Source organism: Salmo salar, chromosome ssa28 (assembly GCF_905237065.1).
Source record: "Salmo salar chromosome ssa28, Ssal_v3.1, whole genome shotgun sequence".
NCBI lineage: Eukaryota > Metazoa > Chordata > Actinopteri > Salmoniformes > Salmonidae > Salmo > Salmo salar.
In genome coordinates this window covers 16,807,617-16,929,512 of record NC_059469.1, presented here as the reverse complement: position 1 = coordinate 16,929,512, position 121,896 = coordinate 16,807,617, and the positions used below count along the sequence as shown (strand labels likewise).

Genomic DNA, 121,896 nt, shown 5'->3' with positions numbered 1-121,896 from the left:
AATTATCTTTGAAAGACAGGGTCCTGAAAAAGGGACGTTTCTTTTATTGATGAGTTTAGCTGCTGTATGTAAGCTCGTCTAGAGAATAGAAAATGTATACCCTGTAAATCTGACTAAGTAGAATTTTCCCCAATATTAATCTGTGCTGTGGTGGCGCTTTTGAAATGTGTTTGTCCCCATAATAACAGAAAATCTCCCATGATGAAAATAGGAGTGAATGGAATGGATTGTTGGTAATTTTGACTTTTCAGTGATGTCGAAAAGCAATGTTTACTTCTTATTTAATTGTCAATTACTTACAGGTATATACAGTACATTCTGTGCTCACAAACCAATGATGTAATATCATTATGAGAAAGACGTCTGTGAAGAGAAAGTCAGACACGGAACACCGTAACAACATGATGTTCCACATGTCATCTGTAATGTCATCTTGAACCAATCAAATAAAGACAGCAAGGCATTTTCTATAATAGAGACATTCTTAATGAGTCATGTGGAACTCAATAATTGTATTGAGTTGTTATACATATTTAATTATTTGATATACAGTATATACTGTATATACAGTTCCAGTCAAAAGTTTGGACACAGCTACTGATTCCAGGTGTTTTCTTTATTTTTTAAAACTATTTTCTACATTGTAGAATAATAGTGAAGACATCAAAACTATGAAATAACACATATGGAATCATGTAGTAACCAGAAAAAGTGTTAAACAAATCAAAACATCTGACCCATGTGAATACCGTACATGTGGATTTAAAAAACATGATACATTAACAATGTTGGCAAACAAAATAAGCATTTTTCGGTGTTAAGAAATCATTTGGGTCTCACCTGTAATCTGGCACAAATGCCTTTGTTAAACGTGTTTTATAATTGATTATGTTATTCTAGAAACCGCAGTCAAATTGTATTTAAATCTGGCGGGAAAGCAAGGGCATCTACGTAATTTGGAGAGCCATTTGCGCAATGTTTTGCGCCATGGATTTGTCCACCAGATGTCATCATTGGGCTGCGGCAAATCGAAGAAGCAGCCGTGTTTTACGCGCCTCTGGTTATGCTTATGAGGCTCTGAAGAATGCCTCTGTGCTGGTGATCTCGGGTATCCAGGAACACAACACACGAGTCGTTAGAGGAGAAAAGAAAAGGCGAGAGTGAAGGAGAATAAAAGGGCAGTTCTAGTAGACAGGTCGACACCTGCCATTCTCCGTCCGCATTCTCGTCGGTATCCTTGTCTGTTTTCAAAGACATGGGTGAATAAACAACCTAATTATTTCTTTAAACAGAATAGATTAAACGGAATGTACTCGTTTTACGCGATTATATCAGGCTTGAAAGAGCGCACTTTTGGCGACTGGACTGGCGTTTATTTAACCGTAAAAAAATGATCCTAACTATTTTGACGCGGAAAGGTAGAGGTTTGTTTGTAGGCTACATTGACAAGTAGTACAGGTGGTTTTGAGAGGGGTCGTGCAGGTATTGTGCAGGATGTCTGACCGATGTCCAGTTTAGTAGCCTGTATAGACGGCCACTATTTTCTAACAAGTCGAGGACACTCCAACTACAAGTGGCCATGAAGGACACTGGCGAATCAAAGGACCACCAACTAACAGTAAGTACAATACCGTAGCCTACCTATACATCATCACACCTGTTTACTATTACTGCAAGAACAGCAGTAATGTTGTATAGCCTACCGGTATGGGGACATTTAAGTGTAATATGCCACATGGAAGTCGTGACTTTAGATAATTGTGTAGACTAGATTGTAGCCTATATGCCCGTTGGTTCTGGGTTGCTGAGTTGAATGCCACTCAAACTGGTATTTTATTCAGATAGCCCACATTAAAGATTAGAATAAAATACAATACAAGTTTATTATAGCCTAAATTACATTACTAAGCAAATTATGCCTTTTATTACAGTACCTCTTGCCTCAGTCACATATGGAGACATTTGTTTACCTTTAACATTGAATTCCCATGTCATAAGTCAATAGTTTGCCATCTCCACACAGACCTTATTCTTTCCCAGTGGTTCCAGCCTGTGTAATATACCATACCTGAATTATTAACATGGCTCATTTCAGTTCTCCAGTCTCATCTTCTCCACTATGTCATACACTGACTAGCTCCACAGCACTGGTGATGGAAAATATGAATCCCCATTGTCTGTGGAATGACTGAATTGTCCTGTAAAGGTTTAATTCATATGGATCAATGTCAGAGCTGAATGTATGGCCTGTATCATTCCCATATCTACCCACTAAACATGTTATTTTGACTCTGCCACATCTGCCTCATCCTTCTATCTAATAACATAACATTAGTTACCTATTTCACTAACAAGCAACATTACCGCCCTACAATTTCATTCTGCGAGACATTCACACCAGGTGGCCTATTCAGTCTGACTGTATCAACTCAGAGACTGTTTTCTATGCACCGCCCTGATTATGTAATAGTTTTATAACGTGTGGATGGGTTATCAGTCTATACATTGGTCTGTCTTGGTCTATCTAAGTATCATGATGTCCATTTCCCCCCCATGAATAATGTTGAGAGAGAGAGAGAGAGAGAGAGAGAGAGAGAGAGAGAGAGAGGAGAGAGAGAGAGAGAGAGAGAGAGAGAGAGAGAGAGAGAGAGAGAGAGAGAGAGCTTCAGGACAATAGATAGAGGCTCATGTCATAGTGACATTACACAAGTTAAATTACTCTGTTAAAAACAGAGGGTAACCATGATCATTTACTTTATCCTTTGCTCTTGTTGACTTGTGAATGGCAACAGACTATTGCTGTGGTGTGAATGAAGAATCCTCTTGATTCTGTTATTTGCTGTGGAAGCTCTAACCTTTTCAAAGCACTGTGAAAGTTCTAACTGTGAAAGCTCTAACCTTGCATTGTTCTCTCTGTGAAATCTCTAACCCTGTGTTGTCGTCACTGTCTCTCTCTCTCTCTCTGAAAGCTCTAACCGTCTTCTACCTGTGTGTCTCTCTGTGAAATGTTTAACCCTGTGTTGTTTTTGTGTGTTTCTCTGTGAAAGGTCTAAACCTGTGTTATTGTAGTTGTGTGTTGCTCTAATTGTGAAAGCTCTAAGCCTGTGTTTTTCAACCTGTGTGTCTCCCAGGTGGCCCTGAGGATCAGACCCCTCAGCGATTCTGAGCGGGAAGAGGCAGCCACCATAGTGGCCCACAGAGTGGACAACCAGGTTAGATGACCCGCCGTGTGTGTTTGCATATGTGTTCATGCGTGCTCATTCTTGCGTTTGTGTGTGTCTGTGCAAGCTCGCAAGCTGTTCCAGGCCGCCCACGCATCCAGTCACAAGGCCTGCTGCACATATATAATGTATCTGCAGGCGCATGCACTTTTCACAGCAGCGCAGCACAGTATAGCTGGTCTAAACCAAGTGAGGTCGATCACTGTGTGTGTGTGCATCAACGCTCAGATGTCACACTGTGCAGTGAGTCAGTCGGTTGATTAAGTAAGGTCCATTTCATGTTGAATGTTGAAGACGTGTGTGTGTGTGTGTGTGTGTGTGTGTGTGTGTGTGTGTGTGTGTGTGTGTGTGTGTGTGTGTGTGTGTGAGAGAGAGAGAGACGCATGCGGATGGCTCTGCATTGTGATTCAGTGGATTGTTATTGTTTAGAGAGTGACCTCTTTGATAGAGGATAGAAATTGGATTAATTCTGAAGAAAGAAGGCAGCCAAGACATGTCTGGACTGTAGCAAAGGAGGACATGATGTGTGTGAATCAGCTTTGTTCCGTTATTGAATGCTCCTATCCTTGATGGAACTGCTATTTGAGACCCACCATTTATCATTCTGCCACTATTATGAACATAGAGAATATTATGAGCTTATTTGGCGATCGTTCTATTTCCATTCAGTCCATGTATTTAACTGAAATACCAATTCCAATTTTCCTCATTGCAAAGCATGACCCCAACCAAAGGAAGTTAATCCATGATATACAGCGCAGGGAAAGGCAGGGCTCCTATAGGGTCCTTGGGGAGCATATTTACCTGGAGCCAATTAGAAGCCTCCAGGTGTGTCCCTCATGGAGACAACTTGGAAACCACGTAGTAATTCTTCTGATGTGATGATAAGAAGGAGGGTGAGAATGATGATGATGATAATGATAATGAGCAGTATTATGACTGCGATATGGATGAGGTGTTAATACCACTGAGAATAAACTGGTTTAGGTCTTAGTGGGTGATCTGCTGTAGGGACTAGATGTTGTTGGACTTATGTTTGGAATGACAATTCCATGAGGAGTGAGCAGGAGAGCAGAAACACTCTGGCTTCCAGGGTAAGATAACATTGGTTTTGCTGGTGAAAGATTTGTTACGGTTCACATAATAATAATAAGTCTGTCATCACTAATTTGTTGTTCACTTCAGTCAAAGTCTTTGACTGCATGGAAGGTGGTGCCACAGTTAAACTGGCAATAATCCGCATTAATTGTGAGTGAGGGACTGGAGGGACTGAGACCTGGCTTACTCTCTGTCTGTGGCTCTCAAAAGCAATTCAATGAACCTACAACCAGACGTATTAACCCAGCAACTCTCCCTCTGCTCTGCCTTGATGACACCAGCAGGAGTAAGCTAAGTGTGATAGGCCCATTGTGATGGTGTATTGTTGCCGACACAGCTCTGCTTTTTACAGTGAACAACAGTTCTTCTCTTAGCTCCTCAATCCATGCACCTTGGTTGGAGAGCAAGGTAGCAGCAATGTTCTTTCCCCTTTACAACATTATTGTCAACATTCTTGGTGAAACATTTTCATTGTCACAGTAGAATAAAAGAAAATGTAACCTCTACATACACTGTTGATGTTGTGCTATTGAAAAACAAAGGCAAGGTGATAGAATGGAAACATTTTGTGAGTGGTTCATCTGTGTGGAGTAACAGCCTAGCAGGTTATCTTACGTCTCTGTGTGTTTGCAGCCAAGGGCGTATAGTCACTACAATACAAACAGGTTGTGGAGACAGTGTGCGGGGTATTGTGTGTGTGTGTGTGTGTGTGTGTGTGTGTGTGTGTGTGTTGTTGGGTGTGTGTGTGTGTGTGTGTGTGTGTGTGTGTGTGTGTGTGTGTGTGTGTGTGTGTGTGTGTGTGTGTGTGTGTGCTGCGTAGTGTTTACCTCTTACCTGATAAAGGGCTTATAAGACTCTGTGTTCCTAGGGAGGGAGGGAGGGAGGGAGGGAGGGAGGGTGGGAGTTGTGTTACTAGCTCCTAACAGTGCAGTAACAAAAAAGTCAAACAAAATTAGAATAAAAACTAGAAGCAACAAATCATGAATGTCAGGATGATTCCAGTTAACAACCCAAATAGCACTGTATCAGTAATCCAAATCACAGTCTATACGTATACAGTGCATTCGGAAAGTATTCAGATCGCTTGACTTTTTGCCATTTGTTATGTTACAGCCTTATTCTAAAATTGGTTAAATAGTTTTTTTTCCCTCAACTATCTTCACACAATACCCCATATTGACAAAGAAAAAACAGGTTTTTATTACATTTTGCTAATTTATTCAAAATAAAAAACGGAAATATTACATTTACATAACTATTCATACCCTTTACTCAGTACTTTGTTGAAGTAACTTGTACTGAAGCCACTCCTGCATTGGCTTGGCTGTGTGCTTAAGGTCGTTGTCCTGTTGGGAGGTGAACCTTTGCCCCAGTCTGAGATCCTGAGCGCTCTGGAGCAGGTTTTCATCAACAATCTGTCTGTAAATTGCTCCGTTCATCTTTACCTCAAACCTGACTAGTCTCCCAGTCCCTGCCGCTGAAAAACATCCCCACCACCGTGCTTCACCGTAAGGATGGTGCCAGCTTTCATCCAGATGTGATGCTTGGCATTCAGGCCAAAGTATAAGGGCACAAGGCGAGACCCAGATGCAGACACAGGAGGCAGATGGTTAGAGTCCAAGATGTTTATTAACAATCCAAAAGGGGTAGGCAAGAGAATGGCCGTGGACAGGCAAAACTTCAAAACCAGTTCAGAGTTCCAGAGGTACAGAATGACAAGCAGGCTCGAGGGCAGGCAGAATGGTCAGGTAGGCGGGAATGGAGCCCAGAAAACAGGCAAAGGTCAAAACCGGGAGGACTAGTAGAAGAGAATAGAAAAGCAGGCGCACGGGAAAAAACACGCTGGTTGATTTGAACATACAAGACGAACTGGCACAGAGAGACAGGAAACACAAGGAGAAATCCACCAGGGAAAATAAGCAACACCTGGAGAGGGTGGAGACAATCACAAGGACAGGAGAAACCGATCAGGGTGTGACACAGAGTTCAATCTTGGTTTCATCTGACCAGAGAATCTTGTTTCTCATGGTCTAAGAGTCCTTTAGGTGCCTTTTGGCAAACTCCAAGCAGGCTGTCGTGTGCCTTTTACTGAGGAGTGGCTTCCGTCTGGCCACTCTACCATAAAGGCCTGATTGGTGGAGTGCTGCAGAGATGGTTGTCCTTCTAGATGTTCTCACATCTCCACAGAGGAACTCTGGAGCTCTGTCAAAGTGACTATCGGGTTCTTGGTCACCAAAGCCCTTCTCCCCCGATTGCTGAGTTTGAACGGGCGGCCAGCTCTTGGAAGTGTCTTGGTGGTTCCAAACTTATTCCATTTAGGAATGATGGAAGCCACTGTGTTCTTGGGGACCTTCAATGCTGCAGAAGTATTTTAGTAACCTTCTCCAGATCTGTGCCTCGACACAATCCTGTCTCGGCGCTCTACGGACAATTCCTTCAACGTCATGGCTTGGTTTTTGCTCTGACATGCACTGTCAACTGTGGGACCTTATATAGACAGGTGTGTGTGCCTTTCCAAGTCATGTCCAATCAATTGAATTTACCACAGGTTGTCATGACTTTACTTTCATTAATCTTTCATTGACTGTTATTTATCTAATCAACTAACTATGTTTAATTGTTACCCGATGAAATGAATCATGTAACAATTAAATCATTATGATTTGGGGCACCATGAGAGCGGTTGTTTAAAGAGTTACCATCTCCCAAATTAAACTGTAAATGTCTTTACCTATCACATCCTTAAAGCAGTCAACATATTAATCATAACCTCTTATCATATGATTCTGAACAGTTGTAACCTCCTTGCATCTGCAAAAACCCCAGCCTTACTTATGAGTCAGTACTACACATATTGGTTTAATTATTTATTTACTAGCTAACTAAATGATAACACAGGATAACATCCCTAGCGGACTAACACAATATGGTGTCTTTTTACAAAAGGAGATGGACAGGAAGGGAGAGAGTGAGAGAGAAAAAGAGACACTTATCATTGATACATTTTAGAAACTATTCTCACAGTAATCATATACCTTGCACACGAACCGCCACCGCTTTGGAGTAAGAAATCATGAATGTATTTATGTCATTGCCTTGGTTGGCTGTTGTGCCTTTTCGCGTCCCGCTTGTAAGGCTCCGATTGTCCAAAAGCGGTCGTTCACCCGTCTCTTCTACTGTTGCTCTCCTCTGCCCGTTGACTTGTCATGTAGTCCTGAACAGAACTACATAGTTTATTCTACTTTCCATTCCCTCCTTAAGCATATTTGAAGATAGGCTAGCCAGCCATGTAGATGGTTCTCAGTGGTGATGAGAGTAGTAGAATGGTCCCACTTATGTTCACTTTTCTAGATAATTTTCTTAGGACAGCTAATCAACCGTACCAGTGATTGTTCGAGAAGGTAGTTTTCTTCTCCACCTCGTGTTGGTATTCAGGGTTCAAACTATGGATGCACGATATATCGGTGAAGATATCGTAATCGGAAGATTATTAGCTAAAAATGCCAACATCGACATCAGCCCGATGTCTAGTTTAACGTCTGTGTAAAACCGATGTCAAAGCTGATATAATGTAGGTACATGATGTAAGGATGCCACATAACATTTAAAGTTACACGTGCAACACAGCATTCCTAACCTAGCCCACAATGTCTGCTGTGGATCGAGCTGTCAACAAGTCGAACAGTCATTTGAAAGAGTAAGAACATTTCAGCGAGACAACTCAAAGGCAAAATCCATTAATGCCAAGATAATGGAATTCATTGCCCTTGACAATCAACCATTCTCTGTCGTGGGTGATGTTGGCTTTCGCCGACTGGTCGAGCACCGGTACACACTACCAAGTGCGCAATTTTTCAAACGTTGCCCTACCTGAGTTACACAGTAATAGCGTCACTGCTATTAGCTTCACGACTGACATTTGGACCAGCGATATCAGCCCCATGAGCATGCTGAGTCTGACAGCACAGTGGGTCGTTGAGGATTTTGTACTGGGTAAAGTCGTATTTCATGCTCATGAATGTGCTGGTTGTCATATCGCTGCTGCCATTTCAATGGCATTTGAGAACATGTTTGAAACTTGGAAACATGAATTCACTAGCTAGCTCCATTCGAACAACTGACTGGAGAAATAAGCTCATCAACTGCGCCTGCAGCAGACGTGATACCCTCTGTCAAGGCATTGAAACGCTGCTCAACAGAACTACCGAGGCTGTGAACAAGCGATTCGGTGGCATTCTCTCTTTACTGTGTCGCCACCATGCTCAATGCTATGTACAAGGACCGCTACTTCGACGCAGATAAGAAACAGGGTTTATGTGAAATGTTACATATACAAGATGGAAACGGTCACAGTGACAGTGCGCACCGAGGAAGAGAGGCCACGGACAGACAGAGCTGAAACTTCACTGCTTGACATGTATGATGAAAGCCTGGTTGAGAATGAAACGACTGAACAAATGAACAACAAAACAACACAGCAATTAAGTGAAAGAAATAGGTTTTGATTATGTTTTACTGGTAATGGGAACATATGTACTGTATGTACATATGTACTTTTGGTCAGTGTGGTGTGTGTGTGTAACCTTAATTTAACTAGGCAAGTCAGTTAAGAACAAATTATTATTTACAATGACGGTCTACCCTGGCCAAACCTGGACGACACTGGGCCAATTGTGCGCCGCCCTATGGGACTCCCAATCACGGCTGGATGTGATACAGCCTGGATTCGAACCAGGGACTGTAGTGACGTCTCTTGCACTGAGATGCAGTGTCTTAGACCGCTGCATCCATGTGTGTGTTAACTATTTAACTGTACTAGAATGCTTAAAAGGCCGCTAAAATGTTAAATATTGGGTATCGGGTTTTTTTTGGCAAGGAAGATATCGGTATTGGCCAAAAATGTCATATCGATGCACTACTAGTTCAAATCAAATGTATTTATAAAGCCCTTCTTACATCAGCTGATGTCACAAAGTGCTGTACAGAAACCCAGCCTAAAACCCCAAACAGCAAGCAATGCAGGTGTAGAAGCATGGTGGCTAGGAAAAACTCCCTAGAAAGGCCAGAACCTAGGAACAAACCTATAGAGGAACCAGGCTATGAGGGGTTTCCAGCCCTCTTCTGGCTGGTGGAGATTATAACAGAACATGGCCAAGATGTTAAAATGTTTATAGATGACCAGAAGGGTCAAATAATAATAATCACAGTGGTTGTCAAGGGTGCAACAGGTCAGCACCTCAGGAGTAAATATCAGTTGGCTTTTCATAGCCGATCATTCAGAGTATCTCTACCGCTCCTGCTGTCTCTAGAGAGTTGTAAACAGCAGGTCTGGGACAGGTAGCACGTCCGCTGAACAGATCAGGGTTCCATAGCCGCAGGCAGAACAGTTGAAACTAGAGTAGCAGCATGGCCAGGTGGACTAGGGACAGCAAGGAGTCATCAGGCCAGGTAGTCCTGAGGCATGGTCCTAGGACTCAGGTCCTCCGAAAGAAAGAAAGAAAGAAAGAAAGAGAGAGAGAGAATTAGACAGCATACTTAAATTCACACAGAACACCAGATAGGACAAGAGAAATACTCCAGATATAACAGACTGACCCTAGCCCCCTGACACATAAACTACTGTAGCATAAATACTGGAGGCTGAGACAGGAGGGGTCGGGAGACACCGTGGCCCCATCCGACGATACCCCCGTACAGGGCCAAACAGGCAGGATATAACCCCACCCACTTTGCCAAAGCACAGCCCCTACACCACTAGAGGGATATCTTCAACCACCAACTTACCATCCTGAGACAAGGCCGAGTATAGCCCACAAAAATCTCCGCCATGGCACAACACAAGGGGGGGCGCCAACTCGGACAGGAAGATCACGTCAGTGACTCAACCCACTCAAGTGACACACCCTACCTAGGGACGGCATGGAAGAGCACCAGTAAACCAGTGATTCAGCCCCTGTAATAGGGTTAGAGGCAGAGAATCCCAGTGGAGAGAGGGGAACCGGCCAGGCAGAGACAGCAAGGGCGGTTTGTTGCTCCAGTGCCTTTCCGTTCACCTTTGGGTTTCCAATCTCTCCAAAAGAATGTGGTGATCAATGGTATCAAAAGCAGCACTAAGGTCTAGGAGCACAAGGACAGATGCAGAGCCTCGGTCTGACGCCATTAAAAGGTAATTTACCACCTTCACAAGTGCAGTCTCAGTGCTATGATGGGGTCTAAAACCAGACTGAAGCGTTTCGTATACATTGTTTGTCTTCAGGAAGGCAGTGAGTTGCTGCGCAACAGCTTTTTCAATTTTCTTGAGAGGAATGGGAGATTCGATGTAGGCCGATTTAGTTTTTTATATTTTCTTGGTCAAGGTTTGGCTTTTTCAAGAGAGGCTTTATTACTGCCACTTTTAGTGAGTTTGTGTAATGTGGTCTGTGTGTAGCTGTAGGAGTCAGGCGCAGGACAGCAGATATGAGTAAATAAACGTAATTTACTCAAAATAGACAAATACAATACAATAAAGCGAGCCCACATAACGGACCGTATTACATACAAACAGTTACTCACAAACAAACATGGGGGAACAGAGGGTTAAATAATGAACAAGTAATTGGGGAATTGAAACCAGGTGTGTAAGACAAAGACAAAACAAATGGAAAATGAAAAGTGGATCGGCGATGGCTAGAAGGCCGGTGACGTCGACCGCCGAATGCCGCCCAAACAAGGAGAGGGACCGACTTTGGCGGAAGTCGTGACAGTTTGGTACACATCCGGTGGATAGAGAGCCGTTTATTATGTTCAACATAGGAGGGCCAAGCACAGTAAGCAGCTCTTTCGGTAGTTTAGTTGGAATAGGGTCCAGTATGCAGCTTGAAGGTTTAGAGGCCATGATTATTTTTATCAATGTGTCAACAGATATAGTACTAAAAAACTTGAGTGTCTCCCTTGATCCTAGGTCCTGGCAGAGTTGTGCAGACGCAGGACAACTGAGCTTTGTAGGAATAGGCAGATTTAAAGAGGAGTCCATAATTAGCTTTTTAATGATCATGATCTTTTCATCAAAGAAGTTCATGAATTTATCACTGCTGAAGTGAAAGCCATCCTCTCTTGGGGAATGCTGCTTTTTAGTTAGCTTTGTGGAAGCTTGCTTTTCTGGAAGCTTGCTTCAGAGCTCGGGTATTTTCTGTACACCAGGGAGCTAGTTTCTTATGACAAATGTTTTTAGTTTTTAGGGGTGCGACTGCATCTAGATTATTGCGCAAGGTTAAATTGAGTTCCTCAGTTAGGTGGTTTACTGATTTTTGTACTCTGACGTCCTTGGGTAGGAGGAGGGAGTCTGGAAGGGCATCTAGGAATCTTTTGGTTGTCCTACAATGTATAGCACGACTTTTGATGATCCTTGGTTGGGGTCTGAGCAGATTATTTGTTGTGATTGCAAACGTAATAAAATGGTGGTCCGATAGTCCAGGATTATGAGGAAAAACATTAAGATCCACAATGTTTATTCCACGGGACAAAACTAGGTCCAAAGTACGACTGTGGCAGTGAGTAGCTCCGGAGACATGTTGGACAAAGCCCATTGAGTCAATGATGGCTCCGAAAGCCTTTTGGAGTGGGTCTGTGGACTTTTCCATGTGAATATTAAAGTCACCAAAAATGTGAATATTATCTGCCATGACAACAAGGTCCGATAGGAATTCAGAGAACTCAGTGAGGAACGCTGTATATGGCCCAGGAGGCCTGTAAACAGTGGCTATAAAAAGTGATTGAGTAGGCTGCATAGATTTCATGACTGGAAGCTCAAAAGACGAAAACGTCGTTTTTTTGGGTAAATTGAAATAGTTCAAACCACTCTACACGCGCAGTTGCAGCCTGGCGATGTTCTGGTCTAAATGTTAATTTCTTTATGCACTCTGGTCGAAAGGGACGGTTCCGTCAGGCTGACACTCTCTGATCTTACTCGGGCGTGGCTACTTACTGTGCAAAGGTTATAGGAGACAATTATCTCTTACAGCTCCTAAAATCACATTCCTATCTTTAAGAAAATACTTTAATAATTTTTCATATTTCATGCACAACGTTAAGGATGGAGACCTTGTACATGTAGTGTATATACTTTTCAAGTTACAGTATTTCCTTTATAACACTTTTAATGACGTTACAAAATAACATCCCATATGACATTATTATTCTTTAGGTCACCTCTGAAAATTCGACTCGTTCTTATATTAGAGATATTGTTCCAGTATTCGCTTTTGAACTTGTTAAAATTTAAGCAGGGAAAGCCTCTGGAGACAAAGCACATTCCTGTGTTCATTTGGAGAGGGATGTTCTCTGGATCTCCTCTCCTTACGACAGGGTGTGAGCAGTCAACCCCCCCCCCTGCAGCTCCCTCTTCTGTGGGTGAGAGAGGCTCTGGTTACTGTCATCCATTGCCAAGCTGATCTGACCCATTCGGATCCTCACAGGACCGTCATGACAAGGTGGACTCCAATCAAGTTGTATCTCAAGGATGATCAATGGAAGAAGGATGCACCTGAGTTCAATTTTGAGTCTCATAGCAGAGGGTCTGAATACTTTTGTAAATAAGGTATTTCTGTATCTTATTTGTAATAAATTTGCCAAAAAATCTATACCGGTTTTCACTTTGTCATTAGGGGGTATTGTGTGGAGATTGATGAGGAAGAAAATGTATTTAATACATTTTAGAATAAGGCTGTAACGTAACAAAATGTGGAAAAAGTCTAGCGGTCTGAGTACTTTCCGAATGCACTGTATACACCAAAATATACTTCAAATTAGTGGATTTCAGCGACACCCATTGCTGACAGGTGTATAAAATCGAGCACACAGCCATGCAAACTCCATAGACAAACATTGGCAGTAGAATGGCCTTCCTGAAGAGCACAGTGACTTTCAACGTGGCACCGTCATAGGACGCAACCTTTCCAACAAGTCAGTTGGTCACATTTCTGGCCCTGCTAGAGCTGCCCCAGGTCAACTGTAAGTGCTGTTATTGTGAAGTGGAATCATCTTGGAGCAACAATAGCTCAGCAGCAAAGTGGTAGGCCACACAAGCTCACAGAACAGGACTGCCGAGTGCTGAAGCGCATAATGCGTAAAAGTCGTCTGTCCTCGGTTGCAACACTCACTACCGAGTTCCAAACTGCCTCTGGAAGCTACGTCAGCACAATAACTGTTTGCCGGGAGCTTCCTGAAATGGGTTTCCATGGCCGAGCAGCCGCACACAAGCCTAAGATCACCATGTGCAATTCCAAGCGTCGACTGGAGTGGTGTAAAGCTCGCCGCCATTGGACTCTGGAGCAGTGGAAACGCGTTCTCTGGAGTGATGAATCATACTTCACCATCTGGCAGTTCGACGGACGAATGTGGGTTTGGCGGATGCCAGGAAAATGCTACCTGCCCCAATGCATAGTGCCAACTGTAATGTTTGATGGAGGAGGAATAATGGTCTGGGTCTGTTTTTACATGGTTTGGGCTAGGCCCCTTAGTTCCAGTGAAGGGAAAGCGTAACGCTACTGCATACAATGACCTTCTAGACTATTCTGTGCTTCCAACTTTGTGGCAACGGTTTGAGGAAGGCCCTTTCCTTTTTCAGCATGACAATTACCCCCTGCACAAAGCGAGGTCCATACAGAAATTGTTTGTCAATATCTGTGTGGAAGAACTTGACTGCCCTGCACCTCAACACTTTTGTGATGATTCGCCCAACATCACTGCTCTGACCTCACTAATGCTCTTGTGGCTGAATGGAAGCAAGTTCCCACAGAATTGTTCCAAAATCTAGTGGAAATCCTTCCCAGAAGAGTGGAGGCTGTTATAGCAGCAAAGGGGGGACCAACTCCATATTAAAAAACTCTTATGGATCCCTTCACGCGCCAATCCCTTTAGTGGGATCGATTTGACAACATCCAGTGAAATTGTAGCGTGCCAAATTCAAACTACAGGAATATTAATATTCATCATTCACGAAAATATAAGTGTAATACATCAAAATAAAGCTTAACTTCTTGTTAATCCAGCCGCTATGTCAGATTTCAAAAAGGCTTTACAGCGAAAGCATACCATGCGATTATTTGAGGACAGCGCCCAGCACACAAAACCATACAAACATTTTCCAGCCAAGTAGAGGAGTAACAAAAGTCAGAAATAGCGATTAAAATTAATCACTTACCTTTGATGATCTTCATATGGTTGCACTCACAAGACTCCATGTTACACAATAAATGTTTGTTTTGTTTGATAAAGTCCCTCTTTATGTCCAAAACGTTTTGTTGGCGCGTTTTGTTCAGTAATCCATTGGCTCAAAGGCAGTCACAACAGGCAGACGAAAAATCCAAATAGTACCAGTAAAGTTCGTAGAAACATGTCAAACGATGTTTATAATCAATCCTCAGGTTGTTTTTTGTCTAAATAATCAATAATATTTCAACCGGACAATAGCGTCATCAATATAAAAGAAAAACAACAAAAGGCGTGCTCTCAGTAGCGTACACCAAACAGCTCTGGGACTTTCCATTGTCCACTCATTGAAAGTGGTCATTCTCCCTCATTTTTCAGAATGAAAGCCTGAAACAATGTCTAAAGAGTGTTCACATCTAGTGAAAGCCATAGGGAACACAATCTGGGTCATATCCCTTTATATGGTGGATAGGCTTTCAATTGAAAAACACCATTTCAAAATAATGGCACTTCCTGGATGGATGTTCCTCAGGTTTTTGCCTGCCATATCAGTTCTGTTCTACTCACAGACATTATTTTAACGGTTTTGGAAACGTTAGAGTGTTTTCTATCCAAATCTACCAATTATATGCATATCCTAGCTTCTGGGCCTGAGGAAAAGGCAGTTTACTTTGGGCACTATTTTCATCCTGATGTGAAAATACTGCCCCCTATCCCAAAGAGGTTTTAATGCCCATGATTTTCAAATCAAATCAAATTGTATTTGTCACATACAACATCTACAGACCTTACAGTGAAATGCTTACTTACAAGCCCTTAAACCACAATGCTTTAAGAAGTTCTAAGAAAAAAAGTGTTAAGTAAAAAATACAAAATAAAAGTAACAAATAATTAACCTCTTACATCTAGATGTTCCGCTAGCGGAACACCTCGCCAATATCCAATGATAGGGTGTGGCGCGAATTAAAAACTCCTCAAAAATCCCCAAACTTCAATTTTTCAAACATATGACTATTTTACACCATTTTAAAGACAAGACTCTCCTTTATCTAACCACATTGTCCGATTTCAAAAAGGCTTTACAACGAAAGCAAAACATTAGATTATGTCAGGAGAGTACCCAGCCAGAAATAATCAGACACCCATTTTTCAAGCTAGCATATAATGTCACAAAAACCAAAACCACAGCTAAATGCAGCACTAACCTTTGATGATCTTCATCAGATGACACTCCTAGGACATTATGTTATACCACCGCATACCCACCGAAAACTTCCGGTGAATTTACTAAATTAGTCACGATAAACGTTCACAAAAAACATAACAATTATTTTAAGAATTATAGATACAGAACTCCTTTATGCAATCGCGGTGTCCGATTTTAAAATAGCTTTTCGGTGAAAGCACATTTTGCAATATTCTGACTAGATAGCCCGGCCATCACAGGCTAGCTATTTTGACACCCACCAAACTCAGATTTACTATAACAAAAATTGGATTACCTTTGCTGTTCTTCGTTAGAATGCACTCCCAGGACTTCTAATTCAACACCCAATGTTGTTTTGGTTCCAAATAATCCATAGTTATATCCATATAGCGGCGTTTTGTTCTTGCGTTCAAGACACTATCCGAAGGGTGACGCGCCGGCGTGTATCGTGACAAAAAAAATCTAAATATTCCATTACCGTACTTCGAAGCATGTCAAACGCTGTTTAAAATCCATTTTTATGCGATTTTTCTCGTAAAATATTGATAATATTCCGACCGGGAGACGTTGTTTTCGTTCAAAGACTGAAAGAAGAAAATGGTGTCTTCACATGCACGCGCACGCCCGTGTCATTGTTCTCAGATCGACCACTTTCCAAATGCGCTACTGTTTTTCGGCCAGGGACTGCAGAGTCATCATTCCCCGTTCTGGCGCCTTCTGAGAGCCTATGGGAGCCTTAGAAAATGTCACGTTACAGCAGAGATCCTCTATTTTCCATAAAGAGGCTATAGAAGGCCAAGAAATGGTCAGAGAGGGCACTTCCTGTATGGAATCTTCTCAGGTTTTGGCCTGCCATATGAGTTCTGTTATACTCACAGACACCATTCAAACAGTTTTAGAAACTTTAGGGTGTTTTCTATCCAAATCAAACAATTATATGCATATTCTAGTTTCTGGGCAGGAGTAATAACCAGATTAAATCGGGTACGTTTTTTATCCGGCCGTGAAAATACTGCCCCCTATCCTAAACAGGTTAAACAGCAGCATTAAAATAACAATATACAGGGGTACCGGTACTGAGTCAATGTGCAGGGGCGCTGGTTAGTCGAGTTAATTAAAAATATATGTACATGTAGGTAGTAGAGGTCGACCGATTTAATCGGAATGGCCGATTTAATTAGGGCCGATTTCATGTTTTCATAACAATCGGTAATCAGCATTTTTGGATGCCGATTATATTGCAATCCACGGGGAGACTGTGGCAGGCTGGCCACCTGATACGCGAGAGCAGACAGCAAGGAGACATGGTAAGTTGCTAGCTAGCATTAAACGTATCTTATAAAAATTAATAAATCTTAACATAATCACTAGTTAACTACACATGGTTGATGATATTACTAGTTTAACTAGCTTGTCCTGCGTTGCATATAATCAACGCGGTGCCTGAAATTGTGTCACTTCTCTTGCGTTCAGTGTAAGCAGAGTCAGGGTATATGCAGCAGTTTGGGTCGCCTGGCTCGTTGCGAACTGTGTGAAGACCATTTCTTCCTAACAAAGACCATAATTAATTTGCCAGAATTTTACATAATTATGACATAACATTGAAGGTTGTGCAATTTAAGAGCAATATTTAGACTTAGGGATGCCACCCGTTCGATAAAATATGGAAGGGTTCCGTATTTCACTGAAAGAATAAACGTTTTGTTTTTGAAATGATAGTTTCCGGATTTTACCATATTAATGACCAAAGGCTTATATTTCTGTGTTTATTATATTATAATTAAGTCTATGATTTGATATTTGATAGAGCAGTCTGACTGAGCGGTGATAGGCAGCAGCAGGCTCGTAAGCATTCATTCAAACCGCACTTGCCTCCGTTTGCCAGCAGTTTTTCACAATGCTTGAAGCACAGCACTGTTTATGACTTCAAGTTTATCAACTCCAGAGATTAGGCTGGCAATACTCCAGTGCCTATAAGAAGATCCAATAGTCAAAGGTCTATGAAATACAAATGGAATAGAGAGAAATAGTCCTAAATTACTACAACCTAAAACTTCTTAACTTGGAATATTGAAGACTCATGTTAAAAGGAACCACCAGCTTTCATATGTTCTCATGTTCTGAGCAAGGAACTTAAACGTTAGCTTTTTACATGGCACATATTGCACTTTTACTTTCTTCTCCAACACTGTGTTTTTGAATTATTTAAACCAAATTGAACATGTTTCATTATCTATTTGAGTAAATTGATTTTATGTATTATATTAAGTTCAAATAAAAGTGTTCATTGTTCATTTAGTATTGTTGTAATTGTCATTATTACATATGTATATATAGAAAAAAACGGCAGAATAATCGGTATCGGCTTTTTTTAGTCCTCCAATAATCGGTATCGGTATCAGCGTTGAAAAATCATAATTGGACGAGCTCTAGTAGGTAGAGTTAAAGTGACTATGCATAGATAATCAACAGAGAGTAGCAGCAGCGTAAAAGAGGGGTCTGGTTAGCCCTTTGATTAGCTGTTCAGGAGTCTCATGGCTTGGGGGTAGAAGCTGTTAAGAAGCCTATTGGACCTAGACTTGGCGCTCCGGTACCGCATGACTAGGGTGGCTGGAGTGTTTGACAATTTTTAGGGCCTTCCTCTGACACCACCTTGTATAGAGGTCCTGGATGGCAGGAAGCTTGGCCCCAGGGACGTACTGGGCCGTACACACTACCCTCTGTAGTGCCTTGCGGTCAGAGGCCAAGCAGTTGCCATACCAGGCAGTGATGCAACCAGTCAGGATGCTCTCGATGGTGCAGCTGTAGAACCTTTTTAGGATCTGAGGACCCATGCCAAATCTTTTCAGTCTCCTGAGGGGGAATAGGCTTAGTTGTGCCCTCTTCACGACTGTGTTTGGACCATGATAGTTTGTTGGTGATGTGGACACCAAGGAACTTGAAGCTCTCAACCTGCTCCATTGCAGCCCCGTCGGTCCTCCTTTTCCTGTAGTCCACCATCATCTCCTTTGTCTGATCACGTTGAGGGAGAGGTTGTTGTGCTGGCACCACACGGCCAGGTTTCTGACCTCCTCCCTAAAGGCTGTCTCATCGTTGTTGGTGATCAGGCAACTGTTGTGTCATCGGCAAACTTTATCATGGTGTTGGAGTCGTGCCTGGCCATGCAGTCATGAGTGAACAAGGAGTACAGGAGGGGACTGAGCACGCTCCCCAGAAGGGCCCCCGTGTTGAGGATCAGCGTGGCGGATGTGTTGATACCTACCCTTACCACCTGGGGGCGGCCCGTCAGGAAGTCCAGGATCCAGTTACAGAGGGAGGTGTTTTGTCCCAGGGTCCTTAGCTTAGTTATGAGCTTTGAGGGCACTATGGTGTTGAACACTGAGCTGTAGTCAATGAATAGCATTCTCACATAGGTGTTCCTTTTGTCCAGGTGGGAAAGGGCAGTGTTGAGTTATCTGTGGATCTGTTGGGGCGGTATGCAAATTGGAGTGGGTCTAGGGTTTCTGGGATAATGGTGTTGATGTGAGCCATGAGCAGCCTTTCGAAGCACTTCATGGTTACAGACATGAGTGCTACTGGTCGGTAGTCATTTAGGCAGGTTACCTTAGTGTTCTTGGGCACAGGGACTATGGTGGTCTGCTTGAATCATGTTGGTATTACAGACTCAGTCAGGGACAGGTTGAAAATGTCAGTGAAGACACTTGCCAGTTGGTCAGTGCATACTCAGAGTGCACGTCCTGGTAATCCGTCTGGCTCTGCTGCCTTGTGAATGTTGACCTGTTTAAAGGTCTTACGCACATCGGCTGCAGAGAGCGTGATCACGCAGTGTCTTCCGGAACAGCTGATGCTCTCATGCATGCTTCAGTGTTCAAATCATATAAAATAAAATGTATTGGTCACATACACGTGTTTAGCAGATGTTATCGCGGATGTTATTGCGGGTGTAGCAAAATGCTTGTGCTTCTAGCACCAACAATGCAGTAATATCTAACAAGTAAGATCTAACAGCTTCACAACCTATACCCAAAATACACGTACATCTAAGTAAGAAATGGATTAAGAATATATATACATATGTCAGAGCAGCATTGGACTAAGATACAGTGGCTTAGTATAGAATACAGTATATACATATGAGTTGGGTGATGCAGTATTTACACACAATTAAAGTGACTAAGATACCGTAAAATAGTATAGAGTACAGTTTATACATATGAGATGATTAATGCAAGATACGGAGACATTACTAAAGTGGCTAGTGTTTCAATCAAATCAATAAAATGTATTTATAAAGCCCTTTTTACATCAGCCAATGTCACAAAGTGCTATACAGAAACCCAGCCTAAATCCCCAAACAGCAAGAAATGCAGATGTAGAAGCTGGAAAGTGGTCATTATTAAAGTGGCTAGTGATCCATTTGTAAAAGTCGCCAGTGATTCCTAATCTATGTCTATAGGCAGCCGCCTCTGCTGTGCTAGTGATGGCTCTTTAGCAGTCTGATGGCTGTGAGATAGAAGCTGTTTTTCAGTCTCTCGGTCCCAGCTTTGATGCAACTGTACTTGCCTCGCAGCGAGCGTAGAAGTAATTTAGCTCATCTGGTAGGCTCGTGTCACTGGGCACCTCGCGGCTGTGCTTCCCTTTGTAGTCTGTAATAGTTTGCAAGCCCTGCCACATCCGACGGGCTTCGGAGCCTGTGTAGTACGATTCAATCTTAGTGCTGTGTTGACACTTTGCCTGTTTGATGGTTCGTCGGAGGGCAAAGCAGGATTTATTTTTAGCTTCCGGGTTTGAGTCCCGCTCCTTGAAAGCGGCAGCTATACCCTTTAGCTCAGTGCGGATGTTGCCTATAATCCATGGCTTCTGGTTGGGGTATGTACGTACGTTCCCTGTGGGGACGAAGTCATCGATGCACTTATTGATGAAGCCAGTGACTGATGTGGTGTACTCCTCAATGCCATCGGAAGAATCCCGGAACATATTCCAGTCTGTGCTAGCAAAACAGTCCTGAAGCTTAGCATCTGCTTTATCTGACAACTTTCTTATTGACCGAGTCGCTGGTGCTTCCTGCTTTAGTTTTTGCTTGTAAGCAAGTATTTTGGAATGAGATAGTCGACAAGAAAGTGTCCACATACTTTTGGTCATGTAGTGAATGCTAAGACTAATATGTACAGCAGTAGATATACACTGTGTGTACCAAACATTAGGAACACCCCCCCCCTTTTTTTGCCCTCAGAACAGCCGCAATTCGTCGGAGCATGGACTCTACAAGGTGTCGAAAGCGTTCCACAGGGATGCTGGCCCATGTTGGCTCCAACGCTTCCCACAGTTGTCAAGTTGGCTGGATGTCCTTTGGCTGGTGGACCATTCTTTATACACATGGGAAACTGTTGAGCGTGAAAATCCCAGCAGTGTTGCAGTTCTTCACACGAACCGGTGTGCCTGGCACCTACTACCATACCCCGTTTAAAGGCACTTAAATCTTTTGTCTTGCCCATTCACCCTCTGAATGGGACACATACACACACAATCCATGTCTCAATTGTCTCGAGGCTTAAAAAAATATTATTTAACCTGCCTCCTCCCCTGTATTTACACTGATTGAAGTGGATGTAACAGGTGACATCAATAAGGGAGCATAGCTTTCACCTGGATTCACCTGGTCAGTCTATGTCATGGAAAGAGCAGGAGCTGTTAATGTTTTGTACACTCAAGAATCCAGTATATAAATATGCAGTGTGTATCAACAGTGTAACACAAATGCAATGTAGCCTACATCACCAGGGGGTTATGAGATTACCATGCACAGGAGTTTACACACACACACACACACACACACACACACACACACACACACACACACACACACACACACACACACACACACACACACACACACACACACACACACACACACACACACACACACACACACACACACATACACTGAATCGCTGACGAACTAAGAATAAAGCACCCTCCTCCTAAATGTGTTTGTGCAACAGGCACCTTATGGCACCCTCTGCTCTCTCCCTCCAGGTAAGTAAGGCTGAGACAGATTAGCTGGTGGCTGGCTAGTGGAGGCTACGCTCTGTCTCCCTCTGTCCCACCCACCCTCTCTTTCTCTCTCTCTCTCTCTCTCTCTCTCTCTCTCTCTCTCTCTCTCTCTCTCTCTCTCTGTGTCTCTCTCTCTCTCTCTCTCTCTCTCTCTCTCTCTCTCTCTCTCTCTCTCTCTCTCTCTCTGTGTCCCTCCCTCTATCTCTCTCTGTGCCCCTCCCTCTCTCTGTGTCCCTCCCTCTCTCTCTCTCTCTCTCTCTCTCTCTCTCTCTCTCTCTCTCTCTCTCGCTCTGTGTCCCTCCCTCTATCTCTCTCTCGCTCTGTGTCCCTCCCTCAATCTCTGTCTCGCTCGCTCGCTCTCTCTTTCTCTCTCTCTCAGACGTTTCAGTGGCGAGCGTCTAAGCCTGAGGTGGATGAGATGAGCTCACTTAGGGGCATTAGAGAGAAGCTCAGCTAAGCTTGCTGGCTGCCACCTGCTCTTTGGAGCTTCTCAGCCACAACCCTACTCTACCCAGTCCACCTCCAGCCACCTGTTGTGAGGATAACCAGCAGAGCCATGTCTGGAGGTGAATCAGGTTCCTCCTCTCCTTGAAAAACAAGGGAAAGTCAGAGGTAGCTCAGAATTGGAGTGTATTATGAAACACATCATTGAGAATAGTGGTTAACTTGACATTTGGGCATTTCAAATGAGTGCTGGTGATATGTGTGCTTCTACAGTTGCTTTACTGTATGTGTGTATCCTCCAGCTTGTGTGACCCTCCTTGGCTAGCAGGCTTGTGTTTGGCACGTTGGCTAGTTTTGGTTGGGATGTTATCCAGATAGGGCGGCAGGTTGTCCCGGGGTTAGAGCGTTTGGCCAGTAACCAAAAGCTAGCGCTGATTTTAATACTTGAGCCGACAAGGTGAAATATCGGTTGTTGTGCATGGCACTTAACCCCAATTTCTCCAGGGACACCAGCAAAATCGTGTAACCCTGGCTGTGACTCCACTCCTCCCGGGTATCTGAAGGGGAGTTGGGATATGCAAAAAAAAATAATAATCCAATTCACTCAAGTACACACTTGTACAAAGTGTGAAATAGGATAAATATAAGCACCTACTAAATGATATTATGATGTGAGAGGAAAGCTAAGTGCTAGTGGTTATTATGTTAATTAAAACAGAACCCTACAGTGTGGAGGGAGGGACCATCTGGACATGGGAGACAAAGACTTACACAACCATGTTATGATCTACTGCTGTGGCTCCACTATACCGAGAGACACCAGTTAAAATGTGGAGAGGACTTCAAAATACAAGTCTTACTGTTTAGTCACTACTCACTAGTGTAGCAGATTTCTTTAGATGTATACTCACTTATTTTTTTATTTTTTTTTCATTTATTAATTCGGCCATTTTAAAAAACAAGCACACATAAAACTTGAAAAAGCCATACATGCACATGAATAAAATCATGGAGGATGACACACAATAAAGTCTGGGACTTTTTTCCATTGTTGTCCTCTTGAGACAAAATGGCCAGACAAGATGGAACACAGTATGGCAGTGAAATAATAAAACAAAAGCAGAGAAGAAGAACATCTATCTCATCATTCCAGTTACATCATAGGGGTTTGACACACGTAGTCTATGTAATATATGGGTTATGACTTCCAGACAAGTGTTTCCCCCACTTCTCTTGATCTTCTCTTCCTAAAAAAACCCCTGTATGATGGCCACTGAGTGTGTATTCAGCCTACATGGTAGCAATGAGTAAATGGAGAGACAAACATGCGTCTATATTTACACCATAGGATAAACACATCCCCCAGGATTTAGTCCCCTGTAGGGACAGAACAGGAAGTCCCATATAGATGAGCTCAGTCTCACTGGTTTTACTGAGCTTATATTTGTGCTAGCTACAACGTGGGCTATAAGCAGAGCCAGTAAGTCATTTATCTACTGTAACTGTATGGTTCAGGCTATATAAGCACACACCAGCAGCCCTTTTAAATCAGACTTGATAAAGGGTAGCCTGCTTATAGAGGAGGAGGGAACATACTAATCTGTTCCCAGCAGTTATCAAACTTGATATGTAGGCCACTACTCTTTAAAGAATATAACTTGACACAGTATTGACAAAAGGCAATAATATGCAGTACATTTCCAGACATTTTTATGATATAAGCTTCCCATGCTAAATTGCTTAATCCACAATTATGGAAATGTATGGAGTGCCAAAAGAGTGAAGTGTAAGTCCTGTTATCACTGTGCCAGGCTATCTGGTGTGGGGTGGGGTGGTGTGGGGTGGGGTGGTGTGCCATGCAGGATGTCTCCTGGAGCTTTAGGGCCAGTTAACAGGCAGGGCAGGGCTGTCACACACACACACAGGAGAATGGTTTATAGGGAGGCCTTGTCCGTCACCATGGAGACCCCCAGACAAGGTCAGGGCTATTGTTTGTATTTTTCACTGCCATAAGAGGGAGGATCTATCCGCTCTGCGTTAGAGGAGAGAGGAAGCAGGATCGGGCGGCTCCTATTGGCTACACTGAAAAAGATTTTCTTTACATGCAGTGTAAAGATTTTCTTCACATGCAATGGAGACTAAGTGAAGTGACTCTCTATTTTGCTGTTGTTTTGGAAGCTTTTGAAGGCTTGAAGTCTGTGTGTGGGATTGTGTGACAGGGAGTGGTACACCACTCAAAGTAATGACGGTAGCAATAGTTAGAAAGGAAGAAAAGTTTCTCAGCGCTGTCTGCCGCTGCCTCAGAGTTCTTTCGTAAAGTACAACAAAGAGCTGTATTCACTCTATCCCCAGAACAATTCTAGTCATCTACCTGTTAACACATGGCCATGAATCGACAAATTCCCTTCTTTCTGGACTACAAAGCATCCTGCCTGGGCATTCTGTATTCTGTTTCTTCGGCTTTTATGCCCAGAAGTCTCACTGAAAGGCGATTCAAATTGCTCTCACCTCAGGGGCTGTAGAATAACCAAGCTGATTCAGCTAGAATAGCACATAGCACCCCCTGGGTAAGGTAGAAAGCATGCTGTGAGGAAGATTGAGGAAGTAGTTGCGGGGTGATCCTACTCATTTAAAATGGATGAAAGAAAGAAAGAGACGCTCATTTCCAGGATCATTTTCATCAATCATTTTCACCATTTAAATTTCATTTGTATCATTTTTATCATGATAAAACTTCTGTTTTACTTTCTTACTGTTCACCTCAGTAGCCCAAGATGATCTTGACACAGTTACAGTTTGTTGGATTTTCTAAAATGGAACAGCCACAAAATAGCCTTGTTAGTGTGTCCGAGGGATAGACTCTGAGGACTTTGTCCAAACAGTGTCAGAGTCTTTTACGAGGCGTCGTGTTTGAATAAGTTCCTGGACAGGAGAGCAGGGAAAGGAACTACAAACAAACCCCAGCAGCGTCTTTCTTTAGCCGCAGCCGAAGATTTAACCTCAGCCAGTTCCTCCACAGAGGTAGAGCCAGGAATGAGAATAAAGTGGCTGTAAATGGCGACGCCACTCCTGGCTGGCACTGACTGTGGAGGGAAGTGGTGATAAACAAGTCCTAATGGAGGGAGGGAAGGAGGGAGCCACAGCAGGTTGGAGTTGCATCACAACAAAGGGGCCTATTTTCTGTGCAGCCAGGTTAACATGACAACACAAATAGACAGTCTGACCTGGAACACTGTGTTGCAGTGTGGGTGGTGACACAGGACTGCTTTAAGTGCTTTAAGCAACCCTAAATGACTTTCAGGGTTTCAATCACCTACTGTAATCTTTTTCACAGTACAGATTCATAAAACTCCCTACATCTCTATACCGTATAGGCCTATTTTCTAGTAAAATGAATTTTATGAATAATACATTAGAGGCTGTTGAGCAAGACATACAAAAAATATGTATTACTGAACAAAAATATAAACGCAACATGCAAAGTTTTGGACCCCTGATTCATGAGCTGAAATATAAAATCCCAGACATTTTCCATGCGCACAAAAAGCTTATTTTTCTCAAATTTTGTGTGCAAATTGAGTTACATCCCTGTTAGTGAGCATTTCTCCTTTGCCAAGATAATCAATCCACCTGACAGGTGGGGCATATCAAGCAGCTGATTAAACAGCATGATCATTACACAGGTACACCTTGTGCTGGGGACAATTAAAGGCCTCTCTAAAATGTGCAGTTTTGTCACACAACACATTGCAACAGCGTGCAATCGGCATGCTGACTGCATGAATGTCCACCAGAGCTGTTGCCAGAGAATTGAATGTTCATTTCTCCACCAACATCGTTTTAGAGAATTTGGCAGTATGTCCAACCGGCCTCACAACTGTAACCACGCCAGCCCAGGACCTACACATCCGGCTTCACTTACAGGATTGTCTGAGACCAGCCACCCAGACAGCTGATGAAACTGTCTGTAATAAATCCATTTTGTGGGGAAAAACTAATTCTGATTTGCTGGGCCTGGATCCCAAATGGGTGGGCCTATGCCCTCTCAGGCCCACCCATGGCTGCGTACCTGCCCAGTCATGTGAAATTTATAGATTAGGGCCTAATCTATTTATTTTAATTGACTGATTTCCTTATATGAACCATAACTTTTAAAATCGTTGAAATTGTTGCTTGTTGCATTTATATTTTTGTTCAGTATATATGAGTTTATTAGAGTCACTTATGACTCTACAGTAAGTGCCATATTGTGGATCTAAGTGTAACTTTGATTGTGTCTGTGTGTGTGGTTTTTTGTGGTCTTGTGGCCACCTGGTCCTCTGGCCAGTGCTGTTACTGTTAAACATCATCAGTACGGAGCAGTGTGTTCCTTTGAGCTCACCTCCTGGCCACTTAATACCTGTTACACAACCAGGAGGCAGGTCAGCCACAGGGTCAGCACTGCACTCTCATCATTGGCCCACGGGTCAGCCCTGCACTCTTCTTATTTGCCGGCCCTCTGCTCTGTGCTTTCCATCCATCCCACACGCACACACCCACAGAGCCGTGCACAGACCTTTCAGGGGGAATGTGCTCAAAACAATATATTTTTTTACTTTCATAATTCATAACATACTAAATGCCTCTGTAGCATAGTGCAATGTATTTCTGCAACAACGCACTCACTCATCATCACAAATTGTAAGCAAGCTAGTTACAGGGCCTCCCAAAGACATGACTGACATCAGGAAAAGAGGTCGTGCTATCAGCTGATCATTAATGTTGATGATTGATGTGAATCTGCTAGTTAGCGCAACCAGTGGACAGGGTGGCAAACTTCATCACAACTTACGGGCAGTGGGTTCTGAACAACAATGACAAAAAACAAAGGGTATTATATCACCACCCAAAAGGGAACTTTGGAGACTGGAAAGGAAAAGGGGCATGTGCTCTACATAGGTAGAGCCCTATCTGTGTACGTGCTTGCACACACACCCACACACACTATGATTTTGTGGTTGTTCATCATTTGACACACAGTAGCCACCGTGACGGTGACCTTAGGGCCTCTTTGAAGAACTTTCATTTTTTTTAAATTGCGTGTTCTGTACTTTTCCTGTGTTTTCCCCCTCTCACCTCTGATGGATTTGTACTGGACAGAAAATGGACATGGCCTCATAATGATGCCATCCCTGCCGTGTTAAAGGGTGTGTGTGTGCATGCGTGTGTGCATCATTTGTTTAAGGTAAGTGTTGACCTGAAGCAGTGCTAAATTAGTTCCTCTCTACTATAGTACAGTGATGTAAAAGTTATTTTTGGACGATATTATAGCGATATTTGACGCCAAGTATCAATTTGTAAAAAATCTATAATTTGTAGGTAGTGTTAGTTGGCTGTACCTGCGCCAAAACTCCGGTGTTTTTTTTACTATAGCTTGTTCTCCATCTTCCTTTTAAATAGTGTGCCAACATGTTTTCATCGCTTTTATTTCCATGACTCATCAAAACTTGTTTACTCTATAGTGAGCAATATGTTTGGAACATCAAATCGCAGTAAAATCACAGTATCGAATTGCAATACATAAAGAATCGCAATACATTATTATCGTATTGCCACCTAGGAAGAGCCTTGATGATTCCAAACTACTTCCTTTTAAGAATGATGGAGGCCACTGTGTTCTTGGGGACCTTCAATGCTGCAGAAATGTGTTGGTACCCTTCCCCAGATCTGTGCCTCGACACAATCCTGTCTCGGAGCTCTACGGACAATTCCTTCAACCTCATGGCTTGGTTTTTCCTCTGACATGCCCTGTCAACTGTGGGACCTTATATAGACCAGTGTGTGCCTTTCCAAATCATGTCCAATCAATTGAATTTACCACAGGTGGACTCCAAGTTGTAGAAACATCTCAAGGATGACCAAAGGAAAAAGGATGCACCTGAGCTCAATTTCTAGTCTCATAGCAAAGGGTCTGAATACTTATATAAATAAGGTATTTCATTTTTGTCATTATGGGGTGTTGTGTGTAGAACAATGTATTGATTCCATTTTAGAATAAGGTTACGTAACAAAATGTGGAAAAAGTCGTACTTTCCGAATGCACTGTATGTGGACCTTTTCAAAGACAGTTGATAGAGGGCCATGACAGTGAATATCCAGTTCAGGTTTTAATACTGGCTCGTGAGGGTGCCGTAGTTGTGCTATATTATAATAGTCTGGTAAATGATGGTCGCATAGGTGTGCCAGGTTAGGGTGACATGGAGATAGGGAGTGGGGTAATTTGATTGGTTCCCACTGAGTTCTGGTAATAGCATGGGAACAGCTAGGTGACTACCTGAATCAAAGAGAGGCCATCCAAAGCAGCAGAGACTGGCTAAAGATAAGGTCTTGAAACAAATTCCATTTGTTTTTGTATTTTCTTATACTAAGTCTTCTTTTGTGAGCCACATTTTCACTGTGTTCATTTTTTCTAGTGGTCACATCATGTCTGCTTTGCAGACCTATATTTTGGTAACTAGAGAGTATTTTCCCTGGCCTGACCAGACCTGCTGCTGACCAGCCCCGCTGCTGACCAGAGCTCTGACTGCCTGACCAGCCCCGCTGCTGACCAGAGCTATGACTGCCTGACCAGCCCCGCTGCTGACCAGAGCTATGACTGCCTGACCAGCCCCGCTGCTGACCAGAGCTCTGACTGCCTGACCAGCCCCGCTGCTGACCAGAGCTATGACTGCCTGACCAGCCCCGCTGCTGACCAGAGCTATGACTGCCTGACCAGCCCCGCTGCTGACCTGAGCTCTGACTGCCTGACTGGCCCGCTGCTGACCAGAGCTCTGACTGTCTGACCAGACATGCTGCTGACCAGAGCTCTGACTGCCTGACCAGACCTGCTGCTGACCAGAGCTCTGACTGGCTGACCAGCCCCGCTGCTGACCAGAGCTCTGACTGCCTGACCAGCCCCGCTGCTGACCAGAGCTCTGAATGTCTGACCAGCCCCGCTGCTGACCAGAGCTCTGACTGCCTGACCAGACATGCTGCTGACCAGAGCTCTGACTGCCTGACCAGCCCCGCTGCTGACCAGAGCTCTGACTGTCTGACTAGCCCGCTGCTGACCAGAGCTCTGAATGTCTGACCAGCCCCGCTGCTGACCAGAGCTCTGACTGCCTGACCAGCCCCGCTGCTGACCAGAGCTCTGACTGCCTGACCAGCCCCGCTGCTGACCAGAGCTCTGACTGCCTGACCAGCCCTGCTGCTGACCAGAGCTCTGACTGCCTGACCAGCCCTGCTGCTGACCAGAGCTCTGACTGCCTGACCAGCCCCGCTGCTGACCAGAGCTCTGACTGTCTGACCAGCCCGCTGCTGACCAGAGCTCTGAATGCCTGACCAGCCCCGCTGCTGACCAGAGCTCTGACTGCCTGACCAGCCCCGCTGCTGACCAGAGCTCTGACTGCCTGACCAGCCCCGCTGCTGACCAGAGCTCTGAATGCCTGACCAGCCCTGCTGCTGACCAGAGCTCTGACTGCCTGACCAGACATGCTGCTGACCAGAGCTCTGACTGCCTGACCAGCCCTGCTGCTGACCAGAGCTCTGACTGCCTGACCAGCCCGCTGCTGACCAGAGCTCTGACTGCCTGACCAGACATGCTGCTGACCAGAGCTCTGACTGCCTGACCAGCCCTGCTGCTGACCAGAGCTCTGACTGCCTGACCAGACATGCTGCTGACCAGAGCTCTGACTGCCTGACCAGCAGTAGTAACTTGGTGATGAGGGTGGTGGTGTGTTTAGGTTACAACTGTTTACCCTGCTCCCAGTGGCCCAGCCCAACCTCTCTGTTGTCCTGTTTGTTGCTGTCCCTGTCCCTGTCCCTGAAATCAGCAGCTGTCCTAATTTGTTGTGCCATGCCCTGCGCTTCTGAACTCTTGGTCATGACCTCTGGATTACCTCTGACCTCTGACACTTGGCCAATAGGCTCCTGGCCTGTCAACTGCCACAAATGTTATATCTGCTTGCCTCTATGGCCTGTCTTGAGGAGTTGTGTGCTTTGAGATGTTTGTGTGTGTTTGGTGGTAGCCAGGTGCTTGGTAGTTACTACTACAATCATGTATTCTGGTATTCATCAAACACAAAGTAGATTTATTGTTTACCCACAGGCTTTACAGGTGATTAAGTTGATTAGATAAAGCTGATTGGCGTGGGTTGATATATCATCTCTGTGTTTCATGTTGATGTTTTTAATACCCCAGCCAACCTCGGGGCATGTTAGGGCCTGTAAGGTTCACCTCCTCCAGACAACGTACTGATACAGAACAGTAATACAGTACGCTAGCATGAAGGTGGCAGAAGAGATTGTGACTTTCATTATCACTCAATATCACTGTTCTGTTCTAAACAGTTCTCTGTAGAATAACAACTTTTCTTTTATTCTACATTATCAACTGTAAAGCGACAACCCTTTTACTTTGTTGCAGAGTAACTTTGGAGGACTCCTTTGTTCAGCTTATTGGACCTCCTTTACTATCCAGTAATGTATAGCTAGCTGTATGTAGTATCAGTGGCGGTTCTAGACCATTTCAACTGGGGGGGCCAAGCTGGGGCCAGTTGTACTGTTAGAGGGGCCAGTTACATTAGACGTTATTGTTGTCATATCGTTTTCTTCACTGCATTGCAGGCATTAGCAGGCAAAAGACCATGTTCTAAGTTGCCACTGTCTAATAACGGATGTAAAAACAGAACGGTAGCACCATTTTTTAGGGGGGCCACAAGGGGGTCCAAAATTGTTGTCACAGGGGCACTGCCCCCCCCCCAGAACCGCTAGTGTGTAGTATGCAGTAGCCTATAGACACAAGGGCTCAGTGCACAAGGAGAGTGACAAAAAAAGGTAAAGAGAGCACACTGACCCACACTTCACCAGCAGCTCTTGATCTCTGTCCTGCTGTTGTGTAAGTGGTCAGTCAGTGATCCTATTGCAGATCTGTGATGGCTACACACACACACACACACACACACACACACACACACACACACACACACACTGATCCTGTTGCAGGTCTGTGATCCAGCACGACCCTCAGCCCTGAGCTATGCTATGTTGATCTCCCAGACATCTACACACACACACACACACACACACACACACACACACACAGAGCAGACAGGTTACATAAACACAGAGGGCAGGGGGCAACAGACTGAGCTACAGTACAGTTGAAGAGCTGCAACTAAGCACCCTGTATCAGGTGCAGACTGGTACACGCCAGCTGCCACTGATGTAGAGCCCCTGAAATGGGATACACCATTGTTGGAGGGCAGGGGGGGCGGGATGAGGAGAATTGAAGGAGGGGGTTCTTGCTTGGTGATTGTCCCCAAAGTCTTGATTGAGTTCTGAAAGGGCAACCTGGTAAAGGTCCTGGCTGGTCAGACTTGATTGTTCGTTTTTTTGCCTCGTCTTTAGTTCTTGATCGTCTTTAGATTGGTGGCACACAGAAGACATTGTTCAGGGGGCCTATTGTTATGTCATCGTTTCTCGGGGGGAATGGTGGTTTGGTGGTGATTCATCAAGACTGCACGCGATCCCAAATAGGACCCTATTCCCTATAAAGGGCACTACTTTTGACCAGACCACTATGACATTTGGGAGACTGATCTAGCTTCTAGAAGGAAGGAAAGGTGATATGGACAGATAGACAGACACATTTCTTTCATTTCACTATGAGAGCTGTGCAATGAGATGGGTCATAACGCTGCACAGGGAGCATAGATATCAACATCTTCAACAGCAGATTGTTCCAGACTCTATGTGAGGGATAGTGATGGACTCTCTGTGCCCTGCTCCCACAGCTCTGCTGTACCAGTAATGGGTATGTGTACCGATTTTGATTGATTGATTCAATTTTTTAATATATTTTATTATTATAGTATCGTGCATCTTCAGGATGTCTAGTACACATGGGCTTATAAGACACTGTATTTTCTGTAGCAAAGTACAAGAATTATGTCTATATACATACACTACATTACCAAAATATCTAATTCCAAAATCATGGAGTTGGTCCCCCCTTTGCTGCTATATGGGGTTGAGGTCAGGGCTCTGTGCAGGCCAATCAAGTTCTTCCACACCAATCTCGACAAGCCATTTCTGTATGGACCTCGCTTTGTGCATGGGGGCATTGTCTTGCTGAAACAGGAAAGGGCCTTCCCCAAGCTGTTGGCTCAAATGTGGAATCACAGAATTGTCTAGAATGTCATTGTATGCTGTAGTGTTAAGATTGCCCTTCACTGGAAGTAAGGGGCCTAGCCCAAACCATGACCAACAGCCACCAGACCATTATTCCTCCTCCACTACACTTTACAGTTCACACTATGCATTGAGGCAGGTAACGTTCTCCTGGCATCCACCAAACCCAGATTAGTCCGTTGAACTGCCAGATGGTGAAGCGAGTGCTGAGGCTACGCGAGTGCTGAGGCTACGCGAGTGCTGAGGCTACGCGAGTGCTGAGGCTACGCGAGTGCTGAGGCTACGCGAGTGCTGAGGCTACGCGAGTGCTGAGGCTACGCGAGTGCTGAGGCTACGCGAGTGCTGAGGCTACGCGAGTGCTGAGGCTACGCGAGTGCTGAGGCTACGCGAGTGCTGAGGCTACGCGCTTCAGCAACAGGTTGTCCCGTTCTGTGAGCTTGTGTGGCCTACCACTTTGCGGCTGAGACGTTGTTGCCCCTAGACGTTTCCACTTCACAATAACAGCACTTACAGCTGACTGGGTCAGCTCTAGCAGGGCAGAAATTTGACGAACTGACTTGTTGGAAAGATGGCATCCTATGACAGTGCCAAGTTGAAAGTCACTGAGCTCTTCAGTAAGGCCATTCTACTGCCAATGTGTGTCTATGGAGGTTGCATGGCTGTGTGCTCGATTTTATACACGTCAGCAATGGGTGTGGCTGAAATAGCTGAATCCACTAATTTGAAGGGGTGTCCACATACTTTTGGATATATAGTGTATATTTAAACATGTGTTTATATGGCAGGTAAAACAATTGAGAAAACAAAACAAAAACCTTTCAAGTATACAACTTATCTTGTCGCATCTTCCAAGCTTAGGAGAGACAATTTGCAACCAGGAATACTTCTTTCCTAAATAGCCATTCAAGTTTTTCTTCATCTATAATCCAAAGTAATTCCTATTTTCAATGCAACATTTTACAGTATAGCTCGCAAATCATCATATGAAGTACAATAAAATAAAAAGTGCAGTTCATTCTCTACTTCCCCTAAATCACAGACTGTAGATTGTCGCTCTTATTCATCTATGGCATTGAACTACCTACTTCAATAACGGGGGCAGTATCCCGGTTCTCAACTGGGCACACACGGTTAGGTTGGAGGTGACATAAAGTTCTGGATCGTAGCTGTTTTTGATCTGGTTGTAAGTTCAGAGTTTTGGTTTTAGCTTAATGTCAGTTGATCATTTTTCTTTGTAGCTTAGGGTTAACACGTGTTTGATCATATTGACATTGCATCATAACTTGTGTCTAAATATATGTCAGCTTCTTTAAATATGCTGTTAGGTTCCAAGATTCTGGTGTAAATTCCAGTCGGACTCTGAAGAGTGCTCGAGCTAGATTTATTCAACCGCACTGGGTCATACAGCTGCAAAGACGAAGTATGATTATACACGCACATATATTTATAACCTCTGTTTGTACCCTTGTCCCAGACAAGTCCTCCCCCTCCTGAGTCTAGGATGTACAATGAATCTCTGTGGCTTGGCAGGTGGTGTTATCGTCCCAGCCTGAGTCTGGAACCTTTAGTACTCCTCCACGCAAGTCCCTGTCTTCTTATCAGTCAGGAGAAGCTTTGAGACTAGGGAGTATACATTCCTGCAGCCTGCCCAACTCCATCGTTAATTATCCGGACTCATATGCAAAGAGCTATTGGAGAATAAGAGACCCATTCGTACTCAAATGAATACAATGATGCAAAACATATTGAGAGAATATAGGGATGTATAACAGTGAAGCTAAAACATATTGAGAGAATATAGTGATGCATAACAGTGAAGCTAAAACATATTGAGAGAATATAGTGATATATAACAGTGAAGCTATAACATATTGAGAGAATATAATTATATACAAATGTTGACGCTATAAGACAGCGTCATAGGGCAGTAGTTTACAATCTATCTCTAACACATGCCTCCCATCTCACCGTTATGGAAACAGAGACAGGCCCCCTTTGTTATGTGATTAGAAACATACAAAAACATGCTCAAGTCAATTAGTCAGCTTCCAACAATGACATTGAGTTCCTTTGTCCGGGGGTAATTGTGTGTTTTATCCCAGTTAAAAACCTTTAGTTATTCAGTCCTCAGGCATATTGATGAGACCTACCAGAGATGGTGGGTGTGCTTTAGCTCTGAAGAGGGTGTGTTGGGGCTTGGTGTTTCTCACAGCTTTGCACACTGCTTCAGACATCTGCTGGGCCTGAGATCTTCTGTGTGGTGTGAGTTACATCTCCCAGTCCCAGACCCCTCTTTTCAGGGGACCCCCAGGCTTGCAAGTAGTACAGATGGCCCCTAGGAGCAGGCCAGCCCACCCCACTCCAGCACAGCCCACTCCACCGGCCCCTATTAGCCTAATAGCAACAGGTGTGTGTAGGGCGTGCCTATGAGGGGTAGACAGGCTCCTCGCCCTGCTGCCATGGCAACCGCACTGTCGCCAAAGGACATGGATTAAAAAGGACGGTGTATCTAGGGAAAACATAAGCACAGGCAGGTACAGACACACTCAGACACACGCGCACACACACGCTTAGACACACACACGTACACGCTCAGACACACGCAGGCACACACACTAAAGCAAGTAAACAACCTTTATCTCTGTCCTGCATGCAGAGCCCTAAACCTATAGGCACACAAACAAGCACTAAACCATACATACGTACATCAGAAAACACATAAACTCACACAATTCCAGATCACATATAACATATACAACACATGAACTGGGACAATCACTCGTGATACATGTATATACATGGTGTTGTTACGGTAGTGTAGCTCTGGCTCAATCTCTATGACCAGTGACCCTCTGTCTTCTATAAATCTTCTATAAATCATTTCTACCAGCATTCGCTCCCTTGCCATGTGGATGGCTTCTAGCACAGATGATGCGTCTGAATACATATTATCATCAATATAGTATGAAGCTCTGTCTTGGCAGGTGGTAAATATATTGTCCTCTACATTAAAATATTTTACTTCTACATGGCTCTCTCGTTCTCTTTCCCACTCGCCCTCTGTCTCTCTCTCTATGTGCCTCTCTTTCGCTCTGTCGCTCTCTTTCACTCTCTCTCTGTCTAGTGGTGTTGGTCTCAGAGGACCATACAATTAAGTCTGATTGTGTCCTTTGCTCCCTGCCTCTGTGTCTGGGACATAATCCTCTTGTTAGTGTGGAACTGGGCCGGAGGTGAGTCTGATCATGGTATACTGGCCAAGGTGGGCCGTGCCTGGCTGCCTGCACAACTCCTGCACCACGCACCTCCATCAGGCTTCTTACTACTAACTCGTCTGTCCCAGAACACAATGGGTTCAGGAACATCCCAAACTCAGATTTTAAAGCACGCACCTCTGTCAGCTCAAGAGTAGGCCTAGAGGGAAGAGATGAGATCCTAACTAATCTGTCCCAGTCACAATGTTGTCAGGAACTATTTTTGGCCAATGTCACGCTATTCTAATTTTCTGACGCCTGTAATGTTAGAGTTTTTATTGACAAATCACCTTTTATTCTATTCTATTGTAGTTGGATTAGGGCATAAAATAGTCAGCAGCTGTCTCAGTGACTCGTTGACTTTTGGTGCTGGTTACGCACACCTCTCCACTGTCGCCCATCTTGGCACGGTGTGTGCCTGGAACCCGATAGTGGAACGAGGGAGACAGAGAGAGAGAGAGCGGGAAGAGAGAGATATATATAGAGATAGAGAGAGAAAGGGGAGAGTGAGAGTGAGAAATACCCACATTCTAAAATACTAAGTATACTATGGTATAAATACTACAGCATTTACTGTAGTGTTTTTGCAGACTTTACTGTAGTGTTTACTGTAGTATACTGTAGTATTTACAGTTAATTATAGTATAAATACTGTAGTAAAAGAACTGTAGTATATACTATAGTAATTAATATAGTGTTTTTGCAGATTGTATTATACTGTAGTATTTACTGTAGTGTTTTTGTGGACTGTAGTATAATGTAGTATTTACTGTAGCATTCCAGGCACTACTGTAGTATTTACTATAGTGTTTTTGTTTTAATATCTTTGACATAGAGGTGGAGGCGTTCTCCTTATGGAAACCTACTGGATAAATACTAAAACAGTAAATGTTCCATAACCTGTAGGACCGGGTTCTGAATGGATAGTTCAGCACTTTTGTTATTTTCTATAACCATTAGGGAACACAATATGGTCTATACTTGGCATGTAGGTTTCTCACTTATGGGTGGCACAAATTGCGATATGGGAGAAGGGAATGGCGGGGTATATGCAAATTGAATACCGTAAATTCCGGACTATAAGCCGCAACTTTTTCCCCGCGCTTTGAACCTCGCGGCTTAAACAATGACGCGGCTAATATATGGATTTTTCACGCTTTCAATTTTTTTTCTCCAAAAAAACACATTCTGTGACGTGCTCAGTTTTTTGGCGGCATGAAGCTTTCATTAGACCAATGAAATTGCCGAACGGGTTAAGGTCAAACAACTTTTTTGTTTACTGTTTAGATTAAATCGAGCGCTCTAAAACTTCCCATCATTCTGATTACGGTAGTCATTTTGTCACCCTCATCATGGCAAAGACACGGAGAAATGCATATGATGCAGCTTTCAAGTTGAAGGCGATTGATCTGGCTGTTGGAAAAGGAAATAGAGCTGCTGCACGGGAGCTTGGTCTTAATGAGTCGATGATAAGACGTTGGAAACAGCAGCGTGAGGAATTGACTCAGTGCAAAAGACAACTAAAGCTTACTGCTAATATTTTATTTTTTGTTACAAGCCGTGTTTCGTTAAAGCCTGTGTAAAGTTCATTTGTTTCAATGTACCGGTAGGCACCTGCGGCTTATAGACATGTGCGGCTTATTTATGTTCAAAATAAAATAAAAAAATGTATTCAGTGGGTGCGGCTTATATTCAGGTGCGCTTAATAGTCCGGAAATTACGGTACTGTAGTATTTTTGTTTTTGCAGACTGTAGTGTTTATGTGGACATTACTGTAGTATTTACTAGTGTTTGTTTTGAGGATAGTAATATAGTAAGTACTACACCTGATCGAGGGATAATACTGTACAAACTAGAAGTTAAGTAACGCTATAAGAAATCTAAGATGTGTCAAATAAATTAGAAGTATTTGGTTTGCTAACTTGCTAGCTAAGAGGCTAGATGTCAAGATCAAGCTTCTTGGTTATAGCAGATACATTCAATCCCCTCCTGGATCAAGATCCCTGATGCCAAATCTTTGAATTTTTTATTTTTTATAGCGCCCCTTGTGTGCACTTCCGGTAATACCGTATACCCCGGTATGGTAAAGAAACCCAACCCTATATTCTATAGTAAACTATATTAATGTTTCATGTGGGTAAGAAGAGAGAGAGAGAGAGAGAGAGAGAGAGAGAGAGAGAGGGTGAGAGAGAGAAGTAGAGCGGCAGGTGAAACCTCACCACACCCAGGCGTTAAATTATGAATCTGCAGTACGGTGGCGGTGGTAGCAGAGCAGTGTGGGCAACACGGCAAGCAGCGCACCAATCAGCTAGATGGCCAACCGAACAGAAGTCTGCTGCTGCTCCCCTTAAAGACTTTAGACCAGTGAGCCCTGTTGATTAGAAACCCTATCAGGCTTAGAGGACTTGGATGAGACTCTCAAGCCAACATGGCTTTTTATAGCATTTAAATAACACCATCCAACTAATTGGTTTCATGTCGCCGCATAAGCAGGCTGTCGTTTTGACTTTGGGACGGGTGATAGTTGAGGACAGGGGCATGAATATTTAAAAGATTTAGCGTAGCTGCTGGCTCTATATTTGTAGATCCCCAGTGTCTGAATTGACGCTGTGGACGTTTGTTTTGTCATCTATCATTAGTGTTGACTCTCTACGCTGCATCCAGTGTGAAGTGGTTTTACCATGTGATGTCCATTGAGGTGCTGGAAAAACACCATGATTAAAACAGATGATGAAGAAAATTCCGTCCGCATCCCAAATGACACCCTATTCCCCATATAGGGCCCATAGTACTCTGGTCAAAAGTAGTTCACTGCATAGGGAAATGGGTGGCATTTGGGATGCAGTCGCCATGTTTACCAGAACCATCGAGTAGGAAATTGCTTTTGGTTTCCCCGGCCTCTGCGGTCGACCAGTGTTTCGATCCATTAGTCTCAGGTCTCGTGTCCTGCATGTGTCCAGGCTCAGTTCACTCATTTGGACCCATGAATTAGTCAGGAGAAGGGAAAACAACTTCCCCAAGCCACAATGTCAAATGGACGTTCTTGGTGCCATGGAAAATCAGACCCTGCCATCTTCTCTCTTTGCCGTCAACCCATACTGGACTGGACTGCAAGCACGGATGGGCAAAAATGACAAAATACAATTACAAAATAGAATTACAAAATACCATAGAGATCAATGTGTCAAAATAAACTACAAAGTAATTGTATTTTTGTATTTTAAAATGTATTAAATTAAAACACATATATTTTGTATTTTAAAATCCAGAAATGCATTTGCAAGTAGCCAGCCCGAACAGCAACAACGTTGTCACTAACCGTTACAGTAGCCAGCCCGAACAGCAACAACGTTGTCACTAACCGTTACAGCAGCCAGCCCGAACAGCAACAACGTTGTCACTAACCGTTACAGGGACGTTTTACTTGCTATGACTGTGATATGTTGTGGTTTAACTACCTTAGTTGAGCAAAACACTCTGGATATACAGGTCTGCTAATTTACCAAAATGTTTATGTGAAAATGAACATGCATATTGTGTGTAGATAGGTGAGAAAAATAATCTATTTAATCCATTTTGAATTCAGGCTGTACCACAACTAAATGTGGAATAAGTCGAGGGGTTTGAATACTTTCCGAATGCACTGTACTGTCTATCCCCTGCCCCTTTGTTTTTACACTGCTGCTACTCTCTGTTTATTATCTATGCATAGTCACTGTGCACTTTATGTACAAATTACCTTGACTAACTGGTACCTCCGCACATTGACTCGGTACCGGTACCCCCTTTATATAGCCTCGTTATTGTTATTTATTGTGTTACTTTTAAAGAATGTATATTTTTTTACTTTAGTTTATTTGGTAAATATTTTCTTAACTCTATTGTTGGTTAAGGGCTTGTAAGTAAGCATTTCACGGTAAGGTCTACACCTGTTGTATTCGGCACCTGTGACAAATAAATTGTTCATTTTTACATAACCATTTATATTTAGTTAATTTAGCAGACGCTTTTAGCACATCATAGTTGTCGTGTCTGGACTATCATTAAATGTGATGACTGTTATTTTATCAAATCAATTCTCTATGTGTAATTATTATTACATGATTAAACTAATCATGTGAACTTTAATTAACTAGGAAGTCGGGGCACCACGGGATTTTTTTTATAGACTCTCTATTTCCCGAATCGACTCTTCAGATATGTTCATATCTTATCGATTAGTCTTCTATTAATGTATCATTATTACCTCATCAGTTCTCATTACTGAACGTCGCAAACCCTTGGATATCTGCACGACCCTAGCCTCCATAATGAATCAGCGATATACAAATTGCCTTAATTATTTATTTACTAACTAACTAAACAAATCACAGAAATACACAAACAAACAATATAGTTATTGGTTACTAACACAACACATTTATAAGTCTCTAGTGGGCTAAACCGGTATGACGGCTTGGTAGACAATGGAAAGGGGGGGAGACAGATAAAAAGAGGGAAAGACCAAATGGTTTCACTACACACAGTTGATAATTATATCCATTGACATGCTAATCCTTTGCACATGAACGGCCGCTCATGGGAAAATAATTGCAATGTATATATTTAGGCCCGTATGTCGTCGTTGTCTTCTCTGTTGGAATTGCCGGTCCATCTGCTGGAGAGTCAGTTCATCAGAGAGTCTCTGGTTAACTTCCCCAGAAGTCACAATGTCTTTTGTAGTTGTCACTTTCTCAGCGGCTCTGGATAGTGTCTGTTATAATGGATATGTCAGGCGTACCGATGGTCGTTGCATAGATAGATGCTTCCGCGGTTGTCGTAATTCTACATCTAGGATTTGCTTTTATTCTGTAGTGATCGATAGTCTCAGAGTTGAACCATTTCCAGCCGTGTAGCCAACATTACACTCTGTCTGGTCTCCTGGCATATAGAGTGGTAGTTCTTAACCATTTCAACATGTAGCGCCAGCTCCATATTTTATGGTCTAATGTAAATTTAGTCAGGAGTGGGTTTTATACACTTCTCAGAGAAGGGCGGTCCATGACAGCAACGTAATGTCTATACTCACGAGGGCGTGGCCACTGATTTGGTTAACTTTATATGAAAACCCATATTTTCTCATTTAGAAGGTTAACATCACATTACATCTTTTCACAAATAGTGTCATGTTTAATCACATAAGTTTCACAATATTTAGATGTAAACCCCATAATTAAGAAGTGTACACACCCAAAGACACAGTAATGTGTATTTCCTGTCCTTCATGAGATCACCAAATGAAACACACTCGTCATGACTGTTCTTTAAGTGTCCCCAGACCACTCCCACATTCTCAAAAATAGAAATATTGTTTAATTATTCAAACTTTTGATGTCCAAGGGTCTCTCTGTGTTCCACAGTTTATATTCCAAGCTCAAACACTACAGAGCATAGAGACAGCGTATTTTATGACTGCTATAAAACAGCCGACTTCCCGCTCTGCCCCTCTACGAGAGAGAGCACGCTGTAGAGCGGACCCACTGTAACATGATCCTTCAGATCGTCACAGGAGAGTTATGACATAGTGCTATCAGACTTCTGATTCCAACGCAGGCTTAAAAAGGGGGCCACAAACTGAACTCAGACCTGTGTTCTTTATAAGAGCCTGTTATTGTTAATAAGACAGTAATGGAACATGGATCGCGAGCAGAGCAACAACACCCTCATTGTTCTTTTAAATAAACACTGCTGGTCGTTCCCAGGTAATGCAGTGAGTCACCTTGTGAACCTTGTTGGAGGTGGACTGAGGTCCATGAGTCCAATTGAGGAGCTAGAGCTGCTTTTGTCTTATATTCTGGCATCCAGTTATGTGTGTCAGATTGCATTCAACGTACTACTTAGAATGCACACTACTTAGAAAGCATGCCCAATGTATTGCTTAATTCTAAGTAGTGTGAAAGTACTGACGTTGGAACAAGTGCATGCCTAGTTTCACAGCCATCTGTGCCCACTGGCACCATGCTGCAGGTCTCCTTATCAGCTGCCTTAACAACAGTCACCCTACAGAAGATGCCATGCCCTGCCAGCAGCTGTCATGCATTACCGGGCGAGGTGGGGTAACAGGGTAACCAGGTAACCTAAGGAACAAAGGCAACAGATGCGAGAGGTGTGCAATCATCTCGATTGGCCTTAAAGGGTGTTCCTTAGCATAGGCACACACACACACACACACACACACGTGCTCCTGTACTAAACACACTCTGGTCTAAGAACATCCTTGAATGCACACCAGAACCTCTCTTGAACAAAAGACATGATACTTTATATGCTCGCTGATGCCTACTGAAACACCCACATGGACACGCACACAGCCCTGCCTGCCAGGTACAGTAGGTGGTGCTGCCAGCCTGTCTGAGTAGAGTAGAGTAGAGTAGAGTAGAGTAGAGTAGAGTAGAGCAGAGCTCTCAGACAGATAGGTTGAAGTACATCAAGGCCAGAGCCATCTCTCTTCTGTCCTATGTCATCTCCACCCCACGCACACACACACAACGCATCAGTTCTGTCACGTTGCTGGTGAGGACACCAGACCGATGCGGTTCTGTAGGTTACTGAGTGTCTCTGACCCTGGCTAGAGAGAAGAGAAGAAGAGCTCCTGGTTTACAATACAATACTATGTTTCCTGAGAAACGTGATTCTCCCTACCCTCCTCGCATTCTCCCTCCACTCCTCTCTTCCCTCCCATCTCTTACCTCTCTCCTCTCTTCTGTTTGCTGATTAAGTCTCTGTGCGTGTGTTTTGTTCCCTCTTTCTCTGTGTAATTGTACGCTTTTAAAAGTCAGATTTCTCCTCTTGAATTTCAATCAAGAGGCTTCAAAGTGAGCGGCTCCATGACTGAGGGGTCATTAAACAGGGCTATGCTGTGCTGGGGATACTAGACCAGACCCAGGCCATTCAGTCACACACACACACACACACACACACAGACACACACACACACACACACACACACACACACACGCACACAGGGAGACAGACAGACACACACACACACTGTCCTGAAACTAAAGGCCCTCTCTCCAGCCATTCAGAGCTGGACATGAACAGAACAGACTATTTAAACCCTGAACGCACCACAACATCCAGTAGTCCTGAAGTCTACTCAAAAACGTGAGTGACATCAAGACAATGTTTTAATATTCACCACAGTGTCCAACAGACTCCTCAGCTTTGACCGACTCCTCTGCTCTGGGGAGATAGCTAAGTCTCCCAGACCACCACTTAGTGAAGTGATTGTTTGCGATACTATCTAGGTCTTTCCCCTGAGTTGTCATTATTATTACAGTTATTACATTCTGACTCTGTGCCACTGTGCGGTGCCCCTGTGGATGGACGCTGAATAGACCTGAGTATGGCTTGCCGGTGGGTAAAGATAGTGGATGATGGCGCCTGATGTTGTTCACTTTTCAGAAATGACATGGATGGCACAATATCTCACATCAATCACCAGACAGTCTGGTTGAGTCCCAAATGTCATCCTGTACCCTATACAGTGCATTCGGAAAGTATTCAGAACCCTTGACTTTTTCCACATTTTGTTACGTTACAGTCTTATTTTAAAATTGATTAAATTGTTTTTTTCCCTCATCAATCTACACACAATACCCCATAATGACAAAGCAGAAAGTTTTTTTGACATTTTTGTAAATGTATTAAAACAAAAAAACGGTAATATCATGTTTACATAAGGACTCAGTACTTTGTTGAAGGACCTTTGGCAGAGATTACAGCCTCGAGTCTTTTTGGGTATGACGCTACAAGCTTGGCATACATGTATTTGGTGAGTTTCTCCAATTCTTCTCTGTAGATCCTCTTAAGCTGTGTCAAGTTGGATGGGGAGCATCGCTGCACAGCTATTTTTAGGTTTCTCCAGAGATGTTCGATTGGGTTCAAGTCCGGGCTCTGGCTCGGCCACTCAAGGGCATTCAGAGACTTGTCCTGAAGCCACTCCTGCGTTGTCTTGGCTGTGTGCTCTGGAGCAGGTTTTCATCAAGGATCTCTCTGTACTTTGCTCCGTTCATCTTGCCGTCGATCCTGACTGGTCTCCCAGTCCCATCCGCTGAAAAACATCCCCACAGCATGATGCTGCCACCACCATGCTTCGCCATAGGGATGGTGCCAGGTTTCCTCCAGACGTGACGCTTGGCATTCAGGCCAAAGAGTTCAATCTTGGTTTCATCAGACCAGAAAATCTTGTTTCTCATGGTCTGAGAGTCCTTTAGGTGCCTTTTGGCAAAATCTCCAAGCGGGCTGTCATGTGCCTTTTACTGAGAAGAGGCTTCCATCTGGCCACGCTACCATAAAGGCCTGCTTGGTAGAGTGCTGCAGAGATGGTTGTCCTTCTGGAAGGTTCTCCCATCTTCAGAGAGGAACTCTGGAGCTCTGTGAGTGTGACCATTAGGTTCTTGGTCTCCTCCCTGACCAAGGCCCTTCTCCCTCGATTGATCAGTTTGGCCAGTTGACCAGCTCTAGGAAGAGTCTTGGTGGTTCCAAACTTCTTCCATTTAAGAATGATGGAGGCCACTGTGTTTTGGGGGATCTTCAATGCTGCAGAAATGTGTTGGTACCCTTCCCCATATCTGTGCCTCGACACAATGCTGTCTTGGAGCTCTACGGACCATTCCTTCAACCTCATGGCTTGGTTTTTCCTCTGACATGCACTGTCATGTGGGACCTTATATAGACAGGTGTGTGTGCCTTTCCAAATCATGTCCAATCAATTGAATTTACCAATCAAGTTGTAGAAACATCTCAAGGAAGATCAATGGAAACAGGATGTACCTGAGCTCAATTTCGAGTCTCATATTAAAAGGTATTTCGCTTTGTTGTTATGGGGTATTCTGTGTAGATTGCTGAGGATTTCTTTACATTTAATACATTTGACAATAAGGCTGAAATGTAACAAAATGTGGAAAATGTCAAGGGGTCTGAATACTTTCCGAATGCACTGTATAGTGCACTACTTTTGACCAGGGTCCTATGGGTGCACTAGGGAATAGGGGGAATTGGGATGTAGACTGCGTGGGTGTGGAGGGGCACGGTGGCACTCAGGGCTCTATCTACCCCACAGTAGGCCCTTTGTATCTCCAGCTGCAGATGGATAAAAGTCCCTGTTTAAACCATCAGACCCCCGGATCTAACTGCTGCTCCGCCCGTCAGTTTCTCTTCACCACTTTAATTACCTGCGCAGGAGAGGTGGCCGGTGGTACCTTAATTGGGGAGAACGGGCTCATAGTAATAGCTGAAACTGAATAAATTGAATGGTATGGAGCACATCAATACATTTAATACATTTGACAATAAGGCTGAAATGTAACAAAATGTGGAAAATGTCAAGGGGTCTGAATACTTTCCGAATGCACTGTATAGTGCACTACTTTTGACCAGGGTCCTATGGGTGCACTAGGGAATAGGGGGAATTGGGATGTAGACTGCGTGGGTGTGGAGGGGCACGGTGGCACTCAGGGCTCTATCTACCCCACAGTAGGCCCTTTGTATCTCCAGCTGCGGATGGATAAAAGTCCCTGTTTAAACCATCAGACCCCCGGATCTAACTGCTGCTCCGCCCGTCAGTTTCTCTTCACCACTTTAATTACCTGCGCAGGAGAGGTGGCCGGTGGTACCTTAATTGGGGAGAACGGGCTCATAGTAATAGCTGAAACTGAATAAATTGAATGGTATGGAGCACATCAAACACATGGTTTCCATGTGATTGATACCATTCCATTTACTCCATTCCAGCCATTATTATGAACCTTTCTCCCCTCAGCAGCCTCCTGTGCTGCACAGAGCTGGGTAAGTGTCAGCCATTGCGGTGCTCACAGTCGTACTGTGGCAGATGGCAGCAGAAGTGAGAGAGGAGTAAGCAACCCAGCGCTGTGTAAATAGTGGGCTGAACTACACTCCAATGTATTTTGTAACAAGATACTTTCGAAAGATGTCATTTGTATTGGGTGGAACTACATTCCAATGCGTATTTGAATTACTTCTGAGTATTTTGTATGTTGTATTACACTGGGCTGAACTACACTCCAATGTATTTTGTTACAAGATACTTTCGAAAGATTTCATTTGTTTTTTCAAAATACAACATATTTTTCTATACCATTACTTTAAAGTAGTTCGCCATTTTGTGGCCCTCTTTCACCCTACATTGATATCTAAAGTATGATGGCACTATGGTGTGATAAGAGTGTCTGCTAAATGAACTCAAGATCAATGACAATTCCCAGTGTGCTTTGCAGTTGTTCATTTTAATATAAACATTTACATTTTGGTTATTTAGCAGACACTTATCACACCATAGTGCCATGAGACTTTTGATACCATTGTAGGGTGAAAGTGTAAGGGGTGCGTAACTGGTGGCACGGAAGTCAGACGCAGGAGAGCAGAACTAGGTAATAGCCAGAGCAGTTTAATTCCAAAACCAACGGCATCAAGAAAATAACAACTTGGGTACAAAACTCGACGCGCACCTGTCAACATGTGCACAAGCACTTACAAACAAACAATTCTGCACAAAGACATGGGGGGGAACAGGGGGTTAAATAAACAACATGTAATGAGGGGAATTGAGACCAGGTGTGTGAGAAGACAAGACAAAACAAATGGAAAATGAAAAGTGGATCGATGATGGCTAGAAGACCGGCGACGCCGAGCGCCGCCCGAACAAGGAGAGGAACCGACTTCGGCGGAAGTCGTGACAGAAAGAGGGCCACATAATTGTGAACCGCTATAAAGAAATGGTTTAGAGAAGGATTTTGTATTTATAAAATATAAATCACAGCTTTCGAAAGTATGTTGTTACAAAATACTTTGGCGTGTAGTTCAGCCCGTGGAATACAAATGACAAAATATTCAAATACGTATTTCAAATACATGGAACAGAAATACTGCCCTCCTCTGAACGTAGCTCAATAACCCAGCTTCAACAACCCAACCTGGCTTTGGCAATGGGTTATCAAGTGGCCCAAATGCACGGTCAAAATAACCAAACTTGTTCTGTCCAATATTTACCCAAATTTAGTTTTGAGTGCATTTGCATATATTGGTGTGTAGTCACAAGCCCTGCCTCAGGGATAATTGCAGTCAGTCTCTACTGACAGATTCATAAAACAAAAAGTATTATTATATGTTATGCAATGTTTCTGTGGTATGATGACTAATCATTAAAATATCCCTTTTCTCACTTTTCATCCCTCTCTCCTCCCTTCCTCTCTGCTGTAGATGGTGGTACTGATGGACCCCATGGAGGATCCAGATGATATCCTGCGTGCCAACCGTTCCCGGGAAAAGACCTATATGTTCGACGTAGCGTTTGACTACTCAGCCAACCAGGAGGAGGTGTACAGAGCCACGACCAAGGGCCTAATCGAAGGCCTCATATCTGGCTACAACGCCACCGTTTTCGCCTACGGACCCACAGGTTTGTCATAGCTGCCATATCCTCTATTCCAGGGGTTCCCAAACTTTTTATAGTCCCGTACCCCTTCAAACATTCCACCTTCAGCTGCGTATCCCCTCTAGCACCAGGTTCAGCGCACTCTCAAATGTTGTTTTTTGCCATCATTGTACGATACATTTATTAAACATAAGAATGAGTGTGAGGTTTTGTCACAACCCGGCTCGTGGGAAGTGACTAAGAGCTCTTAAGGACCAGGGCATAAATAATAATATAATAATAATCAATAATTTTGCTCTTTATTTAAACATCTTACATATAAAACCTTATTTGTTCATCGAAAATTGGGAATAACTCACCACAGGTTAATGAGAAGGGTGTGCTTGAAAGGATTCACAAAGCTCTGCAATGTTGGGTTGTATTGGAGTCTCAGTCTTAAATAATTTTCTACACACAGTCTGCGCCTGTATTTAGTTTTCATGCTAGTGAGGGCCGAGAATCCACTCTCACATAGTTACGTGGTTGCAAAGGGCATCAGTGTCTTAAAAACGCGATTTTCCAAAGTAGGATACTCTGACTGCAACCCAATCCAGAAATCTGGCAGTGGCTTCTGATTAAATTACATTTTCACAGAACCGCTTGTTGCAATTTCGATGAGTCTCTCTTGTTCAGATATCGGTAAATGGACTGGAGGCAGGGCATGAAAGGGATAACGAATCCAGTTCTTTGTGCCATCTGTTTCGGGAAAGTACCTTTGTAATTCCGCACCCAACTCACTCAGGTGCTTCGCTATATCACATTTGACATTGTCCGTAAGCTTGAGTTCATTTGCACACAAAAAATCATACAATGATGGAAAGACCTGTGTGGTATCCTTGTTAATGCAGACAGAGAAGAGCTCCAACTTCTTAATCATAGCCTCAATTTTCTCCTGCACATTGAATATAGATGTGGAGAGTCCCTGTAATCTTAGATTCAGATCATTCAGGCGAGAAAAAACATCACCCAGATAGGCCAGTCGTGTGAGAAACTCGTCAGCATGCAAACGGTCAGACAAGTGAAAATTATGGTCAGTAAAGAAAACTTTAAGCTCGTCTCTCAATAAAAAAAAACGTGTCAATACTTTGCCCCTTGATAACCAGCGCACTTCTGTATGTTGTAAAAGCGTTACATGGTTGCTGCCCATATCATTACATAATGCAGAAAATACACAAGAGTTCAGGGGCTTTAACCTCTCTAGGGGGTCCCACCTGGCCAACATCCAGTGAAATTGCAGAGCGCCAAATTCAAAAACAGAAATACTCATTATAAAAATTCATAAAACATACAAGTGTTATACATCGGTTTAAAGATGAACTTCTTGTTAATCCAACCACGGAGTCAGATTTCAAAAAGGCTTTACGGTGAAAGCATACCATGCGATTATCTGAGAACAGCGGTTTGTTCAGTAATCCACAGGCTCAAAGGCAGTCACAACAGGCAGACGAAAAATCCGAAAAGTATCAGTAAAGTTTGTAGAAACATGTCAAACGATGTTTATAATCAATCCTCAGGTTGTTTTTAGTCATAATAATCAATAATATTTCAACTGGACAAAAGCTTCGTCAATATAAAAGGAAAACAAGAAATGCGCGCTCTCGGTCTCACGCATGGAAAACCTCTGGGACACTGAATGGTCCACTCGTTCAAAGGATCTTACTCCATCATTTTTCAGAATACAAGCCTGAAACAATTTCTAAAGACTGTTGACATCTAGTGGAAGCCATAGGAAGTACAATTTGAGTCCTAAGTCAATGGAATCTGTATGGGCAGTCAATGGAAAACTACAAACATAAAAGAAATCCCACTTCCTGAATGGATTTTTCTCAGGTTTTCGCCTGCCAAATCAGTTCTGTTATACTCACAGACATTATTTTAACAGTTTTGGAAACTTTTGTGTTTTCCATCCAAATCTACCAATTATATGCATATCCTAGCTTCTGGGCCTGGGTAACAGGCAGTTTACTTTGGGCATGCTTTTCATCCGGATGTCAAAATACTGCCCCCTACCCTAGAGAAGTTAACAAAGTTAACCATTTTCACTGTAGTGTCCAAAACGTCTTTCAAGCTGTCAGGCATTCCTTTGGTAGCAAGAGCCTCTCAGGGGATGCTGCAGTGTACCCAAGTGGCATCGGGAGCAACTGCTTGCACGCGGGTTACCACTACACTATGTCTCCCTGTCATGGCTTTTGCGCCATCAGTACAGATACCATCACATCTTGACCACCAAAGTCCATTTGATGCCACATAGCTGACCAGTACTTTAAACATATCCTCTCCTGTTGTCTTGGTTTCCAGTGGTTTGCAGAAGAGGATCTCTTCCTTAGTTGACCCCCCATAAATGTAAAGGACATATAACCAGGAGCTGTATCAGGCCCGCCACGTCTGTTGACTCATCCAGCTGTAACGCATAGAATTCACTGGCTTGTATTTGAAACAGTAATTGTTTCAAAACATCTCCTGCCATTTCACTGATGCGTTGTGAAACAGTGTTGTTTGATGAAGGCTGTAATGAACACGAGGGGAGACAGAGAGCTGGTTTCAAGTGCAGGGCACAGCAGGTGTTTATTGTAAAGGACCACAGGAGGAGGCAGGTAGCTGGGTCCAGGGGCAGGCAGAAGGTCATACACAGGGGGTCCAAAAGGCCAACAATACAGGCAGGGAAAAGGCTAGTAATGTAGTCCGAGAGATCAGGCAATAAGTAGATAACAGGAAATCCAATAGGTTAAAGTACAGGCAGGGAATAGGCAAAAAGGCATCGTTAGTGAGGCAGGCAAAAACTAAGGGGGCAGCAGCTCTTTGGCTGCATCAGCCGTTGGATGTGCTCGTGGAAGCAGAACAACTTGTGTCGTTGACAGGTGCAGGTTTAGTACTGCTGGTAGTAGCAGTACTGCCAGTAGAGCTGGTATGTGTCTCTTTAACCATTTATCCATTTTCGAGCAAACGGCATGAGCAGCAGCTACATTTGGCTACGTACAGACCATTCGTGGAATTCCCGTGAGAGAGTAACGGTTAATGTGATTGGATGTTCATTATTTGATTAGACTATCTGTAGTGGTGTTATTTCGCTGAACGCTAGATGGTTTAATTTGATTTTTGGCAGTGAAACGAGGCTACTCAGGTGAGAAAAAAAGCTGTGTAACCTCGTTGGAAAATATAAATGGACTGTTTGAAAATGTGAATTTTTAATATATATTTTTTTATGTGAATCACATTTTTATTTGGTGTACCCCCACGGCATTGCGCGTACTTGGGAATACCTGCTCTATTTTAATTGCATGCATCTGTGTGAATGCATGTGTGCATGTGTCCTCTGTCCCTGTGTGTGTTGTCCTCACCTACCACACACTGGGCACCAGGGGAGAACATTACATAGGAAATAATCAGCCTGGGGGTTGATGATCCTGACTGCATGTATTTTTATCCAAGTTATTTCTTATTATTTTGTTAATTACAGCCATATAATCAAACTCATGTAGTGCTATCTTCCTTTTCCACGTGATTAATCTGGTGGTTGTAGATTTTAATTAGTCTGATTTGTTACCATATGGACTGGGGAGGGGTGTTGTCTGTCATCTCTGATTCTGCTTTTAATAGGAACAGGAAATTGTGTCATAGGGAGCACCTGACTGCCAAGAAGCAGGGCTCAGACAGACAGTCACTACCTAGAAAGACAAATACAACTGACCCAAAAGTAATCTTCCCCTCCATCCCTTCCTCCCTCCCCCCTTCCTCCCTCCTGCTGTCTGTCTCTCCCTGTAGACTCACTGCTCTTAATCTCTGCTCATCTCAAATTAAACTAATTAAACTCAGTGTGTCACAGTCTTGTTGTCCAAAACAGAATTAAGATCTGGTGACTAGGCTGTCCTTCTCCACCAAAACAGGCATGGTTTCTTGAAATAGAGCTTGACTGGGGTTAAGCTTTCAACAAGAAGGCTTTTTAATATTGAGTTTAAACATAGTGTACAGCTACTGAATGTGAGGCAAATTCCTGTAAAAGGCCAAATAAATGAACTGAATTTAAAGGAGAAGTTTTCTTTTTTACAACCATATCTCTCTTTTTGATGTACTGTAAATGGAATGTTATTTGAAGGGTCCAGATTAAAAAAAAATCGATTTCACTTGTTTTTCAGAAACTTATCCCAAACAACAAAACATTTCCTCATCATTAGGAAGTGATTTGCTGTTTAGGTTAAGGTTCTCAAAAACAAGTGAAATCACAAAAAAAAGGTATCTGGACCATTCCATAACATCTCAGCTAGTACATAACATTCTGAGAACCATATGTTTCTTAGGTGGGAATTTCAGTACTTCAGCATAATGTTTTCTCATGGTTCTGTTTAAAGTCACGTTCTCCAATTGTTCAGAGAATGTTAAGAAACAACGATGTTCTGTGGGAATTTCAGTACTTCAGCATAACGTTTTCTGAAGGTTTCCTCAGTTCTATTAAAGTCATGTTCTCAAAACATTAAGAAAACTTTCCATAAAAAACACAAGAATACATTGGTAACGTTCAAAGAATGTTCTAAGAATGTTATTTAAAAACACATACGTTCCGTTCTCAGAGTCAACAAAACTCTCTATCCTCTATCTTGTTAAGTGTGTTCAAGTGTGTTGGCCGCGCCTTCTAATTGGACACACCTGATCTTAATGAGTGCTTGTTTCCTTTGAAATAGGGTCATTTTGAATAGACTAAAATGAACATCTTGGCATGCTAGCTCCATCCTGGTGGCGCACTGGACAAAGTCCATGGGTAGAGAAATGAAGATCATAGGTTTGAATCACACTGACGCCATGCCACAAAAAAAAAATGAGTTTGCATGATTCATGCCTAAGCAAATGAATTTCCAAGTGTCATGTCTGTGTTCAAAACAGTTAACCTAAGCTAGCAGAAAAGGATTTAATTAACTTCAAAATACCTATAATTTCCGTTCTCAGAACATTTAATTAAACTTCCCAGGAAAACCATAGTAAAAGGTTCTCAGATCCTCCATGCAACCAAGACATTTACATTCCCAGAACAGGTGTGATGTTCACTTCTGTTCTCAGAACATTTAATTAAACTTCCCAGGAAAACCATAGTAAAAGGTTCTCAGATCCTCCATGCAACCAGGACATTTACATTCCCAGAACAGGTGTGATGTTCACTTCCGTTCTCAGAAAGTAAAAAAAACGTTCAGTTTTACCAATCAGGAAACTTATGGCTTAGTTCCCAGAATCAATGGGAAACCAAAAACGTACGTTCCCACAACTTCCAGAGAACCAAATGTGCTTGCTGGGAACACATTTACATCATTTTTTTTATTTATTTGGCTGTAAAAATGAAAACTTCTCCTGTAAGTGAACTGATCTTGTAGAAAGGGGTACAAAAAATATAGTAATGACCCTGAAATAGACACTATTCAATGATCAAGTTGTTTGGTATTAACAATTTTATTCCCTTCAACTCAAACTGCAAACTGTGATTGTGAATATTTTCCTTCTTTGTGTGTGTGCGTGTGTGTCTGCGTGTTTGTGCTCAGGTTGTGGGAAGACGTACACTATGTTGGGGACGGACAGGGAACCGGGGATCTATGTACGGACTCTAAATGACCTGTTCAAAGCCATCGAGGAGACCAGCGATGATATGCAGTACAACATCTCCATGTCATACCTGGAGGTGAGAATGCATACTGTGTCTATGTCTGCTTCCCAAATGGCATCCAATTCCCTATATAGTGCACTACATTTCAAAGGTAGTACACTATATGGGGAATAGGGTGCTATTTTGGGACGCAACCTGTGTCTGCCATTGTTTCTCTTAGGAATACACGAACATGTCTAATGACATACATCCAACACAGCCGCCAGCAGCCTACTTGTGCTATAACAAACTGCCCTATCACCTGACCCACAAGGCTTTCAGTTCAGCTAAGGTCATCAACAGTCACCATTTATTTTTATTTTTTTAACTAGGCAAGTCAGTTAAGAACAAATTCTTATTTACAATGACGGCCTACCCGAAGGCAAAAGGCCTCCTGCGGGGACGGGGCTGGGATTAAAAATATATACAAATATAGGACAAAACACACATCACGACAAGAGAGACAACACTACACTACATAAAGAGAGACCTAAGACAACAACATAGCATGGCAGCAACACAAGAAAAACAGCATGGTAGCAACTCAAAATAACAACAACATGGTAGCAACACAACATGGCAGCAGCACAACATGGTAGCATCACAAAACATGATACAAATATTATTGGGCACAGACAACAGCACGAACGTCAAGAAGGTAGAGACAACAATACATCACGTGAAGCAGCCACAACTGTCAGTAAGTGTCCATGATTGATTCTTTGAATGAAGGGATGAAGATAAAACGGTCCAGTTTGAGTGTTTTTTGCAGCTTGTTCCAGTCACTAGCTGCAGCGAACTGAAAAGAGGAGCGACCCAGGGATGTGTGTGCTTTGCTTTGGGGACCTTTAACAGAATGTCAAATCAAATCAAATTTCATTAGTCACATGCACCGAATACAACAGGTGTAGACCTTACAGTGAAATGCTAACTTACGAGCACCTAACCAACAATGCACTTTAAAAAAATACGGATAAGAATAAGAAATAAAACTAACAAGTAATTAAAAAGCAGCATTAAAATAACAATAGTGAGACTATATACAGGGGGGTACCGGTACAGAGTTAATGTGTCGGGGCACTGGTTAGTTGAGGTAATATGTACATGTAGGTAGTTATTAAAGTGACAATGCATAGATGATAACAACAGAGAGTAGCAGCAATGTAAAAGAGGGGGGAGGGGCAATGCAAATAGTCTGGGTAGACATTTGATTAGATGTTCAGGAGTCTTATGGCTTGGGGGTAGAAGCTGTTTAGAAGCCTCTTGGACCTAGACTTTGCACTCCGGCACCGTATGACTAGGGTGGCTGGAGTCTTAGACAATTTTTAGGGCCTTCCTCTGACACTGCCTGGTATAGAGGTCCTGGATGGCAGGAAGCTTGGCCCCAGTGATGTACTGGGCCGTTTGCACTACCTTCTGTAGTGCCTTGCAATCAGAAGCCGAGCAGTTGCCATACCAGGCAGTGATGCAACCAGTCAGGATGCTCTTGATGGTGCAGCTGTAGAACCTTTTTAGGATCTGAGGACCCATGCCAAATCTTTTCAGTCTCCTGAGGGGGAATAGGTTTTGTTGTGCCCTCTTCACGACTGTCTTGGTGTGCTTGGACCAGGTTAGTTTGTTGGTGATGTGGACACCAAGGAACTTGAAGCTCTCAACCTACTCTAATGCAGCCCCATCGATGAGAATGGGGGCGTGCTCGGTCCTCTTTTTCCTGTAGTCCACAATCATCTCCTTTGTCTTGATCACGTTGAGGGAGAGGTTGTTGTCCTGGCACCACATGGCCAGGTCTCTGACCTCCTCCCTATAGGCTGTCTTGTGTTTGTCGGTTATCAGGCCTACCACTGTTGTGTCATCTGTAAACGTAATGATGGTGTTGGAGTCGTGCCTGGCTGTGCAGTCATGAGTGAATAGGGAGACAGGGGGGTACTGAGCACGCACCCCTGAGGGGCCTCTGTTTTGAGGATCAGCGTGGCGGATGTGTTGTTACCTACCCTTACCACCTGGGGGGCGGCCCGTCAGGAAGTCCAGGATCCAGTTGCAGAGGGAGGTGTTTCGTCCCAGGGTCCGTAGCTTATTGATGAGCTTTGAGGGCACTATGGTGTTGAACGCTGAGCTGTAGTCAATGAATAACATTCTCACATAGGTGTTCCTTTTGTCCAGGTGGGAAAGGGCAGTGTGGAGTGCAATAAAGGTTGCATCATCTGTGGATCTGTTGGGGCGGTATGCAAATTGGAGTGGGTCTAGGGTTTCTGGGATAATGGTGTTGATGTGAGCCATGAGCAGCCTTTCGAAGCACTTCATGGCTACAGATGTGAGTGCTACGGGTCAGTAGTCGTTTAGGCAGGTTCCTTAGCGTTCTTGGGCACAGACACTATGGTGGTCTGCTTAAAACATGTTGGTATTACAGACTTGGACAGGGAGAGGTTGAAAATGTCAGTGAAGACACTTGCCAGTTGATCAGCGCATGCTCGCAGTACACGTCCTGGTATTCCGTCTGCCCCTGCGGCCTTGTGAATGTTGACCTGTTTAAAGGTCTTACTCACATCGGCTGAGAGAGTGATCACACAGTCTTCCACAACAGCTGGTGCTCTCATGCATGTTTCAGTGTTATTTGCCTCGAAGTGAGCATAGAAGTAGTTCAGCTCGTCTGGTAGGCTCGTGTCACTGGGCAGCTCTCGGCTGTGCTTCCCTTTGATGTCTGTAACGGTTTGCAATCCCTGCCACATCCGACGAGCGTCGGAGCCAGTGTATTACGATTTGATCTAAGTCCTGTGTTGACACTTTGCATATTTGATGGTTCTCGGAGGGCATACCGGGATTTCTTGTAAGCTTCCGGGTTAGAGTCCCGTCCTTGAACGCAGCAGCTCTAGCCTTTAGCTCAGTGCGGATGTTGGCTGTTATCCATGGCTTCTGGTTGGGGTATGTACGTACTGTCACTGTGGGGATGACGTCATCAATGCACTTATTGATGAAGCCAATGACTGATGTGGTGTACTCCTCAATGCCGTCGGAAGAATCCCGGAACATATTCCAGTCTGTGCTAGCAAAACAGTCCTGTAGCCACTTTTTTATTGATCTAGTCACTGCTGCTTCCTGCTTTAATTTTTGCTTGTAAGCAGGAGTCGGGATAGAATTATGGTCAGATTTGCCACATGGAGGGCGAGGAAGAGCTTTGTATGCATCTCTGTGTGTGGAGTAAAGGTGGTCCAGAGTTTTCTTCCCTCTGGTTGCACATTCAAAATGCTGATAGAAATTTTGTAAAACGGATTTAAGTTTCTCTGCATTAAAGTTCCCGGCAACTAGGAGCACCGCCTCTGGGTGAGCGTTTTCTTGTTTGCTTATGGCGGAACACAGCTCATTCAATTCTGTCTTAGTGCCAGCATCTTACTGTGGTGGTATGTAACAGCTACGAAAAATACAGATGAAAACTCTCTAGGTAGGTAGTGTGGTCTACAGTTTATCATGACATACTCTACCTCAGGCGAGCAATAGCTCGAGACTTCCTTAGATATTGTGCACCAGCTGTTATTTACAAAAAGACATAGTCCACCGCCCCTTGTCTTACCAGACGCTGCTGTTCTATCCTGCCGGTGCAGTGTATAACCAGCCAGCTGTATGTTGATAGTGTCATCGTTCAGCCACGTCTCCGTGAAGCATAAGATATTACAGTTTTGAATGTGCCGTTGGTAGTTTAAACTTCCGCGTAGGTCATCTATTTTTTTGTCCAAAGTTTGCTAGCAGAATGGAAGGAAGTGGGGGTTTATTTGATCGCCTATGAATTCTCAGAAGGCAGCCCGCCCTCCGGACCCTTTTTCTCCACACCCTTTTTTTCCGACTCCTCTTCACGCAAATCACGGGGATCTGGGCCTGTTCCCGAGAAAGCGGTATATTGTTCGCGTCGGCCTCGTCAGACCTGTTCTGTGACTGGCAGAACGGTGTTGTATGTGGATGATGAGGGCTGCAGTAGTTATTTCAGATAGGGGGGAGTGAGGCCTAAGAGGGTTTTTATAAATAATTATCAACCAGTGGGTCTTGGTATACAAGATGACCAGTTTACAGAGGAGAATAGAGTGCGGTGATGTTTCCCACAAGGAGCATTGGTGGCAAATCTGATGGCCGAATGGTAAAGAACATCTAGCTGTTCGAGAGCACCCTTACCTGACAATCTATAAATTCCATCTCCGTAATCTAGCATGGGTAGGATGGTCATCTAAATCAGGGTTAGTTTGGCAGCTGTGGTGAAAGAGGAGCAATTACGGTAGAGGAAACCAAGTCTAGATTTAACCATAGCTTGCAGGTTTGATATGTGCTGAGAGAAGGACAGTGTACTGTCTAGCCATACTCCCAAGTACTTGTATGAGGTGACTACCTCAAGCTCTAAACCCTTTGGGGTAGTATTCACACCGGTGGGGAGAGGGGCATTCTTCTTATCAAACCACGTTACCTTTGTCTTGGAGGTGTTCAGAACAAGGTTAAGGGCAGAAAAAATCTTGTTGGACACTAAGAAAGCTTTGTTGTAGAGCATTTAACAGAAAATCTGGGGAGTATAAGACTGTATCATCTGTATATAAATGGTTGAGAGAGCTTCCAGTAGGAGCTATGTTGAGAAGAGCATGGGTCCTAGGATCAAGCCTTGGGGTACTCCCTTGGTGACAGGCAGTGGCTGAGACAGCAGATTTTCTGACTTTATACACTGCACTCTTTTAGAGAGGTAGTTAGCAAACCAGGCCAAAGACCCCTCAGAGACACCAATACTCCTTAGCCGGCCCACAAGAATGGAATGGTCTACCGTATCAAAAGCTTTGGCCAAGTCAATAAAAATAGCAGCACAATATTGCTTAGAATTAGGGGCAATGGTGTCATAATTCAGGACCTTTAAGGTTGCAGTGACACATCCATAACCTGACTGGAATACAGATTGCATATTTATTTGTATTTTTTAATTTAACTAGGCAAGTCAGTTTAGAACAAATTCTTATTTACAATGATGGCCTACCCCGGCCAAACCCTAACCCGGATGACGCTGGGCCAATTGTGCTCCGCCCTATGGGATTCCCAATCACGTCCTGTTGTGGTACAGCTTGAAATCGAACCAGGGTCTGTAGTGACCCCTCTAGCACTGAGATGCAGTGCCTTAGACCACTGCACCACTCGGGAGCCCCATACCTGAGAGAATACTATAGACATCAAGAAAGCCAGTCAGTTGATTATTGACACGTTTTTCCAACACTTGATAAACAGGGCAAAATAGAAATTGGCCTATAACAGTTAGGATCAGCTTGATCTTCCCCTTTAAATAAAGGAAGCACTGTGGCTGCCTTCCAAGTAATGGGAACCTCCCCAGAGAGGAGAGACAGGTTAAAAAGGTCAGAGATAGGCGATGATATGGGCAGCAACCTTAAAGAAGAAAGGGTCTAAACCATCTGAACCAGATGTTTTTTTGGGGTCAAGTTTAAGGAGCTCCTTTAGTATCTTGGACCCAGTGACCACCTGCAGGTAGAAACTTTGTAGCGGGGCAGCGGAAAATGAGGGAGGAGCATCGGGGATAGTCACATTAGAAGGGGTGGGAGATGAGGAAACGTTGGACGGGCAAGAAGGCATGGCAGAGTCAAATAGGAATCCTGACTTAATGAAGTAGTGATTAAAGGGCTCAGCCATGTGCTCCTTGTCAGTAACAACCACATCATCAACATTTAGAGACATGGGCACCTGTGAAGAGGAGGATTTATCTCCAGGTCTGTTTTCCAGAACTTCTTGGGGTTAGACCCACAGAAAGAGAACTGCTCCTTAAAGTAACTAACTTTGGCCTTCCGGATAACCTGAGTGCACTTATTTCTAATTTGCCTGAACGAGATCCAGTCAGCCTGAGTATGCATGTGCTCAGCGATTTGCCAAATGGAATTCTTGACGTGAAGTAACTCTGCCAGATCACAGTCGAACCAGGGGCTGAACCTGTTTTTAATTCTCATTTTCTTTGTGGGCGTGTATTTGTTAACGATACCACTGAAAATATAAAAAAAGAAGGTCCAAGCATCTTCGAAAGAGGGGATCGAGCTGATTCTATACCAATTTACAGAGGCCAGATCATGAAGGAAGGCTTGCTCATTAAAGTTTTTTAGCAAGCGTCTATGACAAGTCAGGACAGGTCGTTTGACTGAGCAGCCATTACGAACACAGGCTTTAAAACAGGGATCAGTAAGGTCATTACAGAAAACACCAGCCTGATACCTATAAGGTATACTAGTAGACCTTATTGTATACTAACTTACAACAACAGCTGCATTTATGTTTATTCAACAGTTCAGGTTGATACTCGTGTAGATACATTGCCTTCAGAAAGTATTCACACCCCTTGACTTTTTCCAATTTTTTTTGTGTTACAAGGTGGGATTAAAAGAGATGTAATTGTCATTTTTTGTCAACAATCTACACAAAATACTATGTAATGTCATTTGACATTTGGAAGACAAAATATGAAAAATAAACCACTAATGTATCTTGATTACATACAGTGCCTTCAGAAAGTATTCAGACTTATTCCACATTTTGTTGTGTTACAGCCTGAATATAAAACATGTATTACATTTTTTTAAATCTCACCCATCTACACACAATACCCCATAATGACAAAGAGAAAACATGTTCTTAGATATTTTTGCAACTGTATTGAAAATGAAATACAGAAATATCTAATTTACATACGTAATCACACCCCTGAGTCAATACTTTGTAGAAGCACCTTTGGCAGTGATTACAGCTGTGAGTCTTACTGGTTAAGTCTCTAAGAGCTTTCCACACCTGGATTGTGCAAAATTTGCCCATTATTCTTTTCAAAATTCTTCAAGCTCTGTTGATCATTGCTAGACAACCATTTTCTGGTCTTGCCATAGATTTTCAAGTAGATTTAAGTCAAAACTGTAACTCGAACATTCAATGTCTTCTTGGTAAGCAACTCTAGTGTATATTTGACCTTGTATTTTAGGTAATTGTCCTTCTAAAAGGTGAATTAACCTCCCAGTGTCTGGTGGAAAGCAGACTTCTGTTTTTTTTTATCCTGAAAAACGCCCCAGTCCTTAACGATTACAAGCATATCCATAACATGATCCAGCCACCACTATGCTTGAAAATATGGAGAGTGGTACTCAGTAATGTGTTGTATTGGATTTGCCCCAACATTTTTTGTTGTTGTTGCTGTATTACTTTAGTGCCTTGTTGCAAACAGGATGCATGTTTAGTAATATTTTTTATTCAGTACAGGCTTCCTTCTTTTCACTCTGTCAATTAGGTTAATATTGTGGAGTAGCTACAATGTTGTTGACCCATCCTCAGTTGTCTCATATCACAGTCATTAAACTCTGTAACTGTTTTAAAGTCACCATTGACCTCATGGGGAAATCCCTGCACGATTTCCTTCCTCTTCGGCAACTGAGTTAGGAAGGATGCCTGTATCTTTGTAGTAACTGGGTATATTGATACACCATCCAAATTGTAATTAATAAGTTCATCATGCTCAATGGGATATTCAATGTTTACATGTTTTACCCATCTACCAATAAGTGCCCTTCTTTGCGAGGTAATGGAAACCTCCCTGGTCTTTGTGGTTGAATCTGTGTTTGAATTTCACTGCTCGACTGAGGGACCTTACAGATAATTGTACATGTGGGGTACAAAGATGAGGTACAGGTGTAGGTTCTTAAATTGAGCCAGTTTCCTACAGCAGGAAAGTAATCCTGCAACAAACGGAAATGTGAGTTATTATGTGGATAATATCTTTTGTTAGGGCACCGAGTGAGTCCATGCAACTTATTATGTGACTTGTTAGGCACATTGTACTCCTAAACTTATTTAGGTTTGCCATAACAAAGGGGTTGAATACTTATTGACTACTTTGTCAGTATTTGAAAGGGGTTCCTTTTGTCTGCAGGCATAGTTTACCATTGTGCTTCTTAGGTACAATTAATTCCCAATTTCTTTCCAGGATCAATCACCATAATGAAAAGAAGCCTTGACAAGGAGTGATGTAGCAACCTTCTCATAAATATGGCTTCCTTCTAAGCAAACAGTGACGCACGCAGAGATTCAGTTGTTCCTCCTGTCTTCGTCTAGGCAGAAAGAGAAAGAAAGTGACAGATGATAGACAGCTTTTTATTAAAATAACAAAAATGGAAAGAATGCTTAATCAGCCAAAGACATACATCAGAAAAATATTTCTAGAGTAGAATCAGCGACAGTCCTTGTGATTGGAAGAAATGAGCCTTGAAGACATAAAAAGGGCACGATGCCATTGGTTTGAAGTTTGACACTCGCCTATTTGTACTTCTACTACAAGCTATTCTACAAGCTATTCTTTTACAAAATATTCTGCAATAAATGGGTAGAGAGTAGCAACACATGGTTAAGAAAGTTGAAGGTAACACTGGATGCCCATAGCATACGTTTCATACTGTAGTCCTGTCCAGCTCTGTGATGGCTGTACTGTGACATAGTGAGTGTTTGTCTTGTTGGCCTCTAGGGAGCAACCTGCTGATCTGCTGCTGCCCTCTCTCAGCCCTCCTATCACTACACAGAAAGGTTCAGTGTTGTTTTATGGCCCTGCTAAAACCATACTCGCATCTGCTCTCTCTGCTCCCTTGCTCTTTCAAATCAGCCTCCTGTTTCACCTGTTATTACACAGACATCAACTAAATACAAGTATGCACACAACTGCACATGCATACGCGTACGTAGTCTTTTAACACCCATGCACTTAGTTCAGCTTCTATTCTATGAGAAGTTCCTATGTTTTTACCCTCTGTTCATACAGTATGTTACTACCCTAATGAGAGGAGATGTGTTTTTCCCTTTCACCTGAAATGAAAGTGTTTAGATGGTAAGAATAACTGGATAAACACTCTCCTGTCTGTCTCAATCATTATTTCCCCCTTGAGTGAGTTTAGAGTGGTCCTGTGGTTCTGGGGTTGGTAATGAACAAGGATAGCCTACTCTGCAGGACTGTAGTTTTTTGTTTTCTTTACTGGCACACTATGATCTACCCTCCCCAGCCGCCACACGTCCCAGCCTATCCCCATCTGTCTGTCTCCCAGTGGTCTCTCTCTCTCTGTGTCTCTCTGTGTCTCTCTGTGTGTGTGTCTCTCTCTCTCTCGCTCTTTCTCTCTCTATTCCTGGTTGTCACTTTGTTGATGTAGGGATAAGAGCTCTCCACGTGAAATCATAGTCAACACACAATGATCAGCCTGTATGAAAGCAACTTGAGCTGCTGACGACAGACTGTCACAGAACAAGTTGGGCTAGCTAAATTAGGAGTTAGTAAAACAACAAAAGAGTTTGTATGTACAGTACTAGTTTTAGACCTTTCAAGTGTGTCCACATTGCGAGAGGTATTTTCCATGTACATGTCCCAAAACCATTGTGTCAACAACTCCAAAAGAAAACTCTCCAATGGAAACTTAACTAATGTTTCTCCCAACTGTCACTATAACAATTCCTTGGATATAAGAATTCCTTGGATCTAACAATTCCTTAAATGTTGAGCTTTTGAGATGTGATTTGGAAGCTGAGGAGAAACCTCCTGACTCTCCTGACCATTCCCTGTGTTATGTTCCCAGATCTACAACGAGATGATCCGGGACCTTCTCAACCCGTCTTCTGGGTTCCTGGACCTGAGAGAGGACTCTAAAGGAGAGATCCAGGTGGCTGGCATCACAGAGGTCTCCACTATCAATGCCCGAGAGGTGACTGGTCACACCTAGGAACACTTACTCCATGCTTTACAAGATCACACACTATACAGTACATAAAATACATACACAATCCATACATTATTCTAAATCAGTATATTGTATATTATGAAGCCTACACTCGAAAAAATGCTGGGTTACAAAACAACTCAATTTGGGTAAATATTGGACAGAACACATGTTGGGTCATTTTGACCCAGCAAGTTGGGTCACTTAGTTGGATTGTTGGGTTATTGAGCTATGACCCACCGGGTCAGATCAAAAGACTAGGGGCATGGCTTAGTAGGGGTGTGGCTTTCAAATAGTTATTTTTGGCCACCTGTGAGAGTACACTACATGACCAAAAGTATGCGAACACATACTCGTCGAACATCTCATTCATTAATATGGAGTTGGTCCCATTTTGCTGCTATAACAGCCTCCACTGTTCTGGTAAGTCTTTCCACAAGATGTTGGAACATTGCTGCTTGGGACTTGCTTCCATTCAGCCACAAGAACATTAGTGAAGTTGGGCGCTGATGTTGGGCGATTAGGTCTGGGGCGCAGTTGGTGTTCCAATTCCTCCCAAAGGTGTACAATAGGGTTGAGGTCACGGCTGTGCAGGCCAGTCAAGTTCTTTCACACTGATCTCGACAAACCATTTCTGTATGGACCTCACTTTGTGCACGGGTGCATTGTCATGCTGATACAGGAAAGGGCCTTCCCCAAACTGTTGCCACAAAGTTAGAAGCACAGAATCATCTAGATGTCATTGTATGCTGTAGTGTTAAGATTTCCCTTCACTGGAACTAAGGGGTCTAACCCAAACCATGAAACCCCCCATCCGTTGGACTGCCAGATGGTGAAGCATGATTCATCACTCCAGAGAATGCTTTTCCACTGCTCCAGAGTCCAATGGCGGTGAGCTTTACACCACTCCAGTCAAGGCTTGGCATTGCGCATGGTGATCTTAGGCTTGTGTTCGGCTGCTCAGCCATGGAAACCCATTTCATGAAGCTCCAGACGAACAGTTCTTGTGCTGATGTTTTTTCCAGAAGCAGTTTGGAACTTGGTGGTGAGTGTTGCAACCGAGGACAGACAATATTTACACGCTACGGGCTTCAGCACTTGGCAATACCGTTCTGTGAGCTTGTGTGGCCTACCACTTCGCAGCTGAGATGTTGTTTCTCCTAGACGTTTCCATTTCACAATAACAGCACTTACAGTTGACCGGGGCAGCTCTAGCAGGGCAGAAATTTTATGAACTGACTTGTTGGAAGGTGCCACAGTGAAAGTTACTGAGCTCTTCAATAATGCCATTCTACTGCCAATGTTTGTCTATGGAGACTGCATGGCTGTGTGCTCGATTTTATACACCTGTCAGCAACAAGTGTAGCTGAAATAGCTGAATCCACTAATTTAGAGGGATGTCCACATACTTTTGTATATATAGTGTAACTGTCATTCCGGTTCATTTTCTGTTGTATTATCATCACATGTTAAGGTTGAGCACTGACACTTGTAGCTTTTATGATGCCTACACAAGAGTATGAGTTTCTTTCGACTAGAGCCTATGTCACTTTGTTATAATATTTAAATAATACTGTTATTAAATGTTTGTTAAAATATGTAATGTGCAACAGTATTGAAGGAAAATAAAAATTTGCAGTGAACAAACTTACAAACAGGAATGACATTTACTCTCACGGATGGCCAAAAATAACCATCTGAGGCCTCCCGAGTGGCGCAGCAGTCTAAGGCACTGCATCACTGTGTCACAGCCGGTCTAAGGCACTGCATCACTGTGTCACAGCCGGCCGTGACCTGGAGACCCAGCATCGTCCAGGTTAGGGGAGGGTTTGGCCGGACGGGATTTCCTTGTCCCATTGAGCTCTAGCGACTCCTGGTGGCGGCCCGGGCGCCGGCAAGCTGACGTCGCTCGCCAGCTGGACAGTGTTTCCTCCGACCCATTGGTGCGGCTGGCTTCCAGGTTACGCGAGCAGTGTGTCAAGAAGCAGTGCAGCTTGGCAGGGTTGTGTTTTGGAGGACGCATGGCTCTCGACCTTCGCCTTTTCCCGAGTCCATAGGGACGTTGCAGCGATGGGACAAGACCGTAACTACCAGTTGGATATCACGAAATTGGGGAGAAAAAGGGGTAAAAGTACCAAAAAATATATAAAAAATACTATCTGAAAGCCTCCTAAAAATGACCAGATTAACCAAACATGGGTTTATTTACCCATCATTTGGGTTTTTATTCACTTTTATGCTGGGTCGACCCAGCAGCTGGATCTTTTTTAATGTAATCCATAGGTTATTTTCAGAAGGTGTTGTCTAGTTGGAGCATGGCTTTCCAATAGTTATTTTTGGACACCCGTGAGAGTAAATGTCAATCCAGTTCGTCATGTTAAGTTTGAACAATGCAAATAAATGTTTTTGCACATTACATCTTTTTATATACATTTTGTAATATTATTATTTAAATATTATGCCAAAGTGGTAACTATCCCAACATTGGGAGTTGAGGAACTACTAATGTAAGCCTCATTAACACTACAAAAGTGACGAAAACTACACAAAATTCAGTGCTCAACCTTAACATGTGATGACAATACAACAGAACAGATTAACCGGAATGACATTTACTCTTAAGGGTGGCAAACAATAACTATCTGAAAGCCACGCCACTACTAAGCCACGCCTCCAGGGATCAAAGAAAACAACCATATAGTTGACTCTACTGGCTGTGTCAAAATAACCCAACGTGTGTTCTGTCCATTATTTACCCAGCGCTGAGTTGTTTTTAACCCAGCATTTTTTTTCAGTGTACATAACACATCTACGAGCACGTCATAAAAATGACATTAGATCTACATAGAGCTACATAAAGTTTAATGACTGTGTTCCTTCCAGATCATGGAGCTGCTGATGAAGGGTAATAAGCAGCGTACCCAAGAGCCCACGGCAGCCAACCAGACATCGTCCCGGTCCCATGCCGTGTTGCAGGTGGCTGTCAGGCAGACGAGCCGCTGTCGAGACCTTCTACAGGAGGTCCGCTTCGCACGCCTCTTCATGATCGACCTTGCTGGCTCCGAACGAGCCTCACAGGTACAAAAGTGTGTGTGCGTGTGTGTGTGTGTGTGTGTGTGTGTGTGTGTGTGTGTGTGTGTGTGTGTGTGTGTGTGTGTGTGTGTGTGTGTGTGTGTGTGTGTGTGTGCGTGCGTGCGTGCGTGCGTGCGTGCGTGTGTGTGTGTGTGTGCGTGCGTGCATTTGTCTGCAAACATGCCTGTTTCTGTGTCCTTTTTTCACCTCTTGTTATGGTCTGTTACTTGTGGGAGGGAGGGGGTGGGTTGAGTTGGTCCTCTCTTTCTGTTTGTCTCCTCTGGGTCGTTTGACAGCCATGTTTTACGACAGTACATAGGAACACTGTTTTTGTCACTTTATCAACCCCCTTCCCTCTATTAATCTCTCCTAGAGCGAACTGGAGAACCTATAAACCTCAAGTCTGCGTCCCAAATGGCTCTCTGATCCCTATATTTGCTCTAACACCCATAGGGCCATGATCAAAAAGTAGTGCACTATGTAGGGAATAGGGGGCCATTTGTATGCAGCCCTGAAATTTATAGGACACTTTAATAAAGGCCCTTCACAGTGTAAAGCACCATACATTTACATTCTAGACCATGATTTGCCCACCAGTGAGGGAAAGAAGGGGTTAATGTCCCTATAGTTGGCACCGCTTATGTAATTCTTACCGTCTATCAACTTCTTCCTTATGTCAGGGTTATAAATGATTACAAAATGGCTGGTATAGTTGATATGGTGCTGTGACTTTACCATGACTTTTATAGCACAGTTTTATGGTGCTAGTTACTTTTGTTGAACAGATTGGAATTGGAGTCACACCAATACTGCCAACAGAATGTCTGCATCCCAAATGGCACCCTAACCCTATTCCCTATAGTGCACTACTTTTGACCTATGGGCCCTGGTCAAACAGTAGTGCACTATATAGGAAATAGGATGCCATTTGGGACGCAGATTATCTTCTGTGAACTAGTTGGGAACGTTTGACACGGTATATGACACAAATGTATTAACTATAAACCTTTTTCACATTTACTTACTTTCGTAATCCTCTTCGTTCCTGGAGGAACATAGGGCATGTACTAAAGTTTTCAAACGATAGCCGGCATTTTCACATTTGTTATGCTTTTAATTTTTCCCATGAACACTGAAGGCTTCATATTAGCCGTTTGCTTCTCCAATTAGTTGCTGCAGCTTCCTGTAGACATTCTGATTAAGGCAAAGCGCTTAACCAACACAGACATTGACATGTCATTCATGATGAATGTTGTTTGATTAGCATCCATATTAAACCAGCCAGGTCTCCTATACACATGTGTCCCAAATGGCACCCTATTCCCTGTATTGTGTGCATTACCTTTGACCAGGGCCCGTAGGGCTCTGATCAAAAGTAGTGTACTATACCGATGAGAAAAACATGCAATCATACCTGAACGGAGAGAACACTTACTTACCATGGAAACCTTTAGAAAGGTTAACCAGCTAGGCTCTTCTATGGATGTATACCATAGCCTAAAGGCCACCAGTCTTTTTAGATATACTGTAGGAGAATATAGGGGGTTCCACTACCTCTTTTGAAGGGATGTTTTCTCTTGAGTTAGAGAGTAAAAATGTACTGATAATGACAAAAATAAAGGAAACACCAACATAAAGTGTTTTAATAGGGCATTAGGCCACCACGAGCCACCAGATTAGATTCAATGTGACTTGGCATAGATTATACAAGTGTCTGGAACTCTATTGGAGGGATGCAACACCATTCTACCAACAAGAAATTCCATCATTTGGTGTTTTATTGATGGTGGTGAAAAACACGGTCTCATGCACCACTCAAGAATCTCCAACAAGTGTTTAATTGGGTTGTGATCAGGGGACACACACACACACACTTTAAACCCCCTATGCTCTTTTGAGACACCTCTTTCAAAGTCACTGAGATCTCGTCTTCTAGCCATGGTAGCCAAAATAATGGGCAACAGGGCATTGTGATACATGACCTTAAGCATGATGGGATGTTAATTGCTTAATTAACTCAGGAACAACAACTGTCTGGAAACACCTGCTTTCAATATACTTTGTATCCCTCATTTACTCAAGTGTTCTTTATTTTGGCAGTTGCCTATAAGTAGAAAGACTGGTAACACTTTCTATAAAGCACATACACTACCGTTCAAAAGTTTGGGGTCACTTAGAAATGTCCTTGTTTTTGAAAGAAAAGCTTTTTTTTTGTCCATTAAAAAAACATCAAATTGATCAGAAATACAGTGTAGACATTTTTAATGTTGTAAATGACTATTGTAGCTGGAAACGGCAGATTTTTTATGAAATATCTGCATAGGCGTACAGAGGCCCATTATCAGCAACCATCACTCCTGTGTTCCAATGGCACGTTGTGTTAGCTAATCCAAGTTTATCATTATAAAAGTCTAATTGATCATTAGAAAACCCTTTTGCAATTACGTTAGCACAGCTGAAAATTGTTGTTCTGATTAAAGAAGCAATTAAACTGGCCTTCTTTAGACTAGTTGAGTATCTGGAGCATCAGCATTTGTGGGTTCGATTACAGGTTCAAAATGGCCAGAAACAAATAACTTTCTTCTGAAACTAGTCAGTCAATTTTTGTTCTGAGAAATGAAGGCTATTCCATGCAAGAAATTGCAAAGAAACTGAAGGTCTCGTACAACGCTGTGTACTACTCCCTTCACAGAACAGCGCAAACTGTCTCTAACCAGAATAGAAAGAGGAGTGGGAGGCCCTGGTGCACAACTGAGCAAGATGACAAGTACATTAGAGTGTCTAGTTTGAGAAACAGACGCCTCACAAGTCCTCAACTGGCAGCTTCATTAAATAGTACCCGCATAACAACAGTCTCAACGTCAACAGTGAAGAGGCGACTCCAGGATGCTGGCCTTCTAGGCAGAGTTCCTCTGTCCAGTGTCTGTGTTAATTTGCCCGTCTTAATCTTTTCTTTTTATTGGCCAGTCTGAGATATGTATTTTTCTTTGCAACTCTGCCTAGAAGGCCAGCATCCCGGAGTCGCCTCTTCACTGTTAACGTTGAGACTGGTGTTTTGCGAGTACTATTTAATGAAGCTGCAGGTTGAGGACTTGTGAGGCTTCTGTTTCTCAAGTTCTTTGTTTCTGGACAGTTTTGACCAGTAATCGAACCCACAAATGCTGATGCTCCAGATACTCAACTAGTCTAAAGAAGGCCAGTTTTATTGCTTCTTTAATCAGAACAACAGTTTTCAGCTGTGCTAACATAATTGCAAAAGGGTTTTCTAATGATCAATTAGCCTTTTAAAATGATAAACTTGGATTAGCTAACACAACGTGCCATTGAAACACAGGATTGATGGTTGCTGATAATGGGCCTCTGTACGCCTATATAGATATTCCATAAAAAATCTGCCGTTTCCAGCTACAATAGTCATTTACAACATTATCAATGTCTACACTGTATTTGTGATAAATTTTATGTTATTTTTAATGGCCAAAAAATTTGCTTTTCTTTCAAAAACAAGGACATTTCTAAGTGACCCCAAACTTTTGAATGGTAGTGTGTATAATAACGTCCTTTATAATGCATTATAATACACTTATACTGTGTTATGACACTGACAGTGTCCATAGTAACTCATAAGCGGTTATAAAACGTTAAAAAAAATTATACTGGAGACTTCCAATGTCACAGCAGGCAGAGGAGAGAAAAATAAGGTTAGACCGCCCTCTGCTGGTTAACTGTGACAGTATCTGTCTTGGCCTGGAACTCAGAGACAATGGCCGCATGTTCAAGATCGACTACACTGCCGTCAATGACTGCAGTGCAAACAGACTGACTGATTTACGTACAAATCACCTTGCACCCGAAATAACCACTCTTTTTATTATTTGTAGATCAGTCAATTTGATCAGCAAAATGTATCCTCTGGAACATGAGGTCAGAGATTAAACCTGCTCCCTCTCTCTCTCCCAGACACAGAACAGAGGTCAGAGATTAAACCTGCTTCCCTCTCTCTCTCCCAGACACAAAACAGAGGTCAGAGGTTAAAAGAAGGGGCCCACATCAACCGCTCCCTCCTGGCTCTGGGTAACTGCATCAACGCCCTGAGTGAGAAACACGGCAACAAATACATTAACTACAGGGACAGCAAGCTGACGCGCCTGCTTAAGGTACAGTACGGCAACCTGTCTAAGACAAACTGACCTGACTTGCCACGTGCTTTATGACTACAATACACTACACCACAATACGATACCATATGAAACAATACAATACAAAAAAGTACAGTACAATGCAACTTTTTGCTGTATTTTTTCATCTTTCAGATTATTCTGCATTCCACTTGCATTCATTCACTTCCTGTTCTTATGTGTTTGATTTACAGGATTCGTTGGGCGGCAACAGTCGCACGGTGATGATAGCCCACATTAGCCCCGCCTCCCTGGCCTTCGAGGAGTCTCGCAACACACTTAGCTACGCCGACCGTGCCAAAAGTATCCGCACACGGGTGACTTAATACACAACACAATGCACGTCAAACATTTTCTGCCTTCCCTCCATCACTGAGGTGTGGGACAACTGAAGTCTTTCTCCCATCTTTCAATTTTCAAATCAATCAATCAACCAATCAAATGTAATTTTAAAAGCCCTTTTTAATTAAACACAGTTATCACGAAGTGATTTATAGTAAACCAGCGTAGACCCCCCCAAAGAGCAAGTTAAAGATGCTTTTAGGTCTGCTGTATAACACAGTTATAACAAAGCACCAAACCAGTCAATATTAGGCTTCATAGTTAATCAATAGGTTCCTCCTTGCTGAACGTGTGCTACTAAATCATCAGTACACCAACATGTTATTACACAGTTATAACACAGTTATTACACTGTTATAACACAGTTCTCTCTCCAGGTAAAGAGGAACTTGCTGAATGTGTCTTACCACATCGCTCAGTACACCAACATCATCTCTGATCTGCGCAGCGAGATCCAGCGGCTCAAAAAGAAGATCGCTGATCAGGCTGGACGTCAGCTCAACCTTGACCGAGCTGACATCCGCCATGTCCAGGGTAATGACCTTACCTTGACCTCTCTAATTGTTCCCTCGCCTCCTCACAGTGTGTGTGTGTGTGTGTGTGTGTGTGTGTGTGTGTGTGTGTGTGTGTGTGTGTGTGTGTGTGTGTGTGTGTGTGTGTGTGTGTGTGTGTGTGTGTGTGTGTGTGTGTGTGTGTGCCTCCAACAGACAATAACACTTCTCTCCTCCCCTGTCACCAACGTAGCGGAGGTGCAGGCCCACAGCACACAGGCGAGCCGGGCAGAGATGGACCAGCTGAGGGAACAGCTCCTAGAGGCCTTCAGGAGCCAGATGGAGATCAGGAGGAGCCTGATGGAACTGGACAACAGCAACATGGAGATCCAGATGGACACCTCCAAACACCTGCTCACCATCGCAGAGTATGTGTCTTAGTATGCGTCCCAAATGGCTATCTATTCCCTATATAGTGTCCTACTTATGACCAGCGCCCATAGGGCTCTATATAGGGAATAGGGTACCATTTGTGACCTACAATAATCTCATACCACTGCCTCTATACCTCTAGCCTTTACCTGTAGCAGTTAAATGACTGTGATAGTTAACATAAGTGTGTCTCAACCCCTGTTGTTTGTGCCCTCCTGTAGTTGGGAGCAGGAGCGGAGTCGTCGTCGCAGGAAGTGGCGAGCGGAGAGGAGGAAGGAGAGCTTCAGTAAGGAGGAGAGTGAGAAGGACTCTGACTGCCCTGAGTCTCCCCCAGACAGCACTGAGACCCAGGAAGTAGCCATGGCCAGAGAGAATCTGGTCACTCTCATGGCTGAACAAAAGAAGATACGCAAACAGAAGGTAGGTTACTGTAGTCCCCCGCTCTCACCTCTAGAGGGAACTACAGAATCACACACACAGCTTAGGCCAGAGTTTCCCAAACTCGGTCCAGGGGTTCCCTGTCAGTGCAGATTTGGGGGTTTTGCCCTAGCATTACACAGCTGGTTCAAATAATCAAAGTTTGATGATGAGTTGGTTATTTTAATCAGCTGTGTAGTGCTAGGACAAAAAAACTAAAAGTGAACCCAAGGGGGCCACAGGACCGAGTTTGGGAAACCCGAGCTTAGGCTACCCAGCTTCAAATCTAATCTGGTACCGTACACATATTTTGCAGATGCTATCGCAGGTGCAGCGAAATGCTTATGTTTCTAGCTCCAACAGTGCAGTAATACCTAACAATACAAAACATTACACACAAATCCTAAAAATAAAGGAATATAGAAATATAGAGCAAAGTTAGAGTCCAGAATATAAATAGATATATCGTGGTGTGTATAAACATTATATGAATAGAAAAGGTGTGTTCAGCAGTAGTTATATAGGATGATCCATGACTACAATACAGTGTATACATATAAAGTGGGTAAAACAGTATGTAAACCTGATTAAAGTAACCAGTGTTCAATGACTATGTACATAGGGCAGCAGTCTCTAAGGTGCAGGGTTGAGTACCGGGTGGTAGCTGGCTAATAAGTGACTAAAGTTCAGGACAGGATACTGGGCGGAGTCTGGCTAGTGGTGACTATTAAAAAGTCTGATGGCCTGGAGATAGAAACTGTTTTAATGTAGACTCAGTGAAATGACGTTGCCATGAGCAGCACCGCAGATATTGAGATGAGCGAGATGCAAGACTTCACTCTTACACAGTCACACGCCGTATCTGCACATGTGCATGCGTTCGCTTATTGCTGTTAGAGCATGGTGTAGCCCCTGGACCAAAACAGCAGAGAAGTAGAGCTTCAACGCTCTTAGTTGTTACAAAAATGTAGCCACTATGCTGTTTACTTTCTGCATCTATGTCATATTGCTGAGTCTACCTTGTAAACTAGACAACAGAGCTCGTAGTCCTAAAAAAAGGAAATTAGTTAGCCATGCATGGCTCATTGGTCGATGTATAAAACCTGAAATGTATCAAATGTATAAAACCTGAAAATAAGGTCTGAGGTTAACACAGGCTTAGTAGATCGCACGCATTTTGTTCTATATATATACTGCTCAAAAAAATAAAGGGAACACTTAAACAACACATCCTAGATCTGAATGAAAGAAATAATCTTATTAAATACTTTTTTCTTTACATAGTTGAATGTGCTGACAACAAAATCACACAAAAATAATCAATGGAAATCCAATTTATCAACCCATGGAGGTCTGGATTTGGAGTCACACTCCAAATTAAAGTGGAAAACCACACTACAGGCTGATCCAACTTTGATGTAATGTCCGTAAAACAAGTCAAAATGAGGCTCAGTAGGGTGTGTGGCCTCCACGTGCCTGTATGACCTCCCTACAACACCTGGGCATGCTCCTGATGAGGTGGCGGATGGTCTCCTGAGGGATCTCCTCCCAGACCTGGACTAAAGCATCTGCCAACTCCTGGACAGTCTGTGGTGCAACGTGGCATTGGTGGATGGAGCGAGACATGATGTCCCAGATGTGCTCAATTGGATTCAGGTCTGGGGAACGGGCGGGCCAGTCCATAGCATCAATGCCTTCCTCTTGCAGGAACTGCTGACACACTCCAGCCACATGAGGTCTAGCATTGTCTTGCATTAGAAGAAACCCAGGGCCAACCGCACCAGCATATGGTCTCACAAGGGGTCTGAGGATCTCATCTCGGTACCTAATGGCAGTCAGGCTACCTCTGGCGAGCACATGGAGGGCTGTGCGGCCCCCCCAAAGAAATGCCACCCCACACCATGACTGACCCACCGCCAAACCGGTCATGCTGGAGGATGTTGCAGGCAGCAGAACGTTCTCCACGGCGTCTCCAGACTCTGTCACGTCTGTCACATGTGCTCAGTGTGAACCTGCTTTCATCTGTGAAGAGCACAGGGCGCCAGTGGCGAATTTGCCAATCTTGGTGTTCTCTGGCAAATGCCAAACGTCCTGCACAGTGTTGGGCTGTAAGAACAACCCCCACCTGTGGACGTCGGGCCCTCATACCACCCTCATGGAGTCTGTTTCTGACCGTTTGAGCAGACACATGCACATTTGTGGCCTGCTGGAGGTCATTTTGCAGGGCTCTGGCAGTGCTTCTCCTGCTCCTCCTTGCACAAAGGCGGAGGTAGCGGTCCTGCTGCTGGGTTGTTGCCCTCCTACGGCCTCCTCCACATCTCCTGATGTACTGGCCTGTCTCCTGGTAGCGCCTCCATGCTCTGGACACTACGCTGACAGACACAGCAAACCTTCTTGCCACAGCTGGCATTGATGTGCCATCCTGGATGAGCTGCACTACCTGAGCCACTTGTGTGGGTTGTAGACTCCGTCTCATGCTACCACTAGAGTGAAAGCACCGCCAGCATTCAAAAGTGACCAAAACATCAGCCAGGAAGCATAGGAACTGAGAAGTGGTCTGTGGTCCCCACCTGCAGAACCACTCCTTTATTGGAGGTGTCTTGCTAATTGCCTATAATTTCCACCTGTTGTCTATTCCATTTGCACAACAGCATGTGAAATGTATTGTCAATCAGTGTTGCTTCCTAAGTGGACAGTTTGATTTCACAGAAGTGTGATTGACTTGGAGTTACATTGTGTTGTTTAAGTGTTCCCTTTATTTCTTTATATTTTTTACCTTTATTTAACTAGGCAAGTCAGTTCTATTAGATACAGTTCCTAAAGAAATTCTACACCCCCCTTGGATTTCTTTGTATTTTTTTGTCAAAGATCTACACAAAATACTCTCTAATGTCAAAGCAGAAGAAAAATGTATTTCTCTAAGATTAATGAAAAATAATATTATTACACTAATATTACAGCTGTGAGTCTTCTTTGGTAAGTTTCATAAGAGCTTTGCACTCCTGTATTGTGCAATATAATTTTTTTCTAAATTCTTCAAGCTCTATCAAGGTGTTGGAAATCATGGCTAGACAGGAATTTTCAAGTCTCTCCACAGATTCTCAATCAGATTTAAGTCAAAACTCAGGAACAATCACTGTCTTCTTGGTAAACAACTCCAGTGTAGATTTGGCTTTGAGTTATAGGTTATTGTCCTGCTGAAAGGTGAATTCCCCTCCCAGTGTCTGGTGTAAAGCAGACTGAAGCAGGTTTTCCTCTAGGATTTTGCTTGTGCTTTGCTCCATCCCATTTGTTTTCATCCTGAAAAACTCCCCAGGCTTTGCTGATGTCAAGCATACCCATACCATGACGCAGCCACCAACATACCATGCTTGAAAATAAGGAGGCAGTTACTCAGTGATGTGTTCTGTTGGATTTGCCCCAAACAGAAGGCATTGCATTTAGGCCAAATAGTGTATTCCTTTGGTATATTTCTATTCTTCTTTTCACTGTCATTTAGGTCATTATTGTGGAGTCACTACAATGTTGTTGATCCATCCTCAGTTTTCTCCCATCTCAAGTATTGAACTCTGTAGCTGTTTTAAAATCACCAATGGCCTCATGGTGACATCCCTAAGCAGTTTCCTTCCTGTCCTGCAGCTCCGTTCAGAAGGACGTCTGCATCTTTGATGTGTCTGGGTAGTTTAATACATCATCCAGAGCATAATTATTAACTTGACCATGCTTAAAGATGCAGAATATTCCATGTCTGATTTGTTATTGTTACTCATCTACCAGTCACTGCCCTTCTTTATGAGGCTTTCGAAAAGCTCCCCGGTCTTTGTAGTTGAATCTGTTCTTGAAATTTAACACTTGACTGAGGGACCTTATAGATGTTGTATGTATGGGGGACAGAGGAAGGTGTAGTCATTAAAAAGTCATGTCAATCCCTACTATTTCACACAGAGTGAGTCCATATATCTTATGTGATTTGTTAGGCAATATTTTACTTCTGAACTGATTTAGGTTTGCCTAAACAAAGGGGGTGAGTACTTATGCAATGACAATATTTTCGTTTTTAAAATGTTTATTAATTTGTTAAAGATTTGTTGAATTATCTTTTCAATTCAATATATTTCAATCCCACTTTGTAACGCAACAAAATGTGAAAAAGGTTCAAGAGGGTGTAGACTTTCTATAGGGAAAGGGGATACCTAGTCAGCTGCATAGCTCTGAATGCATTCAACCGAAATGTATCTACCGCATTTAACCCAATCCCTCTGAATCAGAGAGGCTGCCTTAATTGAAATCTTTGGTGCCTGGGAGCAGTTGTTGGGGGTTAACTTGGGCAGAATGACCGATTTTTCCACCTTGCCGGCTCAGGGAATCAAACTAGCAACCTTTCGGTTACTAGCCCAATGCGCTTAACCGCTATGCTACCTACCACCAGGGATGCCAATTTAGCAATTTTGTTGCTAGATTTAGCAACTTTTCAGACTACCCTGGCAACTTTTTTTCAAACAGCACCTAGCAACAAATTTAGCTACTTTTAAAAATGTATTTGGAACTTTTAGCAACTTTTGAAAAGTGACTCAAATGCTAAAATGCACGCATTTTCCCTCTAAATGACACAAAAACTATTTTCTCTGTCACACACTCAGTCACAACACACGTGCCTGGCTGCAAAAGTGCATTGTGAGTGACGTCAGCAGCAGGCGCTCAACTCCTGTACAGGCAGCAGCAGGCCAGCAGCAATTTCAGCAAATTGCTAATCATTACATTTTTACATTACATTTAAGTCATTTAGCAGACGCTCTTATCCAGAGCGACTTACAAAATGGTGCATTCACCTTATGATATCCAGTGGAACAACCACTTTACAATAGTGCATCTAAATCTTTTAAGGGGGGGTTAGAAGGATTACTTTATCCTATCCTAGGTATTCCTTAAAGAGGTGGGGTTTCAGGTGTCTCCGGAAGGTGGTGATTGACTCCGCTGTCCTGGCGTCGTGAGGGAGCTTGTTCCACCATTGGGGTGCCAGAGCAGCGAACAGTTTTGACTGGGCTGAGCGGGAACTGTGCTTCCTCAGAGGTAGGGGGGCCAGCAGGCCAGTGGTGGATGAACGCAGTGCCCTTGTTTGGGTGTAGGGCCTGATCAGAGCCTGAAGGTATGGAGGTGCCGTTCCCTTCACAGCTCCGTAGGCAATCACCATGGTCTTGTAGCGGATGCGAGCTTCAACTGGAAGCCAGTGGAGAGAGCGGAGGAGCGGGGTGACGTGAGAGAACTTGGGAAGGTTGAACACCAGACGGGCTGCGGCGTTCTGGATGAGTTGTAGGGGTTTAATGGCACAGGCAGGGAGCCCAGCCAACAGCGAGTTGCAGTAATCCAGACGGGAGATGACAAGTGCCTGGATTAGGACCTGCGCCGCTTCCTGTGTGAGGCAGGGTCGTACTCTGCGAATGTTGTAGAGCATGAACCTACAGGATCGGGTCACCGCCTTGATGTTAGTGGAGAACGACAGGGTGTTGTCCAGGATCACGCCAAGGTTCTTAGCACTCTGGGAGGAGGACACAAGGGAGTTGTCAACCGTGATGGCGAGATCATGGAAGGGGCAGTCCTTCCCCGGGAGGAAGAGCAGCTCCGTCTTGCCGAGGTTCAGCTTGAGCTGGTGATCCGTCATCCACACTGATATGTCTGACAGACATGCAGAGATGCGATTCGCCGCCTGGTTATCAGAAGGGGGAAAGGAGAAGATTAATTGTGTGTCGTCTGCATAGCAATGATAGGAGAGACCATGTGAGGATATGACAGAGCCAAGTGACTTGGTGTATAGCGAGAATAGGAGAGGGCCTAGAACAGAGCCCTGGGGGACACCAGTGGTGAGAGCGCATGGTGCGGAGACAGATTCTCGCCACGCCACCTGGTAGGAGCGACCTGTCAGGTAGGATGCAATCCAAGCGTGGGCCGCGCCGGGAGATGCCCAACTCGGAGAGGGTGGAGAGGAGGATCTGATGGTTCACAGTATCAAAGGCAGCAGATAGGTCTAGAAGGATGAGAGCAGAGGAGAGAGAGTTAGCTTTAGCAGTGCGGAGAGCCTCCGTGACACAGAGAAGAGCAGTCTCAGTTGAATGCCCAGTCTTGAAACCTGACTGATTAGGATCAAGAAGGTCATTCTGAGAGAGATAGCAGGAGAGCTGGCCAAGGACGGCACGTTCAAGAGTTTTGGAGAGAAAAGAAAGAAGGGATACTGGTCTGTAGTTGTTGACATCGGAGGGATCGAGTGTAGGTTTTTTTCAGAAGGGGGTGCAACTCTCGCTCTCTTGAAGACGGAAGGGACGTAGCCAGCGGTCAAGGATGAGTTGATGAGCGAGGTGAGGAAGGGGAGAAGGTCTCCGGAAATGGTCTGGAGAAGAGAGGAGGGGATAGGGTCAAGTGGGCAGGTTGTTGGGCGGCCGGCCGTCACAAGACGCGAGATTTCATCTGGAGAGAGAGGGGAGAAAGAGGTCAAAGCACAGGGTAGGGCAGTGTGAGCAGGACCAGCGGTGTCGTTTGACTTAGCAAACGAGGATCGGATATCGTCAACCTTCTTTTCAAAATGGTTGACGAAGTCATCCGCAGAGAGGGAGGAGGGGGGGGGGGGCGGCGGATTCAGGAGGGAGGAGAAGGTAGCAAAGAGCTTCCTAGGGTTAGAGGCAGATGCTTGGAATTTAGAGTGGTAGAAAGTGGCTTTAGCAGCAGAGACAGAAGAGGAGAATGTAGAGAGGAGTGAGTGAAAGGATGCCAGGTCCGCAGGGGAGGCGAGTTTTCCTCCATTTCCGCTCGGCTGCCCGGAGCCTTGTTCTGTGAGCTCGTAGTGAGTCGTCGAGCCACGGAGCAGGAGGGGAGGACCGAGCCGGCCTGGAGGATAGGGGACAGAGAAAATCAAAGGATGCAGAAAGGGAGGAGAGGAGGGTTGAGGAGGCAGAATCAGGAGATAGGTTGGAGAAGGTTTGAGCAGAGGGAAGAGATGATAGGATGGAAGAGGAGAGAGTAGCGGGAGAGAGAGAGCGAAGGTTGGGACGGCGCAATACCATCCGAGTAGGGGCAGAGTGAGAAGTGTTGGATGAGAGCAAGAGGGAAAAGGATACAAGGTAGTGGTCGGAGATTTGGAGGGGAGTTGCAATGAGATTAGTGGAAGAACAGCATCTAGTAAAGATGAGGTCAAGCGTATTGCCTGCCTTGTGAGTAGGGGGGGGAAGGTGAGAGGGTGAGGTCAAAAGAGGAGAGGAGTGGAAAGAAGGAGGCAGAGAGGAATGAGTCAAAGGTAGACGTGGGGAGGTTAAAGTCACCCAGAACTGTGAGAGGTGAGCCATCCTCAGGAAAGGAACTTATCAAGGCGTCAAGCTCATTGATGAACTCTCCAAGGGAACCTGGAGGGCGATAAATGATAAGGATGTTAAGCTTGAAAGGGCTGGTAACTGTGACAGCATGGAATTCAAATGAGGAGATAGACAGATGGGTCAGGGGAGAAAGCGAGAATGTCCACTTGGGAGAGATGAGGATTCCAGTGCCACCACCCCGCTGGCTCGATGCTCTAGGGGTATGCGAGAACACGTGGGCAGACGAAGAGAGAGCAGTAGGAGTAGCAGTGTTATCTGTGGTAATCCATGTTTCCGTCAGCGCCAGGAAGTCTAGGGACTGGAGGGTAGCATAGGCTGAGATGAACTCAGCCTTGTTGGCTGCAGACCGGCAGTTCCAGAGGCTGCCGGAGACCTGGAACTCCACGTGGGTCGTGCCGCTGGGACCACCAGGTTAGAGTGGCAACGGCCACGCGGTGTGAAGCGTTTGTATGGCCTGTGCAGAGAGGAGAGAACAGGGATAGACAGACACATAGTTGACAAGCTACAGAAGTGTTGTTTCTTGTATTATTGTCTCCTGTGTCTTTAGAGAACTGTTTCACTTTGTTGGCTGACTGCAGCAGTAGTACAGGTTCGACGAGCCAAACCCAATGAATATAGTTGGTCACGAATATTTGATCTTGAACAGAACTTACAACATCAATCTACAAGTCTCAATCAAAATTGTACAGCCAGAAGTACAGAAAAGTGGGAGTCTGCACCTGAACAAATTTCAAATCATATTTTTTGCCGAGATGGCCAGTCAATTTGAGTAACGTTATTGTGTATTCAAGGTAATAACGCAGTTTTACTTATCACGCAATGACATCACAACGTCATTTAGCAACTTTTAGCAACAAATCAACCTGCCTCTAGCAACTTACCCTGAAAATTAGTTGGCAACACTGCCTACCACCCACAGGCACTGTAATATCAGTCAGTTAACGTGACCTTTATGAATTATGAAGCCTTTATGCGCTTTATGTGCTTGTTTTGATTACATAAATGCTTCAAAATAGCGGAACAAAACATATAAGATCTCCTAAACCTGTGTTTATCACATATTTTATTTTTGGTGTTTATCCAAAAAAACATAAATTTCCCCATAGGCTTTGACCAACGATCCATGGCGGAGTTAGCCTCCGTTAGTGCTTAGAAAAAGCAGCCATTACTATTGCTCTCTATTGTACAGTACAGAGGTGGCCGGTGATAGGAGATATTGGAGGACGGACTCATTGTCATGGCTGGATTGTAATGAATAGAACGATATTAAGCACATGGTTTACAATGGTTTATTCCATTTAATCTACTCCCACCAGCCTCCCCTTGTACAGTAGACCCACGTGTACCATGATGAGAACATACTATGGTGAGGATTCCATTGAGCCCTGCCTGCTGTTTGTCCTCATGTCCTGTAGGCGTCGCTAGAGAGCCACTTTGTGGAGCTGCGTGAGCGGGCCAGGCGCCTGGAGGAGCTGCTTCCTCGCAGGGTGAGCTGCGAGGAGCAGAGGGAGGTGCTGGGCCTCCTCTGTAAGGTCCACGAGCTGGAGATCGAGAACGCTAAGATGCAGTCCCACGCCCTGCTCAAAGACAATGTGATCCGACAGAAGAACTTTGTGGTGCAGCGCTTCGAGCAGCACCGCCACCTCTGTGACGAGATCATCCAGCAGCAGAGACAGTTCATTGACGGTGTGTCCAAACAACACCGTAAACAAACACTACTTCATTTGTTTTACTACAATAGCTATAGACTTCAGACTTCAGTATTTTTTAAGAGGAGATCTAGAAGTCACTATCCAGGGTCTACATTTTAGTGATCTTGCAAACGCAGTGAGATTGATTGAATGTGTAACAATTAAATGTTGTGTATGTAAGTGTTGTGTAGGGAAGAGTATTAGTACTAAGTAAAGAGAAAAAAAAAATAAACGGCGACGGGGGATTGTACTTCAAAAAATATTTTGAGAATCAAGTCTAAATAAAATTTTGTGAATAAAGTGGCACTATTTAAACAAAGTGTCAATATTTCGACAATAAACTTGCAATTAAATTTTGAGAATAAAGTCGAAATTATATGTCAAGATTAAAGTAGGGGATTTGATTAACTGCGTGTTTCCCTGGCTCCCTGTTGCTGTGCACATCACCATGGAATGCCAGCAGTTGGATGACCTGGTGAAACTATACTTTAGAATTGGCTTTGGTAAAAAGGAAATCCTTTCTCTTTTAGGACATAATAACCATATTATTATAAGTAGGCCTATTAGGACCTGGAAGAGGTTGTGCCATGGATTCTTTTCAGAAGGATGAACCACACGGGCTCTGATGAGGTATTTTATCTGTCTGTGTGATTACATACATAGGTAGAGACAGGTGTGTGTGGCAGGAGCATCTAAAACACTCGTTCAAACAGGCGTCACACACACACACACACACACGGTATCCCCAAAGCAATACCATTCTAATGGCCATGGTGCGTGGTCAGACTGCAAAGGGACATGGAGTTGCGTACATCAGTCCCTGATGCACGCAATGCTACAATGTTATCCTCAAACCCCTGCGTATGCCAACATCGTGCATAGTATATTTTAGAGAGTAACAGCTACGCTAGCAGCCTATATGTCGAAAGGTTAACTTATAAAGTTGTGCGTAATCGATGGTGTTTTATGTATGCTACACTTCCAATGAAGTAGCCTCATAGGCCTATGCCATCCAGTTTATTATCTTGTGAATGTAGGTCACGGATTGCATGGACTAGGATTGCGCGTCCCTGTCGGGCTCAAGGGCTGCCCCCAAACCCCAGTTCTCTTCGCATTCAGTGACAGTGGAAATAACTTGTATTTTTGTTAGTGCTCACCATTGCCGTTATAAGAGTGTATGCCTTTAGTCTGAAATTGTGTGTGTGTGCGAGTTATTAGATCATTAGATTGATGGCCATTTGTTTGTTTTGCCGCATCTTTTTACCGCCCAAACACACACACACACACACACACACCTGCATACACACACAACCCGCCCCTCTCTACCTATGTCTGTAACCACGGTTCATCCTTCTGAAAAGAATCTGTGGCACAACCTTATCCAGGTCCTAACACTTAGAATAATATGGTTACCACATTGTATGTATTAAAAGTGCAAGGATTTTCTTCTTACTAAAGCCAATTCTAAAGTATAGTTTCACCATGTCATCTAACTCAGACATTTCAACAGTGGAGCGCACATCAACAGGGAGCCTGGGAGACATGCACTTAATCAAATCCCCTACGTTAATCTTGAAATATAACTGTGACTTTATTAAAACAATGTTGGCTTTATTCTCATAATTACATTTCAAGTTTGTTCTCAAAATATGGTCCCGTGTGGCTCAGTTGGTAGAGCATGGTGTTTGCAACGCCAGGGTTGTGGGGTTGATTCCCACAGGGGACCAGTACGGAGAAAAAAATGTATGAAATGTATGCATTCACTACTGTAAATTGCTCTGGATAAGAGCGTCTGCTAAATGACAAAAAAAAAATAAAAAAAGACTATTGTGCAAAAAATTATAATCCAACTACCACCACCTGTCGCTGTTTATTTATTTTTTCTCTTTACTTGGCCCTAATACTCTTCCGTAGTTGTATGTTGAGTGTTGTAGTATGACTACTCTAACATGGTTGGTGTTGTGTTGTAGTGTGACTAGTATTCTAACCTGTGTTGTGTTGTTGCAGACCACAGCCTTCTGGTGCCCCCCCCACCTTCAGGAGCTGTATGGGATGTACATGAGAGAGCTGGACGAGAGGAACCTGGACAGAGCCATGGCCCTGGACAAGGTCACTGGATGCACACTCAAGGTAGGCAACAGATACACACACACCACACACATGCACACACACACACATTAACAGCCCTGGACAAGATCACTGGACTCAGATAGAGAACGTGATTAAGATTGAAATCGAGATCACACACAATTCTAATATATAAACGTATCCTTCCTCCTCTACCATTTGCTGTCTCCAGGAGGCCTCCCTGCCCAAGATCAGCCTACCGAGCCGAGGTCGTGGCCTGCTGCAGGATGTGGACTCAGACCAGGAGAGCGTTCGCACCATGGGCTCAGAGACCAGGCATGACAGGGCCAAGGCGCGCAGACACACCCTGCCACCTATCCTACCTGAGGCTGAAGGGTAAGAGGACAGAGGGATTGGGAGGGTGGGAGAGAGAGAGAGGGTGGTGGTTGGTTTAGGAGGAAGAAACACTTTAGTCTGTATCTCTATCTTATCCTTCTATAGAAGGACATTTGTCTAACTGACCATTTTTATCTCTCTGTCGTTCTTTCTCTCGCTCTCTATCTATATTTCTCCTTCCCCCCTACCTCCTTCCCGCTCCCTCTCACAGAGACAACAACCGGGTGTTTAAGAGCATTCCCCATGCCAGACAGATGAAACATTCTGCTGTGATGACGCCTCCTCCCATCCACATCAACGGCCAGGGGAACAGAGAGGTGAAAACACCGTACCATTCACACTGTGATATATACTAGGGCCGATGCAGCTGTTGCCATTACACCTGAAGTGTGGAGACACCATAGTAATGGAGGCTACAGCCATATCAGGGCAACATTTCTACCAAGTTTCATATGTGCATACTCCCCTATGAGAGTGTGAGCATAATGCCACATGTCCCCTCTCCTCTGTCCTCTCCAGCTGCAGCCATTGGCTCCAGAGACCAGTCTGAGCTACTGCCACCTCAGCCACAGTGTCAGCAGTCACCTGGACTCCTCCCCCGAGAGCAGCGAGACGGGCCAGGATGTCCCCCTCACACGCAAGGGTAAGCGACCCCCCTCAGTGTATGGACTCAGTCAGTCATGTGGGCAGGGAGGGAGTACTTTGGCTACAGATGTAGGATCTTAATTTGAGCCACTATGCTACAGCGGGAAAATAATCCTGCAGCAACGGGTCATGTGAATTATTATGTGGATTATAATTAATGGACATTTTTGTAGAGATTGGTACATTTGTCGTAAGGGAAAATCAAGTCTGAAATTTCAAAGTGGAAATTACAAACTTCAGAAGACTTTTTAAACCTTAAATACACTACAAGTTTCACATTTCCTGCTCAGCAGGAAAGTACTCCTGCAACAGGGTGATCTAATTAAGATCCTACATCTGTAGTTGTGGGCACAGACCACAAACTGATGGAATACAGAATATAGCCGTTATATAATCTAGGGACGATTGGGGAGTATAACGTTTATATTTTAATATCTTATCTTAGGTCAGGATGCTGATGTACTAGATGCGTTCATAGTAGAACCTCTGTCTCGATTTCCCACTAATCAAATATCTCCCTTGATTCAACAGAGAGGCAGCAGATCCTCAAAGGGATCCACAACATCGCAGTGAAGGCTGCTTGCCGCCGCTCCAAAGCCCTGGAAGTGGACGCCCTGAGGCTGCCCCCTCCTCCCTCCCCCCTGGACCCCAAGAAGCACAAGAGCAGCCTGTCTCTGAGCGAAGCGCCCCCTAGGGGCCTGGCCCTGCTTCGTGGCCGGCAGCCCAGCCCCGAGCTCCGCCACGCCACCTCAGATGAGAACCTTTCCAGCAGCACAGGGGAGGGGCCTGGCTCCCAGGGCACCTGGACACGCCCACGCATCCGCCAGCCCGCCCCCAAGAACCCAAACCCCACCCTGCGTGAGCAGGACTTCGAGGCTCGCCGCCGGAAGAGACGCTCCCGCTCATTCGAGGTCACAGGTCAAGCAGTAAGTAGCGTGTTCATTATCTAGCTCCCTGAGAAGGATTTGATTATTCAGTAATGTTTGTTAGTAGAGTCATCAGCAGTTATGATTGATTGATTGATTGATTGATTGATTGATTGATTGAATTACATAGACATATAAAGTGGCTCCAGCGCAGACAACGTTACAGTACATAGCCTACATGATATCAGCCCTAACACACTACTCAATCCCTCCCCCTGCTCAGCTGTCTCAGTCTAAGACCATGGCAGCCCAACGTGTCCGCCCACTGGACAGCACTTCAGACCCCCACCTCCACATCAACGGCCAGCCCCAGGCCCCCCTGCAACGCCCACAGCACAGGGGGGTCCCTCCTCTCACCAAGGTCCGGCTGCCTCACAACAACCACCAAACAGGTCAGCCTCCCTTTTCCTACACCTCTAGATTAAAAAAGACAAAATATTGCTGCAAACAGCCATGGCGGGGTTCAAGCCCTATGGCACCCACAGCACCACCATCAGGACAAATTGGATGAATTGTCCTTGGATATTGGCTTATCTCCTTACTGTGTAGCTAATTAAATATATCGACATACTGTACTGTTCGTAAACAGGGCTCTAATGCTTTTTACAGGCCCCATCACAGAGTCCTCCCCAGTCCATCTGAGCAACCTGAAGCGTGCGTCCCAGCTGCGCCAGCCCCAGCCCCTACTCTACGTCACCACCACGGGCACCGGAGGCCAGCGCACCCGCAGGCACTGAGAGCCTACTAGCCTGCCACTCTAGGGTCATGTTCATTAGGGCATGGAATGGAAAACATTTAGCAATGTTTGTTGCCTAATGGACACGACCCAGGGTTTTCTTACACAGGACCCCCCAACACCAGCACTACCCTGACCAGCTGACCCTGAGAATGTGGACTGGACTTAACTGGATTAGACTAGACTAGACTGGACTGTACAAAACTGGACTCTCCAGTCTCCACCTTCATGCTCCTGATTGGCCCACAGCCCAGTCTAACCCTGCAGCCTTGAGCCTCCCAATGCCCTCTGGCCCGTGACCTCTGAGCTGTGGCCTCCACACTGGCTGTATGTTGAACCCAGAGACCTAGCTTTTCCTCGTGCTGATTACAGAGAGAGACACTAATAGGATGGATAATGCCCCGAGACAAGAGGATTGAATAACTCACCATCACAGTCTCCAAAGATGACTGTTCTGTCTGTGAGTGAGTCCAGAATGGCACCCAAATGGCCCTGGTAAAAAGTAGTGCACTATATGGGGAATAGGTTGCCATTTCAGACACACTGTGACTGTTTTTCCTTGCTCTTCTTGTTTCCCTCTTTTCCGCTGCTCAAATGCTCCTGTGAGTGACCGTCCAGTGGCCACCACTAACCGCTACTATGGCCCTGTACACACTCGGGTTGTACAAATGATTTGGCACAATAGTTGTGTGCACATTTTTTGTGCAGACAATCTATGTTGTATCACAAAAATATCAGTTGTATCACAACCAATGTGTCAAATGTGTCAGTTGTAGAACCTGAGTGGTAAGGGCCTTTGCTGTAAAGCAGACGGTACTAATTGTTGCGCAACAATAGACTAGTAGACTACATCATACTGCTTTGAAGACACTAAATGCTTATTATCATGATAATGTGCTGATGAAGCCTCAATGTTACATTAAGCTAATGAATGAATTGATTTTTAAGAAATGCTTACTAATGTAATCTAATTTATAGACAGTCAGGCAGCTGTTTTTGGGTCAATCCAACCTTGTTGCTTTGAAGTTAAATTACAAATAAGTCCTGGACAGTATTTAGAGGATGGAGAAAACAGCTAGCCTGGTCCCAAATCTGTGCTCTTGCCATCTTAATTACTGTTATTGTGGTGCAAAATGTTTGGCATCACAATGAGTGACAGAGAGTTGGCATGATAACACAAACAGACTGTCACTCAGGATAGAAAACAGGACCCAGTACATCAACATTCTCTGAGTGTAGATTTTACATATGAACAACAATATTATTATTATCATTCATTACTACATAGATCTGTAATCCAGGTATAATCTCAATCTCAATTATCAAAAGCACATAATGAGATTAGAGAAACGTGACCTGGATGATTACTGTGCACTTTTGTATTCAGCTTGATGTACAGTCTATACATTCACATTGTGTGCTTCCCAAATGGCACCGTGTTCCATATATGGTCATTGGTCAAAAAGAGTGCACTAAATAGGGAATAGGGTGCTATTTTGGACAGTCATTGAAACAGCCCAGGGTCTATGCCTTTTTCTTCTCACCTACCCAGACATGATTGGAGCCTGTGTTAGATGTGCTTAATATCCCATATGGCACTTCAAAACACATTCCCAACTGTAGATGGTTGCTGTTTTTTATTCACATTTTACGGCTGCCTTTTTCTTGTTATTATCCAAATTACAGTCTTTGTCATTGTTTTCATATTTACATTTTTTTTCTATTTGTTTTGTAAAAAAAATTAAAAAAAGTTTTATAACTAAATAAATTCCAGTAAAAACCTAAAGATGTTTGTGATGTGATTAATGTCACTGTAAGCGTTCTGTACAGATCTAGGATCAGCTTCCCTTTCCCCAATCACAACCTTAATCATTAGTAGGGAACACTGATCCAATATCAGTGTCTAAGGCAACTTCACCCTACACTGTATGTAAGCGCTGCAGTTCACTTCCTCAACAGTAAATAGAGTGACGGAATGAAACAGGGTAATCAAAAACATCTGCAGTACTACCAAACGACCACTATATGCTCCTCTTGTCCTTTCATGTCCTATGACAACTTCAGTACACAATGTCCCAACAAAGGTCTTTGTGCTGATGTGTGATCAAAACAACTCTCCCCAATTTTATACTGAACAAAAATATAAACGCAACGTGCAGTAATTTTATGATTATACTGAGTTACAGTTCATATGGAAATCAGTCAATTGAAATAAATTCTTTAGGCCATAATCTATGGATTTCACATGACTGGGCATGGGCTCAGCCACAGGAGAGCCAGGCACAGCCAATCGGAATGAGTTTTTCCCCACATAAGGGCTTTATTACTGACAGAAATTCATCAGCTGTCCGAGTGGATGGTCTCAGACGGTCCCGCAGGTGAAGAAGCTGAATGTGGAGGTCCTGGGCTGGCGTGGTTACACTTCATCTGCGGTTGTGAGGCCAGTAAGACGAACTGACAAATTCTCTAAAACGACGGAGGCGGCTTATGGTAGAGAAATTAACATTCAATTCTCTGGCAATAGCTCTGGTGGGCGTTCCTGCGGTCAGCATGCCAATTACACGCTCCCGCAAAACTTGAGACATCTGTGGCATTGTGTTGTGTGACAAAACTGCACATTGTAGAGTGGCCTTTTATTGTACCTAGCACAGCTTCTTGATATACCACGCTTGACAGGTGGATGGATTATCTTGGCCAAGAAGAAATGTGCACTAAAAGGGATGTAAACAAATTTGTGCACAGAATTTGAGAGAAATACGTTTTTTGTGCCTATGGAACATTTCGGGATCATTTACTTCAGCTCATAAAACATGGGACCAACACTTTACATGTTGTGTTTATATTTTTGTTCGGTATAAGTGATACCAACTTCAGTAATTACAGTGTCTTCGGAAAGTATTCAGACCCCTTGACTTTTTCCATGTTTTGTTAGGTTACCCTCGGGTTCTTGTTCACCTCCCTGTCCAAGGTCCTTCTCCCCCGATTTCTCCGTTTGGCTGAGCAGCCAGCTCCAGGAAGAGTCTTGGTGTTTCCAAACTTCTTCCATTTAAGAATGAGCTAATACTCTATAAGAGGAACAGGATCTCAAGCAGTAGAAAACAAGAGGTGCTGGAACTCATCTCCGGTGAGCTCCTGACCAATTCAAGCACTGGTAGACAGATAACACTCCACAAAGTGTTTTTCTGAAGTTGTATTTTGAAAGGTTAACAAGTTATTCAACAGTACTGGTGTGATCCACAACAGGTGTCTAGACATGAGTGTGGGCCTATGTCCCAGAATCATTCAGTTGTCATAAATATAGACTACATGGCAGCCTATTGTTTTCATGAGGGGGAGTGCTCAAAGTACGTGCTATGATTGGATTAGTTTACCTCACATTGTCAGGCAAGCAGCAGGCTAAGCATTCCAACACGTGCAGCAGTGGTGTGTTTATTTGTGCATACACTAGCTAATTGTAAGTGGCTTATAGTATAGTTGTCCTGAGTCTTGGGTCAATGAGAAAACCTTTCCACATAAGACCACATCACAAACATGCATTACTTTGTAGGCTATTAGCTGTTTGTTTGATGAGGTTAATCAAAGAAAGAATGAAAAACAATTGGTTTGGCTGTATATGCAATGAAACTATTTAGGCTACAGAAAGAAATCATTTTATTAAACCTTACATCAGATTTAGCTAAATACCTAGAAACATCTTAATAATGATCAAATCTATCATGCAAGTTTCGGTTACGAAATTCTTTCTACAGCTACAGACTGCCTTTTTTTGTCTCTGTTCTTTCTCTTTCCCTCCTTCTGCTCTGCGCATTGTCAAACACGTGCAGCGCACGTTACACAATCCAAACAACAACAGTGCTGCCATGTGAGTGGCCCAAACTATAGAAATTGTGCCTGAACAGCTTCAGGGATTGGTCCATATATGACCAATCACAAAAATCACAAGCGCTCTTCAGATTAGTGGGCGTTGTCTCCAGGACTTTGACAGCTGTCATGAGTGAGATCTTGTTTGTCTGTTTCTGAGCAATACAAACATCATATTGACAATGAATCTTATTTCCATAATTTGCAATGTATGTTTTTGATATTCTTAGAAAGTTTTGAAATAGAATTGACATTTACATTGTGAGAATTATATTTTTGCTCAGTTGTTGTTCAGTATGCAATATGCAGTTCCTTTGGAAAGTATTCAAACCCCATGACTTTTCCCACATTTTTTTACATTACAGCCTTATTCTAAAATTAATTAAATCGTTTTTTTCCCTCATCAATCTACACACAATACCTCATAATGACAAAGGAAAAACAGTTTTTTAGAAATGTTTGCAAATTTGTATAAAAAAACCCTGAAATAACACATTTACGTAAGTATTCAGACCCTTTGCTCAGTACTTTGTGGAAACACCTTTGGCAGCGATTTCAGCATCGAGTATTCTTGGGTATGACGCTACAAGCTTGGCACACCTGTATTTGGGGAGTTTCTCCCATTCTTCTTTGCAGATCCTCTCAAGCTCTGTCAGGTTGGATGGGGGAGTATTGATGCACCACTATTTTCAGGTCTCTCCAGAGATCTTCGATCGGGCTTTGGCTGGGCCACTCAAGGACATTCAGAGACTTGTACCGATGCCACTCCTGAGCTGTCTTGGAACCTCAAATCAAATACACATGGTTAGCAGATGTTATTGCGAGTGTAGCGAAATTCTTGTGCTTCTAGTTGTGCAGCAATATCTAACAAGTAATCTAACAATTCTACAACACCTACCTAATACACACAAATCTAAGTAAAGGAATGGGATAATAATATATACATATAAATATATTGATGAGCAATGACTGAGCGGCATAGGCAAGATGCAATAGATGGTATAAAATACAGTATATATATGTGAGATGAGTAATGAAAGATATGTAAACACTATTAAAGTGACTAGTGATCCATTTATAAAAGTGGCCAATGATTTCAAGTCTGTATGTACGCAGCAGCCTCTCTGTTAGTGATGGCTGTTCAACAGTCTGATGGCCTTGAGATGGGAGCTATTTTTCAGTCTCTCGGTCCCAGCTTTGATGCACCTGTACTGATGCTTTGCCCCAGTCTGAGGTCCTGAGTGCTCTGGAGCAGGTTTTCATCAAGGATCTCTCTATACTTTGCTCCGTTCATCTTTCCCTCAATCCTGACTACTCTCCCAGACATTTTTTGGTACCCTTTCCCAGATCTGTGCTTTGACACATTCTCTCAGACTTCTACGGACAATTCATTCGACCTCGTGGCTTGGTTTTTGCTCTGACATGCGCTGTCAACTGTGGGATCTTATATAGACCAGTGTGTGCCTTTCCAAATCACGTCTAACCAATTTCATTTACCACAGATGGACTCCAATCAAGTTGTAGAAATATCTCAAGGATGATCAGTGGAAACAGGATGCACCTGAGCTCAATTTCGAGTCTCATAGCGAAGGGTCTGAATACTTACGTAAATAAGGTATTTCTCTTTTCGCTTTGTCGTTTTGGGGCTATTGTGTGTAGATTGCTGAGGATTTCTGTTTTCGCTTTGTCGTTATGGGGTATTGTGTGTAGATTGCTGAGGAGTTATTTTTATTTCATCCATTTTAGAATAAGGCTGTAACGTAACAAAATATGGAAAAAGTCAAGGGGCCTGAATACTTTCCAAAGTCAAAGGCTCTGAATACTTTCCGAAGGCACTGTGTGTACTGTACAATGAGGCCTATTGAAGTTTTTAGGATGGTTTTCCTGTGCCTGAGACACAGGCAAATGCATACACATGCACACACACACACAAATGCATACACACACACAAATGTATTCACATGCACAACACAACCATATCTCAGCATCCCACTAATTTCATTGAAATAACGTGGAAACAACGTTGATTCAACCAGTGTGTGCCCAGTGGGATGTCTTGATCTCAATGGCCTGACTTGCTTAGGCATCTTGAACAAGAGTCCAGAAATCAAAACAAATACTATTGAAGTAGGAAAATGGGAAAACATGACTAATGGCAATATCATGAATAAATGAATAACTAAATGTTTCTATTTGAAACAAAACACCATATATGAGCAGTAGACAAGAGTATGAATAGGAGCCTGTGGTCGTTTGCTTCTCCTGATCCTGCACAGAGCTGTGGGCATGGGCCAGTGATTTGTGTCTATCCTACATGCATCCCTTCAGATAATATGTCCCAAGGAAAAGTTTGACGCTGACCCAGTTCCCTACTTAGCAGAAATAACTGCAGTCGTCAGAGATGTTGCCGCAAGAGAGAGAGTGAGCTTATCAACCTACTTCCACCTCTCTCATGCTCCATCCACGGCAGGAAGGATATGTTTTCTTTTACGCATACAGCCTTCATCATCAGTTTTTTACTGCAGTTTGAATATTTAATTCTGAGTAGAACAAGAACTGATACTGTTCGAATTCTGAATGGCAAAGTAATGGATGTGCCTACCAACTATTACAACCTGCAAGCTCCCCCAGCACAATAGCCAACAAACAACTAGGCCATGCAAGGTTTATGGATTCATTTGGCCTTTTTCCTGCTCCCTTACTAAATAATCCTTTATATTTAGGGTATTTTGGTCTATTCAGCCCCAGACGAGTGGCTGTGTCACAGGATTACTGAGAGAGAGCAGAACAGGACTTATCCCTGATATAACTTGTCTATCTCTAGCTGTTTGTTTAGTGTGTGTGTGTGTGTGTGTGTGTGTGTGTGTGTGTGTGTGTGTGTGTGTGTGTGTGTGTGTGTGTGTGTGTGTGTGTGTGTGTGTGTGTTTTCATGCGTACATACGTTGGTACGCATGTGCTTGCTTGCCTGTGTGTGTGTGTGTGTGTGTGTGTTTTCATGCGTACATACGTTGGTACGCATGTGCCTGCTTGCCTGTGTTTGCTTTCTGTTGTTATCCTCTCTGTTGATTTGGCCTCAAATTCAGGTCACAGTACATCCCTGCCTTAGCCACTGTGACAACATCACGCCAGTGGGACCCAAAAATCCTAACCTAATTAGGAGGAACCACATAACACCTTACATCAGTCTCTACATCCCAAATGGCACCCTATTCCCCAGTTGACTACTTTTGACCATGGCCCATAGGTCTCTGGTCAAGAGTAGTACACAAAATATGGAATATGGTGCCATTTGGGGCGCATAATGGCCTTAGTTGGGGGCAACTTCAACATATTCACTCTCTCACTTTTTTCAGTTTCACCATCATTGCCCATATTTATTTTTATAATGAAAAGACTGTATAAGCCCTGTTTATAAACATGTTGGTATGTCTTTAGTATTGTTGGGTTGATTGTTTTATTCAGTGTATCTTGTCTTTCTTGATACAATGTAGGTCTAAACACTAGAATAATTTATCATTTCCAAAGACCAATGCACCGTCCCTTTTTTATGTGACCTACGCAGGGTTGCTAGGACAAGTGATGTCACAGGCGAGTAACAGCCAGTCCACAACGGAGGACAATCCTACAGTGGGAAAGACGCAATTTTTTGAGGAGGCTTCCATCAAAATCCGTCTCCATCCTGCTTCATTTCGGGAAAGATTATATTTTAAAAAGCATGAACATAGTCTACACGTTCTAAGCTTTCGGCAATACCGATATCGTTGTGTTCTGAAAAAGACATAGTTATAAAAGGGATGGTGAAAGTTGGATTGTTACAGAAGGAATTGAATCATCTTCTATTATTCAGGGGAGGGGGGCGTCTGAATAAAGGAGTTTGTATACCAGCAAAGTAGGGTGATATTTGGGGTGGTTAGGTAACCAACCAAAGAGAGCAGAAACACCAGGGTGGATTTTTCAAAACAACACATTCTGAAGATTGCTTCGTAAGAATAACATTGAACCATGGAATTAAGAGTGGGAAACCGATACAGACTGGGAAGGAAAATTGGAAGTGGATCCTTTGGAGACATCTATTTAGGTGAGTAACGTTAGTTAGCTAAATTCTCAACAATATTAGCTACACAATAACGTTACCGTATGCTTGTTAGTTAGCTAGCTAGGTAATGTCAATTGAACATGTAATCTAGCTAACGTTAGCTACTGTACTAGCTACCAAACACCGTCACTAACCTGATGAACTAGCTTAACTTGCTAACATTACGTTGTACTTTAACCATGTTGCTTGGATTGTGAATAACATAAAACAAGCTGTCAATTCTCAGCACCTCTTGTCCCTTTGGCAAGCCAGTAACGTTAACTAGCTATATTCAGTTACCATGAGGAAATAACGTTAGAATAGCCACTAACCAGCTAACGTTAGCTAGCTAAGTTAGCTTGTCAAATTGAGATGTCTCTATCCAAGCAAAGCCCATGACAGTTTCACAAAACAGCAGGACAGCTAAAGCCAAGCAGGTAACCAGCTAGGCCTAATTGTCATTATTAATTCAGAGATGACTATCTATCTATCTAGTCAATGTAATCTGGAAACTGCTTGATTGTTATTCATGTCTACTAAAGGTTTGGTTTTCAAACATTTTTTAAAGGCAGAGTTCACTTGACAGACATACTGAAGAACAAGTCACCCACCCCAACTGAGTTTGCCAGTATACATCCCATCTGTCAAATTTCAAGGGATGAAGGGCAGTTCGCTAGCTGCAGTAGAGCTAGCCAAATACCCTGTTCTCTGCTCTGCCCTCCAGGCAGTGGCACTTGCCCACATTTTTAAGATGAAGCATAGTGAAGTTCTGAACTAGTTACCCATTTTATAGTCACAGTACAAGTGTACTGTCCTGTAGCTTCCATTTGTTTGCTGCTGTGGCTGTCTTAGAATTTAGGCAAGCTACTATCAATGACAGTATTTCTGTCTAGTTTAAGGTAACATTGCTGTAATGCATTGTTGTGGCTAGTTTCAACTATTTGTCACTCAGTCTTGGCAGGGGTCAACTCCCCTTAGCTGTTGTGTTGACTGTTGCTTGTGTGGTGTGTTTTTAGTGTGTTTAGAGACTGGGTCCTCTGTTTTTTTCCCAGTGGTCCAGAATCATCAGTCAGCAGTCAACTGAAATTACATTCTGATGTTATCATCACCAGGGTTTAGCTTACACATACTTTTGTCATATTTTTATTTTATTTTTACTTTATTTAACCAGGTAGGCAAGTTGAGAGCAAGTTCTCATTTACAATTGCGACCTGGCCAAGATAAAGCAAAGCAGTTCGACATATAGGTCACTGAACACTTCCTGTTTTTGTATGAGTGAGTTTGAATCTTGTCATGCCATAACTGTAACTGTTGTCATAATGCTGGTATGCTTCGTCGAGTCATGTTTTCCTATGCGTAATAGGGAGGAGTATTCCTATGCTAAATGGGCTTTTACAGGGCCTCAGAGTTTTTGAATTTGGTGTATGTCCTATCCTCATTGTATGCGTTTTCAAGTGACTGTAGGAATTCCTCTGGTTGAGGTGAAGCAGGAGCACATCTCGTCCAGCTACAGGGTTCGACGCAATTGTCCAGCTTCTTGGCACTACTGTAGCACATGGCAGTTAGTGTATACAGGCAGAAAGAGCTTATTGTTGATGTGGATGACATCAGCAAAGTTTCTAACAGCCATGTCGTTGTTTCACAAACCGTCTGTGTGTAACATGATATGGGAAAGTCAGATGTTTAACGCCTACTACTGCCCTATCTATGTCCTGTCTGTCTGTACTAGCCTGTCACGAGTCACAGCTCCAAACCCCATCCCGCCACCTCTTCCCCTTTTCTAAACAAATAGTTCTAAACCCCATGTAAGGCCAAAAGGCTGCTTGACTTGCTTCTCAGTTGCTTGTTGGATGTTTTGTTTTGAAAGGATTGGGTCATTTGGATACTGACTGGAAACATTTTGTGGCAAATGTTATTCCCGTCTTTGAGTTGTTAAATGCACTGTTTGTGCATATTCGGGTTCAGAGACACTGACTGGGAAAAGTAGATGATTTCTATGTTCTTTCATGGCTGCAGTTATGGTCGATATATGAATTGTGTTGCACATGTATAAGTCATTCAACTTCTATAGTGCTTTTCATAGAACCTCAAAGCGCTTCAAGAACAACAAACAAGCAACATATGATGACGGGTCAACCAATAGAGGCCAAGTCAAGTATGCAGATGAGAAACCGCATGTCCAACTTCAACGAAGCTCAATGTTCCAACTCAACAGACATGAATCGTGTAGGGCTGAGTAGATGTTTTTAGAGGAGTAAACCTGCAATAAGAGACGTGGTTTTAATAAGGTAATCCAGCCCAGCCCACCCACCACTGCTCTAAACCACTCAGGATATGGCGTGGTTGTTTTCCTTTTGACACCCTAGCTGGATCGTATAACCAGGCCTAGAACATCTTTATCTCTCCTAGGCTGCCTGCCTCTTCATCAAGCCTAGAAAATATTGAAACATTAAAACATTCTGACACCAATAGACCTATGTTGAGTTCATATAGTTTCAAGTACACTTGTGAAGTACAATTTGTTCAAATGTGTTTAATTGCTAGAGCATACAGACTTGACTGCCAATTCAGTAGATTATAAAAAGAAATAAAACACTGCATTTTCTCAATGCACTTGAAGTAATCCATGTTTTGGAAGGCTAAACCGTTATGAATGATGTCAGTCCCAAGTGCCTAGTTCTTATCCATTTTAATAGGCTTTGTAATGGGACAGACAATATAATGTCTGCGAGGGGTGGATTTGCCCCCATCCTAGGTCACCTGTGTGTTCCTGCGGTACTCCTCGGGTGTCAGTTTTGGGGGGGGGCACACACGCAGGTGTGTGGTGACCCGTCCTACACACACAGAGGGGAAGGGAAGCTCCAGTCAGCTGTATTTCCCTCTCTGCTCTGCTCTCCAGTGTGGACTAATGCATTCCCCTTTATGTAACCACATGTATGATTCATTCAACATGTTATTGTGAGTGCGTGCATGGAGGTGTTAAGTAAAGTGCTTTTCAGGAGATGGTCTGAGTCATACATGGACTGTAAGCCTACTTTTGAAATGAAAAGTCAGATATGAAAAGCTCCCCTGTTTCTCACTACTAACATACAGCGCAGCAAATGTGCACATCTTCAATGCATTTAAAAAAAAAAACTCATATTGCCCTTTTTTTCCCACTTTGTATGAAAAGGACCTTTTGCAAAGAGAAGTAGGCCCAGTACTAAAGTAACAGGCTAGGTGTGTTTTACATTGTAGCTCTTCAAGCTGAGTCTTATGTAACACCGTGGACCATTTTTCACATATTAAACATATTGTAATGTTCCTCTATAGTCTCTGCTCTGCTGGCCCTCTATAGCTGCTCGAGTCATAATAATGGCTATTTCTACAATTTATCTTCTTAAAATCTGATTTTAACCTTAAGCACACTGCTAACCTCATGCCTAACTTTAAATTAAGACCAGAAAGCTAATTTCTGTTTATATTAATTTGTACAATATTGCCCATTTTGATTTTTTTGTCTGTGGAAACTAGTGACAACCACTGTGCAGGGAGGGATGGGCCCTGATTCACTCTCTACTCCCCTTCCCTGTTCTGTTCCAGCAGAGTTCCTTCCCCTTTTATAATCGCACTCTGATCAAACATGCTGGCAGTACTCCTCATAAGGAAACATTAAAGTTGGTTTACCTACTTGAGTTGGATTCTTCTTTTGAGGCTGGTATGATATGAATGGGAATTTGTGTATATACAGTGCATTCGGAAAGTATTCAGACTCCTTGAGTTTTTCCACATTTTGCTATGTTACAGCCTTATTCAAAAATTGATTAAATAGTTTTTTCCCCCTCATCAAATTATTATTATTTTTTTACCTTTATTTAACTAGGCAAGTCAATTAAGAACAAATTCTTATTTTTAATGATGGCCTAGGAACAGTGGGTTAACTGCCTTGTTCAGGGGTAGAACGACAGATTTTTACCTTGTCAGCTTGGGGATTTGATCTTGCAACCTTTAGGTTGAGCACTCTGGGGCAGGTTTTCATCAAGGCTCTCTCTGTACTTTGCTCCGTTCATCTTTCCCTCGATCCTGACTAGTCTCCCAGTCCCTGCCGCTGAAAAACATCCCCACAGCATGATGCTGCCACCACCATGCTTCACTGTAGGGATGGAGCCAGATTTCATCCAGACGTGAAGCTTTGCATTCAGGCCATAGAGTTCAATCTTGCTTTCTTCAGACCAGAGAATCTCATGGTCTGAGAGTCCTTTAGGTGCCTTTTGGCAAACTCCAATTGGGCTGTCATGTGCCCTATACTGAGGAGTGGCTTCCGTCTGACCACTCTACCATAAAGGCCTGAATGGTGGAGTGCTGCAGAGATGGAACTCTGGAGCTCTGTCAGTGACCATCGGGTTCTTGGTCACCTCCCTAACTAAGGCCCTTCTCCCCCAATTGCTCAGTTTGGCCGGGCGGCCAGCTCTAGGAAGAGTCTTGGTGGATCCAAACTTCTTCCATTTAAGAATGATGGAGGCCACTGTGTTCTTGGGGACCTTCAATGCTGCAGAAATGTTTTGGTACCCTTCCCCAGATCTGTGCCTGACACCTGTCTCGGAGCTCTACGGACAATTCCTTCAACGTCATGGCTTGGTTTTTGCTCTGACATGCACTTTCAACTGTGGGACCTTATATAGACCAGTGTGTGCCTTTCCAAATCATGTCCAATCAATTGAGTTTACCACAGGTGGGCTCCAATCAAGTTGTAAAAACATCTCAAGGATGATCAATGGAAACAGGATGCACCTGAGCTCAATTTCGGGTCTCATAGCAAAGGGTCTGAATACTTATGTAAATAAGGTACTTCTGTTTTTTATTTTTCATAAATTTGCCAAAATTTCTAAAACCAAGTTTTTGCTTTGTCATTATGGGGTTTGTGTGTAGATTGAGGAGGAAAAATGTTTAGGCTGTAGCGTAACAATGTGGAAAAAGTCAAGGGGTCTGAATTAGGGTTGCACATTTTGGGGAATATTCAGAGGTGGAAACTTTCCATGGGAATATATGGGAATTAACAGGAATATGTGGGAATTAATATGAATTAATATTAATACCATTTTAAATGTAGATGTTTTTTGCATTGGATATATTTCCCATATCACAGAAACATAAACCTTTTACCTTATCATAAGTAGACATAATTGCAAAGGATGAAATCCTTCCAATAGAAATAAAAAAAATGTTACGAATTGAACTTTAATTAAATGAGTTGACTCTTCACATAGGATGATTTCACTGAACAAAAGAAAGGGAATATTGAATGATCTCCAATGATCCATCACATCTCCCAAAAAACGTTTTCAACATACATAAGATGATAGTCTAGAAACTAAAGCTTTGGTTGTCTTCCTCTCAGGCTTCCATGTCTTCCCCCTGGACCTCCTCAATGTCCACCTCTTGAACATTAGACTCTGAGGCCTCATCTTCACTGTCACTTTCCAACCTTGTTGAGGATCGCTCATTGTCAGGCTCAAAAAGCCTCAAATTTGCTTGGATTTCCACCAATTTCTTAACCCTTGCATTGGTCAGCCTGTTGCTTGCTTTGGTGTGTGTGTTCACAAACAAGGACCAGTTGTGCTCTGAGGCGGCTGATGTTGGTGGGATTTGGAGGATGATAGAGGCAAAGGGAAAGAGCCTCAGATCCACAAAGACCCTTCCACCGGGTGGCTGATGAGATATGTTGGCACGAATGCCATATTGCATCTCCATCCCAAAGCCCTTGCTTGGAAGTGTACATCGCCAGACTGGCAATAACCTTGCCCTCATCCAGGCCAAGGTGGCGAGACACGGTAGTGATGACACCATAGGCCTTGTTGATCTCTGCACAAGACAGGATGCTCTTGCCAGCATTCTTGGGGTCCAACATGTACGATGCGGCATGTATGGGCTTCAGGCAGAACTCTTTATGCTTTTTGAAATATTTCAGAACTGCAGTTTCCTCTGCTTGGAGCAACAGTGAAGTGGGCAGGACAGTACGGATTTCTTCTCTTACATCTGCAAGCTGAGTCTGAACATCAGACAGGATGGCATTGTCTCCCTCAATCTGTGCAATGGCTACTTCTATAGGTTTCAGGCTGCTTACCACTCTCTCCCAAAATAGATCATCCAGGAGGATCCTCTTGATGGGGCTGTCCATACCGGCATACTGTGATATGGCCATTTCTTGGAGACTCCTTCCCCTCCAGGAGACTGTCAAATACGATGACAACACTACCCCAATGGGTGTTGCTGGGAAGCTTCAATGTGGTGCTCTTCACTTTGCTTGGTGAGGTAGATTGCTGCTATAACTTGATGACCCTTCACGTACCTAACCATTTCCTTGGCTCTCTTGTAGAGTGTATCCATAGTTTTCAGTGCCATGATGTCCTTGAGGAGCAGATTCAATGCACGAGTAGCACAGCCAATGGGTGTGATGTGAGGGTAGGACTCCTCCACTTTAGACCAAGCAGCCTTCATGTTCGCAGCATTGTCTGTCACCAGTGCAAATACCTTCTGTGGTCCAAGGTCATTGATGACTGCCTTCAGCTCATCTGCAATGTAGAGACTGGTGTGTCTGTTGTCCCTTGTCTGTGCTCTTGTAGAATATTGGTTGAGGGGTGAAGATGATGTTGTTAATTATTCCTTGCCCACGAACATTCGACCACCCACCAGAGATGATGGCAGTACAGTCTGCTTTCTCTATGATTTGCTTGAACTCTGCATCCAGCAAATTAGTAGATTAAGCATGTCTGGTTGGATGGGTGTATGCTGGGCGGAGAATATTCAAAAATCTATTCCAATACACATTGCCTGTGAGCATCAGAGGTGAACCAGTTGCCTACACAGCTCGAGCAAGACATTCATCAGCATTTCTCTGGCTCTGTTCCTCCATTGAGTAAAAAAACTTCTGATTCCAGGAGGACCATGAGCCTCAGAATCACCTCGAATAGAAGTAGAGGGACTTGTCAGAGGTTGTGAGTGCTGAGGGAACTTTATGCACTTGGCCAGATGATTCTGCATCTTTGTTGCATTCTTCACATATGATTTGGCACAGTATTTGCAAATGTACACAGCGTTTCCTTCTACATTAGCTGCAGTGAAATGTCTCCACACATCAGGTGGTGCCCGTGGCATTTTCCTGTAAAGATTGGGAAAAAAGCACACAAAAAAAACACATCCAATTCCATGTACAGATAAATAGTTAAGCAGTTAGATTAAACAACTCCTTTGTAAGATTTTATTTATTTTTAAATGAAATATGTATGGAAACAGGTGAATTAACACTCAGTTAGCAGGCTCAAGCAAGCTAAAACCCACATGGTAGCAAAAACTAACTAGCAGAATTTGTTAACAAGTTAGAAATGATCTAAACACACTTTGCTGTAGGCTATTATTTACTAGTTAACAAAAAATCATGTGTCGTATAAAATATGTTCACCCCACACAGTATTGTAATCAAAACTTACCAGAAAACATGTAGTCCTTGGCTCAGACAGTGTAGTAGTGTGGGCTCAATAGCATCTCATTAGTGTGCAAGATCTTGACAATCTGCTGTACATGTGATGGAAGAATGTACTGTGCATGCAGAGGGTTGCAATTCCATTGAATTGGGGATAGTTTAACCAAAATATGCCACAATAATTGCCTTGTGTGTATCCAACGAAAAGGTTCACTGTTATAAGCTAACTTTTTCAATGAATTTAAGCAAAATTCCCGGGCTTAACTTCCCATGGAAAATGTCTGGGAAAATGTCGGAAATTTACTGGAAAGTTTCCGACCCTTTGCAACCCTAGTCTGAATACTTTCCGAATGCACTGTGTATCCCCCGTCTGTGCTGCAATGCTCAGTCAGCAGGGACATGCACATCACAAAGGCCCAGAGTTTCCCCTCCCTTCGTGGTCAGGAATAAAACATCCTGGCCGTAAACATTTCTAAGCATAAATCATGCTCTGTGAACCAAAATCAGTAATTGACTGCTCTCTATTCATCTCCATACATTTGTATTGATAGTCCTTCTCTTTGTCCCCCAGGCACAGACATCTCAGTGGGAGAGGAGGTGGCCATCAAGCTGGAATGTGTGAAGACCAAGCACCCACAGCTCCACATCGAGAGCAAGATCTACAAGATGATGCAGGGAGGAGGTGAGACCTGGGTCTAAACCATTATACATGGGCCAGGCCTTGCTGTAGGCTATCAGTCCTGGTCTCTCTCTCCCCACTCCTCTCCTCTTTCTCTCCTATCTACCCCCTCCATTGCTCTCGTGCTCCCCCCACCCCACCTTCCCCCATGTTAATGTGGTTTTCACATCGCTGGACAAGCAGGCAGGCAATCATCCACATGAGTCAGTCAGTCCAGTCATGCCAGCCAGCAGCCTGAGAGAGTAGACTCAGTGGAACCTGTCATCCGATCACAGAGCCAGTGAAACACCACACAGGAAATCACATTAAACCCAATAGAGAATGGGATTTAAGTGAACTAGAGATGGGTTTAAAAACAGATTAACTGACCATGATTAAGTTGAAGTCATCAGTTGCTTTCCCACTTCTAACCTCCCATGTGTGTTTCTTCCCTTACAGTGGGCATACCTACAATAAAGTGGTGTGGAGCAGAGGGAGACTACAACGTGATGGTGATGGAGCTGCTAGGCCCCAGTCTGGAGGACCTGTTCAACTTCTGTTCCCGCAAGTTCAGCCTCAAGACTGTCCTGCTGCTGGCTGACCAGATGGTGAGACACAGCTGACGGAGCTGGTGTTCACCAACAGCATTAAATACTCAGCTCCACTTGTATCTTCTGAAGTTATGACCACTATATGCTATGAAATTTGCTTGCATGTTCGCTAGCTATTATTTGTTAGCAAATTAGAAGCGCAAAGTAAAGCTCTCCAGGAGGAGTAGTGTCCACTCCTGCTCTTATGTATGTGGAAAAAAAACTCTTTTTTTTCCCAGATCAGCCGTATTGAGTACATCCACTCTAAGAACTTCATCCACAGAGATGTGAAGCCTGACAACTTCCTGATGGGCCTGGGCAAGAAGGGCAACCTGGTGTACATCATTGACTTTGGCCTGGCCAAGAAGTACCGCGACGCCCGCACACACCAGCACATCCCCTACCGCGAGAACAAGAACCTGACCGGCACGGCACGCTATGCATCTATCAACACACACCTGGGGATAGGTAGGTCACACACACACACCTGGACATTGATCTCACACACACACACTATTCAAACAGGGCCAGTGTGTGATTTTCTCCTTCCCTCCCTCTCTCTACAGAGCAGTCTCGTCGTGATGACCTGGAGTCTCTTGGTTACGTCCTGATGTACTTCAACCTGGGCTCTCTGCCCTGGCAGGGCCTCAAGGCCGCCACCAAGAGGCAGAAGTACGAACGCATCAGCGAGAAGAAGATGTCCACCCCTATCGAGGTGCTCTGCAAGGGATACCCCTGTAAGTAGTCTGATTTGTCATTCCTGGTTTTAGCATAGTTGATTTGGACAAACACACTCCTACTCTGTGCTTAGGTATGGATATCTATGACAGTGTAGGATTGTCTTTGTCCATTTGATTGTCTGTAATGTTCCTGCACCTCTTCAGAGGCCATGCTGTGACCCTGTAAAATAAAATGTCAAAGAGTTTCCCTACAGTATGATGATAAAGGATTCTAACACTTTTCTCCCTCCTCGCAGCGGAGTTCTCCACCTACCTGAACTTCTGTCGCTCTCTGCGGTTCGATGACAAGCCGGACTACTCGTACCTGAGACAGCTGTTCAGAAACCTGTTCCACAGACAGGGCTTCTCCTACGACTATGTCTTTGACTGGAACATGCTCAAGTTTGTGAGTACTGCCTCTATTCATTGTTAATTAACAATCTATTAAACATATACTGTTTTTATTGCACATCTTAATAATCCTCTTAACCATTAGCCAATGGTACCTCAGTGGCATTTTCTGATCTAGTCTCCATTTCTACCCCTCTGACTGCCCCTAATTCCAAGGGGGCCAACCGTGCAGCGGAGGAGGCGGAGCGGGAGCGGAGGGACAGAGAGGATAGGCTGAGACACGGCAGGAACCCTGGGACCAGGGGACTCCCGGCCGCCTCAGGACGACCCCGAGGAACACAGGATCCGGCGCCGCCTACACCCCTCACACCCACCTCACACACAGGTTAGTGTCTCTCTCTCACACACACACACCTAGATGACTTTGATGTATGGTTTACATAATAATGTGATTGTCTCTTGTCATGGTCAGGAAGTATTTGTTTCTCCTGTCTCTTTCTCTCTCCTCTAGCCAACATGTCTCCACGACCGGCGTCTGGTATGGAACGGGAGAGAAAAGTGAGCATGCGGCTTCACCGCGGAGCTCCCGTTAACGTCTCCTCGTCCGACCTGACGGGACACCAGGACACCTCTCGCATGTCCACCTCACAGGTATAAGCTCGTCCCATCCCCAGACGCACCCCTCGGCCCTCACCAGAACACCCCTGACCTCATACGACCACCGCCCATCATGACGCACCCCTCTAGAGGAATATGCAGAACAGAACCAATAAAGTTGTCTACAGTCAAAACCTAAACAGGAATGTCTCTTGACTTTGGATCTCAATAAGGAGTAGCTGTAAGTCTAGGAGTGCATCAATAAGGCCTGGCTTGCATCAACATGATTCAAGACATGAATAAACATGAAGAGGTTTATTGGAGGGAGGCACTTCAACTAGCTAAGTAAAGGGCCCTGGCTTTAGTCTGCCAAACAAGACTAAAGGAAAAGATGCCGGGAAGGAAATTCACCCCAGGATTGAGGGTACTGAAGAGAACCCTATAACGAAATATCCCCACTCTCCTTAGGCAACATCACCCTATTCTCCTTGGCGATCTCTTTACGTTTCCACCAGGTGATCATGGGAGTTGTAGTTTTTATCTCCCACACATTGGTGTCTGATAGTAAGCATGCCATACTACAGACCCAGATCCAGTTGTCTGACTTGACCTATGGCCTTCTCTCTCCCTCCCCTAACCTCAGAATAGCATTCCCTTCGACAATCACGCCAACTAGATGCTCGCCATATCCTTGTGTGATGGCCCGATGGCCACACTGGGTGAGTCCCGCTGAGGCTGGCGCTGGGTCCTAAAGCACCAGGGATGCACGCCTCCAGTCCTAATGGGAAGTACTGTCTGTCTGCAGGCTCTCGTTCCTCTCTGATATACGCTATGAAAGGGAGTTGAGACAAGTAGCTTCAATGTTAGCAGATAATGACAAAAGGAACTACTTTCTGTTAGTTAGCCGGCCAGCCTACTCCCTTTCATTGCGTATTGATCATTCAATGAGCCTGACTTGCCAGGTCCTATTGGACCAGACGCCTCAGTTATTCTGATGCATCTGACACGGTCTCCCTTGAGAACTGGAGCGGTGCATTCCAACCTTGTGATAACAAACCCACCTGTGGAACCAGTGTTTCCACCATTTCTGGCTGTTACCCTACCTAGCTCTGTGACCTATCCTCAGCACAGTGCTTGTGACTTGTTGCAGTGGTTGGACTGTGGTGATGCCTGTCTGACATTCTCCAGCATGTGACTGCATTGGTTCCTATCCTGCTCCTAACTCCCCAGTCTTACCTATAGAGGGGTGGGTGTGTGTGTGTCCTTCAAACCCTTGTCTCCCTTGACTTTTACCACTGCTCAATGCTGCATGGTTTTTCATAGGTCTCTGGAAATTATCACCAGGCTAAAGTTGAGATTTGCTATGTCTGAAAGAATATACTGCATTTTGTTTTCTTGTTCTGATGAGTGAATGACACACCAGACTGAGGCCATGTGGCCCATCGCTGCTTGCCTTCATCTCTCACATTATATCACCCTCAGCATATCTTCTGCACTACATGGAAATACTGCTGTTTCTGCTGAGCAATGTGACAATATTAATCTATTGTCATGGCTTCATGCATGATATGGTTTTGAAACTTCTGATGTTTCACATCTGGTATTTTTATTTAAATTTAGGTGCGGTGATGTGTAGATGAAATTGAGTAATAATTTTAAGTATAGTTCAGTATGTTTAATAAGATGGAGATTGCATGCAGAGAAGCGAGAGTAGAGATCCCTGCCTGCTGTAAATGTATGTGAGTATAAAAGTTGACCTCTCTCTTCTCCCCTCAGTTGGTGTCTGGCATGATTCCTGGTGGCCTCCACTCTGCAGCGCCTCGATGAGACAAGACCCACAATGCCACTGGCACAGCAGAGGACTGCGCCAAGCCTGGCTCAACCAATCGGCAGCCAGCTCGCTAACTACTACAGAAACCATCGGAAGACCACCTCTCTCCTGACCTGGCAGTGTCTGGTTGTTCCTCTCTTTCACACTAGTTCTTGTTCCTTGCACACTCGGTCTCTCTCTCCCTCTATGCTCTCTTTCTAGCTTTCTCTGTACTCTCTCCTGAACACTTACAATTGTTTCGATGAAGAAACTTAGAAATAAGTACCAGATCTGCGACCTTTTTTCCCAGAGACATTTTCCATGCCTGTGCAGAGACTGTGGTCTTCGCTGTGATGGCGATCTAACAGAGTTCTTTAAGACTGAAACGACAAACGGAACGACAACAACTGCCACTGTTATTTCCGTGGTTACTACTCCTCATCCATGGCACTTTGTCAATAAAGACACTCATTTCTACTCCCACTGTACATTACTACATAATAAATCTGATATGAAAAGAGCTGATCCAAGATTGCGGCTCTGTTTTAAATGGGTCATTTTGGGTGTACTGCTTTTCATTTGTACTTATTTACAGATCTTTTTTCTCTGACCACCAGCTGGTTTCTATTGTTTTTCACAGCTCTGGTCTGTAACTCTAAAGACATTTGTAATACATACTATTTGCATGTTTTAACACTCGGCTTCCCTTTGACCTGCTGATGTGTAGGGTTTCAACTCTAAATCACATCTGAAATTGTCATCTGTATTTCTAGATGGGGTTTTATGGTCAAAGTTGCTCAAGTTGTATATCTAGGGGCCCTCTTCTCCCCAACCAAGACAGTCGCTCATGGACTACTGTACAGATCTACATGCTCATTTCCTGTTATTTGTAATATTTCTAAGCTGTGAAATACATGTAATATAGATGTTTACTTTTTGAGGTGAATTTGGGTTGGGTTTCTTACATTGGGTCTGCTCAAAAGTGTGACATCACTGTCCTATATTCGGTCTGGTTCGGTCCAGTTTTGGGCTGTCATAATCATTGTCCGTGCCCAGGCTTTTGCTGTGTCTGTCCAAAAGGATGAAAGAAGTGCAGGATCGTTTTAGTTGGAGTGCCTCAAATTCACAAAAATTGAGAGCACTCGCACAGAGAGACTTAACAGTGTCAATTTAAAATGGCAGCCATTTAACAATGATTTTGTTTTATTGATTGTGAACTTACATTTTTATATTTTCTTACTGGCTCCATGATGTGAACACTGGTGTTATTTGTACATGTTTTGAGAAATAAAATGTTTCTGCACTGATGTGGCTACAAGCAGAGGCACGTGCACTTAACTAAACATCTGTGTTTACTTTGTCTATCCCCTGATAAATGAACCGATTGACACTTCTCTTGGGTGGGCTATGGTCTTTGACGTTCAACTCAATGGTCACGTTACCCTGTTCAGACGTTGCATGCATCAACCAATGATTGCGTGCCACATCGACTGCTGTCAGGCACGAGATCGCTATAACATGTGGTTAGCTGATACGTTAAATACCTATCCATGCTTTGTAAGATCTGACATGCGTCAGCAACACCTGGGCAGAGTAACGCGCCAAATCTCTTTACTGGTCTTCAGCAAAGAGTGTGGAACAAGAGTTTGGGATATTCAACTCAACCTCAGTTAGCAAAATTTGTATTTTTAGGGGCTGCACAGCTGAATCGTTACCATGGTTCACCCCATAGAACCATTTTAATGCAGGCCTGATTCCTGACTAGTCATTTTATCCTATGGTTTGACCCATGGGCAGTTTGGTCAATCACTGACTCACCCTTCTATGTGTAATTAACTAAGCTACCAGATCTGAAAGAATATTACTTTATCTCTCATTTGTATTTGCCACTGTATTTGTGTACTTTAAAAACTGTAAATAAATGAAGTACTTGTACTCTGTGTGCTTTCATTTTCAAGCGTGGAAAGAAAAGGTGTATATATAGTTTATATATTTCATGTCTTAACCTGTGTGTAGACTACCACTAGATGCGCACACTGCAATTGCCCAACGCTGGACACCTGAGGGGAAGAGACCTAACCTGGGGAACCCTAACCAAGAAGGCTGCAGACCGGAAGCAGTGGGGCTCTCTTGTGGATGCCTCAAGACACAAAGAGGATTTAATAATTTAGTAAATGTCTATCACCCTATATTTGAGATTATCTCCTGGATCAGGGGTACTGCTCTGTTTTACCTTACACCTTTTGTCTTAGGTCTAAATGAGTCCTTGATTAGAGGGGAAGAATGAGAAAAAAAGATTTTCATTATCATACTAAAATACAAACCATCCCTGTGTTGGCCAAATGAGTGACAAAGGGTTGTGTTACGCCCAAAGACCCATAGAGGGCGTTATTAGACAGCCTTGAACGCTCTCGAGGGGTATACTACCATGCAGAATCAATGACTTAGCCAGCTAACTTTGATAAACAACCAGAAATAAACACTTGATTTTCCTGCTTCGTTAAGAAAGCTAAACACGTGTTTGGTTGTTGAGCCAATTAGACCAAGTTTATCTTTCAAAAAATGTAATTCAAAAGTTATTTCAGAATATTCAGGCTAACTCCTTGGTCTTGCTTTGTAGTACACCCCTCAGATGCTGTACCTCAGCAAAAACATGATACACTACCAATTGTGTTGTTTATTTGGCACAGCGCTACCACCAATACACTACCCCCAGCTAGGGTTCTGTAAACACAAATCTTGCCTAAGATAATTGGAGAGTAGGCCTAACTAACATGTGTTTTATTACATTGCCAATAGAGCATTTGAAGAGTCAACCACCATTCAAGCACTTTCTCCAAATAATATATTTATTAGGTTGGTATAGCAACACGTCAGGAAGCTAACTATACAGTATCTCAGAAAAATAGGTATTGAATAAATCCGTAAGTTTTACATTCAACAAATACCCAGCAGAGGGTGCTCATGGACATGATTGTGTATTTGAGGTTGTGTGTCTATCTCTAGAATTCATAAATACAAAGATCTCACACAGACAGGCAGAACAAGATACAAACAGAGGATAGGATAATACTGACTACACACAGTTTAACAAGTGCAACCTTTGTAGAGCAGAGCAATGTGTGTTTGGCTGGGATAAGTGGTAAACTTGTCATCAAGTGACTTCATTGTAATAGAGAATTCAACAGTGGACAAAAATATCAAAATACTAAACTCAGCAACAACAAAAAAAGAAACGTCCCCTTTTAAAGACAGGGTGCTGAAAAGATAATTCATAAAAATCCAAATAACTTTAAACCCTTTACAATGAAGATCTGTAAACACTGTTTCCCATGCTTGTTCAATGAACCAGAAACAATTAATGAACATGCACCTGTGGAAAGGTTGTTAAGACACTAACAGCTTACAGACGGTAGGCAATTAAGGTCACAGTTATGAAAACTTGGGACACTAAAGAGGCCTTTCTACTGACTCTGAAAAACACCAAAAGAAAGATGCCCAGGGTCCCTGCTCATGTGCGTGAACATGCCTTAGGCATGCTGCAAGGAGGCATGAGCACTGCAGTTGTGGCCAGGGCAATAAATTGCAATGTCCGTACTGTGAGACGCCTAAGACAGCGCTACAGGGAGACAGGACAGACAGCTGATCGTCCTCGCAGTGGCAGAACACGTGTAACAAAACCTGCACAGGATCGGTACATCCGAACATCACACCTGCAGGACAGGTACAGGATGGCAACAACAACTGCCCGAGTTACACCAGGAACGCACAATCCCTCCATCAGTGCTCAGACTGTCCGAAATAGGCTGAGAGAGGCTGGACTGAGGGCTTGTAGGCCTGTTGTAAGGCAGGTCCTCACCAGACATCACCGGCAACGTCGCCTATGGGCACAAACCCACCGTCGCTGGACCAGACAGGACTGGCAAAAAGTGCTCTTCTCTGACGAGTCACGGTTTTGTCTTACCAGGGGTGATAGTCGGATTTGCGTTTATCGTCGAAGGAATGAGCGTTACACCGAGGCCTGTACTCTGGAGCAGGATCGATTTGGAGGTGGAGGGTCCGTCATGGTCTGGGGCGGTGTGTCACAGCATCATCGGACTGAGCTTGTTGTTATTGCAGGCAATCTCAACGCTGTGCGTTACAGGGAAGACATCCTCCTCCCTCATGTGGTACCCTTCCAGCAGGCTCATCCTGACATGACCCTCCAGCATGACAATACCACCAGCCATACTGCTCGTTCTGTGCATGATTTCCTGCAAGACAGGAATGTCAGTGTTCTGCCATGGAAAGCGAAGAGCCCGGATCTCAATCCCATTGAGCACGTCTGGGACATGTTAGGTCGGAGGGTGAGGGCTAGGAGCAATCCCCCCAGAAATGTCTGGGAACTTGCCGGTGCCTTGGTGGAAGAGTGGGGTAACATTTCACAGCAAGAACTGGCAAATCTGGTGCAGTCCATGAGGAGATGCACTGCAGTACTTAATGCAGCTGGTGGCCACACCAGATACTGACTCTTACTTTTGATTTTGACCCCCCCCCTTTATTCAGGGACACATTATTCAATTTCTAATAGTCACATGTCTGTAGAACTTGTTCATTTTACGTCTCAGTTGTTGAATCTTATGTTCATACAAATATTTACACGTTAAGTTTGCTGAAAATAAAACACAGTTGACAGTGAGAGGACGTCTCTTTTTTTGCTGAGTTTATCTATTCTATTATTGGGTAATCAGCTTTTTATATGGCCATTTTCAATTTCACAGCATCTTCAGATGCCAATGTGTCAAGTGTAATAAAAAACTACTATACACTGAGTATACCAAACAAAGAACCTAAATATTGAGTTGCACCCCCCCCCCATGTCATGGAAAGAGCAGGTGTTCTTAATGTTCTGTATACTCCGAGTATAAATAGGTTGTCCTCCATATTACAAATCAGTAGGTTGGACTGGGCTGGGGTTTTGCTATAATGTCACATGTTAAGGGATCCCCTTTTCAGATTTAAAAAGATCCTGACAGTTGTGCAGGGTTTTGTATTGTTGGTGTATCTTTGTAGACTCCCATCTGTAGAATGCAATATTATCACTCCACTTCTCAGCATAAACAGACAGATGCTTCCATTATTTTTTTATACATAAACACTTGGTATTTGAAACAAACAGCATTCTAGCAGCCACGTGACACGTTAATATCCTCACTGTTACAACTGTCCATTTCAACGTGGTTTACCCGACAAACACCTCAGCTGTAACAAAGTCCTTACAGTGGAAGACAGACAAATATATGTAAAATGAGGCTTAAGAAACTTGTATAGATATGTTTAACACAGCAGTTCATGGAGTAAAATATATTCGTATTAGAAACTAAGATGCATGTTAGGTTACTGGCTGAAGATGTGTTGTTCATTGAAAGAAACAAGTGATAAATATCTCAACACCGAGAGATGCTCTCATAACATGCCACTAAGCACTTAGACCTTACTGTAACAAGTAAAATGTACTCGGTAATATTATACCCATACAAGTTAAAGGCCCAGTGCAGTTAAAAAGGTGATACCTGTGTTTTTATATATCGATCTCTGCATTAAGAGGTTGGAGTAATACTGTGAAAATGATGATAATGCCCTTTTTAATGTAAGAGTGATTTGAAAAGACCGGCTGAAATTACAGCCTGTTTTGGTGGGATGGAGTTTGGGTCTGCGTTGGTGACATCACTATGCAGTAAATTAGTTAATAGACCAATAAGAGTTCCAATTGTGCGCCGCCCTATGGGACTCCCAATCACGTCCGGTTGTGATAAAGCCTGGAATCGAACCAGGCTCTGTAGTGACGCCTCTTGCACTGAGATGCAGTGCCTTAAACTGCTGCGCCATCTCTGACCCCTGCGCCTACAGAGATGTTTCTTGTCTTTGAAGAGAAGTCACTTAAAGATTAGGCAGTATTGGTTAGTTCAAGGTTTCGTGTGTACGCCATTGGGTGCCTGGGCATGTGTGTGTACTGTGGGCACAGCAATGTGTTTGCGGCAGTGCGATTCTAGATAACATTTAATAGTGTTCCTCCTGGTGTGCCTGCTGGTCTGAACAAAGCAAATTCTCCAGTGTTAAATTTAACACTGTTCCAGTGTCTATACGGGTCCACACTTTCACTGGTAAATTAACACAGTATAAAGCCTTATTTGCATACTTCACAGGATGCCTTGCCTTTCGAGTGAATTGTATCACCACCCTGTATTTGTTAGTGACAGACATGATTGTTGCATTCATTCATTTTCAGTCCTGTGGCCTTCAAATAATCCCAAGTGAATATTATCATTCAAATGTAATTCTTTATAACAATACATACTTCCTAAGGCCTTATGTTGAGGGCCTAGTTTTACCCCAATACAGTGGCCAAAAACTCATGGTTTACAGGCCACATCAAGCCTGAAAGTCACATTTATGCTGGCTTGCAATGTAATGTGTAATTCCAATTGGAATTCAGCCAGAGTGGGAACATCCAACATTAGGAATTTGTATTCACCCAACTTTTATTCAGAATGACTGCCAGGGTTAGGAAGACTAAAATATGAGAGTACCTAAAGCATTTAAACTGGACAACCATTTCAGTAATGGGTGCAAGTAACATATTGGATTAGTTTAGAAAAATGTATGGAATTTATATTTGAGTAGCACAACATTAATCAATGTACATACAAAACTCTTAAAGAATTACAATTAAAAATCACCTGCTGGGAAACATGATGGCCGTGGTTTTGGTTCAACATCGGTTATTAACAGACACTTAGGTTCTATTACACCACTCGGTGTCAATTTAACCCTTAGAGTTAATTTTACTCCGGAATCAACACAAAAAAATGTTACACTGAAAAATCAACACTAGGTAACACTGGCCAATTTGCTGTGTACATTAAAGCATACACCACATGTACAGCACACTGCAATCCATCCTTCTCTTCATCCCTTCGTTCCTCCCTCCACCAGCGTGTGTACTCTTATGTCCATCCCTATTGGTAGTGTTTAATGAAGCTCGTCAGTCTCTCTCTAAAATCAATTAACAAATATCCCTTCTCTCTCCATCACAGAGCTGTCTCTAGGTTTCCCACCCCTCTATTCTTTTCCGCTCCCTATATTGCCTCTGCGGCGCCGCCCCTCCCCCCTGCCGGCTGCGCCCTCTCATGCTCTCCTCCCTCCGCCTCCAGCAGGCTGTTGAGCTTCTCCCTCTCTGCGGGGGCTCCATTCTCTAGATGGGCCTCAGGCTCATCTGGCTTCTTCTTGATGCACAGGAAGTTGCCCATGCAAATGACGATGGAGGCCAGAATGACCTCACAGCCAGCCAGCAGGAACACGTACATGTAGTTATGGGTGGCGTCCAGCAGACGCCCTATGGGAGAGGAGAGGTATGAGAAGAGTTTATTACCCATTATACATTCAGGGCATACGCAGTTTATTACCAGCTAAAATGGCTATACTGGCTTTGATTGTTTGAAGACTTGGTTCTAAACCCTAATGTCATTTCCACACCCCGGCTCAACCCTAACATTACAAAAGAACGCAGGTTTGAAACTGCAGTCAACTGTGGTATTTTGGATGCAGTAATTGCAGAATAACTGTACTCTAGCTGCAGCTACACTGCTAAATTACTGCAGTAAAAAAAAATGTTATTTGTAGCATTCTGCATTTATACTGCACTCTGACTAATCTTTTTTCGGAAGTGTATCCATAACGCCAAGTCCACATGGATTTTGAGGCAAAAAAATAGAGCAAGCTAGCTAGCCTTTTTAGCTTCCCACAAATTCATGTGAAATTAATCAATTAAATTTATAATTTACAAATTATGCCCTGGCAAATATTATGCTTGCTGGTCAAACCTAAAACATTATCCCAGTTTGATATGCTGCTTGTGTATTCAGTCCCATAATCAGCTAAAAATAGAAAGTCATGTTTTGGTCAGGCAGACAAAAGCACATGGCTAAGCTAGTTGGCTACAGCAGGTTCTACAATTTCACAATAGGGTGTAATCACTATTTATTACTTCTAAACTAAACACCTTTTTGGGTGGATTCTTGTTGTTTGGTTTACTGTTTGAACAGTCGCTGAGATGATTTTGTTATCAATGCAAAATAGGCAACTTTGATGAATAGCCTATAAATAAGATCAAGGAAGCAAGTGACAACACTGCCCCCATGGCTGCAGAAGGAATGATACGGCATGTCTCAATTTTCAGGTAGTAAAAAAAAAGTGTATTACAAGGCCTTTCGTTAGAAAAAAACATTCCGACGCACCAAATCTTGCGTGTGCGTAGATCTTCTAGAAAGCGTAACCTTATCCATATCCCAACTCAATATCCACACCCCGGCTAAACCCCAACTTCACGTCCACATTATGGCTCAACCCTAGCTTCATGTCCACAGCCTGGTTGAACCCCAACACTAGCCATAACCCTAAACCTTCTCCCTGTGTGTACTGACCTGCTCCAGGCGGTCCCACCAGCACAGCGATAGCCTCCATGAGCAACACCAGCCCTAAAGCGCTGGAGAACTTCTTGGTGCCCACGATGGCCATGAGAACCTCGAACTGCAGCGCCCCCACCATCCCGTAAGAGAGCCCGAAGAAGATGCAGAACACCACCAGACCAGGGTAGTCTGTCGCCTGCCAAAAGAGAAGCAACACCCTTGGTTAAATAATTCACAACATGATATGACCTGAGAAATATTAATGACCATCACTGATTAATCATTCAAATTCTATGGATACAATTGCTCCGGGTCTCAAAGGCTGCAGTGTCCACAATAATACACTATATATACACACACAAAAGTATGTGGACACCCCTTCAAATTAGTGGATTCGGCCTTTTCAGCAACACTCGTTGCTGACAAGTGTATAAAAATCGAGCACACCGCCATGCAATCTCCATAGACAAACATTGGTAGTAGAATTCCCTTACTGAAGAGCAGTGACTTTCAACATGGCACCGTCATAGGATGACACCTTTCCAACAAGTCAGTTCGTAAAATTTCTGCCCTGCTAGAGCTTTCCTGGTCAACTGTAAGTGCCGTTATTGTGAAGTGGAAACGTCTAAAAGCAACAAAGTCTTAGTCGTGAAGTGATAGGCCACACAAGCTCACAGAACGGGGTCACAGAGTGCTGAAGCGTGTAAAAATCATCTGTCCTCGGTTGCAACGCTCACTACCGAGTTCCAAACTGCCTCTGGAAGCAACGTCAGCACAAGAACTGTTCGTTGGGAGCTTCATGAAATGGGTTTCCATGGCCGAGCAGCTGCACATAAGCTTAAGATCACCATGTGTAATGCCAAGAATCAGCTGGAGTGGTGTAAAGCTCACCACCATTGGACTCTGGAGCAGTGGAATCACGTTTGAGTGATGAATCACACTTCACCATCTGACAGTCCGACAGATAAATCTGTGTTTGGCGGATGCCAGGAGAACGCTACCTGCCCCAATGCATAGTGCCAACTGTAAAGTTTGGTGGAGCAGGAATAATGGTCTGGAGCCGTTTTTCATGGTTCGGGCTTGGCTCCTTAGTTCCAGTGAAGGGAAATCTTAAAGCTACAGCATACAATGACATTCTAGATGATTCTGTGCTTCCAACTTTGTGGCAACAGTTTGGGGAAGGCCCTTTCCTGTTTCAGCATGACAATGCCCCAGTGCACAAAGCGAGATCCATACAGAAATGGTTTGTCGAGATTGGTGTGGAAGAACTTGACTGGCCTGCACAGAGCCCTGACCTTTATCCCATTGAACACCTCTAAGGATGAATTGGAACGCCAACAGCGAGCCAGGCCTAATCACCCAACATCAGTGCACGACCTCACTAATGCTCATGGCAACAATGTTCCTAAATCTAGTGGAAAGCCTTCCCAGAAGAGTGGAGGCTCTTATTGCAGCAAAGGGGGGACCAAATACATATTAATGCCCATGATTTTGGAATAATATGTTCGACGAGCAGGTTTCCACATACATTCCCTGTATAGACACATGACCAAAAGTAATAACGATACAACACACAGATTAAATATTGTTTACATCCCATAGAACACATCCATCCATACAAATAATATCAATAAAAACAAGTTCCAGACTTACCTGTGAGCTGATCACGTCGGTAATGCCATTAAAGAGTATGGCGAAGCTGAAGAGATACACACATCTAGGCCGGACCCACTTTATCCCCGCAATCAGCCCACATGTGGGCCGGGCGAAGATATCAATGAACCCCAGGATGGTGAGGAGGAGGGCAGACTTAGTGTCTTCATTCCCCATCTCCTTGGCATAGCTCACCACAAACACAGGCGGCACAAAAAGACCCAGTACCATGATGGACGCAGCTATGGCATAGATGATGAAACCTCTGTCTTTAAATACACTAAAATCCAGGAGCTTTTTCTTAGGTTTGGGTTTTTTTTCTGCTTCACCCACAGCCTGGTCCTGGGTCTTCTTGGGGCCCACCAGGGGCCTCATCAAAGCCCCACAGGCGCAGCAGTTGAGCAGCAGGCCCCCCAGGATGAGGAAGCCGCCTCTCCAGCCATAGTGGTACTGCAGCACCTTTGGGGAGAAATATGAAGAAAAACATTAACGATGAGCCGTATCTCTGATATGCCGCCGACAGAGCATACAACTTCCCCTTTGTGTTGTTAATCCTTCAGAGTAGCACACATCTCTCATTGTGTTCATATGCTTCTCCCTACATCATAATACTGATCTACAACTGCAGATGGGGAGACTGAAGAGAAGTGCAGTACCTGTCCAAGAGGCGAGAGGCAGCAGAGGGCCACGGGGCTCCCGGCAGCAGATAGTCCATTAGCTAGAGGCCTCTTCTCACTAAAGTAACGATTCAGCATGATCAGAGACGGCTGGAAGTTCAGCGCCAGGCCCAGACCTGGCAGACAGGGGGCAAACAGTTTTTTAAAGTGGGTGTGTGGGTGTACCCACCAGTAAAGGTAGATGTGTGTATTTATTTACTAACCTGTTATAACTCCAGTACAGATGTAGATGTGTATGATACTGGTGGCCAAGGAGGCCAGGATCATTCCCAAGGAGGCAAAGAGCCCTCCCACCATCATCACTGGCCGACACCCAAACTTATTCACCAGCACACTACACAGTGGACCTACACACACACACACACACAGTATTGTACAGCTAACCTTGTGGGGGGACACAATTCAGTCCCATTCAAAATCCCATTTCCCCTAACCTTAACCCAAAAACCTAACCCTAACCCTTAACGTAATTATAACCCTAACACTAATTCTAACCTTCAACCTAAACCCTCTAGAAATAGCATTTGACCTCGTAGGGACAAAAAATGTCCCCAGTTGGTCCAATTGTTTGTTTACTATTTTTGTGGTTCTGGTCCCCACAAGAACAGTGAAACACACAGTCAGAACTGTACCCTAGGCCAGAACAAGCAGGGTTAAAAAATAATTTTTTTTTTTATATATATATATAAAAAAAACGTTCCAGTACTCTGACCCTTCCACTTGGAACGAGCTACAACAGGACATGAAATAACAGGAGCTCGTCTCTTGACGAGTCTTGAGTTTAAAGATAAAATCTATGGTGGACAATGAAGTAGGGGCAGTGGCGTAGCGCAGTTTCGCAGGGCCCCGCACAAGGCCCACCCACCAGGATTTCAGAATTTATTTGTGCCATGGTGCAGAGAAACAAATGTGCCGTTTTATAGCTCAGGGATGCCTGAAAGACTAACTGCGTTTATCGCAACTCATTCAGACACCATAAAAGGCATTTCATTTTTACAATTATTGTCCAACAAGTGTTTAAAAATGGATTGCTCAATTCTACACTAGAAAAACACAATCCAGCGCTGGGTAAGAAAAAACAGGACAAGACAGAGAAGAGATGTCACTGGGCGTCATCCACATAGCAACGATAGGAGAAACCATGTGAAGCTATGACAGAGCCGAGTGATTTGGTGTATGGAGAGAAGTGGAGATGTCCCCCAAGGCTCGGTTTTAGACCACCAGTAGTGAGAGTACGTGGAACAGAGAGTCAGCTTTGGCAGTGCAGAAAGCCTCCATGACAGAGGAGAGCAGTCTTGGTTGAGTGACCCGTCTTGAAGCCTGACTGGTTAGGGTACATAAGACAGTTCAATACAATCATTTGAAAATCCCCAATAAAAAGCAATCTGATGGAGTTGAAGTTAGACACAAATGACACTTCATTCAAGTGGTGTACACAATAGCAATTTTGTTTTTCCCTCAGTTGCTTAATGATTCTTAAACGTAATTAAATCTAACATATTTGAACTTAATCCATCAGGAAGATTAGTTGACAGTTTATGGTTGAGACCATGGTGATTCCAATATTGTGTGTTTAAATCTTTTAAAATGTAGAGAACTTTACAGACCATTGTTGCACTACATGTAATGAGGACATGAAGGGGTCCTTACGGTATAGCTGACCCTACTCATTCCTCATTGATGCCGATAAAATAAAATAAGCAAATCTAAAAGCTCATTTCCTGTACATAAATTTAAAAAAAATCAAATGGCTTATTATGCGTTCACGTTTCTAATTTTGACAAACAATTACTTTCCCATTGTTCCTCAAAAATGCAGTGTATGACTTAACATTTTGTAGCTCTATTTCAACTGTTGCTACATAAGACCAAATCCAGGTGGTGAGTCACATATGCTATCTGGGGTCTGCGTGCTAGGTCAGTTAGTGGGGGGCTATCAACGGTTTGGCCCCTACACACACACACACTACGTACCTGTGCCGTAGAGCATGGCCAACAGTATAGAAGAAATCCATGCACAGTCGCTGTATCCCACTCCGAACTCCCTGATCAACTCCTTGAAGAACACACTGACGGCCTTGGGGAAGGCGTAGGAGAACCCAGTGATGACGAACCCTCCGGCCAGCACGGCCCAGCCCCAACCTCCGTCTGGTGCCTTGACATCACTAGGCTCATCATCTACCACGGCTCCTCCCATGATCCTCTCTGCTAGGATATTCCCTCAACCTTCTGTTCTGTCAACTTGGGTCAGAACAGAGAGAAAAAGAAACAACGGAGGAATGATTTTAAAAGAATGGCGGTGGAATATATTTTACAGGTTCCTGACCAATTCTGCCATTTTGTGTGTTTTTTGGCACCGATCTTAAATTTTATAGTACATCATGTATCCGTCATAGTTTCCTATAACCGAAGAGAGCTTCTGGACAGTGATCACCAACCTTGATCTGGATGAAGATTTCTACTTAAATGAGTCTGCGGTATAGGACATACTGCTCACCCCAGACCAGGCCCCAATACCAGACACTCAGAAGAGAAAGAGACTGCGATAGAGGCCGACATCCGGGTACCCCGGGGAAACTACGGTGGCGAGTAAATAATCCGCCTCTACCCGCTCTTCTATTGGTGAATGTAGAATCACTGGAGAACAAACTGTACGAGCTCTGTTCGAGACTATTCTATCAACGGGACCTGAAGAACTGTAATAGCATATGTTTCTCGTAAACTTGGCTGAACAAGGACAATATTCTAGCATTTTTTTCCCCCTATGCATCGGCAGGACAGAACGGCACCGTCAGGTAAGCTTAAAGTGGGTGGTGTGCGTTGCTTAACAGCTGGTGAAAGTCTTGAGGTTCTGCTCGCCCGAGTTAGAATACCTCATGATAAGCCGTTGACCATACAATTTTCTCCTTTATATTTTTCGTAGCTGTCCATTTACCACCACAAACCGATGCTGGCAGTAAGTGGCACTAAGACTGCACGAGAACAAGCTGTATAGGGCCATAAGCACAAAGAAAATGCTCATCAAGAGGCAGCACTCCTGCTGTACCAGTGATTTTAATGCAAGAAAACTGAAATCTGTTTTACCTCATTTCTATCAGCATGTCACCTGTGCAACTAGAAGTAAAAAAATATGTATTATTAAATCACCACCACCTTCACTCCACACACACAGCTCTCCCTCACCCTCCATTTGGCAAATCCTTGACCCAGTCTGTAATATCTACGTTTCAAGTAGACCAAAGTCCCACTGCCCAAGATCAATGCCAAGATAATGTCTAAATGACCATCGCCCCGTAGCACTCATCTGTAGCCATGAAATGCTTCGAAAGGCTGGTCATGGCTTACGTCAACACCATCCCAGACACCCTGGACCCACTCCAATTTGTATACCGCCCCAACAGATGACGCAATATCAATCGCACTCCACACTGCCCTTTCCTATCTGGACAAAAAGGAACACCTACAGTACATGAGAATGCTGTTCATTGACTACAGCTCAGCGTTCAACACCATAGTGCCCTCCAAGCTAAGAACCCTGAGACTGAACACCTCCCTCTGCAACTGGATCCTGAACTTCCTGATGGGACGCCCCCCAGGTGTTGAGTTTAGGCAACACATCCACTACGCTGACCCTCAACACAGGGGGCCCTCCGGGGTGTGTGCCTAGTCCCCTCCTGTACTCCGGTTCACCCACGACTGCGTGGCCACGCATGACTTCAACACCATCATTAAGTTTGCAGTACCACAGTATGAATCATAATACCCTAAAACCGAAGCGGTCAAAACAGGGAAATGGTTCCAATCATTTTTCCAGCATCATTTTTTGTCCCCACCAAAGGTGATTTTAGAAACACTTAAAATAAGGGCTGCGTTTCATGTGGGCTTACCCTGGCATGACATTTTGATAAATATATTTGCCTGTATTTACCCCCCCCCCAAAAATGAAACGCAATGAACTGCTCACGTGGCTATCATACAGAACTACAAATGCCATGTTGCTCTGGATGAGACTGCCGAATCAAGGCAAAAGGTTAGAATCTCTGGATTAAACTATGTTAACTACATTTAGTAATGAATACATTGGTTACATTTCATAAAATTCACAATTATGTGAAATGTCTTGGGCAAGTTAAAAAAAAATTACACAATACCTTTCAGCAACAGTATCAGCTAAAGAGGACGTGCAGGAGCTTGCAGGGATTTGTAGTCTTGCATAATGTCTACTTGGATGCTGATTAGCATTTCAAATCAGAGTAAATAGAGCCGAATATATTAATTAAAGTCACCTTGTTCGAGAGAGATTTACACGATTATCAAAATGTCATGCCAGGGTAAGTCTACACAAAAACACAGCCCTTAAGTTTTTCTAAAATCCTCTATGGGAAAAATGCATGGTGGAAAAAAACGATTGTAAACATTTTCCTGCTTGACCGCTAGGTTTTATGGGTATTATGACACCACTGTGGGGCTCGAAATCACGTCGACAGGGCTGTAGTGGAGCAGGTTGAAAGCTTTAAGTTCCTCGTGTCCACATCACTAAGGATCTATCATGGTCTAACACCAACACAGTCGTGAAGAAGGCACGACAACGCTGATCGGACCAACCGACACCCCCCCGTCCCCATAACATAAATCTTTTCACCAGTCTAAGATCGTTTGCACTCTGAAGCAGGTTCTCATATTTGTCTCCATTCATTGTGCCATCTATCCTTACCAGACTCCCAGTCCCTGCCTCTGAAAATCCCCCCCGTAGCATAATGCTGCCATCACCATGCTTCACAGTAGGGATGGTGTTAGACAGGTGATTAGTTGTGCCTTGCTTTAGCCAGACGTAGCGCTTTGCATTCAGGCCAAAGAGTTACTTTTTTTCCCCTGATCAGACCACAGAATCTTCTGCCTTATGATCAGTCTTTCTCGTGCCTTTTTGAATACTCCAGGCGTGCGGTCATGTGTTTTTTTCTCAGGAGTGGCTTCTTTCTGGGCACTCTACCGTAAAGCCCAGATGGGTGAAGTGCTGTAGAGACTTGTCCTTCTTACAGGTTCTCCCATCTCAGCCAAGAAACTTTGTAGTTCTGTCAGAGTGGTCATTGGGTTCTTGGTCACCTCCCTGACCAAGGTCCTTCTTGCCCGGTTGCTCAGTTTGGTCAGACGGCCAGCTCTAGGCAGAGTCTGTGTAGTTCCATATTTTTTCAATTTCCCAATGATGGATTATATATATAGATATATATATATATATATATCCTTATTCTACATTGTTAGACCGAATTCAGCATATATATATATATATATATATATAAAATGCTGAATTCGGTCTAACAATGTAGAATAAGGGGTGTGAATACTTTCTAAAGGCACTGTACCTCAATTACCTTTTACTCCTTTACGTCGACCCGGTACCCCTTGTATAAGCCAAGTTACTGTTAATAATTGAGTATCTATTATTACATGTTTTACTCTTCTCTATTTTCATTCTCTGCATTGTTGGCCCGTAAGTAAGCGGTTCACTGTTAGTTTGATGTGATGTGTACTTAAGTCAGCAATAATAGAGAAGAGGGGATCACATCAGGGTTAGACACTCAGTGTATGCAAATAAATTAACCTAACTTGTGCTCATCTAAAGATTACTCCTCTAGATGATGCATCATGGGTGAATAAAACCATTTACTGATTGGAGTTTACAGGAACTTGAAAGTGTTTTGGTAATGCGACACGTCCATAGACCTTGTACATAA

General features: G+C 43.6%; 3 protein-coding genes across 8 annotated transcripts in view; 2 read left to right on the top strand and 1 right to left on the bottom strand.

Annotated features, from left to right (window-relative positions):
- The first annotated feature begins 1,113 nt into the window (after window positions 1-1,113).
- Window positions 1,114-87,044, top strand: LOC106589211 (kinesin-like protein KIF19). Its single transcript, XM_045710162.1, is given in 20 exon segments — window positions 1,114-1,618; window positions 3,132-3,212; window positions 46,935-47,133; window positions 52,671-52,807; window positions 62,377-62,502; window positions 65,401-65,595; window positions 69,600-69,746; window positions 69,962-70,084; window positions 70,487-70,643; window positions 70,854-71,028; window positions 71,254-71,452; window positions 80,223-80,493; window positions 82,506-82,522; window positions 82,524-82,628; window positions 82,798-82,961; window positions 83,173-83,278; window positions 83,481-83,604; window positions 84,138-84,532; window positions 84,756-84,924; window positions 85,142-87,044. Coding segments are annotated over 20 exon segments (3,057 nt in total). The 5' UTR covers window positions 1,114-1,579; the 3' UTR covers window positions 85,270-87,044.
- Window positions 87,045-92,714: 5,670 nt separating this feature from the next.
- Window positions 92,715-107,323, top strand: LOC106589616 (casein kinase I). Of its 5 annotated transcripts, none has more exons than XM_014179815.2 (10): window positions 92,715-93,207; window positions 101,235-101,345; window positions 101,781-101,929; window positions 102,151-102,379; window positions 102,478-102,648; window positions 102,888-103,036; window positions 103,198-103,366; window positions 103,493-103,632; window positions 104,222-104,297; window positions 105,355-107,323. In XM_014179815.2, exons 1-9 carry the CDS (start codon window positions 93,132-93,134, stop codon window positions 104,252-104,254), a joined length of 1,227 nt encoding a protein of 408 aa, XP_014035290.1. In that variant the 5' UTR covers window positions 92,715-93,131; the 3' UTR covers window positions 104,255-104,297; window positions 105,355-107,323. The 5 variants fall into 5 exon arrangements, with proteins under 5 accessions (XP_014035290.1, XP_014035285.1, XP_014035287.1 ...); XM_014179810.2 differs by having other exon boundaries at window positions 103,180-103,366; window positions 104,227-104,297; XM_014179812.2 differs by having other exon boundaries at window positions 103,180-103,366.
- Window positions 107,324-111,688: 4,365 nt separating this feature from the next.
- slc16a3b (solute carrier family 16 member 3b) overlaps window positions 111,689-121,896 on the bottom strand; it is an 18,494-nt gene continuing 8,286 nt past the window's right edge. For both annotated transcript variants that reach the window (XM_014179807.2, XM_014179808.2), the window contains exons 2-7: window positions 118,139-118,405; window positions 116,369-116,512; window positions 116,145-116,281; window positions 115,489-115,947; window positions 113,851-114,031; window positions 111,689-112,763 (exon numbers count right to left, since the gene is read on the bottom strand). In XM_014179807.2, coding sequence (XP_014035282.1) covers window positions 112,507-112,763; window positions 113,851-114,031; window positions 115,489-115,947; window positions 116,145-116,281; window positions 116,369-116,512; window positions 118,139-118,361 — 1,401 coding nt within the window. In that variant the 5' untranslated portion in view covers window positions 118,362-118,405 and the 3' untranslated portion in view covers window positions 111,689-112,506. The remainder of the gene's footprint in view (window positions 112,764-113,850; window positions 114,032-115,488; window positions 115,948-116,144; window positions 116,282-116,368; window positions 116,513-118,138; window positions 118,406-121,896) is intronic.

Bases quoted from the DNA above. Each gene is read 5' to 3' on its own strand.
- LOC106589616 (XM_014179811.2), top strand. From the start codon at position 93,132: ATGGAATTAAGAGTGGGAAACCGATACAGACTGGGAAGGAAAATTGGA. The intron at 103,037-103,179 runs GTGAGTACTGCC...TCTACCCCTCTG, and splicing joins ACTGGAACATGCTCAAGTTT to ACTGCCCCTAATTCCAAGGG. The intron at 103,633-105,354 runs GTATAAGCTCGT...TTCTCCCCTCAG, and splicing joins CTCGCATGTCCACCTCACAG to TTGGTGTCTGGCATGATTCC.